Genomic DNA, 102,500 nt, shown 5'->3' on the forward strand with positions numbered 1-102,500 from the left:
ATAAAGAAATAAACTTGAAAATCCAGTTAGTTTAGACCCTACTTTTTGTTCTAAACCTCAAGGGTTAATTAGTTCAAAACCCAGTGACTTTAAAACCAATTTAGTTTAAAACCTAGTTTGGACATTAAAAGGGTCTTGAAGTATCCCACATCATGAGGTGTAATCACTAAAACCTTCCGCTTACTTTCAACAACTTGAAAAGCATGAAGAGTCTCGACAAAGGGCGTCTCCATGTCAGAAACCACAAGATAAAGGTCATTTCTCAGAAAAATACAGCCAAAATTAGTTCAATAAACTTTTATTTGTATAGCGCTTTATCACATCAACATTTCAAAGCGCTTTAACAGACAAACCCAACAAGACCCACCAGAGCAAGCAGAAGCGACAGCGGCGGGGAAAAACTCCCTCATGGAGGAAGAAACTCCGGGCAGGACCCAGGCTCTGGAGGACGGTCATCCGCCTTGACCGGTTGGGTGGGAAAGGAAATAGAGTGGGGATAGAGAAGGGCAAGAAAAGGAGATTGACTGCAATTCCATCTGTCCCATCTGCCACTCTTAGTCGAGCTCCAGCTGCTGAAGGGGGGGGGGGGGTCAGGCCTTTGGATTTCCTGTCTCCCATGCGTGTTCCCCACCTGTGGAGCAGAATTACAGACAGCGGCAGTATCTTGCAATCGTTTAAAAAAAAATTTTGCCACACGACAATCAATGCAACAAAGTGCTGAATAACTATGTGCATCATGGGATGACATACAAGCACTGCATGTATGCAGAGTTTAGCTCCTCTTCATAAACTGGTTCATACTTGTTCTTTGGTTTTACATAATCTCTTCCCTGGTAACTGGTTCTTGAATGGAATGTTACCCTCCTTTTCAAAATAAATTTTTCTACACAATTTCAAAGAAATAGTCTTAGACCATATTTTCCTTGAGATGAAACGTACATCTAGCACTAAATAGCTCTAAAGAGGAAGGAACAGGAAGGCAATTGATCTGGAAGACATCCCTGGAGGTATGGAACCTTCTCTGAGCGGTAACTGAAGTTTTTGACCAGGTTGTTCAACAGAGTTCTAGTGGCTGAGAAGATGCCTGAGGAATGGAGGAAGTGTGCTGGTTCCCATTTTTAGGAACAAAGGTGACGTGATGAGTTGTAAAACACTAGAGGGATAGTTGATGAGTCACACAATGAAGTTCTTGGAACAAATGGTACAGGGTAGAGTTAGGACAGATGGGAGTATTTACGAGCAACAATATGGTTTCATTCCCAGGAAAAGGATCACAGATGCCTTAGATGCCTTGCGAATGTTAATGAGGTACAGAGAAGGTCAGAAGGAGCTCCATGGTGTCTTTGTACATCTAGAGAAAGTTTATGACAGAGAGGAAGTGTGGGACTGCATGAGGAGGTCTGGACTGGCAGAGAAGTCCGTTAGAACAGTACAGGAAATGAACGAGGGCAGCAAAACAGGCGAGGTGTGCTGCAGGTGTGAGGGAGGGGTTCGAGGTAGAGGTAGAACTGATCAGGGATCAGATCTGAGCCCCTTCCTGTTTGCAGTGGAGGTAATGGGCTGACATGAAGTTAGACTGGATTCCCCATGGACCATGATGTTCACAGATGACACTGATCTGCACAGAGCTGGTGGAGGAACGTTTAGAAATGTGGTGGCATGCGATGGAGAGGAAAACAGCACCTGTGCATTAATGAGTGGAGAAGGAAGAATGTTCCTCCACCTGATCCCTGCTTTCACAATGTCATCTGTGAACATGATGGTCCATGAGGTAATCCAGTCCAACTCCATCAGTCAGCCCATCATCACCACTGCAAACAGGAAGGGGCTCAGATCTGATCCCTGATCAGTCCCACCTCTACGTTGAACTCCCCTCACACCTGCAGCACACCTCACCTGTTCAGCTGAACTCGTTCATGTCCTGTACTGTTCCAACGGACCTCTGCCACTCCAGACTTCATGCAGGACCCCAGTTCCTCTCTGGGTACCCTGTCATTCTTTCTCTAGATATACAGACACCATGGAGCTCCTCCTGACCTTCTCTGTACTTCATAAACATCCTCAAGGAAAAGAATGCATCTGTGGTTCTTTTCCTGGAAATTAAACCAAAGTCACCTGTACTCACATCTGTCCTAACTACCTTCTACCACTCGTTACCCACAACTTCATCGTGGGATTCATCAAATGTATCCCTCCATAGTTCCCACAACTCAGCAGACGACCCTTGTTCCTAAAAATGGGAACCAGCACACTCTTCCTCCATTCCTCAGGCATCTTCTCAGCCGCTAAAATTCTGTTGAACAACCTGGTCAAAAACTCCACAGCCACCCAAGAGAAGGTTCCGTACCTCCAGGAATGCCATCCAGACCAACTGCCCTCCCGTTCCTTCCTCTTTAGTGCCATTCTACCTTCACACTTGCTGATCACCGCTACTTCCTGGTCCACCACACTTGCATCTTCCACCCTCTTTTCTGATTTTCCTCATCTCCTCAGAGTATTCCTTCCATCTACCCAGGACACTGGCACTAGTTGCCACATTTCCATCTCTATCCATCACCCTAACCTGCTGCACGTCCTGCCCATCTCCATCCCTCTGTCCGGCCAACCTGTAGAGACCTTTCAGGTAAGACTCACCGTATATCCAGGAGCCGTGGACCGACCCAACCTACATTGCCTCCACTTCAGAAATGTGGATTTCAGCACCACACATGATCTTGACAGGGCAGAGAATGACACATGTTAGTTTAGCTATGACTCAGTCTAACATTTTAACAGTCAATCTACATGTACCTGCACGTTTGGGTTGATGGATTTATAGGATGGAGCCTCGATGGGGTGCCATCCATGCAGCCAGTTATGTCGGGAAATCCTAAAGAAAAATTAAACTGAGGTACTGAAGTCTGAGGTTGCAGCACAATGTCAGATATAATTTCAAGTTAATTTAACAGATCTCCACATGACTCACCTGTAATCCTGTGGAACTCCTCCTTGATGGCTCAGACGGGTTTCTGTCCAGGGAAATTGACGACCGCGGTAAAAGCCGTTTTGACGTTGAGTCGCACTCTGATGACCGCTCTGATACAGGAGTCTTACTCAGGTGCATCTCCCACATCATACAAAGACAACTTTATATAATGTGGGAGATCCCAATACCTGTTGGGACGCGAGAGCATGACCGGTTGTTTTTTAGGCTACAAATGTGAGGACATATTAGGCCATGGATGTATGTGATGGATTCGAACATGAAACACCGAATACTGCTCATCACCTCAATCACCTCATAGTCATCATTGTTAGCAGTATCAGCATCATGTTCATCAGCATCTTAATTATTGATACCCTAATCGGCATCCTCATCACCATAATCATTGTTAGTATCATCTTTAAGGCATTCAATTTCATCAGCATTATCAATAGCACATCATCATCATCACCACCACAATCAGAGGGACACACACACACTTTAGGGTTTTTCTATGAACACAAACCCTCTAGGTTCTTTGGTCTCGGTCTAGAGGTGCGTCTCCAGTGATGAAACAAGTTGTAGTACCAACAAAGTTAACTGAACAACGATCAGTTTGCCGCATGTGTCCCTTCACACGATGTGGTAGACAAGGAATAAAGTGTGTATTATCCATGTTTGTGTCAGCAGATGGGCTTTGTGGTCGTTTCCATTTGTTTAATGATAACTCCCAACAACTCCCCCTGTTGAGCTGGCCCAATCGGGTCACCTCACAAAACTTGTGTGGTGATCCAAATGAACATGGCTCTGGCCCCTAAAGGGATTTAACATAAAATCCGTCTCCCAGACAGTGGAGTGTGGATGTAGCACTGTGTTTAGAGCTGGAACCAATGGAAGCTAACCTTCCCATGAGCCCTAGGGGTTAGGGTTCTAACCCTAACACTAGGGACCTGTAGGCATGCCATTAGTACCACAAGCAGTACAGGGGGAGGCCGAGTGACGGTCGCGCCGCAAATTAGGTTGTAGGGGGGACACCGCCTCGTTCAAGGGCTCCTCGGCAGTGACCGGGAGGTGAGCAGACACCTCCCACTCAATCTGGCTGGTGGGAGCAGGACTTGAACCGCCAATGTCTGACCGCAAGGCGTCTGCTCTACAATGGAGACACTACTGCCCCAAAAGAGAAGCTCCATGGTGTCTTTGTAGATCTAGAGAAAGTTTATGACAGAGAGGAAGTGTGGGACTGCATGAGGAGGTCTGGACTGGCAGAGAAGTCCGTTAGAACAGTACAGGACATGAACAAGGGCAGCAAAACAGGTGAGGTGTGCTGCAGGTGTGACAGGAGTTCGAGGTAGAGGTGGGACTGATCACGAATCAGATCTGAGCCCCTTCCTGTTTGCAGTGGAGGTAATAGGCTGACATGAAGTCAGACTGGATTCCCCAAGGACCATGATGTTCACAGATGACACTGATCTGCACGGAGCTGGTGGAGGAACATTTAGAAAGGTGGTGGCATGCGATGGAGAGGAAAACAGCAGCTGTGCATAAATGAGTGGAGAAGGAAGAATGTTCCTCCACCTGATCCCTGCTTTCACAATGTCATCTGTGAACATGATGGTCCATGAGGTAATCCAGTCCAACTCCATCAGTCAGCCCATCATCACCACTGCAAACAGGAAGGGGCTCAGATCTGGTCCCTGATCAGTCCCACCTCTACGTTGAACTCCCTCACACCTGCAGCACACCTCACCTGTTCAGCTGAACTCGTTCATGTCCTGTACTGTTCTAACGGACCTCTGCCACTCCAGACTTCATGCAGGACCCCAGTTCCTCTCTGGGTACCCTGTCAATCTTTCTCTAGATCCACAGACACCATGGAGCTCCTCCTGACCTTCTCTGTACTTCATTAACATCCTCAAGGAAAAGAATGCATCTGTGCTTCTTTTCCTGGAAATTAAACCAAAGTCGCCTGTAAATTCTCACATCTGTCCTAACTACCTTCTACCACTCGTTACCCACAACTTCGTGAGATTCATCAAATTTATTCCGCCATCATTCCCACAACTCAGCAGATGACCCTTGTTCCTAAAAATGCATGTCCTTCCCATCTCCATCCCTCCGTCCGGCCAACCTAGACCTTTCAGGAAAGACTCACCGTATATCCAGGAGTCATGGAACGACCCAACCTACATTGCCTCCACTTCAGAAATGTGGATTTCAGCACCACACATCATCTTGACAGGGCAGAGAATGATAGATGTTAGTTTAGCTATGACTCAGTCTAACATTTTAACAGTCAATCTACATGTACCTGCACGTTTGGGTTGATGGATTTATAGGATGGAGCCTCGATGGGGTGCCATCCATGCAGCCAGTTATGTCGGGAAATCCTAAAGAAAAATTAAACTGAGGTACTGAAGTCTGAGGTTGCAGCACAATGTCAGATATAATTTTAAGTTAATTTAACAGATCTCCACATGACTCACCTGTAATCCTGTGGAACTCCTCCTTGATGGCTCAGACGGGTTTCTGTCCAGGGAAATTGACGACCGCGGTAAAAGCCGTTTTGACGTTGAGTCGCACTCTGATGACCGCTCTGATACAGGAGTCTTACTCAGGTGCATCTCCCACATCATACAAAGACAACTTTATATAATGTGGGAGATCCCAATACCTGTTGGGACGCGAGAGCATGACCGGTTGTTTTTTAGGCTACAAATGTGAGGACATATTAGGCCATGGATGTATGGGATGGGTTCGGACATGAATCACCGAATACTGTTCATCACCTCAATCACCTCATAGTCATCATTGTTTGCAGTATCAGCATCATTTTCATCAGCATCTTAATTATTGATACCCTAATCGGCATCCTCATCACCATAATCATTGTTAGTATCATCTTTAAGGCATTCAATTTCATCAGCATTATCAATAGCACATCATCATCATCATCACCACCACAATCAGAGGGAGGGACACACACACACTTTAGGGTTTTTCTATGAACACAAACCCTCTTGGTTCTTTGGTCTCGGTCTAGGGGTGCGTCTCCAATGATGAAACAAGTTGTAGTACCAACAAAGTTAACTGAACAATGATCAGTTTGCCGTATGTGTCCCTTCACACGATGTGGTAGACGAGGAACAAAGTGTGTATTATCCATGTTTGTGTCAGCAGATGGGCTTTGTGGTCGTTTCCATTTGTTTAATGATAACTCCCAACAACTCCCCCTGTTGAGCTGGCCCAATCGGGTCACCTCACAAAACTTGTGTGGTGATCCAAATGAACATGGCTCTGGCCCCTAAAGGGATTTAGCATAAAATCCGTCTCCCAGACAGTGGAGTGTGGATGTAGCACTGTGTTTAGAGCTGGAACCAATGGAAGCTAACCTTCCCATGAGCCCTAGGGGTTAGGGCTCTAACCCTAACACTAGGGACCTGTAGGCATGCCATTAGTACCACAAGCAGTACAGGGGGAGGCCGAGTGAAGGTCGCGCCGCAAATTAGGTTGTAGGGGGGACACCGCCTCGTTCAAGGGCTCCTCGGCAGTGACCGGGAGGTGAGCAGACACCTCCCACTCTGAAACTGGCTGGTGGGAGCGGGACTCGAACCGCCAATGTCTGACCAAAAGGCGTCCGCTCTACCACAGAGACACTGCTGCCCCAAAGGACAAGCTCCATGGTGTCTTTGTAGATCTAGAGAAAGTCTATGACAGAGAGGAAGTGTGGGACTGCATGAGGAGGTCTGGACTGGCAGAGAAGTCCGTTAGAACAGTACAGGACATGAACGAGGGCAGCAAAACAGGTGAAGTGTGCTGCAAGTGTGAGGGAGGGGTTCGAGGTAGAGGTGGGACTGATCACGAATCAGATCTGAGCCCCTTCCTGTTTGCTGTGGAGGTAATAGGCTGACATGAAGTTAGACTGGATTCCCCATGGACCATGATGTTCACAGATGACACTGATCTGCACGGAGCTGGTGGAGGAACATTTAGAAAGGTGGTGGCATGCGATGGAGAGGAAAACAGCACCTGTGCATTAATGAGTGGAGTGGAGAAGGAAGAATGTTCCTCCACCTGATCCCTGCTTTCACAATGCCATCTGTGAACATGATGGTCCATGAGGTAATCCAGTCCAACTCCATCACTCAGCCCATCATCACCACTGCAAACAGGAAGGGGCTCAGATCTGATCCCTGATCAGTCCCAGCTCTACGTTGAACTCCCTCACACCTGCAGCACACCTCACCTGTTCAGCTGAACTCGTTCATGTCCTGTACTGTTCTAACGGACCTCTGCCACTCCAGACTTCATGCAGGACCCCAGTTCCTCTCTGGGTACCCCGTCATTCTTTCTCTAGATCTACAGACACCATGGAGCTCCTCCTGACCTTCTCTCTACTTCATTAACATCAAGACAAATAACGCATCTGTGGTTCTTCTCCTGGAAATTAAACCAAAGTCGCTCGTAATTATAACACCCTCAATGTCAAGTTTCCCCCTCATCACTTGATCTGACACTTTCCAACTACACGACCCTCTTAGCTAACCCTTCTTTTGAAGTGACCCCTACTCCGTTTCTCTTCCCATTAACACCACAGTAAATCTGAATCCTGTTCTCCAGATTCTAGACCTACTGCCTTTCCACCTGCTCTCCTGCACACAGTGATGCTGGTTAGTTCTAAACCTGGTTCCTTTAAAATCCATAGTTAGCTGGGTTCAAAAACTAGTCATTTTAAATCCTAGTCCGCAACCTAGTTTTTCAGAATTAGAGTCTTCATAATTAAGATAGTGTAAACAAAAAAATGTATTCTATTCTTTGACTACTGATTTTTCATTAAAATGTTTATCTAAACTTAACATGTTTTTAATTGGATTGATAATTTTTATGATCCTTTTTGTAACTAAACAATTTCACTTTGAGATTCTGATTCATCGGTGCACTCTTCCCTCTCTGCCCCCCTCCCGAACTAACCAGCCCCTACCCCCAACCTCTAACAATAATTAAATAGACAAAACTAAGATTCACAACTTTAGACCAATAAAACTCTAGATCAGGTGAAACCAACAGTTCATTAGCTGTAGTACTCATTTTAACCACTCGAGAGAGACAAAGGACCATCGAGCCAAACCTGAGCTCCAGTCAGCAAAGACCAAATGACAAAAAGAAATGTTTCATGAACACCTGAAGGAAAACTAAATGTTCACATAAAACTATAGAAAGTTGAAATGGTGCTCAATTTGCACAATGACCCACTTGTTACACATTTATGCAAGTAAATGCTTTTTAGTTCTTGTCATTTCATAGTTAAAATAGTCTGTCAACCTTTACACGTTCACTGTGGACACCAAAGACTTTCATTGTGAAGTACATAGTGCCGCGCACTTATACTGTGATGCTTTGTGGGCGGAGTGATACGGGACAGTGTGATGAGACCGGACACCGGCATGGCTGAGAGTGTAACGTGTGTGAATGACAGTGAATAAAGTGTCGCTCCTGAGGCCAACGATGAGTCTACGAGCATCTGTCATCTAAGGCAAGTTATGTGGTCACCAACAACACATTGTACAGGTAAACCGGTTTCTTTACACAACACACACTTTACATCTTGAATCTTTTTAGATTAACTGTTAAACTGTTCTGGTGTGTTTTCTTAACACTAATCTATCAGTCAGTTCACTTCAATAGTCACGTCAGGTGACGTCACATTTAACATGACTTGGTATCAATAACCAGCAGCATTATCATCAATAACCAGCAGCATTATCATCAATAACCAGCAGCATTATCATAAATAACCAGCAGCCTTATCATCAATAACCAGCAGCATCATCATCAATAACCAGCAGCATTATCATCAATAACCAGCATCATCATCATCAATAATCATCATCAGGGTGAAGGCCTCATGCGGTGGGCGGAGCTCCCCTTGTGGAACCAGGTGTCTCTGGATGATGACGCGTCTCATCGCTGTGACTCCAGCCGTTTAGATTTTTGCTCTTTTAGGTTTTTAATTAAAGTGACATCATTGAAATCAAAGCTGGTCTGATTTTAAGTTTCAAACAAATAATTTCACACCGGAGCGCGCTCACGTTTCAGTCCGACCAACAACCGGTGTCTGCAGGCCTACGTCACCCCAGGTCCAGCTCGGTACCGGACCTGAGGGCCCGGTAGGTTAACGTGAGCACCGCCACACGGCTGGTGGCCACTGGTTCCTGTCCGACCACCGCTCTGGGACCCCCCCCCCCCCCCATGAGCCAACACCCCCATCAGGAGGGACTTACCTGCTGCTGGAGGCTCCTCCCAGAGGAAGCCGCTCAGGGGCTTCCTCTGGCCGCCCCGGACCGGGACTGTGGGGGTGACGTCCTGCAGCTCCATCAGCCAGCTTTACACACACCTGCTGGTGGAGCCGGTCTGGCCCAACTTGTCCTTTAAGGTCTCTGCGTTGTGTAATAAGGACCCTGGACGTGATGGTTTGAGCCCAGCTGGCGTATTCTGCACAAATGAAGAGACACAGTCACGAATTGTGCACACAAAGCGGGACAGAGCGCAGCAACCTGCAGCACAGGAAATGTCATGAAAACAATTGACACGGTTGTCCTGAATTTTTCCCGCGAAATACACATTCTCTAAACATTGACCAAACACTTCACTCGGGACAAAAACTCGATAGTATCAAACCCAATTCTTACTTTCTAACACTTTAACTTCATTCGTACAACTCTTTATACCACATGCAGCGTGGGAGCACTTCACAAACTCACCTTCCTCCATCGCCACAACGGGACTGAGGAAAGGCACAGCCGCGGGTTAACGCCAGCTTTACGCACAGCTGCTGGCTAACGCCGGGTCGCTGCTGCTTGAATCTTAACTCGTCCTGAAGCGAAGCTTCCAGAGCCGTGGAGGAGAAACCCGCGTTAACGCTGACCTGAAGGCGCTGAACCGAACTCTGCGCACCGACTGACATCACCTGTGTTGGAGACGCCAAATCTGACATAAAACCATCCCATCAGCCAATCCATGCTGATCAATCATCCAATCCACGCCCACCCATCAGCCAATCATCGTGGTCACGCGGCTCCTGCTGCAGCTGGTCATCATTAGTCTGATTTCCTTGAATCCACTGACGCAGCGCACATGCGCAGTAGAAGTTGTTCACATCCAACATGAACTATTTATTAGACAAGTTGTGTTTCTGATGATTCATTTTATTCTTGAACAATTACAACTCTCACCTGAAAACGTGAATAAAACCCAAAGCTGAATATTTCAGAAGAATCACAGCGAACATGAAGGAGAACAGGAACCAGAACAAGAAACCAGATTTAATATTTAACACAAGTCCTAACACAAGTGATCCTGGTATCATCATCATCATCATCACCGGCATCATCATCACCATTAGCATCAGCAGCAGCATCGTTAGCAGCACCTAATCCATAACTGATTAAAAATGCAAAATATTAAAACTTCATCAGGTGAACCAGACCAACAGCTCTTAGCGGTAATACCCGTTTTAACCACTGGAGGGAGACGAAGAACCAGGATCAGGATCAGGATCAGAATCAGAATCAGAAAAGGTTTTATTGCCAAGTACAGTGAAAATTACTGTCGAGGAACTTGACGCGGTGTCGGTGCATAGAAAGGCGGAAGAGAATAGTAGTGAGTGAACCAGGACCCAAACCTGAGCTCCAGTCAGCAAAGACCAAATGACAAAAAGAAATGTTTCCTACAAACCTGAAGGAAAACTAGATGTTCACATAAAATGCTGTAAAAAGCTAAAATAATTCACCATCGACACAATGACCTCGATGTTGCACATTTATATTATTAAATGCCTCTTAATTGTCATCGTTTGTGAACAATAAACGGGACTAGACCAACAGCCTCAATGTGCTGTACAGAAGGGTCAGAGCAGACTATCTGCTCAGCAGGCTGAGGTGTTTTTTTTTGGGGGGGGGCACTTGTGAAGACCTTACTTGACACCGTGGTGGCCTTGGCTATTTTCCATGGGGGTCTGCAGAGGAGCAGCATCACTGCAGCGACAGGAGGAGACTGGACAGGCTGATCAGGAAGGCTGTGTCCCAGGATGCCCCCGGGACCCGGGGGCGGGAGGGGGACGATGGGCAACCTGTCATGGATGTTGATGTGTGGCTGAACATCACAGGACTGACTGACTGACTGACTGACTGACTGACTGGCTGGCTGGCTGGCTGACTGGCTGGCTGGCTGGCTGGCTGGCTGGCTGGCTGGCTGGCTGGCTGGCTGGCTGGCTGGCTGGCTGGCTGGCTGGCTGGCTGGCTGGCTGGCTGGCTGGCTGGCTGACTGACTGACTGACTGACTGACTGACTTACCACACATTCTGACAGCTCATCAGCGGTACTACACATTTTCACCACTCGAGACCAAATGACAGAAAAGCTAAATGTTTCATGAAAACATGAAGGAAACTACATTTTCTGATAAAACTTTAAGAACTTCTAAGTCCACGATTTGCACAATTAGCCATATGTTCCACACTTATGTAAATAATTAACTATGAAATGACCAATAACATTTAACAGAAGTGTAAACGTTGAAAAGGAATACATTCTTCATACATTCACCGTGGACACCAAGGGTTTTCATTATACAGGGAAACTGATTTCTGTACACAACAAACACTTAACAGTTTATCTACAAAAATTCAAGATGTAATGTGTTTGTCAAGAAAATAACAGAACAGCTTATCAGTCAGTTCACCTCATCAATACAGTCAATACAGTCAGGTGACGTCACATTTAACACAACTTAGTATTATCAGACAATTCACACACAGATCAGTCTGCATTATCATAAATAAACAACAGCAGCATCAGCATCATCAACATCATCGTCATTATCATCAATAACCAGCATCTGCATCAGCATCAGCATCATCAATAAACAACAGCAGCAGGATCATAATCAACATCATCATCAATAACCAGCATCATCAATAAACAACAGCAGAAGCATCATCATCAACATCATCATCATCATCATCAATAACCAGCATCAGCATCATCAATAAACAACAGCAGCAGCATTATCATCAACATCATCATCATCATCATCAACAACCAGCATCAGCAACATCAATAAACAACAGCAGCATCATCATCATCAACATCATCATCAATAACCAGCATCAGCATCAGCATCAATAAACAACAACAGCATCAATTATCGTGATTATCATCATCATCAAAAACAATCATCATCATCAATAACCATCATCATCATCATCATCATCATCATCATCATCATCAGGGTGAAGGCCTCATGCGGTGGGCGGAGCTCCCCTTGTGGAACCAGGTGTCTCTGGATGATGACGCGTCTCATCGCTGTGACTCCAGCCGTTTAGATTTTTGCTCTTTTAGGTTTTTAATTAAAGTGACGTCATTGAAATCAAAGCTGGTCTGATTTTAAGGTTCAAACAAATAATTTCACGTTTCAGTCCGACCAACAACCGGTGTCTGCAGGCCTACGTCACCCCAGGTCCAGCTCGGTACCGGACCTGAGGGCCCGGTAGGTTAACGTGAGCACCGCCACACGGCTGGTGGCCACTGGTTCCGCGCCCCCATGAGCCAACACCCCCATCAGGAGGGACTCACCTGCTGCTGGAGGCTCCTCCCAGAGGAAGCCGCTCAGGGGCTTCCTCTGGCCGCCCCGGACCGGGACTGTGGGGGTGACGTCCTGCAGCTCCATCAGCCAGCTTTACACACACCTGCTGGTGTAGCCGGTCTGGCCCAACTTGTCCTTTAAGGTCTCTGCGTTGTGTAATAAGGACCCTGGACGTGATGGTTTGAGCCCAGCTGGCGTATTTATTCTGCACAAATGAAGACACACGGTCACAAATTGCGCACACAAAGCGGGACAGAGCGCAGCAACCTGCAGCACAGGAAATGTCATCAAAACAATTGCTGCGGTTGTCCTGAATTTTTCCCGCGAAATACATTCTCTAAACATTGACCAAACACTTCACTCGTGACAAAAACGAAACTTAAGATCACAAAAACTTGATAGTATCAAACCCAATTCTTACTTTCTAACACTTCATCTTCGTTCGTACAACTTTTTATACCACATGCAACGCAGGAACACTTCACAAACTCACCTTCCTCCGTCATCTCCAGAATGGGACTGAGGAAAGGGCGCGCGACGGAAGTGACGTCACGGGTCGAAGGTAACGGAGACACCAAAAGAACTTCAAAATAAAATGCAAAACACTCGTTTAAACAAAAGAATGAAGATTTAAAAAAAATAAAGAACGGAAGACTTTTGGTGGAATAAAATATGTTTTCCATCTGCAAAACAATAATTAAATAGACAAAAATAAGATGCACAACTTTAGACCAATAAAACTCTAGATCAGGTGAAACCAACAGTTCATTAACTGTAGTACTAATTTTAACCACTCGATGGAAACAAGGACCATTATGCATATTCAGAATCAGAGTTTTATTGTCATGCTGACACACGACTATGAAACTCTGATTCTGAATATGCATAATGGTGCATGCACCATTCAAAAAGGATTTCAAAATATTAACATGCTAGATCGTCAATAGCTTCCGGTTGGGACTACCAAAATACTTTAAATTTGCCGAAATATTACGTGTTTGTCCCCATTTTTTTTCAAATATTACAAACAATGCAACCTTCTCTTTGGTTTTGACCAGGAGATTTAACCCACAACTTTAACACTTTTACACAACAACCTAATAGATTTTGACAATTAAAGAATTTCTTCACTTCAAACTGCCTACAAGTCTTAATTTGCACAGTAATAATCGTTCAAAAACGATGTCAAAACATTAAAAAGTTTTCACCAGTTTTTGGTCGTACTTTTCTCCTGAAATTGAATCAAATACATTTCCTCTTAGATTGATGCTTTTATTTTGAGCTTCCACCGGAAATGAATGCATATCCGTGACACTGCCTTCCTGTGTGAGTAGCCGTATTAGCTTTACACCAAAACGAACACAAAGACAAAGACATAAACACACAAAAAACACACATAAAACCTTTAAAAGAGAGAAAATGCAAACAAAATAACACATTCGTGCTTCGTATTTGACAAACTATTCCGTGGAAAACTACACAACAAACTTATTTCGAAAGACACGTCAATACTGTCAAATCGTCTTGAAGGATCTGTAGTTGCGATGCCCTCCTCTGGACGTAGCGGGTTACTACAAAAACATTCAAATAAAGTTACACGTTGCTAGATCGTCAATAGCTTCCGGTTGGGACTACCAAAATACTTTAAATTTGCCGAAATATTACGTGTTTGTCCCCATTGTTTTTCAAATATTACAAACAATGCAACCTTCTCTTTGGTTTTGACCAGGAAATTTAACCCACAACTTTAACACTTTTACACAAGAACCTATTAGATTTTGACAATTAAAGAATTTATTCACTTCAAACTGCCTACAAGTCTTAATTTGCACGGTAACAATCGTTCAAAAATGATGTCAAAACATTAAAAACTTTTCACCAGTTTTTGGTCATACTTTTCTCCTGAAATTGAATCAAATACATTTCCTCTTAGATTGATGCTTTTATTTTGAGCTTCCACCGGAAATGAATGCATATCCGTCACAATGCCTTCCTGTGTGAGTAGCCGTATTAGCTTTACACCAAAACGAACACAAAGACAAAGACATAAACACACAAAAAACACACATAAAACCTTTAAAAGAGAGAAAATGCAAACAAAATAACACATTCGTGCTTCGTATTTGACAAACTATTCCGTGGAAAACTACACAACAAACTTATTTCGAAAGACACGTCTTCTTCTTCTCCTATACTGTCAAATCGTCTTGAAGGATCTGTAGTTGCGATGCCCTCCTCTGGACGTAGCGGGTTACTACAAAAACATTCAAATAAAGTTACACGTTGCTAGATCGTCAATAGCTTCCGGTTGGGACTACCAAAATACTTTAAATTTGCCGAAATATTACGTGTTTGTCCCCATTGTTTTTCAAATATTACAAACAATGCAACCTTCTCTTTGGTTTTGACCAGGAAATTTAACCCACAACTTTAACACTTTTACACAAGAACCTATTAGATTTTGACAATTAAAGAATTTATTCACTTCAAACTGCCTACAAGTCTTAATTTGCACGGTAACAATCGTTCAAAAACGATGTCAAAACATTAAAAAGTTTTCACAGGTTTTTGGTCGTACTTTTCTCCTGAAATTGAATCAAATACATTTCCTCTTAGATTGATGCTTTTATTTTGAGCTTCCACCGGAAATGAATGCATATCCGTCACAATGCCTTCCTGTGTGAGTAGCCGTATTAGCTTTACACCAAAACGAACACAAAGACAAAGACATAAACACACAAAAAACACACATAAAACCTTTAAAAGAGAGAAAATGCAAACAAAATAACACATTCGTGCTTCGTATTTGACAAACTATTCCGTGGAAAACTACACAACAAACTTATTTCGAAAGACACGTCTTCTTCTTCTCCTATACTGTCAAATCGTCTTGAAGGATCTGTAGTTGCGATGCCCTCCTCTGGACGTAGCGGGTTACTACAAAAACATTCAAATAAAGTTACACGTTGCTAGATCGTCAATAGCTTCCGGTTGGGACTACCAAAATACTTTAAATTTGCCGAAATATTACGTGTTTGTCCCCATTGTTTTTCAAATATTACAAACAATGCAACCTTCTCTTTGGTTTTGACCAGGAAATTTAACCCACAACTTTAACACTTTTACACAAGAACCTATTAGATTTTGACAATTAAAGAATTTCTTCACTTCAAACTGCCTACAAGTCTTAATTTGCACGGTAACAATCGTTCAAAAATGATGTCAAAACATTAAAAACTTTTCACCAGTTTTTGGTCATACTTTTCTCCTGAAATTGAATCAAATACATTTCCTCTTAGATTGATGCTTTTATTTTGAGCTACCACCGGAAATGAATGCATATCCGTCACAATGCCTTCCTGTGTGAGTAGCCGTATTAGCTTTACACCAAAACGAACACAAAGACAAAGACATAAACACACAAAAAACACACAGAAAACCTTTAAAAGAGAGAAAATGCAAACAAAATAACACATTCGTGCTTCGTATTTGACAAACTATTCCGTGGAAAACTACACAACAAACTTATTTCGAAAGACACGTCTTCTTCTTCTCCTATACTGTCAAATCGTCTTGAAGGATCTGTAGTTGCGATGCCCTCCTCTGGACGTAGCGGGTTACTACAAAAACATTCAAATAAAGTTACACGTTGCTAGATCGTCAATAGCTTCCGGTTGGGAGTACCAAAATACTTTAAATTTGCCGAAATATTACGTGTTTGTCCCCATTGTTTTTCAAATATTACAAACAATGCAACCTTCTCTTTGGTTTTGACCAGGAAATTTAACCCACAACTTTAACACTTTTACACAAGAACCTATTAGATTTTGACAATTAAAGAATTTCTTCACTTCAAACTGCCTACAAGTCTTAATTTGCACGGTAACAATCGTTCAAAAATGATGTCAAAACATTAAAAACTTTTCACCAGTTTTTGGTCATACTTTTCTCCTGAAATTGAATCAAATACATTTCCTCTTAGATTGATGCTTTTATTTTGAGCTACCACCGGAAATGAATGCATATCCGTCACAATGCCTTCCTGTGTGAGTAGCCGTATTAGCTTTACACCAAAACGAACACAAAGACAAAGACATAAACACACAAAAAACACACATAAAACCTTTAAAAGAGAGAAAATGCAAACAAAATAACACATTCGTGCTTCGTATTTGACAAACTATTCCGTGGAAAACTACACAACAAACTTATTTCGAAAGACACGTCTTCTTCTTCTCCTATACTGTCAAATCGTCTTGAAGGATCTGTAGTTGCGATGCCCTCCTCTGGACGTAGCGGGTTACTACAAAAACATTCAAATAAAGTTACACGTTGCTAGATCGTCAATAGCTTCCGGTTGGGAGTACCAAAATACTTTAAATTTGCCGAAATATTACGTGTTTGTCCCCATTGTTTTTCAAATATTACAAACAATGCAACCTTCTCTTTGGTTTTGACCAGGAAATTTAACCCACAACTTTAACACTTTTACACAAGAACCTATTAGATTTTGACAATTAAAGAATTTCTTCACTTCAAACTGCCTACAAGTCTTAATTTGCACGGTAACAATCGTTCAAAAATGATGTCAAAACATTAAAAACTTTTCACCAGTTTTTGGTCATACTTTTCTCCTGAAATTGAATCAAATACATTTCCTCTTAGATTGATGCTTTTATTTTGAGCTACCACCGGAAATGAATGCATATCCGTCACAATGCCTTCCTGTGTGAGTAGCCGTATTAGCTTTACACCAAAACGAACACAAAGACAAAGACATAAACACACAAAAAACACACAGAAAACCTTTAAAAGAGAGAAAATGCAAACAAAATAACACATTCGTGCTTCGTATTTGACAAACTATTCCGTGGAAAACTACACAACAAACTTATTTCGAAAGACACGTCTTCTTCTTCTCCTATACTGTCAAATCGTCTTGAAGGATCTGTAGTTGCGATGCCCTCCTCTGGACGTAGCGGGTTACTACAAAAACATTCAAATAAAGTTACACGTTGCTAGATCGTCAATAGCTTCCGGTTGGGAGTACCAAAATACTTTAAATTTGCCGAAATATTACGTGTTTGTCCCCATTGTTTTTCAAATATTACAAACAATGCAACCTTCTCTTTGGTTTTGACCAGGAAATTTAACCCACAACTTTAACACTTTTACACAAGAACCTATTAGATTTTGACAATTAAAGAATTTCTTCACTTCAAACTGCCTACAAGTCTTAATTTGCACGGTAATAATCGTTCAAAAACGATGTCAAAACATTAAAAAGTTTTCACAGGTTTTTGGTCGTACTTTTCTCCTGAAATTGAATCAAATACATTTCCTCTTAGATTGATGCTTTTATTTTGAGCTACCACCGGAAATGAATGCATATCCGTCACACTGCCTTCCTGTGTGAGTAGCCGCATTAGCTTTACACCAAAACGAACACAAAGACAAAGACATAAACACACAAAAAACACACATAAAACCTTTAAAAGAGAGAAAATGCAAACAAAATAACACATTCGTGCTTCGTATTTGACAAACTATTCCGTGGAAAACTACACAACAAACTTATTTCGAAAGACACGTCTTCTTCTTCTCCTATACTGTCAAATCGTCTTGAAGGATCTGTAGTTGCGATGCCCTCCTCTGGACGTAGCGGGTTACTACAAAAACATTCAAATAAAGATACACGTTGCTAGATCGTCAATAGCTTCCGGTTGGGACTACCAAAATACTTTAAATTTGCGGAAATAACGTGTTTTTCCCCTTTTTTTTTCAAATATGACACACAATGCAACCTTCTCTTTGGTTTTGAGCCAGAAATTAGAACCACAGCTTTAACACTTTTACACAAGAACCTAATAGATTTTGACAATTAAAGAATTTATTCACTTCAAACTGCCTACAAGTCTTAATTTGCACGGTAACAATCGTTCAAAAATGATGTCAAAACATTAAAAACTTTTCACCAGTTTTTGGTCATACTTTTCTCCTGAAATTGAATCAAATACATTTCCTCTTAGATTGATGCTTTTATTTTGAGCTTCCACCGGAAATGAATGCATATCCGTCACAATGCCTTCCTGTGTGAGTAGCCGTATTAGCTTTACACCAAAACGAACACAAAGACAAAGACATAAACACACAAAAAACACACATAAAACCTTTAAAAGAGAGAAAATGCAAACAAAATAACACATTCGTGCTTCGTATTTGACAAACTATTCCGTGGAAAACTACACAACAAACTTATTTCGAAAGACACGTCTTCTTCTTCTCCTATACTGTCAAATCGTCTTGAAGGATCTGTAGTTGCGATGCCCTCCTCTGGACGTAGCGGGTTACTACAAAAACATTCAAATAAAGTTACACGTTGCTAGATCGTCAATAGCTTCCGGTTGGGACTACCAAAATACTTTAAATTTGCCGAAATATTACGTGTTTGTCCCCATTTTTTTCAAATATTACAAACAATGCAACCTTCTCTTTGGTTTTGACCAGGAAATTTAACCCACAAATTTAACACTTTTACACAAGAACCTATTAGATTTTGACATTTAAAGAATTTCTTCACTTCAAACTGCCTACAAGTCTTAATTTGCACGGTAATAATCGTTCAAAAATGATGTCAAAACATTGAAAACTTTTCACCAGTTTTTGGTTGTACTTTTCTCCTGAAATTTAATCAAATACATTTCCTCTTTCTTGATATTTAAATATATGTTATGCCTTTAATCACATTCTAACAACTTTTTCAGTGTATTCTCAGGACAGTAGGAGCTGCGAGGGAATGGACAGGTCACAAGTTGTCAGTGGAAAGTTTTTCTAACTGATACAGATGAAGACATCCTGACTGATTCATGTCCAGTTTCTCTTCTGCTATCTGTTAACTGTCACACCAAAACTAAATGTTGTAAGGGGCACAGTGACCCCCTCCCTTAAATCATGCAATGTCCTGTTATGGGAACTCTCAATCAATCAAGTTTTATTTATATAGCGCTTAATCATGACAGCAGACATTTCAAAGCGCTTTAACAGACAGAGAAAACCAACTGAACCCTCCAGAGCAAGCATAAGCGACAGTGGCGGGGAAAAACTCCCTCCATGAGGAAGAAACTCCGGGCAGGACCCAGACTCTTTTGGGCAGCCATCCGCCTCGACCGGTTGGGTGGAAAAGAAATCAAAGGAAGATAAGAACAGGGTCAGAGAGAGAGAGACAGAGAGAGAGACAGAGAGAGTGACAGACAGGCCAGATAGAGACAGTATCAATATGGTTAAGGTTGCTAAAGTCAAGGCACAATTACAGCTGTGTGGATGACTGTATGGAGGAAGGAGGAAGAAAGGAAGCAGGACCCCAGCCGATGGATAGTTGAGGGGTGGTACTGGTGGGCTTGGAGGATAAGGTGCACAACACATGGAGAGATGGGGGTGATACTGGTGGGCTCGGAGGTGCAGGTCCACAGAGGAAGGTCCACGGCGGCTGGGCGGATGAGGGGTGGAAAAGTAAGATGACACCAAGGAAGAGAGGCAGCAGGACCCCAGTCGATGGTTAGGTGAGGGATGATACTGGTGGATGGGAGGTGTAGGTCCACAGCAGATGGTCCACAGCGGATGGGTGGATGAGGGGTGGAACAGTATGGTGGCGCGGAGGAAAAAGGAAGCCGGACCCCAGCCGATAATTAGGTTAGGGGTGGTACTGGTGGGATGGGAAGAGCAGGTCCATAGCAGATGAGCGGATGAGGGGTGAACCTGAGAAAAACCTGGGAGAACATAGAGCACAGAGACTCCAGGGAAGAAGTTTAGTTAGTACGGTGTGATTGGAGACTTGAAGAGTGAGGTCAGAGAGGAGGAGGAGTAACAGAGATGGTTGGAGAGAAGGGGGAGGAGAGTGGAACTCAGTGAGTCTGGATGTTGAGTCTCCACCAGTGTAGGTCTATATGAAAATAAACGTAGTAACCTAAGTTGCCATTAATTGTAAAATTTATGAAAAAGAAAAGTTTTAAGTCTAGTCTTAAATAGTGAGAGGGTGTCTGCCCCCCGAACTGAGGGAGGGAGGTGGTTCCACAATAGAGGGGCTTGATAGCAGAAGGCTCTAGCCCCCGTCCCACTTTTATAAATTCTAGGAACCACCAGTAGGCCAGTATGTTGAGAGCGTAATGCTCTAGATGGATTATAAGGAACTAAAAGTTCCTTCAGGTAGGTCGGTGCCTGGCCACGTAGGGCTTTGTAAGTGAGGAGGAGTATTTTAACATCTATCCTAGCTTTCACAGGAAGCCAGTGCAGAGAAGCCAGCACAGGAGAAATATGGTCCCTGGCACTGGTCCTGGTCAGAACCTGGTCTCTGGTACTGGTCCTGGTCAGAACATGGGCGGCAGCATTCTGAATTAGTTGAAGACTCTTCAGCGACTTTTTGGGGCAGCCTGAAAAAAGTGCGTTACAGTAATCTAGTCTGGAAGTGATGAAAGCGTGGATTAATTTCTCTGCATCACTCCGTTTTAAAATATGCCTGATTTTAGCAATGTTTCGGAGATGGAAAAAGGCCGTTCTAGAAACCTGTTTAATGTGTGTGTTAAACCAGAGATCCTGATCAAAGATGACACCTAGGTTCCTCGCAGTGGTTTTGGCCTCAAACGTGATGCCATCCAAGGTAATTACATCACTGGGCACTACATCCCCAACAGTTTTTGGGCCGAGCACAACAACCTCAGTTTTATCAGAATTGAGATGCAAAAAGTTATTCGTCATCCAATCTTTAATCCCTTTGATACACGCCTGTAATTTGCATAACTGGCTGACTTCGTCAGGTTTAATCGAGAGATATATAGTTGCGTATCATCGGCATAACAATGGAAGTTGATGGAGTGTTTCCTTATCAAATTACCCAGAGGAAGCATGTACAAGATAAACAGTATTGGACCAAGAACCGAGCCTTGAGGAACTCCATAACTAACTGTAGTTGACTGAGAGGAGTTGTTATTAACGTGAACAAACTGGGAACGGTCAGTTAAATAGGACTTAAACCACATCAGTGCTGATCCCTTAATACCAATTGTTTGGTCCAGACGTGCCAGAAGAATATTGTGGTCAATTGTGTCAAACGCCGCACTAAGGTCCAAGAGAACCAGTATAGAAACAAGTCCTCTGTCTGAAGCGGTTAGAAGGTCGTTGCTAACCTTGACAAGTGCTGTTTCCCTACTATGATGTTCCCTGAAACCTGACTGGAAATTCTCGAATAAACTGTTGGATTTAAGGAAATCACAAAACTGATTAGCGACTATTTTCTCCAAGATCTTAGATAAAAATGGGAGATTTGAGATGGGTCGATAATTATTTAGAACAGTAGGGTCCAGGTTAGGTTTTTTGAGAAGTGGCTTAATTACAGCTACTTTAAAGGACCGTGGTACATATCCAGTAGATAAAGACATGTTAATTATATTAAGGAAGTGGTTGCCAAGTAAAGGTAGGGCTTCTTTGATGAGTTTAGTTGGAATTGGATCTAACAGACAGGAGGATGGTTTAGCTGAGGAGATTATTTTAATCAGCTGACTGATCTGTATTGGAGAAAAGACATCCATAGAACCAAAGGGTTCAGGAGTCAGCTGTGTGTTTTCTGGATCTAAGGGACCTAAAGAAGGACCAGAGTTTGAGGATAGGACGCCATTAATTTTGTCTCTGATGAGCAGGATCTTATTATTGAAGAAATTCATAAAATCATTGCTGTGGAGACTTGATGGAATACTAGTCTCAAATGCACTGTGGTTCTTTGTCAGTCTGGATACAGTACTGAACAAGAATCTGTGATTGTTTCTATTGTCCTCCATTAATGATGAATAATAGGCTGCTCTAGCAGAACAAAGTGCCTTCCTGTATTTATGTAAACCATCATGCCACGCAGTGCGGTATTCTCCTAATTTAGTAGAACGCCATTTCCTCTCAAGTTGTCGGGATTCTTGCTTTAATTGGTGGGTATGAGAATTAAACCAGGGAGCTCGCATCCCCTGTTTTATAGTCTTATTTTTTAGTGGAGCAATTAAATCTAAGGTTTTTCGCAGAGAGTCTGAAGTAACATCAACAAACTCATCAATTTGAGATGGGCTAGCATTAACTGAGTTCAGAAAATGACCCGCTGTGTAGTTCAGTAGTGGGATTAGATTAAGCATACTTGGGATTTCTTCCCTGAATTTAGAAATAGTATGATCTGATAAGTTTCTAGTACAAACGTTTTTTGCAGGAAGACAATTACACAATAGCCGAATGTCAAAAGTTATCAGGCAGTGGTCAGAAAGGATAGGATTACGAGGAAAGATGACCAACTCCTCAATTTCAATCCCATAAATCAAGACTAAGTCCAGAGTATGCTCGAACTGGTGGGTAGGTTCCTGTACACACTGACTAAAGCCTATGGAGTAATGACATAAATGCCCTACTGAGGCTATCATTACTGTCGTCCACGTGAATATTGAAATCACCAACAATTATGACCTTATCAGTTTTAAGAATTAAACTAGTTAAGAAATCGGCAAATTCGGAAAGAAAGTCACTGTATGGACCAGGAGGACGATAGATGATGACAAATAATAGGGGCTGAAGTAGTTTCTGGATTGGGTTTGATAGGCTCAGACTAAGACTTTCAAATGAATTGAAGATAATTTTTGGTTTAGGGCTCAATTCTAGCAAGGAATTAAAAATTGATGCAACTCCACCACCTCTGCCTGAGACTCGAGGGATCTGATAATTTAGGTGACTAGGAGGAGTAGCTTCATTTAGGGAAAAATACTCATCCTCACTTAGCCAGGTTTCCGTTAAACAGAATAAATCTATTGGATAATCTGATATAATGTCATTGATTAAAACAGCTTTTGAAGACAGAGATCTAATATTTAGGAGACCACATTTTATTGTTTTGTACTCCGGAGCTATTGAAGTCCCGGTTTTGATTTTTATTAAATTTGGGTGTCCAGTTGCTTTCCTCTGGACTTGAAATGACTTGAATTTGCATGAATCAACTTTAAATGGTCGAGGGACAGACACAGTCTCAATGGTGTGTACGGTGGATGACAATACAGTAGGTGAAAGTGTAGTGGGTAACATTACAGTGGGTGAAGGTACAGTGGGTGAAGGTACAGTGGGTGACCGTTCTAGGAGTGCAGAGACTTGTTTAAGACTGCGACTCTGCATCCCGGTCTCAACTCTGGGTCATGGTTTTGGGGCAGAAATAAAAGTGGTCAGATTTTTTGACAGGAGAGCAGCGCCATTCCAAGTGGGATGTATGCCGTCTCTCCTAATGAGACCGGGTTTTCCCCAAAAAGTCCGCCAATTATCAACAAACTGAATGTCATTAGCAGGACACCACCTAGACAGCCAACGGTTGAGCGAAGACATGCGGCTAAACATGTCATCACTGGTCAGATTGGGAAGGGGGCCAGAGAACACTACGGAGTCCAACATTGTTTTTGCGTAGCTGCACACCGACTGAATATTAATTTTTGTGACCTCCGATTGGCGTGACCGGGTGTCATTACCGCCGACATGGATTACAATCTTACCATATGTACGTTTATCTTTAGCCAGCAGTTTCAAAAATGACTCGATGTCGCCCGCTCTGGCACCCGGGATACACTTGACTATGGTCGCTGGTGTCTCTAGTTTAACGTGCCGCACCACAGAGCTGCCAATCACCAGAGTAGGTTCCTCAGCGGGTGTGTCGCTGAGCGGGGAAAAGCTGTTCGAGATAACGAGTGGTTGCGGGGATTGGTGGTGAACCCGAGGCTTTCGCCTGCCACTATGTTTCCTACGAACAGTCTCACACTGCTCCTGCTCAGGGGCTGCTGGAGGACGGCTAACCTGAGCTGGGGAGTGGCTAGCGTGAGCTGGTGGGTCCGCTCCGGCTGAAGCTACCTGACTAGGTGGCACAGCTATATTTTCAGTTAAGGAGCGAACCAGTGCCTCCAATTGACTAAGTCTTGCTTCCATCCGAGAAAAGGCACTACACTTCGTGCAGATGCCCCTTTTGCTGAAGGAAGCGGGGGAAAAACTATACATCCGACAGACTGAGCAGCAGAGAGAAGGAGAGGGAGGAGAGTGGACAGAGGAAAGCGTAGCCATAGTTAGCAACAAAGATAAGCTAAGCTAGCTCTGAAGTACGGAAGATTACTTTAATTAAAGTTTGTAAAAGGTTAGCTGAAATATGTGAGAGCTTTCGCTATCAAGTTTTGAGATGGAGAGAAACAACTAGCTTACTCTACAATTCTAAAATGACAAGATATTAACAGTGATTGTGTGACGAAAGCGAACCAAGACGCCGCAGTCAAACAAACACAACAGGTAATGACGAAAAACGCTTACCGCAACAGGAAGTGACCGCCCGTGAGGTGAGAAGAGCACCAGCACTGTTGTGTTGACCACTCTGCCTTTCCTGCCGAATCGGGTGACCAACTCAAACCCACCCCTATCAGTTAACCCAAGCCCCATCAGCCAATCCCAACCCTATCAGCTGACCTTAACCTCACCCAAACAATATCAGTTAACCCTAACCCAAACAGTAAAAAGATCAGCTCACCCTAGCCCCAACCTGTAACCCCAAGCCCTAACCCTAACCTCTGATGCTTTGGAAACAAGAGCTTATATCCTAGCTAATTAAAGGTGTCAAACATGTTAGAGGTTCTGGAGATAAAGTCAGAGAGGCCAGACTGAGATGGTTTGGACATGTCCAGAGGAGAGATAGTGAATATATTGGTAGAAGGATGCTGAGTTTTGAACTGCCAGGCAGGAGGCCTAGAGGAAGACCAAAGAGGAGGTTTATGGATGTAGTGAAAGAGGACATGAAGGTAGTTGGTGTGAGAGAAGAGGATGCAGAAGACAGGGTTAGATGGAGGACACTCATTGGCTGTGGAGACCCCTGAAGGGAAAAGCCCAAAGGAGGAGAAAAATTACAGGTGTCAAACAAGATGTTACAAGTCCATTAATTTTTTACTTACGTAATTTATTTCACAAAAGAAGTACAGTATATATCACACATCTAGACAGATAAAAGTAGTTCAAAGTAGTTTGGCTGGGGGCGGGGGGCCGGGGGGAAGAAGGTCTTCTCTCTGGAAACGTGACAACAGGCGAGCCCAGAAGCGCTTCTTCCTCTTCGTCTTCTTTGACTTCTTTTTCTGGAGCTCCTGAGAAGAAAGAGACGTCACAGCCATAGTAACATTACCAAATAGTCATGACAAAATTAATAAATAGTCATAGCAACATTATCAGATTGTCTGTTACTATTTTAAATATTGCTGTGACTGACAGACAGACAGATACTTTATTAATCCCAGAGGAAATTGCACATATCCACTGCTCAGGTGTTATATAATGAATAAATACTGAATAAACACCAGGAGAAAAAGAAACACTGACACCACAGGACATACCACAGGACATACACTAATGAGGGAAGACATGAAGGTAGTTGGTGTGAGAGAAGAGGATTCAAAGGACAGGGCTAGATGGAGGAAATTGATTCGCTGTGGCGACCCCGGAAGGGAAAAGCCGAAAGGAAAAGAAGAAGAAGAAGATACACTACACTAACAGACACATGTAGCATTAACAGGACATATACTAAAATATAACTAAAATATAAACAATATAAAATTAAAATATAAACAGTCTTCTTTTCCTTTCGGCTTTTCCCTTCAGGGGTCGCCACAGCGAATCAATTTCCTCCATCTAGCCCTGTCCTTTGAATCCTCTTCTCTCACACCAACTACCTTCATGTCCTCTTTCACTACATCCATAAACCTCCTCTTTGGTCTTCCTCTGGGCCTCCTGCCTGGCAGTTCAGAACTCAGCATCCTTCTACCAATATATTCACTATCTCTCCTCTGGACATGTCCAAACCATCTCAGTCTGGCCTCTCTGACTTTATCTCCAGAACCTCTAACATGTGCTGTCCCTCTGATGTACTCATTCCTGATCCTATCCATCCTGGTCACTCCCAGAGAGAACCTCAGCATCTTCATCTCTGCTACCTCCAGCTCTGTCTCCTGTCTTTTCCTCAGTGACACTGTCTCTAGACCAAACAACATCGCTGGTCTCACCACAGTTTTGTACACCTTTCCTTTCATTTTAGCTGAAACTCTTCTATCACACATCACACCTGACACTTTCCTCCACCCGTTCCATCCTGCCTGGACACGCTTCTTCACCTCTTTTCCACACTCTCCATTGCTCTGGACTGTTGAGCCTAAGTACTTAAAATCCTCCACCTTCTTGATCTCTTCTCCCTGTAACCTCACTCTTCCACTTGGGTCCCTCTCATTCACACACATGTACTCTGTCTTACTGCGGCTAACCTTCATTCCTCTCCTTTCCAGGACAAACCTCCACCTCTCTAGCTTCTCCTCCACCTGTTCCCTGCTCTCACTGCAGATCACAATGTCATCTGCAAACATCATAGTCCATGGAGATTCCTGTCTAACCTCGTCTGTCAGCCTGTCCATCACCATAGCAACAAGAAGGGGCTCAGAGCTGATCCCTGATGCAGTCCCACCTCCACTTTGAACTCCTCTGTCACACCTACACACACCTCACCACTGTCTTACAGTCCTCATACATGTCCTGCACCGCTCTAACATACTTCTCTGCCAGTCCAGACTTCCTCATACAATACCACAGTTCCTCTCTGGACACCCTGTCATCAGCTTTCTCCAGATCTACAAAAACACAATGCAGCTCCCTCTGGCCTTCTCTGTACTTCTCTATCAACATCCTCAAAGCAAATACTGCATCTGTAGTACTTTTTTTTGGCATGAAACCATACTGCTGCTCACAAATGTTCACTTCTGCCCTTAGTCTAGCTTCCACTACTCTCTCCCATAACTTCATTGTATGGCTCATCAGCTTTATTCCTCTGTAGTTGCCACAACTCTGCACATCTCCCTTGTTCTTAAAAATGGGCACCAGCACACTTCTCCTCCATTCCTCAGACATCTTCTCACTATCTAAGATCCTGTTGAACAACCCAGTCAGAAACTCTACTCCACCTCTCCTAGACACTTCCATACCTCTACAGGTATATCATCAGGACCGACTGCCTTTCCACTCTTCATCCTCTTCAGTGCCCTCCTCACTTCATCCTGACTAATCTTTGCTACTTCCTGGTCCACAACAGTCACCTCTTCTAGTCTTTGTTCTCTCTCATTTTCCACGTTCATCAACTCTTCAAAGTACTCTTTCCATCTTCCCATCACACTACTGGCACCTGTCAATAGACTTCCATCCCTATCCTTAATCACCCTAACCTGCTGCACGTCCTTCCCATCTCTATCTCTCTGTCTTGCCAACCGGTATAGATCAGTCTCTCCCTCCTTACTGTCCAACCTAGCATACAAGTCATCATAAGCTTCTTGTTTGGCCTTTGCTACCTCTACCTTCACCTTACGCTGCATCTCCCTGTACTCCTGTCTACTCTCCTCAGTCCTCTCAGTGTCCCACTTCTTCTTAGCTAACCTCTTTCTCTGTATACACTCCTGTACCTCCTCATTCCACCACCAAGTCTCCTGATCTACTTTCCTTCCAGATGGCACACCAAGTACTCTCCTACCTGTCTCCCTGATCACATTAGCTGTAGTTGTCCAGTCATCTGGAAGCACCTCCTGACCACCCAGAGCCTGTCTTAACTCCTTCCTAAAAGTCATGCAACACTCTTCCTTTTTCAGCTTCCACCATTTCGTCTTCTACTCTGCCTTTGCCCTCTTCATCTTCCTCACCACCAGAGTCATCCTACACACCACCATCCTATGCTGTTTGGCTACACTCTCACCTACCACTACTTTACAGTCACTGATCTCCTTCAGGTTACACCGTCTACACAAGATGTAGTCTACCTGTGTGCTCCTACCTCCACTCTTATAGGTCACTCTATGTTCCTGCCTCTTCTGGAAGAAAGTATTCACTACAGCCATTTACATCCTTTTTAAAAGTGAACCACCATCTGTCCTTCTGCGTTCCTCTCCTGGATACCAAACCTGCCCATCACCTCCTCATCACCTCTGTTTCCTGCACCAACATGTCCATTGAAGTCTGCTCCAATGACAACTCTCTCACTTCTAGGCATGCTCTGCATCACTTCATCAAAGTCCGACCAGAATTTCTCCTTCTCCTCCAGCTCACATCCTACCTGTGGAGCATACCCGCTAACAACATTGAACATCACACCTTCTATTTCTAGCTTCAGACTCATCACTCTATCTGACACTCTTTTTACCTCCAGGACATTCCTAACAAACTCCTCCTTCAAGATAACTCCTACTCCATTTCTCTTCCCATCTATACCATGACAGAACAACTTGAACCCTGCTCCTAAACTTCTAGCCTTGCTACCTTTCCACCTGGTCTCCTGGACACACAGTATGTCTACCTTCCTCCTCTGCATCATGTCAACCAACTCTCTACCTTTTCCTGTCATAGTTCCAACATTCAACGTCCCTACTCTCAGTCCTATACTCTTGGTGTTCCTCTTCTCTTTCTTCGAGCGAACGCACTTTCCTCCTCTCCTTCTTCGACCAACAGTAATCCAATTTCCACCGGCGCCCTGTAGGTCAACAGCGCCGATGGCGGTCGTTGTTAACCCGGGCCTCGACCGATCCGGTATGGAAGTCATAGGTTTGATTCACATCTTTGATTTGGCAAAAGTTTTACGCCGGATGCCCTTCCTGACGCAACCCTCTGTATTTATCCGGGCTTGGGACCGGCACAATAAGACACTGGCTTGTGTCCTCTTGCGGCTACATTATGTGTGTGACCCGTGGTAACGTGCAGAAATCACACGGATGTCTTTAGAATTCAAGACCTTTAGAACTTAGACCTTCTGGGTCAGAGCCACTGCAGAAACCTGACATGGAGCCCGTCCTCACTCCCTGTCCTCGCTCCCTGTCCCCGGTCCCCAGTCCTCGGTGCTCGGTCCCGGTCCTCGCTCTCTGTCCCCAGTCCCCGGTCCTCGAACCTGCCGCTGTCGGAGCTGTGACGTGGATCGACGCTGTGATGACGGCACGCGTGGATGGAGGGGAAACTATTGGATTTTCGACCGTGTGTTAACATGTGACGTCACGACTCCAGGTGCGCCTTCTGCTGACAGATGGTTAACGTTACCTTAGTTTATCAGCACTAACCTGTTAGTATGGAACAAAGCGTTATGACGTCACAGACGACTTAGGACAGCTGACGTCAGCACAGAGCAGCCACAGAACGTGACCCAGACACCTGTAGTGTGAGCTGACAGTGGGGGTGTCAGCTCACCCCCAGAGCACTGCTGAGGCGCCCTTGAGCAAGGCGCCGTCCCCTTTACAAGTTGCTCATGAGGACAGAGCTGCGGGCCACTCTACCCCCCCACTCCCCACTGCATGCCTAAAGACCCCCTCAGTGTGTGTGTTAAGAGTGTGTACACACTGAGCACACATGACTAGAACAGTTCCAGATTGTGCAATCACTAATTTCCCTTCGATGATCAATATTGTATATAAAATTTAAAAAACCCACAAATGATCGATGACATCATCAGTCGTCATCAATCTCAGCTCTTACCACTTCACATAGAAATGGTCTGTTGTTTGTAGGTTCCTGCCCCACAGAGAGACTACGCTCTGATGATGGTGATGGTGATGATGATGGTGATGGCGATGATGATGATGGTGATGGCGATGATGATGATGGTGATGATGGTGACGATGATGGTGATGATGATGGTGATGATGATGGTGATGGTGATGAAGTTGATGGTGATGATGATGGTGATGGTGATGAAGTTGATGGTGATGATGATGATGGTGATGATGATGGTGATGATGGTGAACAACAGACACCTGAGTGTTCCTCTGGACCTTGTCCATCTGTGTGTTTGTTGTATTTCAGGACTGCAGGCTGCAGGTGGGCGACCAGCTGGTGTCTGTCAACAAAGAGTCTCTGGTTGGAGTGACGAGGCCAGGAGCGTCCTGAACCACACCGGGTTCAGGTATGCCGCACCGGAGAGCTTCACGTGATACCCCTGACCCCTAACCATTAAACCCCAAACCCTAACCCTGTAACCCTCAAACCCCTAATCTGTCCCACAGCCTCTAAACCCCTGAACCTTAACCTATCCTGAACATCTCCGGAGTGTGAGCTGACGGTGGGAGGCGTCAGCTCACCTCCCAGCCACTGCCGAGGCACCCTTGAGCAAGGTGCCGTCCCCCTTACAAGCTGCTCTATTGGGGCGCACTCCAGGAAGCTGCTGCCCGTCACTCTGCCTCCCAATGTACAGCTTGATGTTGTGTTGTGTTGTGTTTGTATACTAACTGCATGACTACAGGCCCCTTTGTGTGCTGTGGTTGTTTCAGGGGCCTGTACATACATAGTGTGAAAAACTAACACAAAAATGTAACAAACACCTGAGTGACAAATGTAATTTCCCCTAGGGGATCAATAAAGTGTATCTTCTTCTTCTTCTTCTTCTTCTTCTTCTATCCTAAAGTCAACCTTTACAACAACCCTGATTTATAAAACAAAATTCATATTCAATTAAAAAAACTTTATTCATTCTCAAGCGACAATTGAAAGCACATAAAGCGGCATTGACGTAAAAGTCCAAACAATGTAAACAAACAATCATAAATAATAGACAGTCAATCTCGCCCTTGCTCCGTCTCTCCTGTTGTCTCTCTCAGGCCTTTGTGTGGTGGATTATTGGCTATCGGTGACCTCAGTCTGCTTCATCGGCTGGTGGTCTCTACTGGATGGATCAGCATCTGGATGGATTGCTTCTTCTCTCCTGGGAGACGGGTCCCTCCTCTGTAGTCTTCCTGAGGTTTTTCCCATCCATTTTTTTTCCCTTGTTAAAAGGGTTTTTTGAAGAGATTTGTTCCTTATCCGATGTGAGAGTCGTACTACACGCAGTACACAAAGGTCAGAGGGATATCGTCCATGTGCAGATTGTAAAACCCTTTGAGACATTTTATGTGAATCTGGGCTATTTAAGAAAAAAACTTGAAAACCTAGTTTAGACCCTACTTTTTGTTCTAAACCTCAAGGGTTAATTAGTTCAAAACCCAGTTACTTTAAAACCAATTTAGTTTAAAACCTAGTTTGGACATTAAAAAGGTCTTGAAGTATCCCACATCATGAGGTGTAATCACTAAAACCTTCCGCTTACTTTCAACAACTTGAAAAGCATGAAGAGTCTCGACAAAGGGCATCTCCATGTCAGAAACCACAAGATAAAGGTCATTTCTCAGAAAAATACAGCCAAAATTAGTTCAATAAACTTTTATTTGTGTAGCGCTTTACCACATCAACATTTCAAAGCGCTTTAACAGACAAACCCAACAAGACCCACCAGAGCAAGCAGAAGCGACAGCGGCGGGGAAAAACTCCCTCATTGAGGAAGAAACTCCGGGCAGGACCCAGGCTCTGGGGGACGGTCATCCGCCTTGACCGGTTGGGTGGGAAAGGAAATAGAGTGGGGATAGAGAAGGGCAAGAAAAGGAGATTGACTGCAATTCCATCTGTCCCATCTGCCACTCTTAGTCGAGCTCCAGCTACTGAAGGGGGGGGGGGGGTTCAGGCCTTTGGGTTTCCTGTCTCCCATGCGTGTTCCCCACCTGTGGAGCAGAAGTACAGACAGCGGCAGTATCTTGCAATCGTTTAAAAAATATATTTTGCCACACTACAATCAATGCAACAAAGTGCTGAATTACTATGTGCATCATGGGATGACATACAAGCACTGCATGTATGCAGAGTTTAGCTCCTCTTCATAAACTGGTTCATACTTGTTCTTTGGTTTTACATAATCTCTTCCCTGGTAACTGGTTCTTGAATGGAATATTACCCTCCTTTTCAAAATAAATTTTTCTACACAATTTCAAAGAAAAAGTCTTAGACCATATTTTCCTTGATGAGATGAAACAAATCTACCACTAAATAGCACTGAAGAGGAAGGCAATTGATCTGGAAGACATCCCTGGAGGTATGGAACCTTCTCTGAGAGGTGACTGGAGTTTTTGACCAGGTTGTTCAACAGAGTTCTAGCGGCTGAGAAGAAGCCTGAGGAATGGAGGAAGTGTGCTGGTTCCCATTTTTAGGAACAAAGGTGACGTGCAGAGTTGTAGAAACACTAGAAGGATAGAGTTGAAGAGTCACACAATGAAGTTCTTGGAACAAATGGTACAGGGTAGAGTTAGGACAGATGGGAGTATTTACGAGCAACAATATGGTTTCATTCCCAGGAAAAGGAGCACAGATGCATTAGATGCCTTGAGAATGTTAATGAGGTACAGAGAAGGTCAGAAGGAGCTCCATGGTGTCTTTGTACATCTAGAGAAAGTTTATGACAGAGAGGAAGTGTGGGACTGCATGAGGAGGTCTGGACTGGCAGAGAAGTCCGTTAGAACAGTACAGGAAATGAACGAGGGCAGCAGAACAGGTGAGGTGTGCTGCAGGTGTGAGGGAGGGGTTCGAGGTAGAGGTGGGACTGATCAGGGATCAGATCTGAGCCCCTTCCTGTTTGCTGTGGAGGTAATAGGCTGACATGAAGTTAGACTGGATTCCCCATGGACCATGATGTTCACAGATGACACTGATCTGAATGGAGCAGGTGGAGGAACATTTAGAAAGGTGGTGGCATGCGATGGAGAGGAAAACAGCACCTGTGCATTAATGAGTGGAGAAGGAAGAATGTTCCTCCACCTGATCCCTGCTTTCGTAATGTCATCTGTGAACATGATGGTCCATGAGGTAATCCAGTCCAACTCCATCAGTCAGTCCATCATCACCACTGCAAACAGGAAGGGGCCCAGATCAGTCCCACCTCTACGTTGAACTCCCTCACACCTGCAGCACACCTCACCTGTTCAGCTGAACTCGTTCATGTCCTGTACTGTTCTAACGGACCTCTGCCACTCCAGACTTCATGCAGGACCCCAGTTCCTCTCTGGGTACCCTGTCATTCTTTCTCTAGATCTACAGACACCATGGAGCTCCTCCTGACCTTCTCTGTACTTCATAAACATCCTCAAGGAAAAGAATGCATCTGTGGTTCTTTTCCTGGAAATTAAACCAAAGTCACCTGTAAATACTCACATCTGTCCTAACTACCTTCTACCACTCGTTACCCACAACTTCATCGTGGGATTCATCAAATGTATCCCTCCATAGTTCCCACAACTCAGCAGACGACCCTTGTTCCTAAAAATGGGAACCAGCACACTCTTCCTCCATTCCTCAGGCATCTTCTCATCCGCTAAAATTCTGTTGAACAACCTGGTCAAAAACTCCACAGCCACCCAGGAGAAGGTTCTGTACCTCCAGGAATGCCATCCAGACCAACTGCCCTCCCGTTCCTTCCTCTTTAGTGCCATTCTACCTTCACACTTGCTGATCACCGCTACTTCCTGGTCCACCACACTTGCATCTTCCACCCTCTTTTCTGATTTTCCTCATCTCCTCAGAGTATTCCTTCCATCTACCCAGGACACTGGCACTAGTTGCCACATTTCCATCTCTATCCATCACCCTAACCTGCTGCACGTCCTTCTCATCTCCATCCCTCTGTCCGGCCAACCTGTAGAGACCTTTCAGGCAAGACTCACCGTATATCCTGAAGTCGTGGAACGACCCAACATACATTGCCTCCACTTCAGAAATGTGGATTTCAGTACCACACATGATCTTGACAGGGCAGAGAATGACACATGTTAGTTTAGCTATGACTCAGTCTAACATTTTAATAGTCAATCTACATGTACCTGCACGTTTGGGTTGATGGATTTATAGGATGGAGCCTCGATGGGGTGCCATCCATGCAGCCAGTTATGTCGGGAAATCCTAATAAAAAATTAAAGTAACTCAGGTACTGAAGTCTGAGGTTGCAGCACAATGTCAGATATGATTTCAAGTTAATTTAACAGATCTCCACATGACTCACCTGTAATCCTGTGGAACTCCTCCTTGATGGCTGAGACGGGTTTCTGTCCAAGGAAATTGACGACCGCAGTAAAAGCCATTTCGATGTCGAGTCGCACTCTGATGACCGCTCTGATACAGGAGTCTTACTCAGGTGCATCTCCCACATCATACAAAGACAACTTTATATAATGTGGGAGATCCCAATACCTGTTGGGACGCGAGAGCATGACCGGTTGTTTTTTAGGCTACAAATGTGAGGACATATTAGGCCATGGATGTATGGGATGGGTTCGGACATGAAACACCGAATACTGCTCGTCACCTCAATCACCTCATCGCCATCATTGTTAGCAGTATCAGCATCATGTTCATCAGCATCTTAATTATTGATACCCTAATCGGCATCCTCATCACCATAATCATTATTAGTATCATCTTTGAGGCATTCACTTTCATCAGCATTATCAATAGCACATCATCATCATCATCACCACAATCAGAGGGAGGGACACACACACACTTTAGGGTTTTTCTATGAACACAAACCCTCTTGGTTCTTTGGTCTCGGTCTAGAGGTGCGTCTCCAGTGATGAAACAAGTTGTAGTACCAACAAAGTTAACTGAACAACGATCAGTTTGCCATATGTGTCCCTTCACACGATGTGGTAGACGAGGAACAAAGTGTGTATTATCCATGTTTGTGTCAGCAGATGGGCTTTGTGGTCGTTTCCATTTGTTTAATGATAACTCCCAACAACTCCCCCTGTTGCGCTGGCCCAATCGGGTCACCTCACAAAACATGTGTGGTGATCCAAATGAACATGGCTCTGGCCCCTAAAGGGATTTAGCATAAAATCCGTCTCCCAGACAGTGGAGTGTGGATGTAGCACTGTGTTTAGAGCTGGAACCAATGGAAGCTAACCTTCCCATGAGCCCTAGGGGTTAGGGATCTAACCCTAACACTAGGGACCTGTAGGCATGCCATTAGTACCACAAGCAGTACAGGGGGAGGCCGAGTGACGGTCGCGCCGCAAATTAGGTTGTGGGGGGACAGCGCCTCGCTCAAGGGCTCCTCGGCAGTGACCGGGAGGTGAGCAGACACCTCCCACTCTGAAACTGGCTGGTGGGAGCAGGACTCGAACCGCCAATGTCTGACCACAAGGCGTCTGCTCTACAACGGAGACACTACTGCCCCAAAAGAGAAGCTCCATGGTGTCTTTGTAGATCTACAGAAAGTCTATGACAGAGAGGAAGTGTGGGACTGCATGAGGAGGTCTGGACTGGCAGAGAAGTCCGTTAGAACAATACAGGACATGAACGAGAGCAGCAGAACAGGTGGTTAGAGGTGGGACTGATCAGGGATCAGATCTGAGCCCCTTCCTGTTTGCAGTGGAGGTAATAGGCTGACATATGAAGTTAGACTGGAGTCCCCATGGACCATGATGTTCACAGATGACACTGATCTGCACGGAGCTGGTGGAGGAACATTTAGAAAGGTGGTGGCATGCGATGGAGAGGAAAACAGCACCTGTGCATTAATGAGTGGAGAAGGAAGAATGTTCCTCCACCTGATCCCTGCTTTCACAATGTCATCTGTGAACATGATGGTCCATGAGGTAATCCAGTCCAACTCCATCACTCAGCCCATCATCACCACTGCAAACAGGAAGGGGCTCAGATCTGATCCCTGATCAGTCCCACCTCTACTTTGAACTCCCTCACACCTGCAGCACACCTCACCTGTTCAGCTGAACTCGTTCATGTCCTGTACTGTTCTAACGGACCTCTGCCACTCCAGACTTCATGCAGGACCCTAGTTCCTCTCTGGGTACCCCGTCTTTCTTTCTCTAGATCTACAGACACCATGGAGCTCCTCCTGACCTTCTCTGTACTTCATAAACATCCTCAAGGAAAAGAATGCATCTGTGGTTCTTTTCCTGGAAATTAAACCAAAGTCACTCGTAAATACAACACCCTCAATGTCAAGTTTCCCCCTCATCACTGGATCTGACACTTTCCACCTACACGACCCTCTTAGCTAACCCTTATTTTAAAGTGACCCCTACTCCGTTTCTCTTCGCATTAACACCACAGTAAATCTGAATCCTGTTCTTCAGATTCTAGAGCTACTGCCTTTCCACCTGCTCTCCTGCACACAGTGATGCTGGTTAGTTCTAAACCTGGTTCCTTTAAAATACATAGTTAGCTGGGTTCAAAAACTAGTCATTTCAAAACCTAGTTTTTCAGAATTAGAGTCTTCATAATTAAGATAGTGTAAACAAAAATGTATTCCTATTCTTTGACTACTGATTTTTCATTAAAACGGTTTAACATGTTTTTAATTGGATTGATAATTTTTATGATCCTTTTTGTAACTAAACTATTTCACTTCTTAGGTACTTTGAGATTGAGTCATCGGTGCACTCTTCCCTCTCTGCCCCCCTCCCAAACTAACTAGCCCTACCCCCAACCTCTAACAATAATTAGACAAAACTAAGATACACAACTTTAGACCAATAAAACTAGATCAGGTGAAACCAACAGTTCATTAGCTGTAGTACTAATTTTAACCACTCGAGAGAGACAAAGGACCATCGAGCCAAACCTGAGCTCCAGTCAGCAAAGACCAAATGACAAAAAAAGATGTTTCATGAACAGCTGAAGGAAAACTAAATGTTCACAAAAAACTATAGAAAGTTGAAATGCTGCTCAATTTGCACAATGACCCACTTGTTACACATTTATGCAAGTAAATGCTTTTTAGTTCTTGTTATTTCAGAGTTAAAATAGTCTTTGGTGTCCACAGTGAACATGTAAAGGTTGACAAAGACTTTCATTGTGAAGTACATAGTGCCGCGCACTTGTACTGTGATGCTTTGTGGGCGGAGTGATACGGGACAGTGTAAAGAGACCGGACACCGGAATGGCTGAGAGTAACGTGTGTGAATGACAGTGAATAAAGTGTCGCTCCTGAGACCAACGATGAGTCTACGAGCATCTGTCATCCAAGTTATGTGGTCACCAACAACACATTGTACAGGTAAACCAGTTTCTTTACACAACACACACTTTACATCTTGAATCTTTTTAGATTAACTGTTAAACTGTTCTGGTGTGTTTTCTTAACACTAATCTATCAGTCAGTTCACTTCAATACAGTCACGTCAGGTGACGTCACATTTAACACGACTTGGTATCATCATCAATAACCAGCAGCATTATCATCAATAACCAGCAGCGGTATCATCATCAATAACCAGCAGCCTTATCATCAATAACCAGCAGCGGTATCATCATCAATAACCAGCAGCGGTATCATCATCAATAACCAGCAGCGGTATCATCAATAATAATCATCAGGGTGAAGGCCTCACACGGTGGGCGGACGTTTCAGTCCGACCAACAACCGGTGTCTGCAGGCCTACGTCACCCCAGGTCCAGCTCGGTACCGGACCTGAGGGCCCGGTAGGTTAACGTGAGCACTGCCACACGGCTGGTGGCCACTGGTTCCGCCCCCCCATGAGCCAACACCCCCATCAGGAGGGACTCACCTGCTGCTGGAGGCTTCCACGAGGGGTAGGCGCTCAGGGGTCTTCCTCTGCCCCCCCCCCCGGACCGGGACTGTGGGGGCGTTGTGTAATAAGGACCCTGGACGTGATGGTTTGAGCCCAGCTGGCGTATTTATTCTGCACAAATGAAGAGACACGGTCACAAATTGCGCACACAAAGCGGGACAGAGCGCAGCAACCTGCAGCACAGGAAATGTCATCAAAACAATTGCCGCGGTTGTCCTGAATTTTTCCCGCGAAATACACATTCTCTAAACATTGACCAAACACTTCACTCGGGACAAAAAACTCGATAGTATCAAACCCAACTCTTACTTTCTAACACTTTATCTTCGTTCTTCATGGTTTCCGACTTTTTATACCACATGCAACACGGGAGCACTTCACAAACTCACCTCATCGCCAGAACGTGACTGGAAAGGGCTCGCGTCCCCGGAAGTGACGTCACGGGTCGAAGGTAACGGAGACCCCAAAAGAACAACTTTAACATAAAATACAAAACACTCGTTTGAACAAAAGAATGAAGCTCAAAAACAAAGAACGGAAGACTTTTGTTGAAATGAAATACTTTTTCTATATGCTACACTGGCTGACGCCAGCTTTACGCACCTGTTGGCTGACGCCAGCTTTACGCACCTGCTGGCTGACGCCAGCTTTACGCACCTGCTGGCTGACGCCAGCTTTACGCACCTGCTGGCTGACGCCGGGTCGCTGCTGCTCCAGGTGCTGCGCGTTAAAGACAATCAGCCAATCAGAGACTCAGGCTGGAGCAGCGAGAGGCTTGAATCTTAACTCGTCCTGAAGCGAAGCTTCCAGAGCCGTGGAGGAGAAACCCGCGTTAACGCTGACCTGAAGGCGCTGGACCGAACTGACTGACGTCACCTGTGTTGGAGACGCCAAATTTGACATAAAGCCATCCAATCCACGCTGATCAATCATCCAATCCACGCCCACCCATCAGCCAATCATCGTGGTCACGCGGCTCCTGCTGCAGCTGGTCATCATTAGTCTGATTTCCTTGAATCCACCGACGCAGCGCACATGCGCAGTAGAAGTTGTTCACGTCCAACATGAACTGTTTATTAGACAAGTTGTGTTTCTGATGATTCATTTTATTCTTGAACAATTACAACACTCTCACCTGAAAACGTGAATAAAACCCAAAGCTGAATATTTCAGAAGAATCACAGCGAACATGAAGGAGAACAGGAACCAGAACAAGAAACCAGATTGAATATTTAACACAAGTCCTGACTCCAGTTCGGGTTCGGGTTAGGACATCAGGGTCAGACCTGAGGCCTGTACCATAAAGCTGGACTACGGCTTAGCCAGATAACTTCAGGCTTAACCCTGGCTTTTCGGTACCAGAAAGGTGGCTGACTTTCTATCGGACTGCGTTGTCGCGGTAACCTATGCTGAACACCTAACCTGCTCCGGAGCAGGATGAGTTCAGGATAAGAGCTCAGCAGGTATAACAGCCCCACCTACTGACCAATCAGAGCTCAGCAGGTATAACAGCCCCACCTACTGACCAATCAGAGCTCAGCAGGTATAACAGCCCCACCTACTGACCAATCAGAGCTCAGCAGGTATAACAGCCCCACCTACTGACCAATCAGAGCTCAGCAGGTATAACAGCCCCACCTACTGACCAATCAGAGCTCAGCAGGTATAACAGCCCCCCCTACTGACCAATCAGAGCTCAGCAGGTATAACAGCCCCACCTACTGACCAATCAGAGCTCAGCAGGTATAACAGCCCCACCTACTGACCAATCAGAGCTCAGCAGGTATAACAGCCCCACCTACTGACCAATCAGAGCTCAGCAGGTATAACAGCCCCCCCTACTGACCAATCAGAGCTCAGCAGGTATAACAGCCCCACCTACTGACCAATCAGAGCTCAGCAGGTATAACAGCCCCACCTACTGACCAATCAGAGCTCAGCAGGTATAACAGCCCCACCTACTGACCAATCAGAGCTCAGCAGGTATAACAGCCCCCCCTACTGACCAATCAGAGCTCAGCAGGTATAACAGCCCCACCTACTGACCAATCAGAGCTCAGCAGGTATAACAGCCCCACCTACTGACCAATCAGAGCTCAGCAGGTATAACAGCCCCACCTACTGACCAATCGGTTCTCCTGAAAACGGGCCGTCCGTTCCCTGAGAACCCGGTGGATCTCGGGTCACAGCTTGTGTGCAGAGCGCTCAGGCAGAGAGAATATTTAGGGATGGCTGTAATCCGCTGGGATTGGCTGAACAATGACTGTAGAAAGGTAGAGGTTTTGGGGGGAGGGGTTACATTACATCTGTCAGCTGCTGGAGCCTCACATCAGGAATGGAACGCACCCCAACCCCGCGCTGACAGCCCCCCACAGTGTGCATTGACCTGAGGGTCTTTGAGACAGTTCATATATTTCTGAGTGATGTTGGTAATTATTATGATGTCCTGAAATCCCTCGTTGGACGGGTTACAAGCAAGACAGATAGAATGTCATTGATCAATGATTTGTTTCAGTAAATCATGGATTGATTGATTGATTGATTGATAGGTACTTTAGATAGATAGATAGATAGATAGATAGATAGATAGATAGATAGATAGATACTTTAATGTATTCAGTTGGCGATGCTGAAAACCTGTGAAGAACACAGTACGTAGAGCTGTTCATAAGGTCACGGGGCTACGATCACATGTGAGCGCGCACAGATCTAGAGTGGACAAGCCTGGATTGAATTAGTGAGTTGATAGCCGGCTTTATGGTACCGGAAATCCTGAGGGCGGATGTCTGGGTAAGTGAAGCCAGATAAGTAGGAGGAAGCCTGACTAGGTTAATCCAGCTTTATGGGACAGGACTCTGATGAATTAGAACCGGTTCTGGAAACAGTTTCTGGACAACAGCAGCATTTATTGTAATCTCAGCACTTCCTAACAGCCTTTATTCAGCAGACCCCCCCCCTTCCACAGACCTGCACGTAAACAAACCCCCCCTCTGTAACGTCCCTCCCCACCATTACAGCTCTGTAAAGACACCGACGTGGAGACGCTCCTGTAATAGAGACTTTATTTCTGTAAACATGACAGACCTTCACATTCCTGACAGTAAAGCAGCTACAGATAAAAGACACACGGGGGTCCATAAGAGGGGAGTCCATGAGAGGGGGGTCACCAGGGTCCATTCGTCCACAAGAGAAACCTAACCGGAAGTCCGGGGTCCAGCAGAAGCCCGGTCAGTCCAGCACCGACCCCCCCTTGGCGGGGAGACCCTCTGACGCCCTCCACTGGGCGTTACGCAGCCGGAACCATTCCTGGAGGAGGCAAACAAACAGAAGGGGGCAGGAGAATTAGAATGGGCTCATGTTTTCTGCCCACACCTACAAATGGCCCCGCCCCCTGAAGACCAGAGACAGAAAAGGTCCTGAAACCCTCCTCAGGTGGGCTTCCAGTGGGGGGGCACTGCTTCCATTTCCTCACGTTACTGACCAATCACTGACCAATCACTGACCAGTCACTGACCAATCACTGACAAATCACTGACCAGTCACTGACCAATCACTGACCAATCACTGACCAATCACTGACCAGTCACTGACCAATCACAGAGCCTCAGAACAACAGCATCACGACTCGGCAGCACCGACACGTTTCCCACGAGCACCGAGACCGAAATCTGAAACTAAAGTCTGGTTTAACGGGTTAGGGTTAGCGCCGTTAGCATAGGGTTAGCGCCGTTAGCATAGGGTTAGCGCCGTTAGCATAGGGTTAGCGCCGTTAGCATAGGGTTAGCAACGTTAGCATAGGGTTAGCGCCGTTAGCATAGAGTTAGCGCCGTTAGCATTGGTTAGCGCCGTTAGCATAGGGTTAGCACCGTTAGCATAGGGTTAGCGCCGTTAGCATAGGGTTAGCGCCGTTAGCATAGGGTTAGCGCCAATAGCATAGGGTTAGCACCCCCAACTGGAACCACAATGCTCAGATCAAACATGAATCCATCCAGTCTGTGCAACCCCCCCCCCCCCCCCCCCACACACACACACACACCTGATCTGGCGGTTTGCTGTTTTGTGGTCAGTTGTTAAGGGATTCATAACAATGCTGACATCATTTGGGGAGGGGAGGGATCCGTCTGGGGCCCGGAGCCACGGGGCCCGGAGCCACGGGGCCCGGAGCCACGGGGCCCGGAGCCACGGGGCCCGGAGCCACGGGGCCCGGAGCCACGGGGCCCGGAGCCACGGGGCCCGGAGCCACGGGGCCCGGAGCCACGGGGCCCGGAGCCACGGGGCTCTTTTCACCTTGTTTTCTGGGAACACTAGAGATTTCCATCTGAAATGTCAGAGTTTAGAAATGAAGTTGGTTCAAGGAAAAATGTCACAAATTCTCCTGCCCCCTTCTTTGTTTGTGGGTTAGGGTTAGGATTAGGATTAGGATCAGGATTAGGGTTAGGGGTTAGGTTTAGTTAGGGGTTAGGGTTACGATTAGGGGTTAGGTTAGGGTTAGGGGTTAGATGTTAGGTGTTAGGGGTTAGATGTTAGTTGTTAGGGTTAGGGGTTAGATGTTAGGTGTTAGGGTTAGGGGTTAGATGTTAGGTGTTAGGGTTAGGGGTTGGATGTTAGGTGTTAGGGTTAGGGGTTAGAGGTCAGGGTTATGATGCTGCATCAACACGGAAAAACCCCACAGCGCCAACGCAGCTGACGCCCCCCTGGAAGATCTCAACAGGAAGTCTCGCGTTGTTTATTACAACATTCCCAGCAGCATAGCTGAAGGTCCCGCCTATAGGAAGGCGTTGGCTGAGTTCACCCCACCCTCACCCTGTCAGATCCAGACCAACCAGTTTGTGGAGTTTGTGGAGGCAGGAAAACGACTGACAAGAGCGTTAGCATGTTAGCAGTGAACTTAAGGGGAGACAGCTGACCCGTCCTGACCATGAGAACATCGTCAAGTGAGTCGTTAGGGTTAGGGTTAGGTTTAGGTTTAGGGTTAGGGTTAGGTTTAGGGGTTAGCGTTAGTGGCTAGGGTTAGGTTAGGGGTTAGAGGTTAGGTTTAGGGTTAGGGTTAGGTTTAGGGTTAGGTTTAGGGGTTAGGTTTAGGGGTTAGGTTTAGGGTTAGGTTTAGGGTTAGGGTTAGTGGCTAGGGTTAGGTTAGGGGTTAGAGGTTAGGTTTAGGGTTAGGGTTAGGTTTAGGGGTTAGCGTTAGTGGCTAGGGTTAGGTTAGGGGTTAGGGTTAGGTTTAGGGTTAGGGTTAGGTTTAGGGTTAGGTTTAGGGGTTAGCGTTAGTGGCTAGGGTTAGGTTAGGGGTTAGAGGTTAGGTTTAGGGTTAGGGTTAGGTTTAGGGTTAGGTTTAGGGGTTAGCGTTAGTGGCTAGGGTTAGGTTAGGGGTTAGGGTTAGGTTTAGGGTTAGGGTTAGGTTTAGGGTTAGGGTTAGTGGCTAGGGTTAGGGTTAGGGTTAGGGGTTAGGGTTAAGGTCAGGGGTCAGAGGTTAGGAGTTAGGGTTAGGGGTTAGTGGTTAGGGATTAGGAGTTAGGGGTCAGGGGTTAGGAGTTAGGGGTCAGGGGTTAGGAGTTGGGGGTTAGGATTAGGGGTTAGGGTTAGGAGGTAGGGGTTAGGGGCTAGGATTGGGGATTAGGGTCAGGGGTTAGGAGTTAGGAGTTAGGGGATAGGATTAAGGGTTAGGGGTCAGGGGCTGCATTACGCCTTCTGTCAGCCACAGGCGCTCAATCTAGAGCAAAAACAGTCACACTCCTGCCCCCCCAGTCCTGAAGCCCCCAGTGGAAACCGGCACATTGTGGGAAGAACCCTGCTATCGGTCGGGTCTCAGCAGCTCCTCAGATGGAGGGAAGGGTTCTTTATGATGGGCGATCAATGATTTTATGCTTTTTCTTTTTTTGACTGTAAAGAACTAAATATATAATAATAATAATGTCATTATTTTTTATTAGTAATACTATTAATAATAATAATAACAGTATTATTCATTTCTAGTAATAATAAATGATGATAATCTAAATTAACTCGAAACGCATCTCCAACCCCAGACCCCCCCCCACACACACACAGACACACACACACACACACACACACACACACAGACACAGACACACACACACAGACACACACACACACACACACACACACACACACACACACACACACACACACACACACACACACACACACACACTGAAAAACAAACAAACAGTCCTGGTCGCGTTCGCACCAAGCTCCAGGTATCACGTGACACATTTACTGTTAACAAAGTGTTTGGGTGACGTCACCGCTGAGGCTCCGGGCTCCCCCCCGCTCCTGCTCACCTCCGTGTCGGCCTCGGACAGCCGGCACTCCGCGGCGATCAGCATGAGCTCCACATCGCTCGGGTTCTTCCCGGACTTCACGAAGCCCTCCTCCAGGACTTTCATCTGGTCCTCCGACAGTTTCAGAGCCCCCGTCGTTCCCGACGCCATCGTCCGCCCCCCCCCCGTGGTGAGACCGGTCCGGAGGTCCAACGGCTCGGTTTGACGCCCACTGCGGCTGAAGAACAGATGAGCTCCCGCTGGCAGATCCGCGGGAGTGTGTGTGGGTGTGTGAGTCCTCGGAGGTTTTACTACTGTCAACAGACACGTCACGTGGTGTAACCCACCAATAGGAGTCCTCGCTCGTGAGTTAACCCCCCCCACACCCATCGTCTGTGGGCGGAGCCCGTTCCAGCCGTGGAGAAATAAAAGTTTATGACTTTTTTGTGTTCATTCTCACGAATGAAAATGTAAACGTCGACTAAATGTAATACTTTATACATTAAACATTAAATGTAATGAAATTAAATCACAGCGCTCACTTCGACAATCGATAGAAGATGGTTCCTCCATGTGGAGAAGAATAAACCCGTTTGTTCTGGGGAGTCACTCCTGCTGTTGCTGAGGGAAACACAACAACAATGATAATAATAATGATTGTAAAAATAGTTTAATCCCTTCACCAGGACCAGGTGGAGGGATTATATCTCAACACTGGTCTGGGAACGCCTTGGGACCCCCCAGTCAGAGATGGTGGATGTGGGGGGAAAGGGAAGTTGGGGGCTCCCTGTTGAAGTTGCTGCCCCTGCGACCCGAATCTGGAGGGGTGGATGAAGATGATGATGATGACAATCATCATCATCATCGACAACAGGTCGATGGCTTCCTTTAGTGCAGTGCTTCTCAATTATTTTCTGTTGCGCCCACCCAGCAAGAAGAAAACAATTCACGCCCCCCCACTCTCCACCACTACTATAAATAATTTTTATATAAAATTATTATAATTACACCTCTGCATAACATTATATCCTGATTAATATTGAAGAAAAGAAAAAAGAAAAAAGAAAAATAGTTCAATTTATAACAAAGAATAATTTTATTAACATTATTTTTTAGTCGATAGCAGAAAAGATTTTAAGTTCATCAATTTGCCTGAAATTAAAAATCTAAATAAATCCTTGTTTAAACTTATTTCACCATTTGCTAATGAAAAATAAAATTTAATAAAATCGATAAATACGAAAAAAATTCAAATTCAGCTCAGTAACATTAACCGAGGAGCACAATATATAAAACACCTTAACCTACAAAACAAAAATGCATAAAACAATTTGTGCTGACTTTTTCTTTCTCTTTTTATCAAAATGAGGAAGTCAGGATTAAGGGGCTCAGGGGGGTCATTGGGCAGTTTTGTACCCACCATATCTGATGCTCACAGCTCTCTGGTTTACTGCAGCAGCATCACTAACAGGATGATTGTTGGTGACATTCAGCAGGTTTCACTGTATAAACTCCAGCACCTGATTGTGTGTGATGTCTTTAAGCTCCGCCTTAATTTATGATTCTTCATGCTGTCCTGCAGCATGTTTACACACAGTAAACATGTTTAGACACAGTAAACATGTTTACTGTGTCTAAACATGTTTACACACAGTAAACATGTTTAGACACAGTAAACATGTTTACACACAGTAAACATGTTTAGACACAGTAAACATGTTTAGACACAGTAAACATGTTTAGACACAGTAAACATGTTTAGACACAGTAAACATGTTTACACACAGTAAACACGTTTAGACAAAGCAAACATGTTTACACACAGTAAACACGTTTAGACACAGTAAACACGTTTAGACACAGTAAACACATTTAGACACAGTAAACACGTTTACACACAGTAAACACGTTTAGACACAGTAAACACGTTTACACACAGTAAACACGTTTAGACACAGTAAACATGTTTAGACATTGTGAAGCTACACACACTTCATTTCCTCATCTTTGCTCTCAGGTGATTTACTTTTGTCTCATCTCTCCGCCCCCCTCCCCCCCGCCTGTCTTTGGATCCTGTTAAATTTTTTTCATGTTGTTTCTTGATGGTTGTTTACTGCCCTTCATGACACCTAACCCGCCACCGTAGAGCTAATATACCTCCTGAACATAACTGACAATGGGAGCGCCACTGCCACCTACTGAAGTGGATGTTCCCCAGGGTCACATAAACCTGATGTAATCTGATGTCATTTGAGTAGGCGGAGTCATCTGGTGTTGACTGGTATAATATGATGTCATCATATCAGTAGGCGGTGCCGGTATGATGTAACCAGCAAACAAAGAGGGTCACATTTTGCATAGCCAAGATTTAAAAAATATTACTGATGAGAAATCAAATCTCATGGGTTAGATATATCAGTTTGATTCACTAAGGATTTAATTTCTTATTAACTTTCACTTATTATTGATGTTAGCAGGTTTTTGTCATCATCAACACTGATTTGCAACGACAGATTATGTTTCCACTAAACTAGAGAAGTGTCTGCTCATAGAAAGCAGAAATCAATTTTATTCTACATGTTTTGGTAAAAATAGCAAAAGTTAATCCCATAACCCTAACCCTCTAACCTAACCTGGACCCTACTGTTCTAAATAATTACTGACCCAGTTTTGTGATTTCCTTAAATCCAACAGTTTATTTGAGAATTTCCAGTCAGGTTTCAGGGAACATCATAGTACGGAAACAGCACTTGTCAAGGTTAGCAACGACCTTCTAACCGCTTCAGACAGAGGACTTGTTTCTATACTGGTTCTCTTGGACCTTAGTGCGGCGTTTGACACAATTGACCACAATATTCTTCTGGCACGACTGGACCAAACAATTGGTATTAAGGGATCAGCACTGATGTGGTTTAAGTCCTATTTAACTGACCGTTCCCAGTTTGTTCACGTTAATAACTTTTTTAAATTTAATTTTATATACTGGTTTGATCCCCGAAGGGAAATTAAGAACGCATACTCTAGCTACTGATTCAAACGCATGCATACATACATATTTGTGAGTACAGGCCCCTGTAATACACACACACACACACAAGGGGGCCTGTAGGCATGCAGTGAGGTAGAGTGGCAGGCAGCTCCTTCTTGGTGCGCCTCAAATGAGCAATTTGTAAAGGGGACGGCACCTTGCTCAAGGGTGCCTCGGCAGTGCTCCAGAGGTGCCGAGGCACCCTCTACAGTTAGTTATGGAGTTCCTCAAGGCTCGGTTCTTGGTCCAATACTGTTTATCTCGTACATGCTTCCTCTGGGTAATTTGATAAGGAAACACTCCATCAACTTCCATTGTTATGCCGATGATACGCAATTATATCTCTGGATTAAACCTGACGAAGTCAGCCAGTTGTGTAAATTACAGGCGTGTATCAAAGGGATTAAAGATTGGATGACCAATAACTTTTTGCATCTCAATTCTGATAAAACTGAGGTTGTTGTGCTCGGCCCAAAAACTGTTAGGGATGTAGTACCAAGTGATGTAATAACCTTGGATGGCATCACGTTTGAGGCCAAAACCACTGCGAGGAACCTAGGTGTCATCTTTGATCAGGATCTCGTTTAACACACACATTAAGCAGGTTTCTAGAACGGCCTTTTTCCATCTCAAACATTGTTAAAATCAGACATATTTTAAAACGGAGTGATGCAGAGAAATTAATCCACGCTTTCATCACTTCCAGACTAGATTACTGTAACGCACTTTTTTCAGGCTGCCCCAAAAAGTCGCTGAAGACTCTTCAACTAATCCAGAATGCTGCCGTTTGTGTTCTGACCAGGACCAGTACCAGAGACCAGGTTCTGACCAGGATCAGTACCAGAGACCAGGTTCTGACCAGGACCAGTACCAGAGACCAGGTTCTGACCAGGACCAGTACCCGAGACTGGGTTCTGACCAGGACCAGTACCAGAGATCAGGTTCTGACCAGGACCAGTACCAGAGACCAGGTTCTGACCAGGACCAGTACCAGAGACCAGGTTCTGACCAGGACCAGTACCCGAGACCGGGTTCTGACCAGGACCAGTACCAGAGATCAGGTTCTGACCAGGACCAGTGCCAGAGACCAGGTTCTGACCAGGACCAGTACCTGAGACCAGGTTCTGACCAGGACCAGTACCAGAGTCCAGGTTCTGACCAGGACCAGTACCAGAGACCAGGTTCTGACCAGGACCAGTACCCGAGACCGGGTTCTGACCAGGACCAGTACCCGAGACCAGGTTCTGACCAGGACCAGTACCAGAGATCAGGTTCTGACCAGGACCAGTGCCAGAGACCAGGTTCTGACCAGGACCAGTACCTGAGACCAGGTTCTGACCAGGACCAGTACCAGAGTCCAGGTTCTGACCAGGACCAGTGCCAGGGACCAGGTTCTGACCAGGACCAGTACCAGAGACCAGGTTCTGACCAGGACCAGTACCAGAGACCATGTTCTGACCAGGACCAGTGCCAGGGACCAGGTTCTGACCAGGACCAGTACCAGAGACCAGGTTCTGACCAGGACCAGTGCCAGAGACCATATTTCTCCTGTGTTGCTTCTCTGCACTGGCTTCCTGTGAAGCTAGGATAGATGTTAAAATACTCCTCCTCACTTCCAAAGCCCTTGATGGCACCGACCTACCTGAAGGAACTTTAGTTCCTTATAATCCATCTAGAGCATTACGCTCTCAACATACTGGCCTACTGGTGGTTCCTAGAATCTACAAAAGTAGGACGGGGGCTAGAGCCTTTAGCTATCAAGCCCCTCTGTTGTGGAACCACCTCCCTACCTCAGTTCAGGAGGCAGACACCCTCTCATTATTTAAGACTAGACTTAAAAATCCGGAGTTTCTTCCTCAATGAGGTTTTTCTGTCTGTGAAAGCACTTTGAAATGTCTGTTGCCATGATTAAGTGCTATATAAATAAAACTTGATTGTTTGACCTCTAACCCTAACCCTAACCCCTAACCTTAAATCTAACCCCTAACCCTAACCCCTAACCCTTAAACCTAAATCTAAGCCCGAATGCCTAACCCTAACACCCAACCCTTAAACCTTACCCCTAACCCTAATCTCTAACCCCTAACCCTTAACCTTAAATCTAACCCTCACCCTTAACCCTAAATCTAACCCCTAACCTCCATAGATTGCTCACCCTGTTAAAAAATGGAGTGTCAAAACCATCAGAGTTGCGGCCCAACAACCTTTGAGAAGAAAGGGCCGAGGGAAATCCACCACAGACAAAGGCTTGAAGTGTTCAGGAGAGCAGCTTGGTCCTCGTGAGACGGTGAAGCCGTGGAGAACTCCATGTGGTTCCTATTCATTAGTCTCACTGCTGTGGGACGCAGGAAAAAAAGAGCTCTGGAAGTGCAACCAGCGGCGCCCACAGCGTCACGTCGACCCTCCAGATCACAAACACGTTACTGTTCAAGAGGTCAAAGACCCAAACCCTAACCCTAACAGCACTGGGGCATTTGGGAGTGTTGAAAGCCTGAAGAAAAGTCAATGAGGTGAACTCAGAACAAAAGAGCCAAACAGGAAGTGCTGAAACAGAGTTTAGTATGAAAACACTGCTGGACTACAGAGCAGAGGGGGCTGGTGTGGGCGTGGCCGTGGGCGTATTATTGGATGATTCAAAGATGGTATTGAACACATTTTTCTTGCTTCGGTATCCTGGAATTAATAGATTGGTGTAAAAGGTGAGTTTAATTTTTAACTGACCGTTCCACCGCCACTGTCCCATCAGCTCCAACTCCAAACACCAACTGCCTTTGGCAAAGTAAAAACACAAGATGCACAAAACAACACAGGTACAGTTTATAAAATATGTAAAACACAACTATTAGCTAGCGTTGAAACTATTTATCTTCTACTTTTGACAGTTTTAGCCATAAAATTTGTGTCCAATTCATGGAAGCTCTGCAAAAATGTTGCTAAAATCTATGTGTTGTCGAAAATATTTTTTCCTCCTGCAATGGATGCAACTGAAGTGCTGACAACATTTGAAGCAGCTGGAAGGGGAAGTCAGGACATCACGGAAGGAAACAACTTCCTGAGTCCTGAGGATTCCAGCCAAGACAGAGGAAGCCCAAAGCTTCAGAGGAACAAAAAAGAAAGACGGCCTTCAAGAGGTACAGACTTCTCTGTTCAGCCAAAAATCCTGCCGGCGCCACCGGCCAAGCATAACAGTCCAGAGGAACAGACTTAAGATCTGCAACCTTTTATTGAGTAGAATTAAACTCCACTCCAGAAACAACTGGCTGTTTGTCCAAGAACCTGCTGGCAGACATTGGGCAGGTTGGTAGTTCAACAGTTGGCTTACAGGAAACATTCACAGCCATGAGGAATGTAGAGTCACTAATTCACCCGCATTACATGTCAGAAGGAGAAAGCTGACGGAAAACAACAGACGTCAGGAGATCGAGGTCCAGGTCTGGACTCATCCAGAATCTCATCATTCTGAGGCAAAACAAAACACTGGAAAATAACACGAGTTTTAAACTGGAACATGTGTGCAAGACCTCCTTTAAGACGGTTCAGGCAGCATGGAGGAGATGGAAGCAGAGCCTCCTGACCCCCCCCGTGGATCAGTGGACACCAGTCATCACTAAACCTGGCTGCTCTAGCGCTGGAGTCCTTCTACATGTGGTTCAAGTTGAGGAGTTCTCTGAAGAGAAATGCTCATCAAAATAAACCTTTTGTTCCTCCTGACAGCTGAACGCTCCACCAGGAGGCGGGGGCCGCATCAAGCTGAACAAATATCAGTGTTTGTTCCTCTCAAAGCGTCCAGGTGATAGATGGACAAGCAGAGAGATGAAAGCACGGATGACGCTCCGGCAGAGCACCGACAGGAGGGGGGGCTTTTATTCTTAGGTCATGGAGAAGACAAATTGTGGAGCCAAACAAAAAACACTATAAACCCACAAGAAACAAAAACACGCCAACACAAAAGCATTAGAAGGAGCTGCCCAAAGTCCGTATCTGACCAAAATATTTCATCCCAACAATTAAACAGAGGAGTTTTTTCTGCCTTACAGCCACTGACAGCATCCGGCGTCACAATGCCCCATTGTTTGCTCACAGGACAAACAAAAAGGAAACTGCTCTGGAGGTTCGAGCCTCAGAAACTCCCACACGTATCGGCCACAGATCAGCTCTGAGTGAACGAGACTGAAGCTGCCATTGTGTCCAACAATCCTTCTGATTCCGGGGGGTAGAAGTGAAGACGTGGAAAATGTTCCAGTGACTGCAAAATGAACATTCTGTTGGTTATTTTCAGGAGAATTCCACTCCAGTCGTGTTTGAATACAAAGGGTGTGATGAAAAAAAAGCACCAACGTGTTGATGTCTGGTGTGAAGCTTCACGTGTTAAAGCTGAGAAACGCACAAACGTACGGCATCGCTTCTATATCTGTAAAATACACATAAAACATGAGGTTTCCATATTTGTCCTGCATTATGCTCTTACTGGTCAAAACACACGCTGAGAATGTGGATCCTTCTGCTTCCTGGTGCTGAATATTTGAGGTTGGGGTGTTTTCCAGAAGCTGGAGACATATGGAAGCCAGATCTGTGTGGAGCAGAGCGCTCGTCGGGTGTGTTTACTGCAGGCCGCCAGCCTCACGGCGCTTTAGAGCGGCTCTCTGACCCTAACCCGCTTCTGAAGTCTCCAAACCACAGTATCATGATAGACGGTAATTATATGTCAGTATGATGAGCATCATATGATGTAAGCTTACGTAGCTTGACTGTAACCAAAGGAGCCCTGGGAAATATTTGTAGAAGGCATCCTGTGATGTCTCAAATGCATCTGTGATGTATGAGGTCACTCCAGTCCTGTGTCCGTGTAACGACACCCTGAGACCCGCGGTGGTGCAAACTTGTCGAAGCATGAGGGGAACGATTCAAGCACGATTCAGAGATGACAGCTGTTACTATGGAAACACTACCCACAAACCCCCATGATCTTTCAAGACACACAAAACATTAGCATTAACTCCAGAAGTGTGTTAAACCCTCCACTACCCAAAACACTGCACCCAATGACAGAGCAGTTTGATAACACTGCCCATGTAAATGCTAATATTAGCATTTAGCAGCCGTTAGCATATTATTAGGTTTTAATGAAATCAGGGAATAAGGTTGTTACTAGGAAGAGAAATGGAGTAGGAGTTATCTTGAAGGAGGAGTTTGTTAGGAATGTCCTGGAGGTAAAAAGAGTGTCAGATAGAGTGATGAGTCTGAAGCTAGAAATAGAAGGTGTGATGTTCAATGTTGTTAGTGGGTATGCTCCACAGGTAGGATGTGAGCTGGAGGAGAAGGAGAAATTCTGGCTGGACTTTGATGAAGTGATGCAGAGCATGCCTAGAAGTGAGAGAGTTGTCATTGGAGCAGACTTCAATGGACATGTTGGTGCAGGAAACAGAGGTGATGAGGAGGTGATGGGCAGGTTTGGTATCCAGGAGAGGAACACAGAAGGACAGATGGTAGTTGACTTTGCAAACAGGATAGAAATGGCTGTAGTGAATACTTTCTTCTAGAAGAGGCAGGAACTTAGGGTGACCTATAAGAGTGGAGGTAGGAGCACACAGGTAGACTACATCTGGTGTAGACGGTGTAACCTGAAGGAGATCAGTGACTGTAAAGTAGTGGTAGGTGAGAGTGTAGCCAAACCGCATAGGATGGTGGTGTGTAGGATGACTCTGGTGGTGAGGAAGATCAAGAGGACAAAGGCAGAGCAGAGGATGAAATGGTGGAAGCTGAAAAAGGAAGAGTGTTGCAGGACTTTTAGGAAGGAGTTAAGACAGGCTCTGGGTGGTCAGGAGGTGCTTCCAGATGACTGGACAACTACAGCTAATGTGATCAGGGAGACAGGTAGGAGAGTACTTGGTGTGTCATCTGGAAGGAAAGTAGATAAGGAGACTTGGTGGTGGAATGAGGAGGTACAGGAGTGCATACAGAGAAAGAGGTTAGCTAAGAAGAAGTGGGACACTGAGAGGACTGAGGAGAGTAGACAGGAGTACAGGGAGATGCAGCGTAAGGTGAAGGTAGAGGTAGCAAAGGCCAAACAAGAAGCTTATGATGACTTGTATGCTAGGTTGGCCAGTAAGGAGGGAGAGACTGATCTATACCGGTTGGCAAGACAGAGAGACAGAGATGGGAAGGACGTGCAGCAGGTTAGGGTGATTAAGGATAGGGATGGAAGTCTATTGACAGGTGCCAGTAGTGTGATGGGAAGATGGAAAGAGTACTTTGACGAGTTGATGAACGTGGAAAATGAGAGAGAACAAAGACTAGAAGAGGTGACTGTTGTGGACCAGGAAGTAGCAAAGATTAGTCAGGATGAAGTGAGGAGGGCACTGAAGAGGATGAAGAGTGGAAAGGCAGTCGGTCCTGATGATATACCTGTAGAGGTATGGAAGTGTCTAGGAGAGGTGGCAGTAGAGTTTCTGACTGGGTTGTTCAACAGGATCTTAGATAGTGAAAAGATGCCTGAGGAATGGAGGAGAAGTGTGCTGGTGCCCATTTTTAAGAACAAGGGAGATGTGCAGAGTTGTGGCAACTACAGAGGAATAAAGCTGATGAGCCATACAATGAAGTTATGGGAGAGAGTAGTGGAAGCTAGACTAAGGGCAGAAGTGAACATTTGTGAGCAGCAGTATGGTTTCATGCCAAAAAAGAGTACTACAGATGCAGTATTTGCTTTGAGGATGTTGATAGAGAAGTCCAGAGAAGGCCAGAGGGAGCTGCATTGTGTTTTTGTAGATCTGGAGAAAGCTGATGACAGGGTGTCCAGAGAGGAACTGTGGTATTGTATGAGGAAGTCTGGAGTGGCAGAGAAGTATGTTAGAGCGGTGCAGGACATGTATGAGGACTGTAAGACAGTGGTGAGGTGTGTGTAGGTGTGACAGAGGAGTTCAAGGTGGAGGTGGGACTGCATCAGGGATCAGCTCTGAGCCCCTTCTTGTTGCTATGGTGATGGACAGGCTGACAGACCAGGTTAGACAGGAATCTCCATGGACTATGATGTTTGCAGATGACATTGTGATCTGCAGTGAGAGCAGGGAACAGGTGGAGGAGAAGCTAGAGAGGTGGAGGTTTGTCCTGGAAAGGAGAGGAATGAAGGTTAGCCGCAGTAAGACAGAGTACATGTGTGTGAATGAGAGGGACCCAAGTGGAAGAGTGAGGTTAGAGGGAGAAGAGATCAAGAAGGTGGAGGATTTGAGGTACTTAGGGTCAACAGTCCAGAGCAATGGAGAGTGTGGAAAAGAGGTGAAGAAGTGTGTCCAGGCAGGATGGAACGGGTGGAGGAAAGTGTCAGGTGTGATGTGTGATAGAAGAGTTTCAGCTAAAATGAAAGGAAAGGTGTACAAAACTGTGGTGAGACCAGAGATGTTGTTTGGTCTAGAGACAGTGTCACTGAGGAAAAGACAGGAGACAGAGCTGGAGGTAGCAGAGATGAAGATGCTGAGGTTCTCTCTGGGAGTGACCAGGATGGATAGGATCATGAATGAGTACATCAGAGGGACAGCACATGTTAGAGGTTCTGGAGATAAAGTCAGAGAGGCCAGACTGAGATGGTTTGGACATGTCCAGAGGAGAGATAGTGAATATATTGGTAGAAGGATGCTGAGTTCTGAACTGCCAGGCAGGAGGCCTAGAGGAAGACCAAAGAGGAGGTTTATGGATGTAGTGAAAGAGGACATGAAGGTAGTTGGTGTGAGAGAAGAGGATGAGAAGACAGGGTTAGATGGAGGACACTGATTGGCTGTGGAGACCCCTGAAGGGAAAAGCCGAAAGGAGAAGAAGAAGACGAGGAAGGGAATAAGGTTGTAAGTTTTAAAGTCGTGGCTCTAAAGATCTTTTTCATGAGGACACAGGAAACGAACCTTACATTTTGTTCCTTTATTTAATAATCTGGTTCATAAATATTCACTCATAAAAGATCTTCAATAGTTACAAAGTGAACAGCAGCTTCTGTCTGTGCCTGGAAAAAGTAAAACAGAGGAGAATCGAGTGAAGTTTGATCTGGAATAATGAGTTCCCACCCCCGTCACAGGGGGGCGCTCCACATCCCACTGCTGTCCTGTTAGCTCTCCGTTAGCAGAACACTCAGACGAAGTAGAAGTGACGCCGGCTTCGGATTCCACTGGATTTCAGTTCGGAGGGATGAATCGGACCCCAAAGAGAAGCAGAGCCGCTACATGTGGGGCTCCCAGGGGGCAGAGCACAGCGACATGTGGGGCTCCCAGGGGGCAGAGCACAGCGACATGTGGGGCTCCCAGGGGGCAGAGCACAGCGACATGTGGGGCTCCCAGGGGGCAGAACACAGCGACATGTGGGGCTCCCAGGGGGCAGAACACAGCGACATGTGGGGCTCCCAGGGGGCAGAACACAGCGACATGTGGGGCTCCCAGGGGGCAGAGCACAGCGACATGTGGGGCTCCCAGGGGGCAGAACACAGCGACATGTGGGGCTCCCAGGGGGCAGAGCACAGCGACATGTGGGGCTCCCAGGGGGCAGAACACAGCGACATGTGGGGCTCCCAGGGGGCAGAACACAGCGACATGTGGGGCTCCCAGGGGGCAGAGCACAGCGACATGTGGGGCTCCCAGGGGGCAGAACACAGCGACATGTGGGGCTCCCAGGGGGCAGAACACAGCGACATGTGGGGCTCCCAGGGGGCAGAACACAGCGACATGTGGGGCTCCCAGGGGGCAGAGCACAGCGACATGTGGGGCTCCCAGGGGGCAGAACACAGCGACATGTGGGGCTCCCAGGGGGCAGAGCACAGCGACATGTGGGGCTCCCAGGGGGCAGAACACAGCGACATGTGGGGCTCCCAGGGGGCAGAACACAGCGCCAACACAGGATCCTGACAGGGGTTTTTAGCCCACATCGTTCAATGGCTGTCTTTGGCTGATCCTCACTGGAGTCTCCCCCCCCGGCACTCCGGGACTAACACCCTACCAACGGTCTCTGACGCCCTACTGGGACACCTCCTACTGGGACACCTCGTACTGGGACACCTCGTACTGGGACACCCTACTGGGACACCTCCTACTGGGACACCTCGTACTGGGACACCCTACTGGGACACCTCCTACTGGGACACCCTACTGGGACACCTCCTACTGGGACACCCTACTGGGACACCCTACCGGGACGCCTTACTGGGACACCTCCTACTGGGACACCCTACTGGGACACCTCCTACTGGGACACCCTACTGGGACACCTCCTACTGGGACACCCTACTGGGACACCTCCTACTAGGACACCTCCTACTGGGACACCTCTTACTGGGACACCTTACTGGGACGCCCTACTGGGACACCTCCTACTGGGTCACCTCCTACTGGGACGCCCTACTGGGACACCTGCTGCTGGGACACCCTACTGGGACACCTCCTACTGGGACACCCTACTGGGACACCTCCTACTGGGACACCCTACTGGGACACCTCCTACTAGGACACCTCCTACTGGGACACCTCTTACTGGGACGCCCTACTGGGACACCTCCTACTGGGTCACCTCCTACTGGGACGCCCTACTGGGACACCTCCTACTGGGACACCTCCTACTGGGACGCCCTACTGGGACACCTGCTGCTGGACGTGCTGCAGGAACTCGCCGTAGGAAGACCCCGCCTCCGACCGATCCTCCACCAGGTGCTGGAAGAAGGTGCTGTTAGCTGTAGCATCGTCCCTGGGGGAGGAGGGAGAGACGTTTCAGGGGGGGTGAGTGTTTCATTGTGTGGAAACCTGAACAGTGTTTCCTGTGTGTGGATCTGGAGCAGGGCTTTGCTGGGGGGGGGGGACTGAATCTACCTTAGTCTGTCTCTGAATCGAACATCCGCTTCCCCCCGACGTCATCCAGGCTCACATCAGACCTGACGGCTAACAAAGCTAACAGCTAACAAAGCTAACAGCTAACAAAGCTAACACCACTGAGGAGCTCAGACAGGAAGTGGTGAACAATGCTCCTCTGTGGAGCCGTCAATCAGCGACTTCCTGCTCTCTGTGTTTACACTGGAAACGGTTCCTGTGACCGACACCCACATTCCAGTTTATGGTGAAACCGGCCACGCCCATTTAAGGTGAAACCAGCCACACCCCCTCGTGTCTCTTTCCTGTCTGCCCTTTCAAAGTAAGATCCACCTGATGGTGAGCAGCAGTGTGAACCTTCATGGGGGGTTGGACAACACGCCCCCCCAGACGGGACCGGTGTGTGGAAGCGTCACTCACCTGACGACGTGGAGGGTGGAGCTGAAGGCTCGGTTGTCCTGCAGCCAATCGATGAAGGCCCTCACACGCTCCGAGAGGGGCGTGTCCAGCTCAGGAAGGTGAGTCTGCAAAACGACAGAACAGACGTGACCAAGAGCTGTGGGGGGGTTAGGGGCGGGGCCAGCCGGGGGGCATCATGTGATCAACAGGCTGGGCGGCGGCCACCATCACACACATCTCATTCAAACGCCACACACACTCCGACATAGGGCAGGGTCAGAGGTCATCTTACGGACCATGTTGGGGGGCACTGAGGCGTAGTCGGGGCAACCCAGAACGTCACGGATGAACATGTGACTGCAGCGTCTCCCCACCCAGAGGTAAAACACCTGAAGACCAACAGAGTCCACGTAGAGGGTTAATTATTATTAAATTATTATCAATTATTCATGAGGCAAACGACCTTTACTAAAACGGACCAATGAAAACCTCTGGAGGACCCCGACCCCCCCTCTGGGTGTTTTCCCTTACCGGGCCACAGTCCATGAGGTAGGCCCCATCCCGAGAGAGGGCATCGGCCGACAGGCGGACCAGCGGGGGCTGGGGGACCACGGCGTCGTTCAGGTGCAGCGCCCCCTGCAGGTGGGACACGTGATGACATCCAGCAGTCCGCACGCCCCTCCAGCCCCGCCCCCGGCCCGGGGGCCTCCTACCTTGTCTGACAGGTGGTCCAGCCGGTACAGGTCGGGGTGCAGCGACTTCATCGCCTGCGGCAGCGGCGTCGTCTTCAGGTCACACATGGCGAAGACGCGCTCGTCCACACGCGTGTTGGAGCCCGTCCGAAGCGCCGTCTGGAAACACATGTGGTCATGTGACCGTGTCGTGTGTGTGTATGTGTGTGTGTGTATGTCAGTGTGTGTGTCAGTGTGTGTGTGTGTGTGTGTGTGTATGTGTGTGTGTATGTGTGTATATGTGTTTGTGTGTGTGTGTCTGTGTGTGTGTGTGTGTGTGTGTGTGTGTGTGTGTCTGCGTGTGTGTGTGTCTGCGTGTGTGTGTATGTGTGTGTGTGTCTGCGTGTGTGTGTGTGTGTGTATGTGTCTGTGTGTGTGTGTGTGTGTCTGCGTGTATGTGTGTGTGTATGTGTGTGTATGTGTGTGTGTATGTGTCTGCGTGTGTGTGTGTGTGTATGTGTGTGTATGTGTGTGTGTGTGTGTGTGTGTGAGTGTGTGTGTCACCTGTTTGAGCAGAGCCAGGATGTAAACAGGAAACAGGCTCATGGCGGCTGGGAGCACGAGCCCCCCCCCCTGCAGGTTGGACACGCTGCTCCTGTAGGCCCCCACCAGATCCACCACTGCGTTCACCAGGGCATCCCGGGCATCCGACAGGCTGGACGAGATCGACCGGTCGATGGCTGGGGGGGGGCAGAGCGACAGCAGTGAGCTGCGTGACAACAAGACGGAGGTCCAAGTAGGACACCCCTGCAGGATGATGCCCCTCCAGGAAGACGCCTCCCCAGAATCAGAAGAACCAGAATCAGGAAGTGGTTTCCCACAACAGGAAGTGGGCGGGGCGTCGGTGATTTAAAAGGTGAAGCAATAAGAATAAAAATATAATCTCTATTTACCGTGAGGGTGGGGTTAGGGTCAGGGTGGGGTTAGGGTTAGGGTGGGGTTAGGGTTAGGGTGGGGTAAGGGTCAGGGTGGGGTTAGGGTTGGGTTAAGGTTAGGGTGGGGTTAGGGTTAGGGTGGGGTTAGGGTTAGGGTGGGGTTAGGGTTAGGGTGGGGTTAGGGTGGGGTTAGGGTTAGGGTCAGGGTGGGGTCAGGGTGGGGTTAGGGTTAGGGTAGGGTTAGGGTGGGGTAAGGGTCAGGGTGGGGTTAGGGTTGGGTTAGGGTTAGGGTGGGGTTAGGGTTAGGGTGGGGTTAGGGTTAGGGTGGGGTTAGGGTTAGGGTGGGGTTAGGGTTAGGGTGGGGTTAGGGTTAGGGTGGGGTTAGGGTTAGGGTGGGGTTAGGGTGGGGTTAGGGTTAGGGTTAGGGTTAGGGTGGGGTTAGGGTTAGGGTAGGGTTAGGGTGGGGTAAGGGTCAGGGTGGGGTTAGGGTTGGGTTAGGGTTAGGGTGGGGTTAGGGTTAGGGTGGGGTTAGGGTTAGGGTTAGGGTGGGGTTAGGGTTAGGGTGGGGTTAGGGTGGGGTTAGGGTTAGGGTTAGGGTGGGACGATTGTATTGAAAGCAGAGCTGAAGTCCACAAACAGAATCCTGGCTTTGGGTCCTGGGGAGTCCAGGTTCTGGAGGACAAAGTGTAGCGCCAGGTTTACAGCATCGCCTACGGATATGTGGGCTCTGGATGGGGTCCAGCCAGCAGACAGGTGAGCCTCCCCCCCCCCCCCCCTCGGGACTCACCCATGTCAGCCAGCAGACAGGTGAGGGCCTGCACGTCGGCCCCGGCGTAGACGTCACTCAGCTGGGAGACGACCGGCAGACACAGGGTGTGGACCCGGATACGCCTCTTCCCTGAAATACAGGACACACCCACTCAGGGACCACAGGACACACCCACTCAGGAACCACAGGACACGTCCACTCAGGAACCACAGGACACGTCCACTCAGGAACCACAGGACACGTCCACTCAGGAACCACAGGACACGTCCACTCAGGAACCACAGGACACGTCCACTCCTTCCATTACACAACTACAAAAGCCCCCCTTGACAAGACAGCTTTGAACCCAATCACACCTGCAGGACCTTCAACAAGAACGCCTCCACGAGTGAACCAGCCGACCACAGGTGTAGAGCAGTGGTCATGTGACCCTACCTTTGCTGGAGGTGTAGAGCAGTGGTCATGTGACCCTACCTTTGCTGGAGGTGTAGAGCAGCGCCGCCTGGAAGCAGGCCAGAGACGAGTCGGCCAGCGAATCCTCGATGGACATCTGGACGGCGAAGGCGGAGTCGGGGTTGACGTTGGCCAATGACAGCAGGTCGGTGGAGCGCACAAAGAAGTTCCCGTGGAAGGTGTGGATGGACAGACCTGACAGGAAGCAGAGGGGGGGTGAGCAGCACTCGTGGCGGCGTACCGGACCCCCCCAGCGCTACCTTTGGTGCAGCGGATCCTCATGACGGCCTCGAAGCCAATCTTCCTGGTCAGGTAGCGCTCCAGGTCCCTCTGGAAGCGCTCCAGCTGAGCTGGGTTGTGGGCGTGGTGGAAGGACGGGTAGAAGAAGACGCTCCCCGCAGAGAACCTGGAGATACACGCTGGGGACGGGGGCAGAGGATCAAGGGTCAGGGGGGGCAGGTCTGGTTCAACATGAACCCGAGTCATTTAGAGCAGAAACATCAGGTTCAGCTGTTAAATCAGTTTCCTGGACACCGGGACAGCGTTAATAACGGACAAACACCTTCTGTTCCTGGAGTCACTGTGGAACCATTGGACAAAGAATACAAGAAGATATACTTTATTTATAAATATACTTTATAGATATACTTCATTTATCCCAAACTGAAATTTAAACGTTTCCGTCAGGAAGAATACAGAGATTAGAGGCTGCAGGACGGATGGAGGCCATGGATCATATTTAATACCATCATCATAACGTGCACACATGGAAGCTAGACTAAGGGCAGAAGTGAACATCTGTGAGCAGCGGTATGGTTTCATGCCAAAACAGAGTACTACAGATGCAGTATTTGCTTTGAGGATGTTGATAGAGAAGTACAGAGAAGGCCAGAGGGAGCTGCAATGTGTTTTTGTAGATCTGGAGAAAGCTGATGACAGGGTGTCCAGAGAGGAACTGTGGTATTGTATGAGGAAGTCTGGAGTGGCAGAGAAGTATGTTAGAGCGGTGCAGGACATGTATGAGGACTGTAAGACAGTGGTGAGGTGTGTGTAGGTGTGACAGAGGAGTTCAAGGTGGAGGTGGGACTGCATCAGGGATCAGCTCTGAGCCCCTTCTTGTTGCTATGGTGATGGACAGGCTGACAGACCAGGTTAGACAGGAATCTCCATGGACTATGATGTTTGCAGATGACATTGTGATCTGCAGTGAGAGCAGGGAACAGGTGGAGGAGAAGCTAGAGAGGTGGAGGTTTGTCCTGGAAAGGAGAGGAATGAAGGTTAGCCGCAGTAAGACAGAGTACATGTGTGTGAATGAGAGGGACCCAAGTGGAAGAGTGAGGTTACAGGGAGAAGAGATCAAGAAGGTGGAGGATTTGAGGTACTTAGGGTCAAGAGTCCAGAGCAATGGAGAGTGTGGAAAAGAGGTGAAGAAGTGTGTCCAGGCAGGATGGAACGGGTGGAGGAAAGTGTCAGGTGTGATGTGTGATAGAAGAGTTTCAGCTAAAATGAAAGGAAAGGTGTACAAAACTGTGGTGAGACCAGCGATGTTGTTTGGTCTAGAGACAGTGTCCCTGAGGAAAAGACAGGAGACAGAGCTGGAGGTAGCAGAGATGAAGATGCTGAGGTTCTCTCTGGGAGTGACCAGGATGGATAGGATCAGGAATGAGTACATCAGAGGGACAGCACATGTTAGAGGTTCTGGAGATAAAGTCAGAGAGGCCAGACTGAGATGGTTTGGACATGTCCAGAGGAGAGATAGTGAATATATTGGTAGAAGGATGCTGAGTTCTGAACTGCCAGGCAGGAGGCCTAGAGGAAGACCAAAGAGGAGGTTTATGGATGTAGTGAAAGAGGACATGAAGGTAGTTGGTGTGAGAGAAGAGGATGAGAAGACAGGGTTAGATGGAGGACACTGATTGGCTGTGGAGACCCCTGAAGGGAAAAGCTGAAAGGAAAAGAAGATAATAACGTGCACACACACACACATACACACACACACACACACCCATTTTGAGGGGGCGGGGTCTTACCCAGCGAGGCCAGGTCGGCGTACTGAGAGCTGAGCAGGAAGAGGTCGACACCGATCTGCTGCCCTGAGCAGTCCAGAGACAGCTTCTTGTAGAAGTCTGTAGCCGGGCCCAGGTGCTGCACCTCCTGGGGGGGCGGGGGGGGCAGTGAACAAGAACCCTCTGTTATCACCAACATATCATCATCATCATCATCATCCTCACATCCTCATCATCATCATCAGGTACGCTTTGTGCCAAAGGAGGCTGATCAGATGGACAGATCTTCCTCTCACAGGAGCAAACACGTCTGCTCTGGCAGATCAAAACCAGAGTCCAGCTGACAAAGATTAATTAACCGTTACAGCCCTATGAATAAGCCCCCGTGATCAGATCACATGTTTTTAAACCATTCTTAACAAATAAAGTCTGTCATGTGGATTGCTGTCTTCATGTTTCCGTGTCAGTATAGATGTGAAACTGTCTTCTGGTCTTTAGTTGGAGCCGATTGACCCCAGAAAAGCAGAGATATGATCGTTTACATTTGATCTAAGACAAGAGGTTCATCGTACAAACGGTGATGCATGTATTCACGTGATGCAAACATGTACCGAGATTCATGTATTTCACGTGGCACTGTGTTTCATTTTGAAAAACTCCTTTGAAGAGTAGCAAAAGTGACACAAACTGTATATAATAGTTATGTTAGAAGCTTATGACAAACTTTCTGGAGTTCAAAATCAATTCGATGAGCATGTTTGTGGTTTTTATGTGCAATAAAATACAATTTTTCCATTTCCAAATTTGAAGTGTGTCTATTTTGCCCCAATATGTCAATATAACAAGTTATAGGGAAATAAAAACCATCTCTTCATGTAGCTGAAGTTGTGCTGAAGATAAACATACCAAACATGTGTTGTTAAATCATTTTAAGATGGTAATAGAGACAAATATCAGAAGTACCAAAAAACGTCCAAATAGGTCAGGGGTGTAGGGGTTAAGGAAGGTTTGGGTGAAGAAGAGCAGCTTTTGGCTCAGCAGCAACCATGGATCCCATTATGGATCCGTGATCAGATCCGTGATCAAGGATCTTATCATGGATCTGATCATGGACCCATGATCAGATCCATGATCACGGCTCTGATCACGGATCCGATTGTGGATCCTGCTCAGTCCTCTGAAACACAGACGACACCGGCGTCCCGTTCTGACCTTGGTGCCGGCGCGCTGGTTGGGGTCTTCCCTGGACTGCAGCGCTCCGGCGCCCAGCGTGGGCAGCTGGGTCTGCAGCACCGTGACTCGGCCCCCCGTAGGCGACATGAGCTTGAGGGCGGCCTGCAGCGCCGGGCCCAGGGCGCTGTGCGTCTCCTTGCTCTGGCTGAACAGGACGGGCAATGAGGTCAGCAGGTCCTTCACCAGCTGGGGGCGCCAGAGAGAAAGAATGATGGGGGGGACGGAGCGGCGGCTGGAGCCTCTGGCTGGAGGAGGGACACTTACCTCCTGGCTTTCCTTCAGGTTGACCATCAGGCTGTCGTGAGACGGGATGAAGACGTCTGGAGAGGAAACAACAACGCTCAGAGCAGGAGACACACCTGTCCTTAGCCCCTCCCCCCACCTGCTGCTACAACAAAAATCACCTGAGACGATTCAGCCATCAGAGGAACGCGAGCAGCGGCTGCTCAGACAGAACAATTAACTTCCTGTCGCTGATTGGCTGGAGCTGAAAACAAGCAGCTCATTGGTTGGCTTCAGGCTAAATGTCCTGAGGATGAGGAGGGTGCCCCCCCCATGGCTCTTCTGGTGTCTACACCTATGTCTATTTGCTGACAGGGTTTGCAGACCTTATTAGAGGCTGTTGCTAGGTAACTGTGTCACAGGTAAAGACTGCTGACTCAGCGTACCATCGATGTCCGACACCACCAACATCTGCGGCTGGGACAGCCCCCCTTGTAGGTTGTAGAAGTGGATGGTGCTGTCGAAGGTGAGGAAGCCCACCCTGGTGCGCGCATCACCCGGCAACCTGAAGAGCATCAGCAAAGCGTGAGAAGCAGTGAGGTGGAGGCGTGGCCACCTGCGGAGCAGGTCATGAGGGGTCACTCACTTGTCCAGGTTCTCCAGCAGCGACGCACAGAAGTATTGCAGGTAGCCCGACTGCACGGCATTGTGGGACACGTCCAGAACAAAGAGGTAGGCCGAGGGCTGGGGGGGTCGCAGCTGAAAACACCAGAGAAAACTGTGTCACACGGTTTGGTCAGACTTTATTGCCCTCTAGTGGACAAACCCCTCACCATGTAGTCGGAGGAAGCGATGAACTCCACGGTGGCGTTCTGGACCTCGGGTCTCTTATGGGGCTCGCCGTAGGACCTCGTGACCGGGTTGTACATGAACTCATCAGGAACTGAACAGGAGGGGGACAAAGAGGAGCCGGGCTGAGTCCCGCCCCTCAGTGAGGACCTCCTGAGCCAGCAGGGAGCAGGGGGGACCTACCGTCGTTGACCCGGTAGCAGAGGTTACACTTCCACCGGCGCTGGTCCAGGAAGGTGACGAACGGGTTGATGTAGGTGCGGCAGGAGCGACAGCGCACAATGGTGTTGGACGTGATCACGGGCAGCTGCTGCAGGGGGCAGACGGGGCAGATATGAGGGCAGAGCTTGATGGGCCACACCCCGTCTGTTAGATTGGCCGCTCCAGCACACACCTGGTGCTGGGGGGTCTGGGGGTGCTCAAGCACTGTAGGCGTGTTCTTGCTGGATCTGCTGGTTCAGCTCTGTTTCACTGAAGGATTCAAACCAACGCCTCCCCGTCGCCTCAGACACAACATGTGACCGCGCTCCGCTCCCTGACGCCTCACTTCCTGTCACTTCCTGTCTCTGACATCCCTCAACAACACGTCCACAAACACACACTCAGCTCCTGCTCTGTGTGTCTGTCTGTGTGTGTGTGTGTGTGTGTGTGTGTGTGTGTGTGTGTGTGTGTGTGTGTGTGTGTGTGTGTGTGTGTGTGTGTGTGTGTCTGTGTGTGTGTGTGTGTGTGTGTGTGTGTGTGTGTGTGTGTGTCTGTGTGTGTGTCTGTGTGTGTCTGTGTGTGTCTGTGTGTGTGTGTGTGTGTGTGTGTGTGTGTGTGTGTGTGTGTGTGTCTGTGTGTGTGTGTGTGTGTGTGTCTGTGTGTGTGTGTGTGTGTGTGTGTGTGTGTCTGTCTGTGTGTGTGTGTGTGTGTGTGTGTGTGTGTGTGTGTCTGTGTGTGTGTCTGTGTGTGTGTGTGTGTCTGTGTGTGTGTGTGTGTGTGTGTGTGTGTTTTCTAGGGCCTGTACACATGAGTCTAAGCTAAGAGTGGAAAAGGTAATTTCCTAAGGGGATCATTAAAGGTTCTTTGTTCTTCTAACCACATCAATATAACCCAGAGTTCCCTTGGATACAACCAGCAGCAGCTGGAGGCGTTGTAGACTCACGCCCTACCTGTAGGTCTCTGAAGGGGTGGAGCAGGAGGCCCAGGGGGAGTCTGGCTTTGTTGAGTAACGCCTGGCTCTGGGGGACACTGGTCAGGGTGCACCGGAATGTCCTGATGGGGGTCATAGCGAGACAAGTGAGACCACGAACTGGTAACCACCCCTTACAGACTGAACCAATAACTCACTGCGGACTGCAGTTGACCTTCTTGAGGGCCAGGCTGAGGTTGGGTTCAGGGGCTTCCAGTGGCCTGGGGGGCAACAGGTTCCTCTCCTGCAGCAGGTTGACCGGCCTCAGCACCTCCATCTCCAGCTCTGGGACGCCGCTCAGCCCCCCCAGGGCAGCAGAGAGCTGGGACAGGTTTGGGAACGGCTGCTGGAAGGAGGGATGGGATCAGACGGAGAGTCAAAGAAGAAGGAAGACAAGCAAAAGACCAGGAGAACCGCTGAGGAGAACCCCAGAGGGACCCTAAGCCCAGCGGGACCGGACCCCAAAAGGAACATTAACCAAGAGGGACCCAGGACCCCAGAGGGACCTGGACCCCAGAGGGACCTGGACCCCAGAGGGACCTGGACCCCAGAGGCAGGTACAACTCTGCACCTGCATAGACAACATGAGATGAGCTCAGATCGACCGAAGCGGTGGCCTCACCTGGGAGAACTGATTGTAGCCCAACGGGCTGTAGGGGGCGTGACCAGGGGAGGAGTCAGCATGGGAGGCCGGCCCCTGCTGATAGGCTGGAGGCATACTGGAGTACCCGTAGCTCCCGTAGGACCTGGTCTGGTTGGAGGGAGGCACTGGATCTTGGTGGGACAGAGCTCAGCGTTAAAGGAGGGCGACGATGGGGTAAAAGGTAAAGCAGGTGAGGTGTTCCTGTACGACCAGAGCACACCTGGATAGCTGCCCCCTTCCAGAGAATCATAGCTGTTGGGCACCGGAGAGGCGCTGCCAGTGGAGGAAGAGGAGGTGTCACCACCTGAGAGACCCAGTGAAGAAGAAGCAGAGATCAGAACACCGGCAGGAGGACCAGATCAATGAGACCAGAAACAGAACCGTGTTTGGAGGTGAAGGTGTGGTCAGGGAGCCTCCTAAACATGGAACACACGGGACAAACACGGAAAAGGAGCACGGCTGTGGACCGTCGTCTTCATCAGCCTTCCTCCTCACACTGGCATCACAGACACGCCCACACGGACCATTGGTCAGCGACTCCTCGTGTTCATAACCTCTGACCTCTGAATATTATAACGGTATGATTGTGACAGGACCTGCAGTGGACACCACTGGTCGTCATGGAGACATGCTCCTGCGAGACTGACAGCAGAGAGCCGACACCCGTCTCCAGACCGTCCTGCAGGACACACATCATGGCTGCCTCACTCGCCCCTACGCCCCATCAGAACCGGATTGTCCCAGTGGGATTATCAGGGCAGGGCTTCTGAATGGCAGCGATAATCCGTGAGCCTGAGGGGAGGGGCCGACACCAGCAAACCAGGACGCTACATGCCTCTGGCAGGGAGCTCATTGGACGGGATGCGATCCAATTAGCTCCCACTAAAGCGGCACACTACCAGATTATCTGCTCTGGAGGAAGAGGATGATTTTAGCCTTCCTCCTCCAGCATTCTGGGGACGACTGCCCCCCCCCCTCTCTTTGTGTCTAGTGACCCCCAACGTGAAAATACTGGTGCAACAAACACAAGATCTGTCAAATCCCCACGGCCTCCCTGAGTTTGATTTAGAAAACACCACAGAAGCACTCCTGCAATAATCACCTCTCAGGCTACACAGGCTGAAGCTACACAGGCTGAAGCTACACAGGCTGAAGCTACACAGGCTGAAGCTACACAGGCTGAAGCTACACAGGCTGAAGCTACACAGGCTGAGGCTACACAGGCTGAAGCTGCACAGGCTGAAGCTACACTACCTAAAGCTACAGAGGCTGAGGCTACACAGGCTGAAGCTACACAGGCTGAAGCTACACAGGCTGAAGCTACACAAGCTGAAGCTACACAGGCTGAAGCTACACAGGCTGAAGCTACACAGGCTGAAGCTACACAGGCTGAAGCTACACAGGCTGAAGCTACACAGGCTGAAGCTACACAGGCTGAAGCTACACAGGCTGAAGCTACACAGGCTGAAGCTACACAAGCTGAAGCTACACAGGCTGAAGCTACACAGGCTGAAGCTACACAGGCTGAAGCTACACAGGCTGAAGCTACACAAGCTGAAGCTACACAGGCTGAAGCTACACAAGCTGAAGCTACACAGGCTGAAGCTACACAGGCTGAAGCTACACAGGCTGAAGCTACACAGGCTGAAGCTACACAGGCTGAAGCTACACAGGCTGAAGCTACACAGGCTGAAGCTACACAGGCTGAAGCTACACAGGCTGAAGCTACACCTGTTCGTCTGTCTGCTGTCAATGACATGACGACAACATTGTCAGCAGGTAGACGTGTTGGACAGACATGAACACAGACAGAAAGACGTGAAGAGAGACAGGCAGACGTGGTGACAGACAGACAGAGAGACAGAGGGACAGACAGACAGACGCACCACAGACGGGTCTCCTGCTCCACAGACAGGCACATGGGGTGTCCCACCACCAGACCAGGAAGACGACCTCTGACCTCCAGCAGAGGACAGGACAACCCACTCAGACATTCAGATGGATTGAACACAGTACAGATGGCTGTTGGGGGGGCACACCAATGATTTGGGGTTGGGGGGGCACACCAATGATGGGGGTTGTGGGGGCACACCAATAATTGGGGGGGGGACACCAATAATTTGGGGTTGGAGGGCACACCAATGATGGGGGTTGGGGGCACACCAATGATTTGCGGTTGGGGGGGCAAACCAATGATGGGGGTTGTGGGGGCACACCAATGATTGGGGGGGGGCACACCAATGATTTGCGGTTGGGGGGGCACACAAATGATTTGGGGTTGGGGGAGCACACCAATGATTTGGGGTTGTGGGGGCACACCAATGATTTGGGGTTAGGGGGGCACATCAATGATGGGGGTTGAGGGGGGCACACCAATGATGGGGGTCGGGGGTTGTGGGGTGGACCTGGGGGGTGTGGGGTGGACCTGGGGGGCGTGAGGGGGACAAAGCGAGAGCAGACCTGCTTCCTCATCCTCCTCCTCCTCCTCCTCGGAGCTGGATGAAGAGTGGGCAGCGATCCGGCCCTCGCTGGTGGGGGAGGCAGAGTTAGCTCCACTATTAGCGACGTACGGGTACTGCAGGCCTGTTGGGAGGGGGGGGGGTGAAGAGGGACATCAGAACAGCATCACGTGGGGTGGGTGGCAGCAGGCTGGCCGCAGCGAACCTGAATGAAAGTCACGTTTCTGGTAAGGCACCCTGACACCCAGGTGGGCTTCTACTCCTGAGCCCACATAAAGGTTTAACACCCCCCCACCGGGGAGGGGGCTGTGGCGCACAACCTGTGGTGGCATCCCGTCCAATCAGGACTCCAATCAGGCTGGATAAGCCAATGAGAACAAACCAAGACCCTGAACCTGAACCCGAGTCCACCAGCTGCTCAGCTGACCAATCAGCACCAACAATAGCAGCAAACCCTCACACACACACACACACACACACACACACACACACACACACACACACACACACACACACACACACACACACACACACACACACACACACACACACACACACACACACACACACAACAGCGTGTCTCTGGGACACCAGTTTTACACACACCTTCATTCAACTAAAATATTCACTATTTTTCCATTTCTCCACCTAAATTTAGAACCCGTAAATCTCCATCATGTTCTGATCATGAGAGTTTCTGGTCACCAGACTCACCTGTGTGACTCACCTGTGTGATTCACCTGTGTGACTCACCTGTGTGATTCAGTCTGATTAAAATCGACCAATCAGCAACAGGTGTGCTGGTTCTAAGCTGCAGTGAGAGAGGAGTTAGTTCGACCCCCCAGAGAACAAGAAGAGTCCTGTTGGGTTTGTCTGTCTGTTAAAACGTTTGGAACGTCTGCTGGTGGGATTAAGAGATAGACTAATGAAGGGTGATTGATTGATTGATGTGGGCGGCACAGTGGTTACCGCTGTCGCCTCACAACACGGCGGACCCGGATTCAAGTCCTGCTCTGTGTGGAGTTCTCATGTTCTCCCGGTGTCTGTGTGGGTTCTCTCCGGGTTCTCCGGCTTCCTCCCCCCTCCATTAACATGCGCTTCAGGTTGATTGGCCGTTCCAAATTGCCCGTAGGAATAAGTGTGTGTGTGCGTGGTTGTATGTCTTTGTGTGCGGCTCCGCGGTGCACTGGCGTCATGCCCAGAGTGTTCCCCGCCTCACGCTCTATGCTGCCGAAATAGGCTCCGGCTCCCCGTGACCCGCTGCGGCGGATGTAGCCGTGATGATCTGAAGATGACTGACTGACTGACTGACTGACTGACTGACTGACTGACTGACTGACTGACTGACTGACTGATTATCACCACGCCTCAGAAAAAGATTACAAAAGGTGGAGAAAACCCAAGTGACAATGAATAAAAAACAACCAAAAGTTAATGAAAAAAGAGACAGATATTACTACAGATTCTACTACAGATTATACTACAGATTATACTGCCTATAATACTATCGACATTACTACAAGCAAACCTTGGTTTTCAAACACTTTAGACATCGAACAAATTGGAATTCGACAAAATAATTCAGAATTTTTTTTCTTTGTAGTCGAACAAAATTTGGAAGTCAAACATGAAACAAACACAGTAACATCCTCCTCCTCCTCTCCCTCTCCAACATTCACGTATACCAACTGCTCACCACCACAAAGGTAAAAATTAGTGTCTTTATTGTGCTTATGCATTAACTGTAATGTGCTTTTTATTTTAGTTTGCTGTATTCAATAATTGTTCACTTAATTTGCGTTCCATTGCCTACGGTACGAGTTACGGTACCGTAAACTTCTTTCCAAGGGACGACGGTAACTCGTACCTTAGGCTAACCCGATTACGTCCATGTTTTTTTTTTCTTTCTTTCTTTCTTGTGTTTGCTTATTTCTTTTATATGTTTCATTACTATACAATTTGATACATAAATGATATTAGGAAATAACATATGTTGAAAAAGGTCGTTTTCTAGCGTCTTGGAACGGATTAAGACCATTTACATTAATTGTAATGGGAAATATATATTTGGAATTCGAACAAATCGGTATTCGAACAGCCTTCAGGAACGAATTGTGGTCGAAAACCGAGGTTTAACTGTACAGATATTAATATAGATATTACTACAGATATTACTACAGATATTACTACAGATATGACTATAGATATGACTATAGATATGACTATAGATATTACTACACATAATACTGACAGATATTACTACAGATATTACTACAGATATTACCACAGATATTACTGACAGATATTACTTCAGATATTACCACAGATATTACTACAGATATTACTGACAGATATTACCACAGATATTACTAGAGATATTACTACAGATATTACTACAGATATTACAGCAGATCTTACTACAGATGTTACTGCAGATATTAATGACAGATATTACTACAGATATTATTGACAGATATTATTACTGACAGATATTACCACAGACATTACTAGATATTACTAAGGATATTACTGACAGATACTCCTACAGATATTACTACAGATGTTACTACAGGTATTACTACAGATATTATTGACAGATGTTACTACAGATATTACTACAGGTATTACTACAGATATTATTGACAGATATTACTGACAGATATTACTACAGATATGACTTCCGATATTACTATTACTATAGATATTACGGACAGATGTTACTACAGATATTTCTGAAAGATATTACTGACAGATATTACTGACAGATATACTACAGATGTTACTACAGATGTTACTACAGATATTACTTCAGATATTACTATTACTACAGATATTACTGACAGATATTACGACAGATGTTACTAGACATTACTTCAGATGTTACTTCAGATTTTACTACAGATGTTACTACAGGTATTACTACAGATATTATTGACAGATGTTACTACAGATATTACTACAGGTATTACTAGATATTACTTCAGATATTACTATTACTACAGATATTACTGACAGATGCTACTACAGATATTTCTGAAAGATACTACTGACAGATATACTACAGATGTTACTACAGATGTTACTACAGATATTACTGACAGATATTACTACAGATATTACTGACATATTACTGACAGATATACTACAGGTGTTACTGCAGATGTTACTACAGATATTACTTCAGATATTACTATTACTACAGATATTACTGACAGATACTACGACAGATATTTCTGACAGATATACTACAGATGTTACTATAGATGTTACTACAGATGTTACTACAGAAATTACTTCAGATGTTACTTCAGATATTACTGACAGATATTACTACAGATGTTAATACAGATATTACTACAGATATTACTACAGATATTACTACAGATATTACTACAGATATTACAAAACGGTGCGAAGGTTCATGGTTCAGTGTCCACAGGAGAAAATTTGAATTAAAGGCATGAAAACTATTGAATGAAAAAAAGGTCTAAAAAATTTTTATATCTTTATTTCTTAAACGGTTTTTCAAATAACTACCAGGCTTTAATAATATGATAAAACTAAGATTTAATTTTACTATTTTTTTCATTTTACTTAAACAGTTATGATGTTATTAATAAAAACATTTGAATAAACTTTTTAGTTTTTTTATTGATCTATTGTCTACACTCAATCCTCACGTTTCTTCTACCATATATTCTGTTATTACTGTTAGGATGCACTCAGTTTATTGACGCGCATCCCAGACAGACACACACAGACACACACACACACACACACACACACACACACACACACACACACACACACACACACACACACACACACACACACACACCCTTCCAGCACCAATCAGATCCCTCTTTTGCGCGTGTTGTGTTCAAATGTCCTCGTTACCTTGGTTACGGTCCGGTGAGGAATGGGCTGAAGTGGAGGTGGTTCCTGAGTGGGGCGGGTCTGCACCTGCGCTGCTGTGGGCGGGGCCGCCGCTGTGGGCGGGGCCGTAGGGGCCGTAGCCCCCCCGGTGGTAGCGCTGCTGGTGGACTGTGGGTCGGACAGAAACACATCAGAACCGTCAGGTGAGACCTTTAAGCCACGCCCCCTCGGGGCGGGGCCCAGCAGACGTTTTAACCCCTGACATACCTGTGCTTCCCTGACCATTAACTGTTGGCCCCAGGTGACTGGGAGGAGCCACACTGTACCCAGAATGCAGTGCTGCTGTGGGGGCCGGCTGACAGCTGCTGTACTGATGTATGGATACACCCATCTGGGTGGGCGGGGCTCCAGGCGTGGGGGTGGCCTGGGAGGAGCAAAGGGTGCCATACTGGCTGGTGCCGGGGGCAGATGGGTAAGAAACGATGGGGTAGGGGGGCGCTCCAGGACCCCCGGTGGGGGCAGACACCAGAGTGGGCTGCTGCTGGTGGGTGGGGGCTGGGGGGGGGTAAGACAGCTGTCCATAGTGGGACCCTGCAGTGTCGTAGGTGGGGTACTGCTGATGGGGGGGGTACTGGGCGTTTGGGGGGGCCGGCGGTCCTGAGGGGGGGGGGGTGGCGTAGGCCGGATGCCGCTGCTGATGCGGGTACTGGGCGTTTGGTGGGGGGGGTGGCCTTGAGGAGGGGGAGCTGGAGTACAGGGAGGGGTACTGGTGGGGCGCTACATCATGCTGATGGTAGTAGTTTGTCATCGGGGCTTTACTGGGGACAGATGAGTGGGGGGGGACTGTGGGGTAGCTCTGCTGTAGGGGGGGGGCTCCATAGCAGCCGGTGGGGGGGTACACCGGCTGGTGGGTCTGTGAAGGACCTGAAAAGACAGGAAGTTGTTCAGTAACGCAGTTCACACACACACACACATACAAAACCTACACACACACAACCTACACACATACACACACACACACACACACACACACACAACCTACACACACACAATCTACACACACACACACACACACACAGAAACACACACAGACACACATTGACACACACACACACACACACACAGATACACACACACAACCTACACACACACACACACACAGAAACACACACACAGACACACACACACACACACATACACACAGAAACACACACACAGAAACACACACACACACAGATACACACACACACACACACACACAGACACACACACACACACACACACAGAAACACACACACACACACACACAGACACACACACAGAAACACACACACACACAGAAACACACACACACACACACACACAGACACACACACACACACACAGAAACACACACACACACACACACAGACACACACACACACACACAGAAACACACACACACACACACACACACACAGACACACACACACACAGACACACACACACACACACACACACACACACACACACACACACACACACACACACACACACACACACACACGCTGTCACACACTTGTGCTTCATCTTAGCTTGAATGCTATCTAGATTAGCGGCTAACAGCTAACGGTTAGCCTGTTAGCTTCTGACCGGCAGAGCAGAAATACCTCCAGTGGTTTTAAACGTCAGATCAAAGCAGCCGACAGCGAAGAGCACGCAGCTAGCATCCTAGCGCTAGCCCCGCGGCTAACGGCACCGTCCGGCCCGCCTTACCGTTCTGACAGCGGGCCGCCGGGGCCCGGCTGGAGCCGCCGGAGCTGTTCCGGTTGGTGGACCCCGGTGACGACATGACTCGGCCGTCGAGTCGTTAACCCCGCGGACACACAGCGGGGCGAACACCGCAGCCGAACCGTCTTCACGTCCGTCTCCGCCCCGGGAACGGGAGCTGCCAGGCTCCTGCGGAGTGAGTGGCCGGCCAGCTCGTCAGTCTGCTCGGCTGAGGACTGGCAGCGGCCCCGCAGCGCCACCCTGTGGACAACCTGTGCAAGTGAAACGCTTCCTGAAGGCGTTTAATCCAAACACTAAAATCTATCATCTGTGGAAATCTGCGCACTTTACCCTACATCTCCTTGTTCGCTTCGCGTCTCCCGGTTTGGGATGAATGCAGTAAATATCTGGTTAAAAATTACAGACATGCATATACAGTATTAAAAAAATTGTCCCTCTCACCCTTGTGGGGTGGTATCTGTGTTTCATCCTCCAGCTCGGGTCCTCTACCAGAGGCCTGGGTGTCTGAGGGTTCTGTCAGTATCTTAGCTGTTCCTAGGACTGCGCTCTTCTGGACTGAGATGTTGAACACACTCTTGAAGCCACTCTTCCAGTCTGGGGATCACTGCCCCAAGTGCTCCTACTACCACGGGGACCACATTAACCTTAACCTTCCACATCTGTTCCAGCTGTTCTTTCAACCCTTGATATTTCTCAATCTCTTCGTGTTCCTTCTTCCTGATGTTGGCGTCAGCTGGAATCGCCACATCTATCATCACTGCTCTCTTCTGCTCTTTGTCCATCACCACTATGTCCGGTTTGTTAGCCAGCAGCTGTTTGTCTGTCTGGAAGCTGAAGTCCCACAGGATCTTAGCATTGTTGTTCTTAACCACCTTTGGTGGTATGTCCCATTGGGATTTGGGGACTTGTAGTCCATACTGGGTACAGATGTTCCTGTACACTATCACAGTTACTTGGTTGTGCCTCTCCATGTATGCTGAGCTGGCAAGCATCTTACACCCTGCAACCACATGCTGGACTGACTCTGGGGCTTCTTTACATAGCCTGCACCTTGGGTCAGATCTCTCTCTCGGCATCGCAGTCTCGGAAGACCATATATATCTTGAGCCAGGGACGTTAGGGTTTGCTGCAGCTTTTGCTGTGGCTGAAAAGACCAGTGTGGGAGAGGCAGACTCGGCCGCAGGTGACACACTTGTAGGCCGGTCCCGGAGTTTTGATGGTGTGGCGTTTTCCGGTTGTTTTTGTATCCTCCTTGTCTTCTTTGCTTCATTCTGTTGAGCCAGGGTGGATTCATATGACAGCAGCCCATTACAGAGTGCCTGCTGCCACTGAAGGCGGTCCTGTGCTACATCCTCCCATGTGGCAGGACTGATGTTGTATGACTTGAGGTCGTGCTTGCAGACGTCCTTGTAGCGTAGCTGAGGGCAACCAATTGATCTCTTGCCAGATGACAGTTCTGCATAGAGGATGTCCTTTGGGATACGACCATCGTCCATCCGTCGAACATGGCCCAGCCAGCGGAGACAACGCTGCCTCAGAAGAGAGTACATGCTGGGGCGCTGCCCTCTCTCCAGGACTGCTGTGTTGGTGATCATATCCTGCCAGGTGATGCCCAGTATGCGTCTAAGGCAGCGTAGGTAGAAGCTGTTTAACTGCCGCTCTAGGTGGGAGTACAGGGTCCAGGATTCACTGCCATACAGTAGTATACTGATGACACATGCTCTGAACACCTGTACCTTTGTGTGGAGAGTAAGCTTTCCATTGTTCCATACTCTCTGTGAGCTTCCTGAAGGTAGAGGCAGCTTTACCGATGCGGCCACTGAGTTCAGCATCAAGGGACAGGTTGTCAGTAATGGTGGATCTGAGGTAGGTGAAGGTGTTTACGGCTTCCAGTGTGTAGTTGTTGATGGTGATAGGGGGCGGATCTCCAGTGCCTTGACCCATCGTCTTGGTTTTGTTTAGACTGATGGTCAGGCTGAAGTCCTGACAGGCTTGGGTGAAGTGGTCCATGAGGGTTTGCAGTTCTTCCTGGGAGTGTGCTACCACTGCTGCGTCGTCAGCAAATGACATATCCTGTATGACAAGCAGCCTGACCTTTGCTTTGGCTTTCAGACGGGCAAGGTTGAACAGGTTGACGTCTGTCCTTGTGTGAAGGTAGACTCCCTCAGTCGCTGCACCGTAAGCTTGGCGCAGGAGGAGGGAGAAGAATATACTGAACAGGGTAGGCGCCAACACGCATCCCTGCTTGACACCGCGGCAGATTCTGAAGGGGTCTGAGGTGGACCCCTCAAACTGGATGGTGCCTTCCATGACAGTGTGAAAGGACTGGAGGATGCAGAGGAGTTTGGGGGGGGGCAACCTATCCGTTCGACCAGCTGGAAGAGGCTACTCCTACTCACAAGGTCAAAAGCTTTTGTTTGGTCGATGAATGCCATGTAGAGTGGTTTTCTTTGCTCTCTGAAATTCTCCTGTAGCTGTCTCAGAGAGAAGATCGTGTCGGTGGTAGACCTTCCGGCTCTGAACCCTGCCTGAGATCCTGGATAGATCTTCTCCGCAAGAACCTGGAGTCTGCTCAGTGCAACTCTGGCGAAGAGTTTGCCAGTAGTGCTGAGAAGAGAGATACCACGATAGTTGTTACAATCACTCCTGTCTCCCTTGTTCTTGTACAGGGTGATGATGGTGGAATCCCTCATGTCCTGTGGAACAGCACCTTTGTTCCAGCACAGACAGAGAAGCTTGTGAAGTTTGTCGAGGAGAGCAGGCCTCCCGCATTTTAGGAATTCGGCTGTGATACCGTCACTGCCTTCTTCTTTTTCTTTGACTTCTTTGACTTTTCAAGCGCCTTCAACACCATCCAGCCCCGGTTCCTGAAGGACAAACTGACCTCCATGACTGTGGACCCCTACCTCGTGAGGTGGATTACAGACTACCTAATGGACAGACCCCAGTACGTCCGTATGGGGGACTGTTTGTCTTCTATGGTGACCAGCAGCATGGGGGCGCCACAGGGGACCGTGCTCTCCCCCATTCTCTTCACCCTCTACACATCAGACTTCAAGCACAACTCGGATACATGCCACATACAGAAGTACTCCGACGACACTGCGATAGTGGCATGTATCCTGGAGGGTGATGGGGGGGGGTACAGGGTATTGGTGGCTGACTTTGTGGAGTGGTGCCAACAGAACCAGCTCCAGCTCAACGTCTCCAAGACCAAGGAGATGGTGCTGGATTTCCGGCGGGCACCTCCCTCTCCACAGCCAGTGATCATGGAGGGCAGTGAGGTGGAGGTGGTAGGAAACTGTAAGTACCTGGGACTGCAGCTAGACAGCAGACTGGACTGGTGACTCAACTGGGACTGTGTGTACAAGAAGGGGCAGAGCAGGATGTACTTCCTGAGGAGGCTGGCCTCCTTCAACATCTGTCCTAAGCTCCTTCTCATGTTCTATCAGTCCGTAGTCTCCAGTGTGCTGTCATACGCCATTGTGTGTTGGGGTGGGGGGGCCAGGAAAAGAGATATGGACCATCTGAACAGACTCATCCGTAGAGCGGGCTCAGTGGTCGGGCTGAGCCTGGACTCTGTGGATACGCTTCTGGAGAGCAGGACCATGTCTAAAGTTAAGGCTATCATGAACAACACCAGCCCCCCCCCACACACACACCACCTTCTCCCAGCAGAGGAGCACCTTCAGCGACAGACTGCTGTCACACAGCGCCTCCACAGAGAGGCTGAGGTCCTCCTTCGTGCCATCAGGGCACGATGGAGGACCTCCTCCTTCGTGCCTCCCCCCCGCTCAGGAAGAGCGGGGGGGAGGTGGGAGGTCAGCACGGGGTTAAATGGATTTAATTTAATTTTATACTGTTTATATTTTAATTTTATACTGTTTATATTTTAGTTATAGTTTAGTATATAAGTCCTGTTAGTGCTGCATGTGTCTGTTAGTGTAGTGTCTGTCCTGTGATGTCAGTGTTTCTTTTTCTCCTGGTGTTTTTTCAGTATTTATTCGGTATGTGATGCCTGAGCAGTGAATGTGTACAATTTCCTCCGGGATTAATAAAGTATCTATCTATCTATCTATCTATCTATCTATCTATCTATCATCTGCCTGGTGATTTACCGTTAGTTAGGCTGTCAATCGCTTTGCTTAGCTCTTCAGCTGTTGGTTCCATGTCCAGCTCTTCCATTACTGGTTGATGCTCAACATGACAGAGGGCTGCATCAGATATAGTGTCGCTGGCATAGAGCTCAGAGTAGTGTTCTACCCAGAGTTTGAGTTGTTTCGAGCAGTCAGTGATGATTTCACCAGCTGGGGATTTCAGTGGAGTAATTGTGCGATGTGAGTGTCCAAGCGCCTTTTTAATGCCGTCGTACATGTCTTTGGTGTTACCAGAGTCCGCAGCAGCTTGAATGTTGCTACAAAGCTGTAGCCGGTAGCTGTTGGCACAGCGCCGAGAGGCTTGCTGGAGTTTCCTCCTCAATGATCTAAGGGCGTACAGCATCTTGGCATTTGGTGTGCGTTTATAGTTGGTCAGGGCAGTGTGTTTCTGTTCCAAGATCGGAGCCAATACAGGGGCATTGGCTTCGAACCAGTCATTGGACCGTCTCACTCTTTTGCCAAACACCTTCAGGGCCGTACTGTGGATGGAGTCCCGTAAGCCATCCCAATACTGCTGGGCAGAGCAACACTGGGGAGGGTGGGGGAGGGATTCCTCTAGGGCAGAGAGGTAATCGGTAGCTTTGATTGGGTCAGCTGTCTTGCTGCTGTACACACCCAGGGGTCCTTTAGGCTTGGCTCGATGGATATTTTTAGTCTGCAGCTTGACTATACAGTAGACGAGGGAGTGATCCGTGTCACAGTCTGCACTGTGAAAGCTGCGGGTTTGGAGGACGCTTCTGAGGTCAGAGCGCCGTGCTATGATCAGGTCCAACTGGTGCCAGTGGCCAGACCGTGGGCGTCTCCAAGAGACTTTGTGACAGGGTTTAGACTGGAAATATGAGTTGGTGATGCAAAGGCTGTGGTGTGTACAGAACTCTAGGAGACGCTGCCCATTCTCGTTCCTTTTACCAATGCCATGGTGACCCAAGCAAGATGGCCAGGAGTCTTGGTCGGCACCAGCTCTTGCATTAAAGTCACCAAGCAGGTAAAGCTGATCATGTTTGGGGATGTTTTTTATGGTCCCTTCAAGTACATCATATAATTTGTCCTTTGTTTCTTGGGAGGCGCCAAGTGTTGGCGCATATGCACTCACCGGGTGGACAGGTCCTGTGGTAGTATTCAGGCAGAGGGTTAAAATCCTCTCTGAACCACCTGATGGTGGTACTATTGCACCCAGTAAGGTGTTTTTGACTGCAAAGCTAACTCCATATTTCCTGGTTTCCCCAGGAGGCTTCCCCTACCAGAAGGTATAGTACCTTTCTCTTAACGAGCCTGATGAGAGGAGGCGGGTTTCCTGAAGGGTATAGATGTCTATTTGACGCTTCAGGATTTTTTTGTTGATAACTGTAGTCTTGCGAGCGTCGTTTATGACAAGCATGTTGTCTGTTAGTCTGGGCGTCATGGTCCTGACATTCCAGCTGGTCTAATGCTAGTCTTAGTTTTGTTTGATTTGATTGGTGCGCAGATTTACAGCCCACTTGTCGGGATGAATCCCTTAGCTTCATGCACCCAATGAAGCAGGCAGGCTGTGGCGGGACAGCACCTAATTTGCTGGGGGCTGCCCAGCTTGAGGCGGGCGGTAGCTGTCCAGTGAGATGAGACATCTCTCCCACCGACGGAGGTAGCTCCTGGTGCTCAACTCTACGCCAAATGAGAAAGGGCTTAGAACCGGTGACTGCTGACCTCCCGTGTTGTGTCTTCACTCCACAGTGAAGCTGAGTTTCCTCTCCAGGGCACAAGATGCCTGGGCAAGATATATGGAGACCCTGTGTTGCCCAGGCAACAGTGTCCCCATCTCTGCCTCGCTGGCTTGATCCAAAGGAATGGAGAACCAATACATTTGGCGTCAGTTCAGCTGCAGGAGTTGCCAGAACAGCGCTGCACACACTGAACTGCCTAACAGAATCCAAGCCGTGTTTTCTGTCAGGGTTTTCTCCCTTAGCCTTTTCCATTCCAGAGGATACCCACAAGGCAGCGGGGGGCTATTTGACCCATAGGTGGGACAGTGGTTGGCGGGCACCAGGGCGTGTCCACACACCAGAGGGCCTGCACGCCGCGCCTCTGGGACCCACCTCTGCTCTGAGATCCCCTCCAGTTTAGCCTGAGTCCACAAGGACGCAGTTACCATGTGTGGCCACGAGGACGCACTGCAGGAGTCTTGGTGGCGGAGAGTCTATGTACCAGCAGGAGGAGACGTACACATTCGGCTCCTCTTTTCACCCCACACAAGGAGGGCTAGCTGGCAGCGATAGCTGAAAGTAGAGTAGCTAGCAGGAGCAGCATGCAGCAGCACTAACTACAAGCACTTCTACCACAATTATAACGCACTGATGCAATACACACACAGGGTGTGTGTGTTACTGCATCAGTAAATCGTGTGTGTGTGTGTGTGTGTGTGTGTGTGTGTGTGTGTGTGTGTGTGTGTGTGTGTGTGTGTGTGTGTGTGTGCGCGTGTGGTAGTCTATCGCTGAAGGAGCTCTCCAGTGATGTTAAAGCACCCTGCATGAGGTGGGTGTTGTTCTCCATCGTGGATGAGTTTACCCATCATGCTCCTCCCTCTCACCACCACCACTGAGTCTGGGGTCCTAGGATAGAGCTGCTCCTTAATCAGCTGGTCCAGTCTCCTCCTATCAACCGCTGAGATGCCCTCACCTAACCCTAACCCTAACCCCAACCCTAACCCAAGCTTTCAGGGGTCACGGCAACAGCACAGGCTCAGTTACTGAGCCTGTGGGTGTCGGTGAAGATATGACCAAACCTGGGGTTCATCTCGACTGTCAGTTTATTGAATCAAAGAACGTTTACGTCTTAAAGAACAACTAAAGGAAGAAAAAAATGAAAGTTGGTGACGAAATAAAAGATTCACACCAGAAACTGTTGAATCATGTCTCACTTCTAATATATTTAGAAAGAATAAAACAGACGATGCTTTCAAGAATTTGCCTGGAATGCAAGATTGCAGCGCTACTGCTCTGAAAATCCACTTACCTAGACTAGTGTATTCCATAACCCCGGGGGTCGTTGAGGCACTACAGACGACCCACACTCATCATCATATGGTGTGTTGGGCAATTGAACCTGGTGGCGCCCATCCCCCTCCAGGTTGGATGCAGTGACAGAGGCATGGAATAAAATCCCTTCAGTGTTTTTTACGTAGGAAAACTGGAGCACCCAGAGCAAACCCCCCTAGACGTTAGTCAGGGAATACGTGAGACACACCCAGCTGGAAATGACTAATACAAACCCAACATCGTCTGGGTCTCCTGTCAATCAACCAATCAACTATTATTTGTAAAGCGCTGAACCAACTGGCTGCTGATGTCTGTAGACGTCAGTCCTGTTTTTCATGGGGGGGGGATGCTCTGGCGGAGCTTGTTAGTGAAAATCCGGCTTGTAGTCATGGAATTTAGTGTCATGACGACTGGTCCAATCACGGAACAGAGGATGGCCATTCAGAGGAAGACGTAGAAGTTGCAGCAACGTTTGCATATTTCAGAGAACACGGTGTCGCTCCGACTAGCATCCTGGGTCGCTCACGAATAGAAAGAAAACACCGATAAAAGTCCAGCGTCTGGGAAAGTCTGCCGAAGGAGATCGATCGGTACAAAGCGCTGGCAACCAATGAGTTCATCACATCAGCAGACATGTTGAGGCGCTTTTTCAGGAAGAGAAACCCAACAGAACCCTCCAGAGCAAGCATGAGCAACAGCAGGGGGGGAAACTCCTTCATGGAGGAAGAAACCCCGGACAGGACCTTGACTCTGGAGGGCGGAGCCAGACTCTGGAGGGCAGGACCCTGACTTTGGGGGCCGGGCTCCCAACTCTTAAGGGCGTAGCCAGACTCTGGAGGGCGGAGCCAGACTCTGGAGGGCGGGACCCTGACTTTGGAGGGCGGGCCCCCAATTCTTAAGGGCGGAGCCACACTCTGGAGGGCGGAGCCAGACTCTGGAGGTTGGATATCTGCCTTGACCAGTCAGGACCGCCTTGTTGCCAAGAAGCCTGGTGTTTTAAAAGGTGGTTGGGCAAACTCCAACGAACCCTCAAGCACTCGATGGAGAATGTAGAGCAGCTCGTGTTCCGTGATTGTTCCGTAGGGTACAAGCCAGGAACAACGGGGACCTCTGTCTTCAGGTTTCAATCACTGGTGCATCTTACCATGTACCCTGAAGCTGTACAGGCAAGTGTAAGTTGGATCTCCCCAGTTGCTCTCAATTTGTAGCTTCACATATTTGAAGACCTTCTCTTCATGACCCTGGTGAGACACAAAGGAGAAAAGATTTAGAGGTGGGTATGATGTTAATCTGCATCCAACCTGGAGAGGAATGGGGGCCACCAGGTTCAAATACCCAAGACACAGCATATGATGACAACTGCAGGTCATCTGTGGTGCCCCAAGGACCCTTTATGGGTTATGGGACAGGCTATGCTGGGCTAGGCTAGGGATGGTCACGTTGGAATACTTTGGTGGTTCACACAGAGCCTTTTAAGCAACACCAGTTGGAGAAACATCATCACACACTTGAAGTCCCAAATTCTGGATCTAAATCACCAGCATGAGGTGAATTAGTTCCAAAATCTAGTTGTTCAGAACGCACTGAAAGGTCGATTGTCACTCAAAGACTCCAGACTGCTTGGTTTGAATTTGGACTCTAGGTTTAATACTCACAACGACTTCGAAGGTCTGGATGGAGTCTCCATTGTCGTCATAGGTGAAGTCCTGCAGTAACGTCATGTCACCCCCGTCCAGTGTACTCATTCCCTGCAGAGAGACAAATAACAATGAACGACCTGTGGATGTTACGCTTCTACGCTTCACTGCTACACCAGCAAAGTGGTCTGAAGAGCAGTTCTGGTCAAACTGTGACCAATCCAGTACTCACATAGACAGAAAAGGACCTTGGAGCACCGCTGATGGAGTGGGAAGGGCTCTGATCTTTGGTGATGTGACCCAGTGAAACATGGGTAATAACTGCTGGGTGACTCAAGGAGATTGTGAGATGACCACGGTCTCCTGCAAAGGACCAGCATTCACCCGGAACCAAAGGTAGTGAATGCGCCTGTTCATAAAGACAGAAAGCCATAGAAAAACATCGAGATGATGTTCGGAGAAAGTTTGTATGAGTGAGGGTTAGGGGTTAGGGGTTAGGGTTAGAGGTAAGGGTTAGGGGTTAGGGTTAGGGGTTAGGGTTAGGGGTTAAAGTTAGAGTTAGGGTTAAGGTTAGAGGTTAGGAGTTAGGGGTTAGGAGTTAGGGGTTAGGGGTTAGGGGTTAGGGGTTAGGGGTTGGAGGGTAGGGTTAGGGGTAGGGCCTGGGGTCAGGGTTAAGGGTTTGTGATTAGGGGTCTGTGGTTAGGGGTTAGGAGTCCGGGGTTGGGGGTTAGGGGAGGGGCTTAGGGTCAGGGTTATGGTTTAGGGTTAGGGGTTAGGGTAAGGGTCAAGGGATTATCATTAGGATTAGGGTTCGATGCTCATACCTGAATAACAATTCGGGGACTGTTTGTGACATATTTTACAGGAAGCCACCAGGGAAGCCAGTCGTAGTTGTTTGAGCTCAAATCTTTAATGAGTGATGCACCTACAAAGAAACACACGAACAAGTTCAGCAACACTCAGAAATGGGTAAAATGTCTTTATAGTTAATGACAATCAAAACAAGGCAGTCAGAGACTGCAACAGCCCACAACTTACCCTGACCTACTTTCAGGGTAGGTCAGGTACCACTTTCAGGGTACCCTGACCTACCCTGAAAGTAGTGCATAGCTTTGATCTTTCAGGGTAGGTCAAAGCTATGCACTTTGACCAAAAGTCAAAAAGAGGTCAAACTTTCTTTATTTGTCATTATACACACACAGGTGGTACAACGAAATTTCAAGGCCAGATGATGGTTGGTCCAGAGGCGTTGCACCCCGGGCTCGCGGCCACTACGGTCCAACATGACCTAATATTCCCTAGATGCATGTTTTTCCTGATAATGGGGGGAAACCGGAGAAAACCCATTCAGACATGGAGAGAACATGCAAACTCTTCACAGAATGGCTTTGTTGGAAATGATGGGGTTTGAAACCCTGACCTTCTTGCTGTGAGGCAGCAGTGCTAACCACGCCAACGTGCCGCCTATGCACTAGATAAAAGCTAGTGCATAGGTAAGTCAAAGCACTAGCTTTGATCTACGGTCTTACTCACAATGGCCTTCTCCCTTGTTTTTCTATCTTATCCAGTTCCTGAGTGTACAAAATTTAAAATTTGACCTTGACTTAGTCTTCTCAAGGTCAAGGTCATCATCTCATTTTCATTCCCTTTGCTGCCCAAGTAATATGCTTTTTGTTTCATCTTTCTATCTGCAACGGTTGCGAGGATATTTGTTGGACAAACGGACGAATACTGACAATTACGGTACATCACCGCTTTGAAGCAGGATGTTAACACAAAGACATCTTATCAACTGAGATGAAGACATACCTTGACTTTCTAAAGCAAAGTTGGGCAAGCTGTCCGCCAGAGGAGAAACCTTCCTCTGAACGTAGTCCAACATCTGCGTCACCTTCTTTTCCATCTCTCTCATCAGGAGCTTGGTCTCCATTAGTTCTGAGTCAACCACTGGCTGCTGCTGTGTCTTCATGTTCATCAGGTGTGTTTCACCCACAATGCTGAACACGACTACACCTGTAGGCACAAAGCCTTCCGTCAGACCAGGACAAGACTTGAGAGGACAAACATCTCTGCTCTGATCAGAATTAAAGGGTATCAACTACCTGACACCAATAGCAGCACTGTGATGCCGATCCAGAAGGAACGTCGCCCACGAGAACTACAAGTACTCCCTTTGTTGGTGTCCGTCCTGCTGTTCAGGTTGTCTCCTTCTTCTTGTTCTTCATCATGTCTATTGTTTCCTTCATTGTGTTCTTCATTATTTTGTTCATGGTCAGACATTGTGTTAACGGGGACATGGTTGACCTCCACAACACTCCTTGTCAGAGAAACCCTTGAAGATACAATGAAATTTGAATGTGATGAAGACGACAGCTGAAGATCACAATATATTTCCTCTGTGATGCGCTGGCGACTTCTCCAGGGTGTACCCTGCTTGTAGCATGTAGCCAGCTGGGATAGGCTCCAGTATAAACCGTGGCTGACAAGGGAGTCGCTTATTTATTTGGTGGATTAAGGTTCGGCCTATCCTAGCTGGCTACATGCAACAAGCAGGGTACTCCCTGGACGAGTCGCCAGCCTATCACTAACATAACATCACAATAGCAAAATCTAATCTACCTGATGGGGTTTTTTTTGTATGTAATGACGGGATAACCATCATGGCCATAGTAACCATTGCCCTGCAAACGAGAACTACGTCGTGACATGTTGTCGTCGGTTGTAACACTAGACCGTTACTGACATATATATAGGATACATCAAAAGAATGAATCCCTTTGATCTACAGGAAAGGGCGTGTCTTTGAACCAAGGACAGGTCAGATATACATGCTAATTCTGTTAGCAGTGAGATTTCTGATCCTTTAAAGACACGGTAAAATCATGTGATTTTGGTGTCTTTGATATTTTTTGTCAAAGACGAGTTTATCAAAGGAGAGTAGATTAAAGATCAGTCTGGTAGGTGGACGCCAGACTGATCTTTAATCTACTCTCCTTTGAACATACGTACTGGACAATCACACAGTTTACTTTGTTTACTCTCATTGTGCTTTGATTTACTGTCTTCATTACAGGCATGCATACTAACTGAGGTCGCCCAAGTAGCCACACAGCCACATGGGGTATTGTCTGGAGAACTCCTTCCATGGTTCTCTGGAGTCAAGCTGGAGCAGAATATACACCAAAAGGCAGTCTGATATATGTAAACATTGCCACCATGTGTATTGACAGGTAGTTCTGGGACTGTCCCATCTATTTGAATTTGCTGATATGCGTGACTCATGTCGAGTTTTGTGAACCGTTTCAGATTTTGGTGTACTGTATTCCATCGCTTGTTTGCACTTCAAGAAACCTGGCTTCACCTCGCCAATTTTTAGTAGGCAGTCACGTGATACCGTAGGCACATTCTATTGGATGAGGACATCCAGACGGCATCCTGCGTTCTGTGAGTCTCTGACTTTCGTGAGACACAAAAGTGCTTTAAACAGTCTATCAGAGTGTGGGAAAAAGGAATATTGATGTAATTTGGTTTTAGTGTACTTCAGTATTCCAAGGGGAAATTACAGTCCAGTTTGAATAAACTAGAATGTGGTTTAACATCAGTATGTTAAACCACATAAGGTGGTTTAACATCAGTATGGGGAGGGTTCATAAACTTTTAAGTTACTGTAAATAATTCAATAGTTTGCCACTATATCACGGAATTTCATTTTTCACAGGTGGTCGTGGAATGCATTAACTGCGAGTAACAAGGGACGACTGTATCTTTATTTTGATATGCTCTAGATGTCGTCTTCTGGTTGCAAATTCCATAGTTTGGAAAGCAATGGAAGACAATAATCTTTACAGTGACAAAGATTATTGTCACTGCCAACAATCTTTGAATTCTGTCGTCATTGATCCCACAGACAAGTCAGTCCCTCAACATCTGTGAGTCTCCCTATAATTACAGTCTCGTACTCGTTCTCTCAGCTCAGCGTCATACACAGCCATTGACTCAGTAAGTCTTCTGATGCAGGAATTAGATTTAAATCTTTGGACTATTTCACTTTCTTTGGGTTAAAGTGGTCATTAACAAACTAACCGACTGTTCAAAGCTTGTCTCTCCTGGTTTTCAGGAGGCTTCTGATCAAACTATAAGTGGTGCTCCCACCACACAGCAATATAGCCTTCTTATCTTCATCATCAGTATTTTTGCGGAGAAAAAATGTTCCATCATTTCAAAAATTTCTCCCAAGGTCACTCTTTTGCATCAAATGGTGGCAAAGAACCCTCTTGCTGCCATCTCACCCACATGTTCCAATATTGTCCCACTGGAGTCTTCACTTCAATCCAATCTCTTGATCTACGTCCCGGTTGCTGGATTGCAGGCCTCTCCAGATTATCCTCATCGACCAATATAATATTGTCAACACAAAAGTACAAATCAGGAAGACACTGGAAGAGCAACAGCTCTTTAGGACTTCTTACAAGGCCTCAGAATCATTCTACATGCACATTGCCCCAAACAAAACGATCTTCCTCTTATACATAATTCCTGTAGACCAAACCACACCCTGGAGCCTACAGCTCCCTCTAGGTACCCTTAAGTTCAAGTCTGAGAATACTAGTTTTAGAAACCCTGGCTTGTGTGGTCATTTAAAAAAAAATTTAAACGATCCAAACACAAAAGATTGTAATAAAATGTGGTTTGCTTTTAGATCCTCCTTTAATGGTCTTGAATAAAACAGTTTCTCCAACTTCCTGAAATTGTTTTCCAGTTTACTTCTCAAGCTTTTTAATCCATGTGTAAAATTTGGAACCAAAGTCATCTTTGAAAATGAGGTTTCAAGTGGTCCTGGATTGTTCACCAGATTTTCCACGTTGATGCTGCCCCCTAGTGGTAAGAGGAAACCACTTCCCTCTTCAGATCCACCTACGATACTGAAGACCAAAGCAGGAGATGGGGGCAGGCTGGAATCTACAAGTGTATTTGGGGTGGGGTCTAAAATACATCTTTGGATCCCCTTTCATCTTTAAATGCTCATCAATGATTCTTCTTTTTTGGTCTTCTCATAAAATGTTCCTGAAGGCTTTGACAGGAAAATAGGCCTTTGTTTAAATTCCAACACAATAGTGTTGAGTTCCCCAAATGTTATTTTGGAGTCAAATTCTAGTTCCACCTTGAAACTAAATGGAATGCTTCCCTGTACGGGACGTTTGCACCTGTAATCAGTCAAAGCTGTAATCATTTTGTCTGAGATGATGTGGCAGCACAAAAGCCAGACTCAATTCATCTGGACCTGAAACAGGCTGAAGGTGAGCTTAGGGTCAAAAGGAGCCGTGGAGTCTCTTATCTGCTGAATGGACTGGAACGATAAGGATAGCAGAATGGCAGAGCTTTTAAGACCCCCTCTGGGGGGTTCATGACATTGCATTCGAGCAGGACATTCGCTGGACTTGGTGTCATGGCCTCCTGGGGAATTCTGATGATACCTGTGTTGATGTATTTCCTGATGATGTGGAAGTGACTGTCAACGGAGCTCACCTTGAAGTCTGGAGGAGGAGGTCCTGGAGTGCAGTGACGAGCTGGATGGAGCTCAACGGCTTCACCTGCTCCTAACAGTGAATGTATTTGGCTGTGTGGAGATCTGATTAAAGAAACACAATAATGCTGTTCCTTTCAAAGCCCTTTACTCAATAAAAAGCAGCAGCTACATCGTCCAGTCTTGATTTCTGGTGTCTTAGTGAAGTCTTTCTAAATTTACATCAAAAACAGGCAGGAATATTTCCATCAATCACATTTTTGTACTCTACAGATGTCTGTGGTGGATGTACAAACATTTGTCTTTAATCTATATTCTCATTGTGTTTGTCCCTCCCTCAGTTTGGTATTGGGGACGTCTGCAACAGAGGCCGCAGATCAAAGCTTGGGCTGAATGACGCAACAAAGAACCGTAGATCAAAGCACAAGGACAGTGAACTGGAGGGCCAATCGTACAGGAGTACAATCAAAGGAGAGTAGATCAAAGGTCAGTCTGGCTTTGACCCACCTGTGTCGTTAACACAGACCCTCCGCTACTCAACAATAAGAACCCTAACCCTCACCAACATCCAGTCTCTCTCATACCACATGGTTTAATAAAAACATTTCAATCTTAGACTGTAAATAAATTTCAAGAAGAACTGCCTACCGACACGAGCCGACACCAAGAAGAGAAAAAGAACGCCCCAAACTCAAAACCGCCGTTTCACATTTTTTTCAGTTACCCGTATTTATTCGAGTATAACGCGCACACGTGTATAACGCGCATCCCTAATTTTCAATGAAAAATCGGTATAAAATTTTGTTTCACTTTTTCTCGGCTCAGACAAAGCTTTGTAAGTGCCAAACATTGTTAAACACGTGCGTCCATGATAAAAATCATTTATTGACAACGTAAACTATGAACACAATACCGAAATAAAATTAACAATATTTACCGGTATTTAAAATCCTTCAAAGTCCGATTCATCATCAGACACCAGCAATGCTTACCGGTAACTCACGTTTCAGTGTGGCCGAGGCGAGGAAAGGAAATGAAGAGACAAGGCGTAGCTAATAAAATGCTAATCAATAATCAAATATCATACGTCACAGCAGATAATAAGAATTCTCAGAAATGACACCATCCAACAAGGTCTGCTGATGAGGCATTTGATTATTGAATACCATTTCCTTAGATACGCCTCGCCTCTGCAGGAGTGATGCGCATGAGCCATCATGAATTACCGGTATTTATTTTAGATCGCCCACGCAAATGATTTGGATACTGTTACTAAAAATCGACCATGGACGTTTTGTGGGTTGAGAGATGTGGTTGCATTCAATGTTTTGCGATTGTGCTCAGCGATATCTTCGACCAATAAGTCATTGCGCAAATAATACTGTATACCAACATATCTAAGCGTGTCACCCCTGTCCTCGTTTATAACGCGCACCCAAACTTTGAGTTCCTTTTTAGGTAGAAAATTTTGCGCGTTATACTCAAATAAATACGGTACTCATGAAAAAAGGAAATGTGACGAAACAGGTCCCTCCAGCCAGGGAAGATGCCCCCCCCCCAGCAAACTAAACAATATCCTGTCTTTGATGTAAATGAAACACAACCAGTTTGTGTCTTTTTCAGCTGGTGCCTTGTGTCGCTTGTTTAAATGAATAGTTATTTTAGACTTTCTAACAAACCTAATCGACCAAATCCTTCATGAAGACAAAGTTTTCGACCTGTTGACACCAGAAAACATTGGAGACCTTTGTCTTCTTTCATGTTACAAACATTACACGACAACGTCTTCAGGACGCCTGAGCCGACTGAGGAAATCCAGGTTTATCAGTAACATTCACACCTGGAGAGGCTGCCTGGTCCCAAATCTCTTATGGCATTCGCTACAGAAGCTGGTTTTCCTTTGGCTTGAGGTTTGACCCGTTCTTCAGTTGACTCTCATGTGTTTCTAAGGCACTTCTACGGTGACACATCCAGCATGACGGAAAATAACTTAAAAAACAAGCGACTTCTGCAACACGACTGAGTTGAGGTAAAAAAAAGACTGACCTAATCTCTGAAATAACAAAAACCGTCTGGTTGTAACTTTACAAGGCCACTGGCATTCAGCCGTTAAAACAGCAGATGCTTGTTAACTCCTTTATTTGTACAGAATTAACAATCGCTAAAGGATTAGCCTGCAGAATGGAGGGTAAACAGAAATCTACCTGATCCTCTGGGAGTCAAATACTCCCATTATGGTGTTAGGTCTGTGAAGCAGCTTCCCTTGATTGTCAATGCTATTACCCGCGTCACCTCTGGGCCCATCCAACAGGCCAATCCGGTGGAGCTCAGAACGATGAGATCAGCATGAGTCCAGTACCTGACCCCAACAGACCATTAAAGCTGCTGAGGGGTCAGGTGCTGGGACCAGGTTCACCCTGAAGGACATAAAAACACTGGACTGCTAGCGCACCGCTATCACTAGCTGAATGCTAGCACACCGCTAGCAGACTGCTAGCGCACCGCTACCGCTAGCAGACGGACAACTGCTGCTTGACCATTTTGCTTTTTGTGGTTTGGCTTAAAGGAACGGCCCCCCCAGAAACAAAGGTGCCTTAATTCTTGTGCACTTCACCTGCTGACAGGAAGTGACCTACTGTGACCCTCGTCCTCAGGGAGACGGGTTAACGAACAAAGTATTTTCATTTTTGGGTGAACTTTCAACAGGTGGGCGCCCCCCCTGTAACACGCCAGGCACACCAGTACTGACACTCAAGTGTTCCCGGGACGTAAACTGCATAGCTGTAAATGGCGAAGAGGGCGGAGCTGCTTTCAGCACTCGCTGTCACAGTCTCCGTTAGCAGCCACGAGGCTTTGGACGTAACTGACGGCATCTACGATGGTGAGGAATCTGGTTTTGTTCTCTCCTCCATCGCAACCCTTTTTGTAGAACCCCCCCCGTTCCAGGTCGTCCTGTACGGAGGGACTACACCGGGCCAGGACCACCGTCACTCCCAGTTCTCCATAGTCTTTGCGGACCTCTTTCAGGGCATCCACACCAGCGGTATCTAAGAACAGGACGGCGCCGCAGTCAATCACCAGGCTGCGACAGGACGATGTCGTCAGGGTTACGGCAGCCGCCTCCCCTTCCGACTTCATGTCAGCGTCTCCTCCGCACCCCCCCTCGGGACTCTTCTTCTTCTTGAACCTCATGTGCCGAGCCCTCTCCTTCAGGGGATCGATGCCCACGCTCCTGAACAGAGACTTCTTGAACAAGCTCTGGTTGGCATAATATATCGGTGCCTCGTATCTATAAACTGCCACCCCGGGATGTTTCTGGAGGCCGCAGTAAGACGACATGTCATCATAGTGCTCCCTAGTGGGGGCCCGGCCGAGCTCCAGCGCCTGAGCCCGCTGGGTCCGGCCCAGGACGCAGAACGCCGACGCCAGGACGCCCACCAGGAGACCCAGCTCCGTGTTGACCAGCGCCGAGGTGGCCATGGTTGTTAACCAGATGGAGGCATCGATGCGGTTGACTGACCACATGTGAGGAACGTCTTTGAACTTTTCTAAAGCTCCCCGGAGGTTCACCACGATGATGGCAGCGAGCACACATCTGGACAGGAGAAGGAAACAGGAAGAGGCGTGGTTAGGAGCGTCACGGTATAACGTGAGATAAAGAAATATCCTCGCTTCGCAGCATTTGAGTTTACAAGGATTTAAGGTGGTGCAGCTGGAAGCTAAAGGCGTTAGCATGCACACAGTCTGAAGTGGCAGAACGAGCCAGACTGCTAACACATGCTCTTCATTCAAGCTGGTGTCATGGACATCCTCCTTCCGTCGGGTGGCTAACGTTAGCTTAGAGGTGCCAGCAGAGGGCGTCATCCCTTTTGGATGCTTTGACCACAACTGGAGACACCTGTGTTTACCCAGGGTTCACTTTAACACTTAAAAGCCGTCTTCTCCATGTGTTGGCGTGGCGCTGGAGCTCCAGGGGAGCAGCCCTTACTTCTGACCCTGGACTCTAATCACTGATAATCTGTGTTTGTCCAATCTGCACACTTTTCAAGGCAAACAAGATAAGAAGTTCAGTTAAGATAAAGACAACGAACTCATGAGGGGGCGTTTTTCTTTGCTAAAGAACTAAATGTACTCTTAATAACATGTAAATTATTGTGTACACACAACCTGCATTATCCAGATTAGTGATAACTGCTATGACGTTTCTGAGGTGGAAATACTGGCGTGTAAAGCCAGAGTTCGTCCCGACCAGTTTGTTTTACTTGTACTAACCCACAAATTCACTATTTAACTCACTAACTAACCCACTGTTTAACTCACTAACTCACTATCTCACTAACTCACAAACTCACTAACGCACTAACTCACTAACGCACTAACTCACTAACTCACTGACCCACTGACCCACTAACTCACTAACTAACGCACTAAGTAACTCATGCACTAACTTACTACTACAAGTTTTACTTCCTTCTTCTATCACTCCAGTCCAGTGATTACATGTCCTAATCCCAAACCCAAATCTAACCTTAACCCCTAAACCCTAACTCCTAACCACTAACTCTTAACCCTAACCCCTAACCCTAACCGTTAACCCTGAAACTATCAATAACCCCCAACCTCTAAACCCTAACCTCTAAACCCTAACCTATAACCCTAACCTATAACCCTGAAACTATCAATAACCCCTAACCTCTAAACCCTAACTCTAACCCTAACCTATCAATAACCCCAAACCCCTAACCACTAAACCCTAACCCCTTCATGATGGTGAACGTGTCACCATCTTGAAACTATGACGACCGGGACTCAGTTCATACTTCTGGAGCGAATAGAAGAGCGGCGCGATGACGAGCAGCACCAGCAGCAGGATGAGGGCGCTGACGAGCCCGGACACCTGCGTCTGGCACCCCGTGGACTCCTTGACCAGGGTTTTGGTGAGTGCGGCGCTGGTGGTGAAGCAGCGGAAGAACGACGGCAGGATGTTGCAGAAACCGATGGCGTACATCTCCTGGTTGGCATCCACCGAGTAACCGTGCTTCTTGGCCAGCATCTCCGACAGTGAGATGGTCGTGACGAACCCCACCATGGCGATGGAGAACGCATCCAAGGCCAAACTGGGGATCAGGCTCCACAAGGGCATCTGGGGAGGGAGGAAGCCCGTGGGGATGTCGCCGGCGATGCTGGAGCCGTAGTCGGTGTTGAAGTGACCGTAGTGAGACGCCAGGGTAGCGATGATCACCACAAAGAGCTCGAAGGGGATGGGAGCCTAGGCAGGGAGAGAAACATGGCATGACTCCCAGCCGGGTGACGCTGCTATGACCGGCCTACTTCACCTACTCACTCTCCTGCTGAGGCAAGCTCAGGAGGATCCAGAACTCTTGTGGACCTTGTGGTGTCGTTGTTGGACAAGAAGCAAACATTTGAAACGAGCTCGTCTCATTTAATCTACCTTCAGCTTGGCCTTGAAGTGACGGTTGAGCTCCTTGGTTGGTACCAGGATCAGGAAACACACCAAACTGGTCACCAGGTCACAGATGTTGGTGCTGCCCAGGCTGAGGAACAGGCTGTACCAGGTCTTCAACAGGGTGAACCAGCCCTGGGCCCGGGGGATCTTCAGGCCAAGGAGGTACTTCATCTGAGAGGTGAGGATGGTGAGGGACGCACCTGAGATGAAGCCGCTGAGCAGAGAGTCTGAGAGATAGACGGAGACGAAGCCTACGTTGAACAGGCCCATGAGAACCTGGAGAACCAGGAAGAGAACGTTTTCTTGTTGTTGTTGTTGTTTACAGAAGCCTGGCGTGACGAGTCATGCTCGTACAGGTGTGTGGATGGATGCTCACTCACCTGGTAAACCCCAGCGATGAAGGTGACTGTAGCTCCCACGGCGATGGCGTAGCAGCTCTTGTCACATTCCACGCCGATGCTGCCATTCCCGTGGCCAGCCAGCAGGATGGCGCTATTGTTACCGCTGAAGCTGTCCGTGTCGGTGAGGTATCCCGCCAGAGCCAGCTCCCTGTCCACCACCTGCCCCACCAGCAGACAGAGCACCCCGAAAACCCCCACCGACATCTGCTTGGACGTGCCCAGGACGGCGTAGATGATGGAGGCAAAGAAGGAGGTGTAGAGGCCGTATATGGGGTCCTGACTGGCCAGCAGGGAGTAGGCGATGGACTGGGGAACCAAGAGGATCCCAACAATCAGGCCCGACATGGCGTCGCCCAGCAACCACTCCCTGAGCTGGTAGCGTGGCAGCCATTTCAAAATGGGGGCGAAGCCCAGTATTTTGGCCTTGGCTCGTTCCGTGGTGCAAACGCAGGCCCTCTGGAGGCGGTGGCACGCGACGGCTCGCCAGCTTCTGGGCTCTTTGACCACTCTTTCCAAGATGAGAGGCTGATGCTGGACGCTTTCGGCTCCACCTTCTGCCGCCGCACAGCGGTCGTTGCCGACAGTCATGGTCGAGCCCCAATCTGCAGGGATTAGACGACACGGGTTTCAGGTGCGTCCCCCGCAGAACGCTGGACGGCACCCAGCGCCAATGTTTGAGAGCCTAAAGAGGACTGGGATAACAGGACGTCTCTACTGCTGCGGCAACGCCGGCCTGCCTCCACAGGTGTGATGGAAGGCTGACACAAGCACAGGTAAACAGCAGATGGGCGGGCGTGTCTCCTGTTGAGTCATGTGACCACACAAACAGGACTTACCCGTACAGCACCTACGCTGTCGTGGCGCTGACTAATCGCCAGCACACCTCCACCAGGATGTGCCGTGTGATCTGTTAGTCCCTACCTGACCCGGTTGGGTGGGTTGACCCGGTTTGGTGGGTTGACCCAGATGGACACCCAAGGGGTTTGTTTCAAGCCCCTCGTCCGCCCTGATGCCTTTGTTTCCGTTGTTTTAATTCAGACAAACTGGCTCTGACTCAGTGGTCGGTTCTAGTTTGGTCGGTTCTAATTCGGGTCGATTCTAGTTTGGGTCGGTACTAGTTTGGTTCGGTCCTAGTTTGGATCAGTCCTAGTTTGGGTCGGTTCTAGTTCGGGTTTGTTGTAGTTCGTTGTTCTATTTCAGTTTGTTTCTAGTTTGGGTCGGTACTAGTTTGGGTCGGTACTAGTTTGGGTCGGTACTAGTTTGGGTCGGTTGCAGTTTGGGTCGGTTGCAGTTTGGGTCGGTTGCAGTTTGGGTCGGTTGGAGTTTGGGTCGGTTGTAGTTTGGGTCGGTACTAGTTTGGGTCGGTTGTAGTTTGGGTCGGTTGTAGTTTGGGTCGGTACTAGTTTGGGTCGGTTGTAGTTTGGGTCGGTTGTAGTTTGGGTCGGTTGTAGTTTGGGTCGGTTGTAGTTTGGGTCGGTTGTAGTTTGGGTCGGTTGTAGTTTGGGTCGGTTGTAGTTTGGGTCGGTTGTAGTTTGGGTCGGTACTAGTTTGGGTCGGTACTAGTTTGGGTCGGTACTAGTTTGGGTCGGTACTAGTTTGGGTCGGTACTAGTTTAGGTCGGTACTAGTTTGGGTCGGTACTAGTTTGGGTCGGTTGCAGCTTGGGTCGGTTGTAGTTTGGGTCGGTACTAGTTTGGGTCGGTACTAGTTTGGGTCGGTACTAGTTTGGGTCGGTACTAGTTTGGGTCGGTACTAGTTTGGGTCGGTACTAGTTTGGGTCGGTTGTAGTTTGGGTCGGTTGTAGTTTGGGTCGGTTGTAGTTTGGGTCGGTTGTAGTTTGGGTCGGTTGTAGTTTGGGTCGGTACTAGTTTGGGTCGGTACTAGTTTGGGTCAGCTGTAGTTTGGGTCGGTTGTAGTTTGGGTCGGTTGTAGTTTGGGTCGGTTGTAGTTTGGGTCGGTACTAGTTTGGGTCGGTTGTAGTTTGGGTCGGTTGTAGTTTGGGTCGGTTGTAGTTTGGGTCGGTTGTAGTTTGGGTCGGTTGTAGTTTGGGTCGGTACTAGTTTGGGTCGGTACTAGTTTGGGTCGGCTGTAGTTTGGGTCGGTTGTAGTTTGGGTCGGTTGTAGTTTGGGTCGGTTGTAGTTTGGGTCGGTTGTAGTTTGGGTCGGTTGTAGTTTGGGTCGGTTGTAGTTTGGGTCGGTTGTAGTTTGGGTCGGTTGTAGTTTGGGTCGGTTGTAGTTTGGGTCGGTATTAGTTTGGGTCGGTTGTAGTTTGGGTCGGTTGTAGTTTGGGTCGGTTGTAGTTTGGGTCGGTTGTAGTTTGGGTCGGTTGTAGTTTGGGTCGGTTGTAGTTTGGGTCGGTTGTAGTTTGGGTCGGTACTAGTTTGGGTCGGTACTAGTTTGGGTCGGTACTAGTTTGGGTCGGTACTAGTTTGGGTCGGTACTAGTTTGGGTCGGTACTAGTTTGGGTCGGTTGTAGTTTGGGTCGGTACTAGTTTGGGTCGGTTGTAGTTTGGGTCGGTACTAGTTTGGGTCGGTACTAGTTTGGGTCGGTACTAGTTTGGGTCGGTACTAGTTTGGTCGGTTTGGTCAAAGCTTTCTCTAACGGAGACGTTTCTATTTCAGCTGAAACAAAACTTTGAACACTTTTTCAAGCATTTGTGAACTCAACACGTCATCAGATTACCGTGACGTTACTATTCGGGAGTAGTTCTTGGTGTTAATGACGTCATTCGGTTTTTAAACTTACCTTCGTGGTCAGAGCGTGGTTCAGAGAGAGAACCCGAGATTTACCGGCGGGAGAACCGTCTGACCGGCTCGTTAACTAATCGTTAACTAACCGTTACTCGTTACTCGTTAGTTGGAACGGCACCGGCCGGTCGTCCTCTGAGCCACGGCGCTCCGCCGGTCGTCCGGACCTCTGAATGGTCCCATTGTGGGCAGCAGGTGTCAACGTGGACCCGGATGAAACTTTAAACCGCTTACGGGGCGGTCACGTGACAGTCGGTTTTGACGCCCGGAAGTAGCCCGGTGTCGTTCGGACGCGGAGGAACTGACCTGAGCTCGCGGGAGTCCCGGTTCAGCCCGGTGCGATCCCCGGTTCACACACCGCGCTGGAATTCCGCCTAACATTCATGTTTGGTCGATCAGGAGCTGTGAGCGTCATGACGTCAGGAAGAACGTGCCTACGTCACGAGAAATACTGTAACAAAGCTCGTCTGTGAGGAAGATGTCTCACCTGAAGTAGAAAAACAAATCTGACGACAAACACCCAATCAAAACTATTGATGAGTGAATGACGTCAGAACAACCCAAACCCTAACCCAATCAAAACTATTGATGAGTCAATGACGTCAGAACAACCCAAACCCTAACCCAATCAAAACTATTGATGAGTGAATGACGTCAGAACAACCCAAACCCTAACCCAATCAAAACTATTGATGAGTGAATGACGTCAGAACAACCCAAACCATTACCAGGATGGGCTCTAGCAACCTGGTGACCCGCGAGACCAGGAGAAGCTAACCCCTAACCCTAACCCTAACCCCAATCCCACACTGGGAGGGGGGCGTGTGAGCCCTCCTGTCGCTTCACCCATCTCTGGGGGCCACTGGTTCCCAGAATGCTGAGGGGTCAACAGACCTGTCTGAGCAGCTCTGCTGACACCTCATCAGTGATGCTTTATTTCCTTTGTCTCAGGTTCCTCAGCCTGGGGCCCCGGGGGGCCTCGTGTCACCTGGGGTGGGGGCTGGGTGATATAACCCGCAGGAGGAGTCTCGTCTGTGAAGGGCGGCATCTGAAGGGGGGTGGGGGCGTCTGTTGCTTCACGCTGTGGCCCCACAGATTAAATGACGTGGAACAACAACATGGACGTTATGTTAGTGTGCTGTTGTCACGTAACACACATCTGTTGGAAGGTCACATGACACACCTGCTGAAAGGTCAGGGTGACGCCTGGCTGGGTGACCTACTTTAAATGCTTTAACTAAAATACCAAAGAGAACTGGAATTCCAACTTGAGTTTAAACCAGGGCTTTGAACCAGAATGTTTTAACAATCGTTTCGTTCCGAACAGAAACGGAATTATAACGTTTCCAGTTTTGCGTTCCACCATCAACTGACGTTCCTGAACCGGTCAGAACAAAAAAACAAAGTTCCTGAACCGGTTAATAACGTTCCTTGTAGATATAAATATGTAGGTTCCGTATTTTCCGCACCATTAGACGCGATTAAAGCCTTAAAATGTCTCAAAAACCAACGCTGCTCCTTCTGACATGAAGCGTCTTCTGTGTTCACTGAGTTCACCAATCTGTAGAAATGTTTCTGTGACGTCAGTCAGAGATCCTCCAGACCGACCACTGTCCACCGAGAGGACGTATGACGTCACTACGTACGCCGGCAGCGATGGACCAATCAGAGGACGTGACGCGAGGCTCCGTCCGGCACACCTCCGGTAGGTATGGGGGGGATACCGGGACTGGACCGCAGGTGTGCTGGTAACCACATCTGATTGGCTGAAGACCCCCGACGATGACGTCAGCGATGGATGAGAGACGTGAACACAGGTTTACCAGGACTGGGGGCAGTGCAGAGGAGTTACACCCCCCAACAGGTGGTGGATTGTGGGTCCTGGACTAACGTGTCTGCTCAGACTTCTGTCCGATGTTTCTCTAAAGCATCATTACCGGACAGACCCCCGGAAACCAGCCGGTCAGCGGGGGAGAAACTACCGACAGATTCAATGCAGACCGGAGACGAGGACTTCAGGGATTTACTACACATTTATCACTAAATAAAGACATAGAAACATTTAAAAGATAATGTCGGTTTGTTTTCTTAAATTTAAACACGTAGTACAACACAGTCCAACCAGTCAGCTGTTTGTTCCGTTAACAACCATGAACCAATAATGTGGGCCGTGTGTAAAAGTAGAGAAAGAAACTCCGTTATTTAGACGGAGCCTCTTCAACAAGGAGCTGAATGGGGCTCAAAACACGGAAACTGAAGGACTTTAAATAGGAAACTAAAACAATTAGTTTATATACTATAGACTATAATTACAGATATGCCCCCACCCTCCAGTAAACAGTACCACAGCACTACACCTCTGCTTTATGACAGTTATATCATGTAGTTCAGGCTTATGCCTCCTACTTAGACACTACATGACATAAGAACAGAATAACTCCCACCATGTCATTTATTGCTGAACAACAGATCTTCATTGTTCTTCTCCCATAGCTCAGTATTACTACAAAGCGCTGGCAGTACGGGAACACACTGCTCTGAAGATGACTGCAGCCACTGAGTTCATGTCTAAATCATACATGTTCAGACTGACACGCTGAGTGTTTACCTGTAATGATTAATGGTGACTGGGAGACCTCCCTGTTCTTACCTGCTGCTGATAGCCACTACTTCTCTCTGCTCTCACCCCTCCAGTGAAGGACAGGAAGAGAAACATCAGGTCTTTTTTTTTTTCAAGAACGAAAAAACCCCGGTATTAACCGGTTAACTATTATTTTCTGTTCTGATTCTGTTCTGGAACATTCTTCTTTTCCTTTCGGCTTTTCCCTTCAGGGGTCTCCACAGCCAATCAGTGTCCTCCATCTAACCCTGTCTTCTCATCCTCTTCTCTCACACCAACTACCTTCATGTCCTCTTTCACTACATCCATAAACCACCTCTTTGGTCTTCCTCTAGGCCTCCTGCCTGGCAGTTCAGAACTCAGCATCCTTCTACCAATATATTCACTATCTCTCCTCTGGACATGTCCAAACCATCTCAGTCTGGCCTCTCTGACTTTATCTCCAGAACCTCTAACATGTGCTGTCCCTCTGATGGACTCATTCCTGATCCTATCCATCCTGGTCACTCCCAGAGAGAACCTCAGCATCTTCATCTCTGCTACCTCCAGCTCTGTCTCCTGTCTTTTCCTCAGTGACACTGTCTCTAGACCAAACAACATCGCTGGTCTCACCACAGTTTTGTACACCTTTCCTTTCATTTTAGCTGAAACTCTTCTATCACACATCACACCTGACACTTTCCTCCACCCGTTCCATCCTGCCTGGACACACTTCTTCACCTCTTTTCCACACTCTCCATTGCTCTGGACTCTTGACCCTAAGTACCTCAAATCCTCCACCTTCTTGATCTCTTCTCCCTCTAACCTCACTCTTCCACTTGGGTCCCTCTCATTCACATACATGTACTCTGTCTTACTGCGGCTAACCTTCATTCCTCTCCTTTCCAGGACAAACCTCCACCTCTCTAGCTTCTCCTCCACCTGTTCCCTGCTCTCACTACAGATCACAATGTCATCTGCAAACATCATAGTCCATGGAGATTCCTGTCTAACCTCGTCTGTCAGCCTGTCCATCACCATAGCAACAAGAAGGGGCTCAGAGCTGATCCCTGATGCAGTCCCACCTCCACCCTGAACTCCTCTGTCACACCTACAGCACACCTCACCACTGTCTTACAGTCCTCATACATGTTCCGGAACATTAAAAAATATAAAGTTTTCGGTTTGCTTTCGTTCCATGAACCGGTTCAAAGCCCTGGTTGAAATTCCAGTTCTAACTGGAGGCTCATTCAGGCAGCAACCCTAACCCTAACCCTAACCTTGACCCTAACCCCTAACCCTAACTCTAACCCCAATCCCTAAACCTAACCCTAACCTCTAACCCCTGGTTAGGGGTTAGGTGAGCCCTAGTTAAGGGTTAGGGGTGCCAGGGAAGACCCCTAACTAGGGGTTAGGGGTCTTCACCGGCAGTCTCCACCAGCTGCATGACGACGTGCTGAGGGCGTGGGTGACCCGGGGTTTAATTGGATGCCGGCTTACGTCCACATACGACCATTTAAAGCCATCCTGGTAATCCTGTCTTTGCTCAGACACCTGTTAGCAACACAGTGGGATTATTCAAGACGGTGCAGACAACCGACCCAACCAACGGTAGGACTGAGTCCAACAAACTACCTCGTAGTTGTCTCGTAGATAGTGTTAGGGTTATTGGGTTAGGGTTATTAGGTTAGGGGGTTATTGGGTTAGACCAGTGGTTCTTATCCTTGTTGGAGGTACCGAACCCTGCCGGTTTCATATGCTCACTCACCGAACCCTTCTTTAGTAAAAATAAATAAATAAATTTCAAATTTCAGACATAAGTATATGTTTTACTGGTGTATTTAATGAATTGTGAACTAATGTCACCTTTTTCAAAGACCTAAACCAGGACAGTACATGAACTTAGATGAAATGACCTACCTGTAAATCAGTGTGACCTCTGCTGTTGTCATAGAGACCAGTTCAGACGTGGCTTCACCTTGACAGGTGTTACTCTGATGTCATTTTACACCAAAGTCTGTTTCTTGTTTTCCATCAGCTTCAGGAAGTGTTCCTTTATTTTTACCAGCACCAGACTAGAGTTGTTCACCTTGACATTCAGATCCTGCAGAACCCTGACTCCCATCACGTTCTGTTATACAGTACAGGTAAATTCAGGTTACACGTGTTCGTCTGACCACTTTCTTCTTTTGCTCAACATAGTTACTATGAATTAAAATATTAAGAACTCAATCAGATGACGTACCATCATGACAGGCATGAATC

At 47.4% G+C, this 102,500-nt stretch overlaps 5 protein-coding genes across 7 annotated transcripts in view; 1 reads left to right on the top strand and 4 right to left on the bottom strand.

Annotated features, from left to right (window-relative positions):
• Positions 1-23,827: 23,827 nt before the first annotated feature.
• On the bottom strand, positions 23,828-24,764 carry LOC137602269 (uncharacterized; the record flags this gene model as incomplete). The annotated part of the gene is made up of 1 exon (XM_068324840.1): positions 23,828-24,764. A coding segment is annotated over exon 1 (885 nt), but the record flags the coding sequence as incomplete, so codon positions are not given.
• A 16,381-nt stretch (positions 24,765-41,145) lies between these two features.
• hopx (HOP homeobox) lies at positions 41,146-44,668 on the bottom strand. Its single transcript, XM_068326504.1, has 2 exons — positions 44,400-44,668; positions 41,146-41,403 (listed from the first exon to the last, which is right to left on the bottom strand). Exons 1-2 carry the CDS (start codon positions 44,547-44,549, stop codon positions 41,326-41,328), a joined length of 228 nt encoding a protein of 75 aa, XP_068182605.1. The 5' UTR covers positions 44,550-44,668; the 3' UTR covers positions 41,146-41,325.
• Positions 44,669-56,978: 12,310 nt separating this feature from the next.
• sec24b (SEC24 homolog B, COPII coat complex component) lies at positions 56,979-73,468 on the bottom strand. Its single transcript, XM_068324918.1, has 24 exons — positions 73,190-73,468; positions 72,944-73,090; positions 69,048-69,170; positions 68,474-68,542; positions 66,808-66,891; positions 66,567-66,718; positions 66,103-66,290; positions 65,925-66,027; positions 64,957-65,083; positions 64,758-64,867; positions 64,571-64,683; positions 64,371-64,489; positions 63,967-64,022; positions 63,682-63,888; positions 62,494-62,617; positions 60,724-60,882; positions 60,485-60,658; positions 60,029-60,139; positions 58,871-59,046; positions 58,349-58,486; positions 58,167-58,271; positions 57,932-58,024; positions 57,657-57,760; positions 56,979-57,117 (listed from the first exon to the last, which is right to left on the bottom strand). The coding sequence occupies exons 1-24, from the start codon at positions 73,311-73,313 to the stop codon at positions 57,003-57,005; spliced, it is 3,021 nt and encodes a 1,006-aa protein (XP_068181019.1). The 5' UTR covers positions 73,314-73,468; the 3' UTR covers positions 56,979-57,002.
• Positions 73,469-88,730: 15,262 nt separating this feature from the next.
• Positions 88,731-98,037, bottom strand: slc26a2 (solute carrier family 26 member 2). 2 transcript variants are annotated; one of them, XM_068324919.1, is made up of 5 exons: positions 97,943-98,037; positions 94,869-95,491; positions 94,474-94,764; positions 93,842-94,290; positions 88,731-92,616 (listed from the first exon to the last, which is right to left on the bottom strand). In XM_068324919.1, exons 2-5 carry the CDS (start codon positions 95,475-95,477, stop codon positions 91,833-91,835), a joined length of 2,133 nt encoding a protein of 710 aa, XP_068181020.1. In that variant the 5' UTR covers positions 95,478-95,491; positions 97,943-98,037; the 3' UTR covers positions 88,731-91,832. The 2 variants fall into 2 exon arrangements, with proteins under 2 accessions (XP_068181020.1, XP_068181021.1); XM_068324920.1 differs by lacking the exon at positions 97,943-98,037 and adding an exon at positions 97,635-97,916.
• A 3,671-nt stretch (positions 98,038-101,708) lies between these two features.
• pde6a (phosphodiesterase 6A, cGMP-specific, rod, alpha) overlaps positions 101,709-102,500 on the top strand; it is an 18,655-nt gene continuing 17,863 nt past the window's right edge. For both annotated transcript variants that reach the window (XM_068324913.1, XM_068324914.1), the window contains exon 1: positions 101,709-101,846. In XM_068324913.1, coding sequence (XP_068181014.1) covers positions 101,724-101,846 — 123 coding nt within the window. In that variant the 5' untranslated portion in view covers positions 101,709-101,723. The remainder of the gene's footprint in view (positions 101,847-102,500) is intronic.

Source organism: Antennarius striatus, chromosome 10 (genome assembly GCF_040054535.1).
Source record: "Antennarius striatus isolate MH-2024 chromosome 10, ASM4005453v1, whole genome shotgun sequence".
NCBI classification, from domain to species: Eukaryota; Metazoa; Chordata; class Actinopteri; order Lophiiformes; family Antennariidae; genus Antennarius; species Antennarius striatus.

What these genes read in the sequence shown, in the direction of transcription:
- hopx (XM_068326504.1), bottom strand. Translation starts at nt 44,549, where the DNA reads ATGGCGTCGGGAACGACGGGGGCTCTGAAACTGTCGGAGGACCAGATG. An exon ending in TGTCCGAGGCCGACACGGAG is followed by an intron (nt 41,404 to 44,399) that starts GTGAGCAGGAGC and finishes TGCCTCCTCCAG; the next exon opens with GAATGGTTCCGGCTGCGTAA.
- sec24b (XM_068324918.1), bottom strand. Translation starts at nt 73,313, where the DNA reads ATGGGTGTATCCATACATCAGTACAGCAGCTGTCAGCCGGCCCCCACA. An exon ending in TCGCTTCCTCCGACTACATG is followed by an intron (nt 64,684 to 64,757) that starts GTGAGGGGTTTG and finishes TGGTGTTTTCAG; the next exon opens with CTGCGACCCCCCCAGCCCTC. An exon ending in TGGACCACCTGTCAGACAAG is followed by an intron (nt 58,272 to 58,348) that starts GTAGGAGGCCCC and finishes TCCCACCTGCAG; the next exon opens with GGGGCGCTGCACCTGAACGA.
- slc26a2 (XM_068324919.1), bottom strand. Translation starts at nt 95,477, where the DNA reads ATGACTGTCGGCAACGACCGCTGTGCGGCGGCAGAAGGTGGAGCCGAA. An exon ending in TCATCGCTGGGGTTTACCAG is followed by an intron (nt 94,765 to 94,868) that starts GTGAGTGAGCAT and finishes CTGGTTCTCCAG; the next exon opens with GTTCTCATGGGCCTGTTCAA. An exon ending in ACTTCAAGGCCAAGCTGAAG is followed by an intron (nt 94,291 to 94,473) that starts GTAGATTAAATG and finishes CTCCCTGCCTAG; the next exon opens with GCTCCCATCCCCTTCGAGCT.